This window comes from Anabrus simplex, chromosome 11, assembly GCF_040414725.1.
Source record: "Anabrus simplex isolate iqAnaSimp1 chromosome 11, ASM4041472v1, whole genome shotgun sequence".
In the NCBI taxonomy this organism is placed as follows: Eukaryota; Metazoa; Arthropoda; class Insecta; order Orthoptera; family Tettigoniidae; genus Anabrus; species Anabrus simplex.
This window is the reverse complement of record NC_090275.1, coordinates 101,219,172-101,363,350: the sequence shown is the minus strand read 5'-3', so window position 1 is coordinate 101,363,350 and position 144,179 is coordinate 101,219,172. Positions and strand designations below refer to the sequence as shown.

The 144,179-nt window shown below is 39.0% G+C and overlaps 1 protein-coding gene across 1 annotated transcript; it reads left to right on the top strand.

Moving 5' to 3' along the window:
- Positions 1–26,314: 26,314 nt before the first annotated feature.
- On the top strand, positions 26,315–115,898 carry LOC136883039 (uncharacterized). Its single transcript, XM_068229570.1, has 5 exons — positions 26,315–26,367; positions 51,719–51,886; positions 72,133–72,180; positions 93,746–93,904; positions 115,797–115,898. Exons 1-5 carry the CDS (start codon positions 26,340–26,342, stop codon positions 115,841–115,843), a joined length of 450 nt encoding a protein of 149 aa, XP_068085671.1. The 5' UTR covers positions 26,315–26,339; the 3' UTR covers positions 115,844–115,898.
- The last annotated feature ends 28,281 nt before the right edge of the window (positions 115,899–144,179 follow it).

Sequence of the window (144,179 nt, the reverse complement as noted above, 5' to 3'; positions counted from 1 at the left end):
TGCTGCACATTCTTGTCTTATAGGAAACGTCGACCCTTCAAGGCCTTTGTGAGGGGACCGAAGGCGTATAAATCGCATGGGTAGAGATCAGGACTACAGGGCGGATGCTCGAGTATCTCCCACTTGAGTTGGCGTAATGGATGAGGCTGTTCTCTCAGATCGACCAGCGTCTTGTGTCGAAACGCGACTCGGATGAAACTTGGTGCACCATTCGAGAACGGTGGTTTTTCGACAGGCATGCTGCCCCATACATAGTCTTCATTCTCCGATGGATGTCCACCGGTAATTATCTTTCGGCAGCTAAGAACAGAATAACAGCACATTGGTCCTGTTTGGACGCATTTGATAATAACGTCGCCGTAATTCACGTGGCCGCATTTAACGCACGCACCTCGGCACGGCACCACAGTCACATGAATCCCTTTATCTACTGTACATGTCCGTGCTTATATACTCGCAACGGAGTCACGCTACGTTGCATGTACGCTTTAGCAACGCCCTCAAACGGAAACTTTTGAATCACGCCTGATATACTGGATTCTTCTTAATTTTTGTATGACAGTTTTTAAAACATAATTTCATTTCTTTTTCTTTTTTACCATTACGTGGTGATTATAGAGGTCGAAGACTTAGATGCTAAGCCCCTTTAAGCAATACTAATAATAATAATAATAATAGTAATAATAATAATAATAATAATAATAATAATAATAATAATAATAATAATAATAATAATACTCACCTTTATCTTTCATCTCACCTCATCTCGATCCCTTAGCAGGAAATGGAACGAAGGGGTAGAGCTACACCTCCCCCCCCCCTCCACACACTTACGGCTGGCGTCAGAAAGAACATCCAGCCGCAAAACTGGGCCAAATCCTCATGGGCGACATAGTTCGCACCCGCGACCCACCAAGGAGTGGGAAAAGTGTTAGAAGAAGAATAGGGGCCGTCAGGACATGATTTTCAGTAGATTCTATACGTCCAAAAATATTTTGAAATGAATAGAGAATAATAATTGAATTTGAATTTATTACCCATAATCTTACAGAGCTGCCTCCTTATAGATTAGATTACTTCCAAAAATACACACAAACAACACCCTATAGAAAGGAAATCTGCTTACTCTAGTCTTGTTCTACCGGGCGAGTTGGCCGTGCATCCGGGAGATAGTGGGGTTCGAGCCCCACTGTCCGCAACCCTAAGGGTAGTTTTCCGTGGTTTCCCATTCCAACACCAGGCAAGTGATGGAACTGTACCTTAATTAAGGCCACGGTCGCTTCCTTCCCACTCGTAGGCCTAATCCTATCCCACCGTCGCCATGAGACTGTCTGTGTACGTGCGACTTAAAACAGATTGTAAGAAAAAGTCTTGTTCTACTGTGCTTACGCTTGCCTGGGTGTCATCTTCCTTTACCCCTCCCTCCGCGGCTCTCCAGCGACTTGGAGGGACAACTCCTTCCTTCTCCCTTCCACTTAATCTCCACGGAGGACCAGTGGCTGAAGAGGGGAACCTATGAGTACTTCCACTGGCACGTCCTCCTCCCTTCTCATATCGGAATGCCGGCAACCACGCATGCGTGCCACCTAACGTACCCCTGCTCGAAAAAACCTGGAGCTAGGGGGTTTCTCTATCATCAGTGTGCTGAGCTGAAGTGTCCCATATCGAACAGAGAGTAATAATTGAAGACCTGGCGGTAAAAAGTGATAACCCTCATATTTTGGAATTTTCAATTGTTTGTTGTAAACATTTATATCCCACATGAAGTTCCTTTCTATTCTTCTATATCTATGGCGGTAAACGAAGCACTTCAACCCAGAACTTCAGAAACAGTTGTTTATTTGCATTGTCAGTTCACTGCGTCTATTATTATTGCACGTAAACAATTACAACCCTCAAATTGATAGGCACATTCAGTGTTTAATATACTCTAATTACCTATAATACTGGTTCTGTGTGCAATTTTCTCAGGATGTTACATACAGAAGGATTACATATGCCATTGTATTGAGTAAAATATTTCAAAGATTCAACATTTTAGCAGTAAACATTTTGTGAAAATTCATTCATTTATATTTCAGAACTTACAAAGTGTGATTTGACATTATTAACCCCCGAAATCTTCAAATATGTTTTGAAGAAATAGAGAAGCTTTATCCGAATACCAAGAGAATAGTTACAATCTCATTCGCTGAAATTCGAACCACGGTCGCCTCGATGACAAGTCAGTGCCTATGCAATCTGTTATACGCCCCTGGGCACACACTTAAGTCTTATATTGAACTAGCATGTGCCCGCGGCTTTGCCCGCGTTTATTAATTGAACCGTTAGATGTTTCTAAACTATTTATTTAAACGCAAATTAAAACATTATATTTATTAACTCACATCGTTTTGACGTAAATTGCATGAAATACATTATTTTATTTTGATTATACGAGGTTTGTCCGGAAAATACGTATAAATCCGTCGGGGTGACGTATCACGTATCGTGGAGGCACCGCCAGGTGGCACTGCTGTTGTCGCCAATCTTCTCAACGCTCAGTTCGAGTCGGAGAGCTCTGCGTGTCAGTAGCAGTGTGCGGCTGCTTGTTGAAAGTTACCCGTTTTCACCTGCCGTCGGTATGGAGCTCTCTCTGATTGAGGAACAGCGCATCAACATCAAGTCTCAGAGCTCGTGTGGCCCGAGTTCGACCGGATTTGGCACAAGGGGGCAGGTGGATCCTTCATCACGACAATGCGCCCGCTCACACGTCGCTCGTTGTGCGTGAGTTTTTGGCCCGAAGCTCAATCACCGTGACAGACCACCCGCCTTATTCACCCGATTTAGCCCCTTGTGACTTCTTCCTGTTCCCGAAATGCAAAATGGTGCTTCGGGGGCGGCACTTGGGTGATGTGGAAGCCATCAAGGGAGAAACGACACGGCAACTGAACAGCATCACAACTGAAGACTTTCAACAATGTTATCAACAGTGGAAACGGCGTTGGCAGAAGTGCATCTTGTCTCAGGGAGAGTACTTTGAAGGAGACCATATTGTAATACCTGAATAATTGTCAAATAAAGTTATTATTCAACTTTTATACGTATTTTCCGGACAAACCTCGTATTGTTACTTTCAATGCTTAAGGTACCGGATTGATGGATGATACAAATAATATTAAAAACATGTAAAAGTCCATGTTATATAATACAAAATATATTGTTTCCTTATAGATCTTCGGAATAAACTATATTAATGTCCTTCCATTTGGAGGTAAGATGTATACTGTAGTGTGTTTGCCTTTCGAACTCTTGAACAGTCCACGTACAGTTGACAATGGCAAAATCACCGTTTTCGAGGATGGAGTCCTACAACTTTAAGCGATTGTCCTATGTCAAAATTTCAGATCTCTGTGTGTCGTAGATTTGACTGGGCTTCGCGCACATACACCTAAACACTTCCGAATATTACGGGCTGATGGCTCCTCGTGTCGCGGACCGAAAATGGCTTCCTAGTCAATGGACTTACAGTCCTAGGAATACTACTTCGCCCGCGGCATGCTCAGTCATGATGGTGGCTTCAATAATATTCGTCATCAGTTTCAGAGCCGTGTTCATTGCAGAGCATCAACAGCCTCGTACGCCCTCACACCATATAAGACCAAAAACGGTTTCCTACGCCCTAGACGTAAAATGGCTCCTTGAATATTGTGTTCTCGACCTACCTCATGTACGTTGCCTAGCGACAGCGACTCTATGCATTTAATCTTGGTGACAGCACGCTGGATTGTCATATCCCAATGCACGTTTTCCGATGGTTTCTCGTTCATAACTCACCAACGAAAGCGAAAATGAAAATTCCGGCTTCGAGGTGCATTCGGACCCCTTTCCATCTACCTATGTTTAAAATTTCAGATCTCTGAGTGCTGTAGATTTTGCTGGGCATCGCGCACAGACAGACAGACAGACAGACAGACAAACACTTCCTTTTATAATTATATAGATATATTTACCAGATATAGTAATAGGAGTTGAATCATGGGTGAGAAATGATATTCTACTGGAGAAACTCTGAACTTTAACAACTGAATTAATCCAACAGTTCCTCAGAAGATGCCACTGTGTGTATTTCGATTTGTTATTTTTTTGGTTGATCAAGAAGTGTGGAACTTCTCTGACAGATGTCTCTACTAAAAAACTATGATCATGCACTCTGGTGCGAAGGTAAGGAACTTTTGAAGAAATTTTGTATTCGAAAGTTTGTCTTAACTAAATTTTGTTTTTTTAATTTTTTGGGTTGGCAATATTAATCTTTCTTTTCGCCAGTTTTGAACTCAGCCAATCCAGAAATTCTTTAATTAATTTTTGACCAATAGCTCAACTTGTAGGATTCCAGCAAGAAATAGCAGATATCTTGGATTCAGGAGGTCAAATGCACTGTATCGCGATTGACCTGTCAAAAGCATTTGATAGGGTGGATCATGGGAGACTACTGGCAAAAATGAGTGCAGTTGGACTAGACAAAGGAGTGACTAAATGGCTTGCTATATTTCTAGAAAATAGATCTCAGAGAACTATAATAGGTGAAGCTTTATCTAACCCTGTAATAATTAAGAGGGGAATTCCTCAAGGCAGTGTTACCGGATCTTTATATTTTCTTATATATATAAATGATATGAGTAAAGGAGTGGAATCAGAAGTAAGGCTTTTTGCGGATGATGTTATTCTATATATCGTAATAAATAAGGTACAAGATTGTGAGCAACTGCAACGTGACCTCAATCATCTTGTGAGATGGACAGCAGGCAATGGTATGTTCATAAACGGGGTTAAAAGTCAGGTTGTGAGTTTCACAAATAGGAGAAGTCCTCTCAGTTTTAATTACTGCGTTGATGGGGTGAAAGTTCCTTTTGGGGATCATTGTAAGTATCTAGGTGTTAATATAAGGAAAGATCTTCATTGGAGTAATCACATAAATAGGATTGTAAATAAAGGGTACAGATCTCTGCACATGGTTATGAGGGTGTTTAGGGGTTGTAGTAAGGATGTAAAGGAGAGGGCATATAAGTCTCTGGTAAGACCCCAACTAGAGTATGGTTCCAGTGTATGGGACCCTCACCAGGATTACCTGATTCAAGAACTGGACAAATTCCAAAGAAAAGCAGCTCGATTTTTTCAGGGTGATTTCCGACAAAGGACTAGCGTTACAAATATGTTCCAAAGTTTGGGCTGGGAAGAATTGAGAGAAAGAAGAAGAGCTGCTCGACTAAGTGGTATGTTCCGAGCTGTCAGCGGAGAGATGGCATGGAATGACATTAGTAGACGAATAATTTTGAGTAGCGTTTATAAAAGTAGAAGTTCATAATATGAAGATAAATTTGGAATTTAAGAGGACAAACTGGGGCAAATATTCATTTATAGGAAGGGGAGTTAGGGATTGGAATAACTTACCAAGGGAGATGTTCAATAAATTTCCAATTTCTTTGAAATCATTTAGGAAAATACTAGGAAAACAAGAGATAGGGAATCTGCCACCTGGGCGTCTGCCCTTAATGCAGATCAGTATTGATTGATTGATATGTCCAAGATAGACAATCTGAATGCACAAACTGGCTTCAGAATCCCCTGTTTACAACTAGCGCTGTTTGCTCATTTCTCTTTCTACTTATTTAACGTCGTACCACCTCGGAAAGCGCTTTTGACAACTGCGGGATATGAAAAAGGTAGGGCTGGGAATTATGCAACCGTGGTCTGATTAAGATACAAATCCGATATTTGCCTGACCAAAATGGAAACATATGATAATAATTTTCAGGGCTCCGCCAGTGCGGTTCGATCCCAGCATCTCCCGAGCCCATGATAAAATCTATAGTTGTCGAACCGCATAGCCAACTCGATTTTGTTCTGGGTGACAATTTCGATCCAAACACATTTAAATACTTGTATTGTTCTATATGTTACACTGTTAATTCTCTATTTTAATCAGTTCAGTGTTCGTGGATATCATTTTCCGCCTGTCCAGTGGCGTGATCATGAATAATTATGTTGAAATATCATTATTTTTTAATATTTACTCATATTTGTTGAGCCCATGATACCAATGATTATTTACTACTTAACATGGTGGGTGGATTACCAGATTTTATGAGTACATCGTTCTATTCGATCTCTAGTGACATTGCCTACAGATTTTTTTGGAAATTTCCTAGCTCGTATCTTTTAAGAGCTCAAGCGCAATAGAGGCGTTCGATTCGAAAACTGGCAATGCGCCATTTTGTAAATTTTTCAGGAAACGAAGAAATTGCATTGGAACCATTCCTGATACAAAGGAGAAATTTAAATAACAATTTAATCTGCTAATTTAGAACTATTTCATAAACGAACCACGCGTAAAAGTTTTGAAATTTTAAAGATATTTAAAGATTTGCACATAGCAAGTTTAGGAATAACACATGTTTGAGAAACTTATTCAAATGCTAATAAGAGAGGGTGGACTTTGAAGATCAATGTTTAGGAATAACACTGAAATGTAATAACATTTTATAGGAAGGGTGGTGGAAATGTATATATGTGTAAATGTACCTTCAATTATTCAAATCATCACATTGCACCATTGGGTTGGGGCTTATTGAATAAAACTTCAAATTCACTACTTAAACAGGACAATACACTTGCTTACACAGAACACTATAATTTTATACAGTCTATTCTGAAAGCTGGTTGTGACAATCAATCATACTGCACACGTCATCTACAGCTCCACTGGGATTTTATCTTTTAATAATTCTTGTGACTCATTATCATGTTTAACTGAGACGTTCACACTATGAAGTAGCCTTCTGCACACGTCTCGAGCTGTTTTTCTCCGATATTGACCAAAATGTGCTGTCAGTAGTGTGCTGATATCCATAAGCTTTACACGATTCACGCTCAGTCCTCTTGGTGATAGAAATATGATAGAAAGCAAGGTCTTGAAATTAGGACTATGGGTGACGAAACAGCCTTGTGGGAATTTTAAAAAATAGTTATGAACGTTGCAAAACTGTAAATAAGAAATTAAACACACTCCGGGACGGATTTAAAACAATTACTGAGGAATATGTAAACATGTATGTACATTTAAAGGTGATATTTTACAACAGAAAGAAACAGACGAAAAGGAGGTGCAGATTGCAAAAATTTTCAGAAATTGGCGTGGAAGAAAGGAGAAATTGAAGGACATTAAAAGAAAATTCAATCTAGCAAAGAAATCAGCCAAGGATAACATGATGGTACTTTAAGTTAGAAAGAGGTACCAAGAAGGACATTGCAGGAGTCATTGCTTCTGAACTAGCCGTAACTATTTAAGAATATTCAAAGTAATCCTTTGACTAACCTGGACTGCCTCAAATAGAGGTTGTCCATTGACGAAGAGGTTAAGGATGTGCGAGGAAAAGAATTTTCTGAAAGGACACTATGCCAGGTCTGAATAGAAATATATTGCCAAGGCAAACTCCCTTACAGACTGCGTATACACATTTATGGCTGTGTTAGGCTGAAGTCTGGCAAGATATCAATATATTATGATCCAATATGATGTCATTATCATTGAGAAGTGCCATATTAAACCTGTTATGAAAACGTCATACGTTTATTGCTTTTTTTGATCTCCTTTTCATTTTGTGCCATGGATGTATAATTCTGCTGCTGTTGTTTTATTTTCCTTGTAGAATGCACGTAAAAGTTTAACATTTTACTTGGTCTTTTCTTTTTCAAGTAGTAAAGGGTCCATAATCTCCTGTTATTCTAGATTATGTTTTTTTTTTTCCCCCACACAGTTTGATTCTTAACTCACTTAATTCTTCGGTTCATTATCATTTGTCTCGTGTTTCAGTCCCTTTTACTAATATTTCACTGGGCGAGTTGGCCATGCGGTTAGAGGCGCGCGGCTATGAGCTTGCATCCGGGAGATAGTGGGTTCGAATTCCACTGTCGGCAGGCCTGAAGATGGTTTTCCGTGGTTTCCCATTTTCACACCAGGCAAATGCTGGGGCTGTACCTTAATTAAGACCACGGCCGCTTCCCTCCAACTCCTAGGCCTTTCCTATCCCTTCGTGCTATAAAACCGATTTGTGTCGGTGCCACGTAAAGCCCCTAGCAAAAAAATAACGAACTAATATTTCTGATTTCCGTTCTCAATACTTTTTCATCATAATTGACATTCTCTTTACTCTAATGCTGACCAATCTTATCAGATTCAGAGTTTGATTGATTTATTTTCTGATGTAAATTCTTCTACTATTGGTACCGTAAAAATCTTCCAAGCACATAACGGTCTATCTGATACCATCCCTGTTCGATCTTCACAGTATCATCTTAGTCCTTCTCGGATACAAGTTCTTAATTAATTAGTGGAGAAGACGTTGGCAGATCGAACTAATTCTCCAACATGTTCTAATTATCCATCTCCTGTTCTCAGAGTGGATAAAACCGATGGATCCCGTATATTATACGACGTTTACCCAATGCCTAAAGTACAAACTGCCTTTCAGCATTTTTCTGGTGCTAAATACTTAACCATTTTTCACCTTAACTCTGCCTATAATCAAATTAACTTCGATGAAGTTAGTTCTAAGTATACCACCTTTATTACAATTAGTGGGTTTATCAGTTTTGTAAAGTTCATTTAGATCTTAATCTTGCCTCCCAGATTATGCAACGTTTCCTAGACACCCTGTTTTCCTACATAAAATACAAATATATTTTTCCGTTTATTGATGGCATTTTAATTTATTCATCTGTTTGTGTTTCTCGCCTTAAGCATGTTCGGGAAGTCTTACACCGCTTGCGTTCGGTTAAACTTACCTCCTTTAACCCTTCTGAAGTTCTTATAGTCCAAACTTCCATCCAATTTCTTGGGCATATTTGGTCTTCTCAGGGAATTATGTTTGATCACAAACGTGTTTCTGCTATCCATCTTATTCTACGTCCTCAAAATTTGAAACACGTGAGAAACTTTTTATGAACTTTTGGCTTTTGTGGTAAATTTACTTCCCAGAAGGAAGTTAAATTCCATTGGGCTGAACCTCAGCGACAGATCTATAAATTAATTCATTCTTTCCCTCTTACCACATATGCTCGCTCTTGGCACCTCCCCTTCAATTTTTTCTTCTTATGCTCCTTTAACCTAATATTTAGCTCATTCAGTTATCTCCATCCTCCCATGCCCTTCAAGCAGGACTCTTCCATGCAACATTTCGATCACTCTTTTCTATGAACTGCAGTTGGACAAGCAGCAATTTTCAGAAACAACAATCCTCAGCAAATTTATGAGCGTTGTCCAGACTGAAGGAGTATGGAGACTTAAGACGAGAAAATAAGTTTGCTAGGAATAGGGGAGAAACTCACTTCAGATATCAAGAAAAGGAGGAAGAGGAGGCTGTTATTCTCGGATATTTGTACACAATGAACTGACACAGACTTATCGAAGACATACTTGATATTTTGTGAGGAAAGAAGATTATTACAGCATAGGCTGAGGAAAATTATGTAGAGTTTAAACATCTCATATGTACAAATATTGGAGAAAAAATATGTCGGAATACATTCAAATAATTGGAATGCTTACAAGCCGAAGGAATAACTGAAAAACTGGATGAGCCTGAACAAAACAACCGGAAGGAAGCCAGCGGACTCATGATGAAGAATTTGATAGTAACAAAGTTCCATGCAAAGCAGAAATAAAGGCGAAAAATGATGCCGAGTGGCCGAATCATTTGTAAATAATAATAATAAGTATAACAATAGTCAAAGTTATAATAATAAGAGAAGAGATCTATGACGATACAAATTGTACCGAAGTATTCTAGCAAATGTCACGTTTATCTTATTAACTAAGAAAATGAATTCAGTGCCAAAATCAGCCTCTCAAATATTTCTTCTCTATACTTTACAATTTACGCTAATATTTAAGGTTCGAATCACATTTCAATAGAAATATACTTGCAATGTAGTATGCATATATATTATTATGTACTGCGTACAAAATAAATTTTATTATTATTATTGTAGCGGGAGGTACACCTCAATCCCGTGCATTTAAATGAAGCGCCTTGAAGAATGCTATTTGTAACATACAAAACTTGAAACAACTAGTACGAGAAGTTGGAACGTTGATTAACAGGTGTCACTACTAAGGTGATAGAGTAATGTGTTATTTTAAGGTTTCCTAAACTGACTGGATTTCTTTCGTATTATCGCTGTTTGCAACAACTATTTAAAGCAGTATTGGACTTTTTTCTCCATAGATGTCTCTATTAAATACTGAGGTCATGCACTATGGTGCAAAGTGCAACAATTAGGAATTTAAAGAAATTTTGTGATTATAGGTTTTCTGAACTGAATTGACTTACCTTGTGTTAGCTACTTCAAGGTTTGCAACACTTCTTACTCATCCCGCTATCGCTGGATTCTAGCCAATAACAAAATTGTGTATTTATTTTTCAACAAATTATATTTATCTTTTACCTATTTGATCTACCAATAAAATGAGTGGATGTGTTCGGTTATAGACCAGAGCCATCTCGAAACTTCTTTTCGGGTATAAAAGCTGACGTCTTTTTGAGCTAACTTGTCTTATTGATCGTCGAGTTACTGACTGTGTGTGTTAAGAGAGGAGGCGGGGGTCCTCACTCTTCGGCAGGCAGAACATCAGTCCAGGTAATGGCCACCATATTTCTATCTGAGTAGTTACCTCCGCAAGCCGACCCGAGGGGAAGTTTCCCTATCGTTATTAATATATCCGTTATTTTATAAGATTTATATTCTCGTGTAAAACTTCAAGTCAGTCAAAAGTACTTAACTGAAACCCGGGGATAGAGAGTGTGTTACCCTCTCGAATTCCCCTTCAATTAATCTTGAGGTGACAGATTTTCTAACTGTTTTTCACTTGTAAATTTTAAATTAACTTGTCCATCTAGTCACCTCAGTAGTTTGGGATTAGCCTCTGCATCATTGGGCCGCAAGCCCAAGCAGGGTTTTAGCCTTTAATTTCAAGGAGCGCAAGTGTACTCCTCCATACATTTTTGGAGTTTGGGCCAGTAACGTAACCTGTTCTTTTTCACGAAGGCCCGGTATTATGGGTAGTCGATACCCCTGTATTATTTCTTAAAATACAACTGATACAGTCTTGTCAAATGTAGGTTGTGCCTAGAGAGGCCAGAAATTGTAAATTTTATTTTGTAAAGGTAAAAGTTAAAAGTTGCCTTAAGTATACCGTAAGAGTTTGGGAGCGCAGTGTCCTTGGTAGAATTTGTAGAGCACGTAAGCTCTTCCTTGTAATGTAAACTGGGTGCCTTTGGAAGGCCGTAACTTGTAACCGTTGGAGCAAAGTGCGCTTAGAAATTGTGTTTGGGGAGATTTCTCTCCTTGTCTACCTAACCAAACCCAATATTAGTGATGTTGCGACCTTTGTAAATTGTGATCTTGAAGCTCAAAATTGTAACTTGCTAATTCTTGGTTTTCCCGTTTGTCGATTTTGTGCCGAGCTAGTTCTGTATCTGAAATCTTGTTCTTTCACCTAGTGAATAGTTTTGTTAATATTTAATATCTGTAATGAAATATAATCTTTATTTTAAAGTTTCAAATTAATCTTTGACTATCTTAGATAAACCCATTCCAGCCCGCACATTCTTCCACCTCTACGTTTCACGAAAACTTGGTAACTATTATTATTATTATTATTATTATTATTATTATTATTATTATTATTATTATTATTATTATTATTATTATTGGCGCAAACAGAAATCAATACACCAACCAATCACTTTACCCACAGGAAGGTTAGCGATAGAGTGCCTAGTATATGCAGACAGCCTATCAGTCATTTTTGCTAGTGGCTTTACGTCACACCGGCACAGATAGGTTTTATGGCGACGATGGGATAGGAAAGGAGCAGAAGTTGGAAGGAAGTGGCCGTGGCCTCAATTAACGTGCATCCCCAGCTTTTGCTTGGTGTGAAAATGGGAAACCAAGGAAAACAACCTTCAGGGTGGCCGACAGTGAGATTCGAACCCACAATCTCCCGAATGCAAGTATTTATCAGCGCGCCCGTAACCGTAGGGCCAAATTGACCGGTACCTATCAATCATAACTCAATACAGGTCTAAAGGACAAACTCAGTTTGAAATTCTGAATGAATCTGCGGGTAAAGTCCTGAAGAGACAGAATACATGAGCTGAAGGAAACTAGCGCTAAAACGCATGGAGAAAATATATGGTGAAATTAAATGCAGAAAATTAAACGTGATTAAATTTAAATCAGTTCGAAACAGAAGCCAACGAAATTAGTTGCCAAAAGTTGGAAAACGCATAATCGTATCGACTAATCTAAAATATCTGCAGCAAGCAATGTATCTCGGAGGGCATAAAGCTAAATCTACAATGCAGCCATTAAGCAATACATTTTTAGGTATCAAAGACCTTAAATTTGAACAAGAATACCGACATTGAATAAACTGAGAAGACGGAATGCGAAATCATAAGAACAATTACCCCAAAACTCGACCATAGACAATATAGACTCAGAGGCAAACAGGAAATACAATACACAAATGTTCACGATGGAATTAAAACGCTAGTTAAGATTGTATGTACATACTAAAGAAAAAACTCAGTCAGCATTACAAAACATCTAGTGCAAACTGGCGTAGAGCCAAAAGTGTCAAAATGAAACTGATTTGTGAAATCAAAACCGATTTTAAAACGGCAGGAATTTCCCTATCAGATGTCCAAAGCAAAGTACCTTCATATCCATTATTCACAAGTACTTTGCGTAGTAATAATGGGCTTATTCATATATAAATTATACTTTAGATGGGCATGTTTGTCTGCCTGTATGCCTACCTACCTACCTACCTACCTGTCTGTCTGTCTGTCTGTCTGTCTGTCTGTCTGTCTGTCTGTCTGTCTGTCTGTCTGTCTGTTTATGTGTCTTTATCCGATGCCCGGCCTTATACACAACCGCAAAGATCTGCTGTTTTTAACGCAGGTAGTAGGACGTTTCCCGGATGAACTTCGAGGCCGGCGTCATAATAAATTGTCTCTTTCGTTCGTGAGTTATGAACGAAGAACCTTTAGAAAACGTGTTTTGGGATATGACAAACCAATATGCTGACACCTGCATTAAAATTATAATGGGTAATAAAAGTCAAGGAGCCACTTTCAGTCCAAGGAGTAGGAAGGTCCCAGGCACGAAGAGGCAAATTCACTCCGTATTATGCGGAAATGTTTTGCCTGTGTGTTGGTGTGCGAAGCCGAACAAAATCCGCGGCACGCAGATATCGCAAATTTTTTATATACGCGGGCGCATCATTTCACCGATCACGCATGGCTGTGTCAAAGTTTAATCCTCGCTTCAAGAAACGAACCTGACTGGGTTATCAACACGCGAATTTCACAAGATTAATATCCCTGAATTCTACGGATTTAAAAGTCAATCGGCACGACTTGTAATGCAGATTCAGATGAGGCTGTCAATGACACGACAGAGCTTTCAAACAACTTCGAAACAAGTGACCAGGGTATCCTCGAACATCTTTCAAGCGAACGGTCGTTGTACCTCTTTCCCTCTGCAACGGAACACAATTACCGCTCAAGAAACTGATGGCGAGTATTGTTGAAGCCATCACCATAACTGGGCTTGCCGCGGATGGAGTAAAATTCATTACTCGGATTCATATCACCCCTTCGGATATACCGTCTCAAGTTACACGTCTGCAGTCCGCCGTTTGTTTAGTTTCAGTATGAGCATCAATGAGGCACAAGAACATTCGGTTAAAGTTGTAAGACTAAATCTTCGGAAACGGTGTTTCTCTTATGAGTTGTTCTAGAGTTGGAAAGTCAAACACACTATACATCATAGCTCCAAAAGCATAGACACTTAATATTGTATAGCCGGTATTTCCATAATGAAAAATTTGTATGTTTTCCTAAACAATGTGATATTTTATGTTGTTTTAATGCAGTACTTTTGCATCAAACACCAACCCGGTATCTCACGCATTGAAAATAACCTCATAATATGAAAATGTACTTCATGCAATTTATAGAGTACTACCATATGTATCGCTACAGTATTCTACATCGTATAGGGATATCGAAGTAAATTACTCTACATGCACTGAATAAGATTTTTTTAAATCCCATGCCGCTTTGCCTTATCCCATAAACAGCATAGGGTGGTCCACAAACGTTGTTTCCAATGTAAAGTGCGAGTTGTGGAGTTGTGATGATAAACGCAGGCCCAGTTGTCTACTGCCGTTCACAAACTTGTTGGGAATTATCATTATAATGGCAGGCCCCATTGCCTACTGCATGGTCAGATTCGATATGGGGAGTTTTCCTTACAATGGCAGGTCCCATTTCCTGCTTCCAGACAGATGACAGTTGAGGAATTTTTATTATAATGGAAGGCATGTTCCCTACAGCCAGAGAAAAATTAGTTGTTCTCTTATCATTATAATCACAGGCTCCTTTCCCTAACTCCAGTCAGCTTACTGCCGGTCATGCCGAGTTGGTGAGTTTCCGTTATTATAGCAGCTCACTATGTCTAACATCAGTCATATTTATGTATAATGTATTTATGTATTATGTATAATGGCGGGCGCCCTTGCCTACTGCCAAACACGGTCGAGTAAAGGAGTTTTGAAAAAGTTCCATGCTCCCTAGCTTTCTGCCAGTCAAATTGAGAAGGAAATTATTAATTACAATGGTACACAGTTGTTAGAGAGAAGGACCCCATTCCTACCGCCAGTCAACGCCGATGTGGGGTGCCCTGATTAAAATAGCAGACGCCCTCCTGCTGAAAGTCATTATCGATTTGTAAGGTATTATTTAGAATGGCACACACACCCTTTCTAGATCGCTACATATCCACAAATTAAGAAATATAGATCGACATAATAAAGTATATGGATGTTTTCCTCCATTTAAAATTCAATTGCTGCTAAACGGTACATCATATCTACAAACGGATTGTACGATAATACGCCACATTTAGCGGTCTAAATAGCTGGTCCTGTGATATTTTCTCGTATCTCACCTTATTATGGGTAAGATTGAGTTGGAAACGTTGAATAGGGCGAAATATGATTACGGCGTTTAATAGTGCATAACTTTTGGGATACTTGTGTGACAGATACAAACATAGAAAACATAGAATTCGGCTCGCATGTAGCTACTGGGTGGATCAATGTTCATGTAGAATTTGATGTTCCCATGTTCCCAATAAGTGGTTCAAACCATCAATTATACGTGTAGAAAATGCTAAATTTGCGTACCATCCAGAAATAGAGCCATATATAACGTAGAAGGAATAGATATACGATAAAACGTCATAGGACCCTACTTGTAGATCACTCCAACTTGAATGGAGATTGTGTCATCTGTTCCGTAATACGACTTACCGTTTAGTCGCCAAATACCTCGAAAGAAATGTCTGAACCGTTATTAAAATTACCTACAGATTTCGATATTTTTCGGGGGTAAATTCAACAATTAAAACATCTTGTAATATTTCCGTCGGTTACAGGATAAAAGCTATAATTTTGCAAAATTTCAATTTTCTAGCTCGTCTGGCATATTGTGCCGCCATCTTCATTCAGGGGAGGGGAATAAAAATTAGGAAACTTTTAAGTCATTTAAAATTATAGGTTATCGTTTGGTTTAAATATATCCATCCGACTGCGTTCTTATGCTGAGCCCCAAATTTGAGACTCGCAGCGAGACCCCGTCAGGGTCTTTTGACAATATCGGACTTTTTTTAGGGATCCTTAAGTAATCAGATTCTTTGGTACCAAGGTTAAAGTTTCTACGATACCTTGAAGTGTCTCATTAATTTACGCATGTTTTTATTTTTATACCTTAATTTATGTATATATACAGTACAGTATATATAGATCGTTCCAAACCGACTTCAATGTATTAATATAGATTTCATTCTACTCCCTTCCCTAGCAATACAATGGGCGTCTTGCTCCCACAGTAATTTTATCAGATAGTAGCATATATATATACACGCCCCCACCTCAAAAGGGGCCGAATTTGTACTTTATCCGGAGTGTCAGTTTTCTTCTCAGCAATCCCGGAAGGTATGAATTTGCTACTATTCGATTATTTTTATGTATCACTCTCCCGTCACTCCCCACCCCAAGGAGGGGTGAAGGTGTACTTTTAAAAAATCCGGAGTGTTACTATTCATCTCAGCGACCCCGAAAACTATGGATTCGACACTATTTTAGATTATTTTCATACCTAATCCCCCCGACCATCCACCAGTATGTGGGCTAGACATGGCTTACCTCACAGTGCTCGTCTCCAGATAGCAAATAATAAGTGTTCAAAATTTAACTGAAACTTACCTGAAATTACTCCAGCAGTTTAGGAGGAAACGTGTCATTTACACAAATACATCCATTTTAATGTACATAGATAGAAGCTAGATAAGGACATTATGGGTTAATATATATATATATTTGCATGTTAATAAATGAACTGAAACATCTAACGTGGTTGAATTAATAAACATGGTTGAAGCGACGGGCGTATACCAGTATCTCAGGACCACCGTATCTCAGATGAGCCTGGCAGAGTTTGGTTTTCTGAAAGCGAATCCCAATAATAATAATAATAATAATAATAATAATAATAATAATAATAATAATAATAATAATAATAATAATAATTACCGAGTGACCATCGGTACAAGTGGTACCTTTCTGCCAAGTGTCAACGGCCTCCTCAGAGGGCGGATGAGCAGGTAGAGGTCTAGGGCACCCTCTTGTCCTTGAGATGAGGAATCATCCCTAAAGGCGGATGAGCTGACTTGATGTGGTCAACGACATTAGGATGCATAAGGCAAACATAAATCACTGCAGTAAAGATCCTAGGGATATCCCTTGTATAGCAGCCATGCCAAGTTGCGGTAACAGAATTTTAGTTACTAATCATGGAAGTCGGAAGCCAAGATTCGGCAGGAGTGGAAACAGCAGCAAGGCCTCTACGGTCGTTATCATGCGAAATCCTTGCAAAGAAAGCAGTAAGTTCAACGTAGGTACATGGAATGTGAGAACACTAGGTAAGCTTGGAAAATTGGAAGAAATAAAGAACTCAATGATTAAGAAAGACGTAGATTCGCTTGGTGAATGTGAAGCTAGATAGGCAGGAAACGGAGACTTTCAATCAGGGAATTTCAGGGAATACACATCGGAAATGATAATGGAATGAATGGAGTAGCAATGATCCTAAAAGGTAAATGGTGTCAAAATGTGAAGAATACCCTTCATATCAGTGACAGGGTTAAGATAAAAACTGACCCTGTTGACGTAATCATTATTCAAGTATATTTCCCAACCACAAACAAAGAAGACGGTGTTGTAGAAGAAATGTATGATTGTATGCAAGAACACTTTGAGTTAGTAGGCACCAAAGCTAATATTATCTTAATGGGAGACTTCAAAGCTTCAGTTGGTAGTCATGGAAATCTTGAACATACCGGTAAACTCGGACTTTGCGAACCAAACTGGAGAGGAGAAAATATCTCGAGTTTTGTGAACAACATGAACTATTAATACTTAATACATACTTTGATGTTCACAAAAGACGTAGTTATTCATGGAAGGCTCCTGGAGATAGTAGAAGACATCTGTTAGATTACATAATAGTAAGACAGAGATACAGAAACAAAGTGCTTACCAGTCACAGTTACCCAGGGGTTGGTGTACACAGCGATCGTGTATTAGTTGCAGCGAAGTGCAGTATTAGATTCAGAAAAAAGTAAAGCGATTGGTTCGAATAAATGGTGCTTGAATAACTTACGCATTGTATATTTCGCTTCAAAATCCAAAGAGAAAACTAATCAACTGAGCAGTGAAAGTACTCGTTGGGAAAATGTTAAGAAAAGCTTAATGACAGCCGATTCAGAAATATTGGGTAAAAGAAAATTGGAACCAAAGAAGCCTTGGATGACTCAAGAAAGATTAGATCTCATTGAACAGAGGAAACAAATGAGAAGCAGGGATTTTGAACAAGAGAGAGCATTAAAATATTTAATATCAGACAAGTGTCGCTTGGCAAAAGACAGCTGGATGAATGAAATTGGCGAGGACATCGAAAAAGATTTAAAAGCTGGGAAATCTGATAAGGCATATTTTAAAAAGAAATCATTGCAGAACAAGAAAATAACCAGAATTAATATTGTTAAAAACAAAGTAGGGAAGATTCTTTTTTAAAATGAGTAGGTAGGTTACCGCTGGAAGCAATGTATTGAAGATCTATATGAAGGTCAGGAAATAGATAACATTCGGGATTATGTAGAGGATGAGATCCTGATTGAGGTAGACCGTAAAGGCCCACCAATTACAAAAATTGAGTTTAATATGGCTCTACACTTATTAAATGATAAAAAGGCCGTAGATGTTGATAACATTTCAGCAGAGATCCTAAAGATCTGTGGAGACATCATGAAAAAGAGATTGTTTGACATCATTACAAACTGCTATGAAGAACGAATCATACCACCTGAATTCATAAAGAGACGGACAATAACACTCCCAAACGAAGGAAATGCCAAGAACTGTTCAGATTACAGAACAATAGCCATTCTATTCCATGTTTCTGAAATCCTACTGACAATACTTAAAGGTCGAATCGGCAGGGAAATTGAGCAGAATTTAGATGATGACCAATATGGCTTCTGAGCAGGTAAGGGTACTAGAGAATCAATTCTACCTTTGCGTCAAATCCTGGAGAGAAGATTGGAAGTTTACGTACCTTTCGTGGATTTGGAGAAAGCATTCAACAAGTTTGACTGGAAGTTATTATTTCAAACTCTGAGAACGTTGGGTCTTGATTGGAAGAACAGATGTTTGCTTTTTAACCTGTATAGAGCCCAATGCACAGAAATAAACATCAGTGGAACGATAAGGGAAGCAATAATAAGAAGAGGAGTGCGGCAAGACTGTCCCTTATCACCTTATCTGTTTAATATCTTCATAGAATTCGTATTAGAGCAGTAAAAAAACCAAAGGGATAAATTTTATTGGTAAATAAATTCCTAGTATTCGCTTTGCAGATGATATTGCATTGATAGCCGATTCAGAGCACAAAATGAATAGCATGCTCGGTAAACTAAACAACACGTTAGAGAAGTTCAGGCTAAAAATACACACAAAGAAAAAGAAAACGATGGTCGTTTTAGTTAGCCCGTATCTGTCTTGCTTTTTTTTTTTTTTTAGCTACGTAGTTGTCAACATGATCACATGTGGATTTGACCCTGTTTTAGTTAGCTTAGCATCTTGAAACACCGCAGAACCGTCTGGGCGCTGGAAGGCCAAAAATGGATGGAGATGGTTTCCGAGCAGCTCAACATACCGTGTACCATTCCAGAATAACTAGGGGCCCATTCCATACCAGGAAAGTGCACCCCAGACCATAACAGAGACACCAGGGCCCTGGACTACACCTTCGAGGCAGGCGGGATCCATCGCTTCATGTAGTCTGTGCCATACACGGTGCCTCCCATCGGCATGGTGCAGTTGAAATCGAGATTCGTCCGAACACATCACGTTACGCCATTGTTCCAGTGTCCATCCCTGGTGACTGGCGACAAATGCGCGTCGTTGTGCCCGATGACGTTGGGTTAACAGTGGCACCCGTGTGCGGTGCCGGCACCCATACCCCATGGAACCCATGTTCCTACGGATTGTCCGCTGGGAGACGTGTCTAGCAAGGCCTCTGCTGAATTGTTGCATGGTTGCCCGTCTGTCACTATTGACAACCCGTTTCAGATGTCGCCGGTCGAGGTCATCGAGGGCGGCTGGACGGCCAGTCGTTCGTCTGTTGTGGACGGTGACACCCGCATTCAGGCATTCACGATACACCCTGGACACAGCTGATCGTGTGAAGACGAATTCCGGCACCACTTCCGAAATCGCACTCCCCATCCGTTGGGCACCGACCACCATACCGCGTTCGAACGATGTCACCTCACAACGACATTCCATGTTACACCTGCCACATGCACAGCCACTGCTCACAAGGTCTCCTATACAACTGCCACTGGCACAGGGAGCGTGTGGTGCGCAGACAACACACCTGCGCATCAGAGCTCCGCCGTCCCATGACATTTGCTCAGTCAGTGTACTTGTTAGAGAGCAAGTTTAGGAATAAAACAAGTTTGAAAAACTTACTCAAATGCTAATAAGAGAGTGCGGACTTTGAAGTCCTACGTTTAGGAGTAACATTGAAATGTAATAATAGAAGGGAGGTGGAAATATATAAAGAATTATACCTTCAATTATTAAAATCATCACATTGTATCATTGGGTTAGTGCTTATTGAATAAAAATTCAAATTCGCTACCTAAACAGGAGAATACACTCGCTTTCACAGAGTACTATAATTTTTAACAGTCCAATTTGGATGCTCGTTGTGACAATCAGTCGTACTGCAAACGGCATCTGCAGATCCACTGGAAGTTTCTCTTTTTAATAATTCTGGTGACACCTTATCTTGTATAACTGTGACACAATATCAAGTAGTCGTCTGCACACGTCTTGAGCCGCTTTCTCCGAGATTGACCAAAATGTGCTGTCAGTAGCTTTACAGGATTCAGGCTCAGTCCTCTTGGCGATAGAAGTATGATTGAAAGGAATGTGTTAAAATTAGGGCTATTAGGCTGTACCATATGGTTGTCAATACAGGCTTGAAGAAGTTTTCAAAAAATTATTTACGAACGGTGAAAATTTGTAAATAAGTATGTAAACATACTTCCTCACAGATTTCCTATACACATTTAAGGCTGTGCCAGTGTGATTTCTGGCAAGATCGTGGATCATATTTTTAATATGTAGCTATCTAAATTATTGAGAACTGCAGAATTAAACTTGTTATGAAAACGTTATATGTTTTCTTGTTGTTTTTCTTGATATTCTTTGCATTTTCTGCCATGGATATATAATTCTGTTGCAGCTGCTTTACATTCCTTGTAGAATGCACATAAAAATTCAATATTTTTCTTGACCTTTTGTTTTTCAAGTAGTACAAGATCTATAATATCCTGTTATTCTAGGTTATGATGTATTTTCCCACACAGGTTTGATTCTTGACTCTCTTAATTCTTCGGTTCATTTTCATTTTTCTCGTGTTTCAGTGCCTCTTACTAATAAATCTGATTTTCTTTCATAATTTTTTCATTATAATTCACACTTCCTTTACTCTAATGTTGACCAATCTTATAAGATTCCGAGTTTGCTTGATGAATTTTGTGGCGTAATTACCCGTACTATTGGTACCGCAAAATTCTATCAAGCACCTATCAATCTAACTGATACCACCCCTGTTCTGTCATCACCGTGTCTCCTTAGTCCTCCCCGGATGCAAATTCTTCATTGTTTAGTGGAGAAGTGAGAATTTAATGTTCCTATGTTCCAAATAGGTGATTAATGCCATCAATTATACTCTCCCGTCCACAAATAGAGCCAAATCTAACATATAAGGTATAGAAATACAACAACATTCATAGGACCATACTTGTAGATCAATCCAAATTTTACAGAGATTGTGACATCCGCTTTGTGATACGAGTTGCCGTTTAGCCATCACATACCTCGAAAGGATGGTCCGAACCCTCATTAAAATTGCCTCCATATTCGATATTCTTCGAGGATAAAAATTAAAAATTAAAACATCTTTTAATTTTTCCGTCGGCTACTGGCGAAAAGCTTTAATTTTGTCAAATCAATCTTCTAGCTCGTCTGGCATATTGTGCCGCCACCTAAATTCGGGTGAGGGGATAATATTACGACTTCCAGGAAACGTTTAAGCCCATGGAACCTATAAGTTATCGTTTGGGATAAATAAAACAATAGGACTGCGTTCTTACGCTGAGCCCCATACTTGGGACCCGCAGCGAGGCCCCGTCAGAGTATTTTGAGAAATTTCTGGCTCTCTAGGAATCCTGAAGTCGTCATTTCCTCTGGTACCAAGGTTAAAGTTTGTAAGATATCTGGAATTGTTCCATTAATTCACGTCTTTTTAAAAATATTTTTTACCTTAATTTATATAGTGAATAATGTTCTATATATATTCCGACCCGACTTCAATTTATTAATATAGATTATATTCTACTCCCTTCTGAAGGGGTACGTTGGGCGTCTTGCCCGACAGTATTTTTTCCTTATAATAGGTAATATGCATACTCCCCCGACCCCAGAGTGTGCAGAACTAATATTTTAAAAATATTTGGAGTGTCAGTTTTCAGCTCAGAGACCAAGAAATCTATGGTTTCCACATTATTTAGATTATTCTTACATATCACTCCCCCTAACTCCCCAACCTAAAGGGGGCTTAAGTTGGACTTTACAAATTTCCGGAGTGTCATTATTCATCTTAGCGACCAAGAAAATGTTGGATTCGACACTGTTTTCGATTATTTATATATATTGCTCCCCCCTCATTTCCAACCCCAAAGAAGGCTGAAGTTGGACTTTAAATAAATCTGGAGGGTTACTATTCATCTCAGCGACACCGAACTCAATGGATTCAGCACTACTTTCGATTATTTATATATATCACTCCCGACTTGCCCCCCATCCAGAAGCGTCCTGAACTTGGACATAGAACAATCCGGAGTGTCACTATACATCTTCGCTAAACAGAAAACGATGTATTCGACACCTTTTCCGATGAATTTTATGTATAACCCTCGTGACCCCATACCCCTAAGGGGTCTAGGGATGGCTTAACGCCACAGTGCTCGTCTACAGATAGTAAGTTTTAAGTATACGAAGTTTCGTTCTTTTGCTCCAGTGGTTTAGGAAGAGATGAATAATTACATACAACATACATTCATTTATATATATATATATATATAGAGAGAGAGAGAGAGAGAGAGAGATACTTATATCTCACTCCCGCCTTGCCCCCACCGCTAGAGGGCTGAAACTTTGGATTCATAAGTCCAGCGGCATCAGATACGTTGGATTCGATACTATTTTCGATTTTTTTATCTCAGTGCCCCTCGCCCCCCACCGCAAAGGGGGCTGAACTGTGACTTTAAAATATTCTTCTCAGCGACCCTAAAAAGTAAGGATTCGAAAATAGTATCGATTTTTTTTTCACTCACTCAACCCTTCGCTCCCACCACCAAGGAAGTTTAACTTGGACTTACAAAAATTCGCAGTGTCACTATTCACCTCAGCGACCCGAAAAATATCAATTCGACTCTATCCTAGATTATTAATTTACCTAACACCTCTTACCACTCACCCATAATGGGGCAAGCATGGCTTTTCTCCACACTGCTGGTCTGCAGATAGCAAATAATCGAAGTGTTCAAAAATTTCGCTTAAATTACTACATTGATTTAGGAATATATGTGAAATTTACACACATACATTAATTTTTATGTATTGTACCAGGAAAAGTTGACTGTTAATAGCATGAGGTCTTTCTAAGGGGTACTGAGTCCTTAGGAGATGGTACAGAGAGAGGATGGCAAGGCGAAATAAGAGATATTACGTCTTTCATTCCTTTATTTCATTCTTTGGAATGCCCTTCTATTGTGTCGCCAAATAATGAATATTTAATTGAAAATAAATCCTCATTCCCCCTTTTTTTTAACAACAGAACATCGAAATTAATTCAAATGAAATTTAACTGAATAATATTTCCCAATTTGATATGTCCATCATATTCTTCATGTCATAAATCAAGAATGTTGTAAATAAATGAGAAATGCTATGTCATAAATCAAGAATGTTGTAAATAAATGAGAAATCCTAAAGTCTCTCTTCCTAGGGGTATTTGCGATTTCATATTTACACTTCCTACATAAATTGAGTAAAGCAAATTTCTTCTCGAGAACACGTTAAACTTGAAATCAAATGTAGTCTTTTAAAGTTCTGAGCACACGTTATGAAAATATGGCAAATTTGGAGTTTATGTTATACTTTCACCACGAATAGTGCACTTAATTGATACCTCAAAGTTCTAATAAATGGGAGTATACGGGAGCACTTTGTTGTTGAAAGTCCTTCTTGACTTGGAAAACGTTAATACTGTTCAAGTAAAATATTAATTAAGTAAACTCTTTAAAGTTCTTTGTTCGTAATGACTTACTTCATAAAGGTCCTGCTTAAAGTTAGAATTTAATGGAAAAGCACTGACATCACCTGGTATACGCCTTCTCGAACAGTGGAAAACCACTCTGCGAACAGCAATCTGGGGTTCGGCTGTCAGCAGGCCCCAAGCTGCTCCATGGTACCACGCACCTGGAACCATTCCCGTGTAGTACCAAATCTCCGTCGATCTACGTAGATCTCCGTCGTTCTATGTCGATCTCCGTCGTTCTACGTCGAAAACGTGCACTATTTGATTTTGCACAGTTATCACTGGTGACTGTTTCACAATTTATCACCATTCACTTCGATGAGAAATACGTCGGAGCGAGTCTTTTATCGTCTATCACGATCATGAGAAATATAGTTCACGGCACAGTTCATCTAACCACTTACTGCTTACTGTTCGTAGGGTTAAATTAACTTACATTTGGAACACAGTTTGTAATTGCTCAACTTCACAGCAAAATAAATAAGCGACTCCCTCTTGTAATACCTCAATTATTCAAGTATAAGTCCTATACTTCACGATAACACTGGGTACACAGTTAGTCCACATGCATTAATTTTAAATAGCACAGCCTGTTATGATGACGCGCGAACAGTTCTTCTACACTAATGACAATGTTCTAGGCTCCCAAGACAATCAAAGTGTTATAACTACACTCATGAAATTCAAAGTTCAAATAGTCCAAGATCATTACCATGCGAAGTATTTATGTTAACCCCAAGTTGGTTACGGTTATTCACACGTCAACTAAGATATTTACTAAGTGTCAAGTACAACTGTTGCTGAATACTATGAGTCTTTAAGACTTTGAAATTACACACGTTCATTTTCTAAGTCTGAATATCAGACGAATTACAAGTCCCACAATGTACAGGTTACTCACTGGTATCGTAGAGACTAAGTATCAACTAGCCATCGAAACTTTCTAAGTAGTGCGAGGTCCGGTCGCAGGAATACTTGGTTCGACGCGAGCAGCGTGATATACTAGCCAGCTGTGAACGAATGTAGACTTGACGCGAGCTCGATGAGAAATTGGTGCGAACTTGGTGCGAACTCGACGTGAACTGAATTGCTGTGGCCTGGCTCTCTGCTTATATTCAGTACGGCTCAAGGCTGCTTGCTACGTCACAGAGATGAAATTGGCTTATACCTTTAGAATGCCTTGACGGAATTTACTGAAATTAATATATGTTTGCATTTGGAACATGAGCTACATGATGATACATGTCTCATGTTCGAAACTTAAGCGGCTGAAAAGTTAGGCCTTTTCTTTCTAGTACCTTCGATCGAGAGGCATGTAACATGTGATATTGACGTCACCTGCAGACTCGTTGCTCGTGACGTGTCCGGCTCGCTACAAGGAGCTTCGCCTTGCGCTAACGCAAGATGTCGGACGCACGAACAGATATTATTGTCGTCCCTTTTTCATATGTTTCGGCAACAATAAAACAATGTACAGGGCTGGAACAGTTCCCGGTACAGTATAGATAGAAGACAGACAAAAATATTGCGGGATATATATATAATTTGCAATAAATGTATTGAAACATCCATCGTTTGGGATAAATATATCCATCCCAACGCGTTCTTATGCTGAGCCGCAAATTTGAGACTCGCTGTGAGGCCCCGTCAGGATATTTTTAGAATGTTCCATTTTTCTATGGATCCTGAAATCATCAGCTTCTCTGGTACCAAGGTTAAAGTTTCTGAGATACCTGGAAGTGCCTCATTAATTCACATCTATTTTTATTTTATGCCTTAATTTACAGTATATATATAGTACTGTATGTAGAGGTAGTTGGAGACACGGGCGTATACCTGTATACCACAATAATAATAATAATAATAATAATAATAATAATAATAATAATAATAATAATAATAATAATAATTGACGAGCAGTCTACCAGACCTATCAATGTTTGCAGAATGTAATTGAGACCATAAGGTGATATGAGATTATTGTCATCATTTTTATTGAAATTTTTAATAGAAGTCGTTATTTGAAATTGAATTTACTTTTTAAACATCATTTAATCACTTGTGTGCTTCCCTTTATGGGTCACATAAAATTAATTACCTTGTACACTTTTAGATAGATTAGCGTTATCTCTCTCGTGAAACGTGAACTTTGCCTTATACAAGACAGAGACGCGTGGTGCAAGGTTGAAGTCGGAAGTACAGCCACCTATAATGAAGAATATCTTATTCCTTACCATAGGTATGGTATTTTTCCATAATGTAGGATTTTATAATTGATAGTATTTTTGCTCTGGTTTTGAAATTATTAGTGCTAAAGGTTGACGAAAACACCGAATCTGACATAATGTATTTTTTTTTAAATTGTTGCTTTATTTAACTAATCATGATTGAGAAAATTTCAGGACAATCACGGCGTTTCTTTTTACAGGATAAATTTATGGACTGTACTTAATTTCCCCTTTGTGCTGTGAGGCAAGGCTGCAGTTTGTCCCCTCTCCTTGCGAGTGAGGACCACAGTATCTCAGATGAGCCTGGCACAGATTCTGTATTTTCTTTAATTTCCACTCCGACTTGTATTGGTCATCAATTTGCCCTCCGGCGCAAATGTATTTGCTTTCTGAAGCCGTACACGGTTGGCGGGTTGCAAGGGGAAACATTGAATGTATTTCGTATATGCTCGTATCCCTGTGGTTTGTATTCACCATAGGAATAAATAACGGTATGTTTATTATTTTTTAAACTTTTGTGTGTTGGATTTCGTACTCTATTCCTTTACATACACACATGCATAATATATCTCTACTAAAGATTGTCCGAATGCACCAAGTGGCTTCACAATCCCCCGTTTACAACTAGTGCTGTTTGCTCGTTTCTCTTTTCTACTTACTTAACGTCGTACCAACTCGGAAAGAGTTTTTTCAACTGCGGGATAAAAAAAAGGAACGGGGCTGGGAAGAAATCAACCCTGGTGTGAGTAAGATACTACCCCGGCATTTGCCTGGCAAAATTGGAAACAACGGATAAAAATATTGAGATCCTCCGCCAGTACGGTTCGATCCCGGCTTCTCCAGAGCCCATGCTAAAATCTATACACCTCGAACCGCATAGCCAACTCTGAAAATACAATACTGTTGCCAGTTTTGATCTAATCTCATTTAAACACTTGTATTGTTCGATATGTTACACTGTTAATTCTCTATTTGAATCTGTTCAGTGTTGGTTCATATCATTTTCCAACCGTCGAGTGGCGTGATCATGGAAAATTCCGTCGACATTCGTAGTTTTCGAGCAAATGATTCCAATGAATATTTACTACTTAACGTAGGGGTGGAATACCAGATTATGTGTGCACCGCCCGCTTAGAACTCTACATACAATGCCTACAGATTCTTTAGAAAATTTCCTAGTCCGTATCTTTTAAGGACTCAAGCGCAAGCACAAGGTAAAATTGAGGCGTTCCATTCGAAAACTGGCAATGCGACATTTGATAAATTTTCGGGAAATTGAGACAAACTCCCGTTTGAAACCATTTCAGATACAAAGGAGAATTAGAAATATAATAGATTAAAAAAATTCAAGGAGCCACCTTCAGTCCAAGGATTAGGAAGGTCCCAGGCATGAAGAGGCACATTAACTCCGTATAATGCGGAAGTGCTTGCTGTGTATTGGTGTACGATACCCAACAAAATCCTCGGCACTCAAATATCTCAAATTTTTAAAATATGTGGGCAAATCATTTCACCGATGACGCATGGCTGTGTCAAAGATTACTTCTGGCTTCAATAAACGATCCTGTCAATGTCATAGACACCCGAATTTTACAAGAAAAATAACCCAGAGTTCTTCAAATTTAAAAGTCTATCTAGACGACATGTAATAAAGATTCAGATGAGCTTGTCAATGACATGACAGAGTTTCCGAACAACTTGGAAACAAATCACCATTAGTACCCTCGAACATGTCCTAGAGGACGATCGTTGCACATCCTTCCCTCTGCAACGGAACACAATTCTCGGTCAAGAAACTGACGCCGAATAATGTTGAAGCCACCACGGAGTAGAATTCATTCCTCGGATTCAAATCATCCCTTCGGATATACCGTTTCAAGTTATACGTCTGCAGTTCGCCGTTAGTTTGAGTTTCACTATGCGCATCAAAAAGACACGAGGGTATTCGGTTAAAGTTTTAAGACTCCATCTTCCGAAACTGTGTTTCTTCCTTGAGTTGTTTGTTCTAGAATTGGAAAGCCAAACATACTGCATATCTTAGCACAAAATGCAAGGGCACTTTATACACTTTGCTTGGAAGATCTATAATGCAAAATTTGTGTGTTTCATTTTGAAATGTGATAATTTATGTTGTTTTAATATTGTTCGTATCAAACATCAATCCGGTATCTTAAGCATTGAAAATAAACAAACAGTTTGAAAGAATATACTTCATGCAATATATAAGAAACATATATGCTTTTCAATAAATGAATTTGAACATCTAGCGTGGTTGAATTAATAAACATTGCTCAAGCCACGAGCGTATACCAGTATATCACAATAATAATTATCTTAGTAATAACAGTAATAATAATAATAATAATAATAATAATAATAATAATAATAATAATAATAATAATAATAATAATAATAATTGGCGATCAGTCTACCAGATCCTCCCAAATTAAGAAATGTTTGCAGAAAGTAATTGAGACCTCAAGGTGATATGCAATTATTATCACCATTTTAAATTGAAACTTTAAACAACAGTCGTTATTTCAAATTGATTTTAATTTTAGTACATCACTTCAGTGAGTCGCTTTATGTGTCACATAAAATTAAATACCTCGTGCACTTCTAGATAGCTTAACATTATCTCTTTCCGGAAACGTGAACATTAACTTATACAAGGGAGAGCTGCTTGGTGTAACGTTAAAGTCGGACGTACAGCCACCTACAATGAAGAGTATCTTACTCCTTACCATAGGTATGGTACATTTAAAATATGTAGGTTTTATCATAATAGGTAGTATTTCTGCTCTGGTTTTGAAATTATAATTACTGTAGTTTGACGAAAACACCGTACGCTGTCAGATATACTGATAATATTTTTGGAACTTTGCTTTATTTAAGTAATATTGTTTGAGAAAAGTTGAGGATACGCAGGGCGTTTTTTCTTATGGGATAAATGCATCACAGTACATAATTTCTCCTTTGTGCACAGGGAGATCTTTTCTTGTGAGGTTCTGTATTTTCTTTAATTTCCCGTCCGACTTAAATTCGTCATCCCTTTTCTCTTCCGACAAACATTTATTTTGTTTCTGGAGCCTCTGATTGTATCCTCAATCACCAATATCCCGTTTTAACCCTAAAAAGAATTCTCGATTCTTTGAAGGTTTAGCCCTATGGTTGATACTTACGGGGTTTGGGTTTACAAGGTTAATCAGGGAAAATAAGTCCTGTATTGTTATATATCGCCCTGCGTTTTATATTCATCTTATGAAGAAGTAACCGCAGGATTTTTATTTTAACTCTTTTTCGTTATTCGCTTTCGTACTCTATAAAATATATCAATTAAAGACTGTCTGAATGCATTGGGTGAAAATACAGTTCCCTTTTTACAACTAGCGCTGTATACTCGTTTCTCTTTTCTATTTATTTACGTCCTACCAACTCGGAAAGCGTTTTTGCAACTGCGGCATAAGAAAGGGATTCTCTTTACATTGACTTTTTATATTTACTCATATATTTTGTGTAAATGATACAAACGAATATTTACCACATAACCTGGTGGGGGTAGTACCATATTATAAGTGCATCGTTTGCTTGGAACTCGGCCGATATAGCCTACAGATTCTTTCGAATATCTCCTAGCCCGTATCATTTAAGGACTCAAGGACTAAATTTTTCAGCAAAGGGTGGATAACGCCTGGTTTTGAACCCATTTCAGATACGAAGGAGAATTTTATATCAAAAATTTATTCAGGTAATTTAGAACTATTTCATACAGGAATCACGCATAGGCTTAAGGGTTTTGATAATTTTAAAGATATTTCAAAATTTCCACATATCAAGTTTTGGAAGAACACTACTTGGTAGAGAGCAAGTTTGGCAATAAAACAATTTTCGGTACTGCACCCGTCATGCCGGATTGCTTGAAGGATGGCGGATAGAATTCAGAATATGCTTAATTCCAAGCTGTTCCATGGCTTCACGGAATTCTGTGGATGTAAATTGGGACCCATGGTCAGTGAGTAATGTCTCTGGTTTGCCCATATCTGGAATCAGATTGCGAGTGATGCGCCGAATTATTGATTTCGAGTTCGCTTTCTGGATCGGGTACAAAGTTACGTATTTTGAAAATACGTCGATGGTGACGATGATATGCCGGTTGCCTCGCTTCGATGTCGGAGCAGGTCCAAATAGGTCCATTGCGTATAGTTGTTTTGGCCTAGAAGGAATGATCGGAATCGGACTATGTTGGAGCAGATGGGAGCTCGGTTTCACTCTTTGACAAACGTCACAAGTGCGGACTATGTTTCTTACAGTTGACCGGAGTTTGTCCCATGTAAACTTTTCTTGTATCGTGGCTAGTGTCTTGTCAATGCCACCATGGCCGGTGATTCTGTGAGCATGCCATATCAATGGCTCGCGTAATTTGGAAGGTACTAGTACTCTCAGTTTCGATTTCGCTGTGTCCACAAATTTAAATAAAGTACCATCTAAGTATTGATACCGGGACGCTTTCCTTCTTATCTTTCTGTACCCAGGGTCCTTAGGTTTAGTTTTGTTTTCTAGAAAGTCAATAATAGGCCTCAGGTTACCATCTCGCTTTTGAGCTTGTTTTATATATCTCAATTTTCTCAAAAACTCGTGATCTTCGGGAATTAATTCCAGTTGGTTGACTTGTAAAGTTTCCTCGTTGGGATTACGGCTCAAACAGTCAGCTAGCATGTTACTCTTCCCTGAACAGTGCTCTAATTTGATGTTAAATTGTTGTACGAACATGGTCCATCTAAAAATGCGCTCAGACGCCATTGTGGCCTTTAGCATGAATATCAGTGCTTTGTGGTCTGTCCTAATAATTATCTCGAACCCATAGATAATTTTCTGCCAGTATTTTAAGGCATAGACGATAGATAGCATCTCTAACTCTGTTACTGAATAGTGTTTCTCGTGGCTGCGCAGTTTTCTACTGACAAAGGCTAGGTAGATCTTGTCCTCGGGATTCCTTTCGTCTTCCTGAAACAGTACGGCCCCAATTCCGACTCCTGACGCATCTGTTTGTAGAATAAAAGGTTTCTGGAAATTGGGATATCCTAATTTGACATGATTTGACAGCATCTCTTTGGTCTTTGCGAAGGCTAAATCACATTCTCTGTTCCACTTCCACCTGTTGCCTTTCTTCAATAAGTCTTGCAATGGAGCGATGGTTTCTGTGAAGTTCGGACAGTGATTCGCGAAGAAGTTGGCCATGCCTAAAAACTGCCGTACTTGCTTCACGCGGATCGGCCTTGGGAACTTGCTGATGGCCTCTATTTTTACAGGATTGGGTCGTATTCCTTCCCCATCAATTATATGGCCTAAAAACAATATTTCAGCTTGGCAAAAATGGGATTTCTTTAAGTTGATGTGGAATCCAGACTTAGAAAGGTTATCTAACAATTTCTCCAATTTAATTAGGTGTTCTTCAAAGGTTTCACTGGCCAGAAGCAGATCATCAATGTACCTGGTGGTAAAGCTCTTAACTTCTTCTGTAAGGCATCTATCTAAGGCTCTGACGAGAACGGCTCCGGCGTTACAAATGCCGAATGGAAGCTTTCTAAAAACATAGGTCTGCTGATCGAACATAAACCCAGTTAACAGCCTAGATTTCTCTTCTAACAGTATGTGATAATAGGAGGCTGTAAAATCAACTGATGAGAACAATCTCATGCCATGGAATTTCCTCAGGACGTCTTTGATTGCCGGTGCCTGGTCTCTTTCTGGTACTAACTTCTTATTTATATCACGCGCGTCGATGCAAATGCGCAGAGACCCGTCTGGTTTATTTACTACTACAAGAGCACTAAGAAACGGTGTGCAAGCTTTCATAATAATTCCATCCCGTTCCATCTCCTTGATAATCTTCGCCACACGAGAGTGAAATTTCTCTGGGATCGGATAGGGTTTCTTCTTAAATGGGGTCCAATCTGTAGCTACCAGTGAGTATTTAAAATCAGGAATCTGGCCTGGTTTGTCATCGAACAGCGATTTATATTTCATCAGAAGATCTCGGAGCTGGCCTCTCTCTTTCTCTGTTCCTAATGCTTGTTCAGCCTTGGAGTTTATAAGATCGTACGGGTGTGTTGTACTATCGCCCTCTTCTATTACGTTGTCCAGGGCCTGGTGAACTTCTTCTGTGGCCTCCTGGTCTTCAGATTCCCACGGTGCATAGGCGTTACTAATTTGGAACACACTCTGATCAGCTATTTCTGATGGGTTAACCATGACTGTTTCAATTGTTTCATCTGACCGGAATAGTATCTGATTTAAATTAAGATCGATGTTGGCCTGATAAGTAGTTAAGAAATCCACCCCAAGGATGATATTGAATTTTATATTTGACATGGCCAGGAAAATATTTTGAAATTTTGAATTCCCAATTTCAACATCCAGTAAAGTTTGTTGTCTACATGCTACAGTTTTATCCGGGATAATTCCCTTTATTTTTACATGAGGCACTGGAATAATCGGAATGTTATATCTTTCGTTCAAGTCATTTAGAAACGAATTGGAGATGACACTGATGGTGGACCCTGTGTCGACCAAACATTTTACTCTAACACCACACACTCGGGCTAAAATTATTGGCAGTGTCCTCGTACAAATTCTACTTGAATCCATATTTTCTTCGAGTAAATCCTCCGACTTTGTCATCCAAGAATCAATCTGCACTATTATCCATTCTCGTGTCGTATTGTCAATACAAGGGCTAGAATTCCGGCTATCTCCCGTTAGTTCAGGGATTGTTTTTTTTTTTTAATAGCGCCCTGACTCTGTTCTTCTCTTTCAGGACGTTCCCTTTCCTCCTTCTCTTTAGCTCTCTGATATTCTAGGCTCTCGGCGCCGACCATGTCAGGATTGACGTCTTGGTCGTGGATAGCACGGTGCCATTTGCGTCGTTCTTGGTTGGATTGTTGTAACTCGCGGAGATATTTTTCCCGCTCTTCTTGTCTCCAGTTCCTCTTCCGGGTTTCGAGTCTGCGGTCGTTGGGTTCTCTTCTCCAGCGATCTCTATTATTTTCATACGGCCTTCTCCGATTGTTCCGCCGGTAGTAATTCCATTCTCTTTCATTCCTATAGCCTGGTCTTGGAGAACGATCCCTGGGCGGTCTTTCTTCACTTTCGCGACTCCGGTTTCTCCCTTGGTTGTTAAGGTTCCTGTCGTCTGATCGATTGACAGTTGCATGGAACACCTGTTGCTCTGGGTTTGTACTTCGCCGAGACGGTTCCCTAGATGTCATATCTAACTGTCTGAGAATAGCCTCTGCCTGAATTGCCGTCTGGACGTTCGAGGCTATCATAATTCTTTGGATATCCGCAGGCAGTTGTCTTACGATGACCTTTATTAGTTCAGTTTCCGTAGGTGGCGCGTCAAGCTCACGCAATTTGCGTAATTGACTTGAAAAAAATTCTGAGAAGCGCGTGGGTGTAGACTGAGCATATTTCTTAGCGTACAGTTCTGTCTTAAGTTGGTCCTGAATATCTGAGTTCCAGTACTTTTCTAAAAATGCCCTTTTAAAGCCTTCAAAATCGTCAAACGAGTATCGGAAGGCTGTGAACCACGTCAACACCGAGTTTTCCAGGTATCTCTCGGTTACTCGTAGCTGACGTTCCACAGGGATTTTATTGTCTCGGAAGAACTCCTGCAATTCGTTAATAAAACTCTTGGGGGTTATTCCTTTTACATTATTGAATTTCTTTGGGTGGTCCTCATGTAATCGTATTATATTTACGATTTGGGTTTGACCAGAAGTGTTCAGTTGACTTGTTTCCCCTCTAACAGGCTCTAAAAATGGGTTGGTGGTGTTTACGGGAACGTTTAGAATTACCCTTTCATCGGTCTTGGGAGTTGAAAATTGAACTTCCCCAGATACACGTTTCTCCAGTTGTCCCTGCCGTTCTATTAAAGAATTAGCTACAATGTTATTACTCTCTCCTTGTAACTTGAGTAGCTTTAGTTCCTTGGTAAGCTCCTGTATTTCTCCCTGTAATTCCTGTTTGTAGACTTCTGAACTGGCTCTAACTTTACTTATTTCCTTGTCCACGGATGTTTTTATTGTTTCAAGACTCTGCTGGGTTTCCTCGATTGTCTCATAAAAGTATTCGAGTCGTTCCGAATTAGTGACTTGGGCTACCTTAATCTCGGCTATTACGCCCTTCTCCACCTGTTTTACCGTTTCATAGATTTCAGTGAACTTCCTGCTCCATGCGGTTTTAGTTGCAGACAAGTCCTCGGCATTGTCACTAATTTTCTCTTCAATGGTCCTAAAATTTCCATTTACTTCGTCCTTGTATTGATCTAGTCCATGCAGTATTCCCGTCTGTACTTTGGCTAGTCTTTCGCTAAACTCATTTGACATAGCTGACATGGAGCTATCGATTCCGGCCTGGATTTCCCCTTTCAGGTTAGAAAATTTTTGCTTAACGGACACCAATTCACTCTGGACTGACGCTAGTTTTCCGTTAAATAATTTAACGTCCATGTGCAGTTTCCCTAAGTTTTCATCCGTCCTAGCTTGAATTTCCTCTAGGGCACCCTTAAGATCTTGTTTGAGTTTGTCCTGTCCTGCATTTAATTTTCCTGTTAGTGTAAGTTCCAACTGAGTGTTATTTTCGGTTAATTTGCGTTCTAGTTGAGCATTATTCTCCGTTAGCTTAAGTCCTAACTGAGCATTTACATTCTCACTAATCTCACGTTTTAACAAGTCATTGTTCTCACCTAACTCACGTTTTAACTCCTGTTTCAGTAAGTTATTGTTTTCATTTAATTCCTGTTTCAATAAGTTATTATTTTCAGCTAACTCCTGTTTCAGTAAGTTATTGTTTTCGTTTAAACTGTCCTTCAAGTCCGCAGTCACTACCTCTAGGAGCCTACGAAGGTCCTCCATAGTCACAGTACCCATTCTAATTTGAGACAACTAGCAGTTCAGACATTGGACGGACCAGGTTCGATGGTCTAATACCCGAGTTCCGATCGACAGTCACGTGTGGATTGAATTCACAGTCATAAAAGAAGATTATTATCGCATAAAATAATATCTTATAATTTACGTCCAAACTATGCGGAAATCTGCCGCAAAAGATAAATTTTGAAAATATCATCCAGATTTTGTTTATAATATAGCACCAAGGCCCTTCCTAACCTTTAACATGAGCGTAGTTCGCCACAAAAATTTGGGCTAATAAATGTCACAAAATAAACCTGAAATTTTTAATTTGCCACTGCATCTTGTTTGCATCCAAATTCTGGACTACAAGATCGAGTTCTTTATTGGTACAGCCAATAAATCGGGCCTTAACACGTTGGCCGCCAAATCTATACCTGCACCCGTCATGCCGGGCTCAGCTCGGCCGGTGAGCGAAGATCTCCAGGGTGCAGATCGTTCGCTTATCGGCTGTGCGAAAATTTTAAAGTGCAGGGATAGATAATGAACTAGTGGCAAATGAGAGAAAGCTAAATAGGTTTTAGACATTTATTACAACTACTGCTCTTCATAAATTATACAATAATTAACAAAATCTAGGTATTTCGTTTATATGATTGTCTTCTTTTATGTCGTAGTCACATAGATACTTCATCGGTAAACGAAACAGGAAATGCCTGTATCTGCAAATATAATATTCATATTTTTAGTGAAAATTTAATTAAATAATTAATAATAATTAATTTGAGATGATCTCTCTTATTTATAATTTAATAATTTGAAAATAAACTTCCTTCCTTCATGAATTTGATTTTAAACAAATTTGAAAATGATCATTTTCATTTCTCTTTGAAAATTAAATAAAAATTTTTCTCTTATAAAATTATAGTTAAGTCGTCTTCTTTGACCTTTAAATTAATAAATAAACTCAACTTTATAATTATCTAGTAGTTGCTTCACACATAATAGCTCGGAACTTGACCTCATGTCAATTTACATTTATCCGTTACTCGAAACAAGTAATTAAATTATTCTTACAATTTTCGACTTTGTGAGTTCAATCCACTGACATGGCCTATACTTATTTATGTGTATTTGTTAAATAAGATCCTATTCCTCCTTAAAAACGAATAAAATTTACTAAAGGTTTGAAATCATTCAAATGGTGAACCACTAAAGTTGGCGTAAATTAGGCCGAAAATTCCACAAAATAATGAAGAGCATCATCACAAATATGGATTATAAACTTACATTAAGCAAAACACAGTCAAATCACACATATTACACTCACACAAAGATACACGGAAATATTATATACATATTTACACGAACGCTAGCCCTTGATTATTAATTTTTATGTTTAGACAAAGTTAGGAAAATTATTCTCACGATGACACTATCGTGGTGACCTCCTATCATCAACTGGGAAATGTGACAGAGCAAGGATTATCACTTAATTATAGAACACAGTTATACGACAACGTTTAGAGAAAATTTACGAACACAAAATCATCCAAAAAATCATCGATAAATCGCTTAAACATAGGCCAGAATAAACATTCCGCGCACGCGGTTCATGAGCTACGACATTTATTTTTACTTCTCCACTATAATTGTGATTCTCGATCAATCTGCACTCATAACGAACACATTACATCAAGTAACATATTTACTCCATCATTGACTCATTAATGGATGCACAGCTCGACTGCTGAATTCAGTAATATCCATCAATCAATCAACTAATCATCACAGCACAGCAAATATATAACAAATTGTATCGGTCAGATACCGCCATTTCCCAGGCCTAAATTACAATAATGAGCGCACATCAACCATTTTCAATAATAACTAATATTATGCTTATGACCTTAGGTGTTCTTTTACGCGATAATCTAGTTAAATTATTTTTATTATTATTATTATTATTTTCCCTGGCCGCGCAAGATCATACGTGCGGAAGCTACTGCACAATAATATTTCAGATGACTCTATTGCACGCAAAACTCAACCATATGTCGCATAATTGAAGAATGAACTCTGACATGATAGAATCCACGGAATTTCTGTCCCATTTGATCTCATTAAAAGTCAAAAAAATATTCAAATAGTCCAAGTTTAACGTTGGGGTCAATTTACACTTATTTCTCCTGCCACGACGAACTCGGGACAGTTGAAACACTTCTCGAAGACATCCACTCAAACAAACTAATAGGTTCAAATACTCACTCATCCTCAATCTACCATCACCAAGAAAGAAGAGACGGAAAAATTCTAACTAATAGAAAATGTCTAAACAAATAAGTAGAGGCTATGTCATTACAATTACTTTACAAAAGGAAAGAAAGAATAACAAAGTTTAAATATTACTTGGTGGTGACTGTCGGTTGTAGAACCCGGGCTGATGACCTAGTGCATTATCACCTTACGCACCATCGATCCTCGTCACGCCCGTCTGGACTGCCTTACATTTTACTCGTGCATTGGAGACATGCTGGCGCGCTGGAAATCACACCGTTCATGAAGAAAGAAGACTGACATCCTGACTCGGACTCGAACCGGTGACCTCTTCAGTGGAAATCTTGTGAAGCTGAAACTAAAAATCACGTCTAAGACAAGGTCCAAAACTCACACCGATGTCTGATAAGATGACAAGGAAACTTAACTTTTAGAGTCTGCTGAATTATAGATGGAGTCCGCAAACATCTGAACTGCAGTTGTAACCAGTTGTAGGCTCTGAATGACGAAGTTCCCTGGCAAGCGAAGTGCGTCTTCTTCTGCCCGTAGTCGAAGCTTGAGTAATTCTTCTCAGTAAGCGAAATACGTCTTCTTCCGTCCGCAGTTGAAGCTAGAGTAATCCTCCACAAGACGTGTTCAGAGGTAGAAATTTCTGTGTAAATTTTCCCTAGGAAAATCCATTATTCACTGTCTTAAGACAGGGGTGCGTCTTTTCCTCATAAGCGATTGGTTAATTTATTAACTTAGCACCAAATTAATCGCTTGATTGGCTGCCATAGTCAGACGTCATGCACCTTCACAATTATCGATCGAGCACTTGACACACATTCAGCCTGGTCACGTGTCATTCACGGCTGATTCCAAGGTTATTTGGCTAGCTGTCTCTGCGTTCTCCCCTCGCCTGGCCTTGAGTGGAATTCCCAGCCACCTGGCATATCTCGCTCAGTCAACTCGACGTGATAAAACTCCCTTCCTGGTTCATAAATAATATTTTAACATACAGTAGAAATAAATGCTTTCCAATAAATGATTTTGCCAATTTTGAAGGGGACAGTACCTTATTCAAACTCTGATAATAGAGGGTGGTCTTTGAAGAACTATTTTTAGGGGTAACATTGAAATGTAATAAAAGAAGGGAGAGGGAAATATGTAATGAATTATACCTTAAATTATTTAAATCATCACATCGTACCATTGGGTTAGTGCTTATTGAATAAAACTTCAAATTCTCTACCTAAACAAAACAATACACTCGCTTTCACAGAGTACTATAATGTTAGACTGTCCAATCTGGAATCGCGTTGTGACTGCACACGCCATCTGCAGCTCCACTAGTGGTGGTGGTGGTGATCACTGTTTTAAGAGGAAGTACAATTAGGCAATCATCCTCTATATAACACTAATCAGAGAAAAAATGTGGAAGGGATCCAACCCTCCGAAAAATGAAGTTATCGGCCGAAGAAAGGCAAGGGCCGCAAAGAGCGTGAAAATGAAAGACTTCCTAGCCCTCACAATCCTAATAGCTTCTGGGTCGGAAAAGAACAAGAGTTGGCCAAGAAAGGTCGGATGGGATAGATGAAAGTGAGGAGCCTAGCACAGGTAAGTGGAAGCAATGCCAGGACTCAACTGAGGGCCAGTGGTCGCCCACCCACGCTCCAAAATTTAAAGCACCTGAAGCCCCTTATAGTCGCCTCTTACGACAGGCAGGGTATACTGTGTGTGTTATTCTACAGCCCCCACCCACAGAGGAGAGCTCCACTGGGATTTTCTCCTTTTAATAACACTGAGTTACAAAATGAATTGTTTAAGGCTTTTAGTTTTTATGGGTGACTGTAATGTAGTTTTGCCTCCTGTTTATGAATCTGAAATCAAATTTTATGAATCTCGTAAGGATTTTACAGAATTTCAAATTAAGTATTTACTTAATCTATAATATCACTTACAGCGAAGTTTGGGAACTAAACACCAGTAAAGTAGCCACAACTAACTTAAAATTAAAATAATCCAGAAAATAATTTATTATTTACCTTCTTTGTGAACATATAATATTAAATTCTACAAATGACAAGTCCAGGATTCAATTTTCATGACTTACACTCTCTTCCTTTTGCTGCGGAAGTGTGATCTTCGTGATCGTCTGACGTGTTGCAACTCCGGATTGTCCCTCTTCATAGACCAGCAATAGTCAGCTAACATCACAGCATTCCACCTGCCCTGATAACGTGTTTCTATCTCTTTCATGTCCTGGTGGGACCGCTCCCCATGCTCTTCACTAAAGTCTTCTAAGTTTCCAGGGAAAAAGTCGAGGTGAATATGAAGGGAATGTAACTTGATACTCCTATTATAACCTAAATTTTTCATAGCCATCAACATATCTTCTACGATTTTCTTGTAATCAGGGTGCTTCCTGTTCCCCAAAAAACCGTTTATCACATTCTTGAAACCTATGCAAGCCAATTTCTCCTCAAAGGTTGTAAACGCCTCAAACTGTTCATCTGTCGTAAGGCTCAGTATCTGTGGCCCCACAAAGATTCCTTCTTTTAGTTTCGCATCAGACAGGAAGGAGAATTTCTGACAGATGTACTTAAAACAGTCACCATCTTTATTCAATCCCTTTACGAACTGTTTCATGATCCCTAGTTTAATATGGAGAGGTGGCAGAATGCTTTTTTCTCGTTTCATCAAACATGATCTTATTATATTCTTGTCTCCTGGATCCGTTGTTGTTCTAGATGGCCATTCCTTTCTAATCCAGTGTGCATCACGTCTACGGCTGTTCCAGAGGCAGAGGAAACATGGTACTTTGTGTAACCTGACTGTTGTCCAAGAAGCATTCCTATAACTTTTAGATCACCACATACAATCAATTCGTGCTCTGAATACTTAATTGCCGTTAATAACATTGGAAGGGTTTCATAGTTTTCCTTCAAGACGTAAGAATACGCTACAGGTATCGAACCATACTTATTGGTGATGTGTAAGAGTACAGCTTTGATATTGTTTACGGTTCCATCGATAAATAACCTCCATTCATTCTTGTTGTATGTAATTCCGTATTTTGAAACTACTCCCTCAATGTTATTACAGCAAACAAGAGGACCCTCTTCAGTGAAGTACTCACGAAATTCTTCTTCTCTTGCTCGGTACAAGGAAAATGTTGTACCTGGAGCTAGCAGTGTTTTTTCCTTTAAACGAGAACCCAGCATTTCTGACAACTCCTTTGAGAGACCCAGATCTTTTAACAAGTCGTTTAGTTCACATTGTGTAAACAACTCTGGTTGTAGCTCTTCTGTGGTTATCAAGATTTCATCGCTGTCACTAGAACCATAAGACGATGATGATGACGATGATGATTGCGGGGTTGCTGGTGGGTTACGCACAGGAAAGTCAGGTCCATGTGGTACAGGTTTGACTGCTAATTTCAGGTTTGGATGTGCAATGCTTTTAGTACTTTTCTTGTTATGGCCTTCAACTTTTACCATACAAAAATAACAATTATCGGTGTGATTTGTTTGCTCTCTCCACGCCAACGGAATTCCAAAAGGTAACGACTTCTGCTTCCCCAGAGTCCATTTTCTTAATCTCGTAACACACGTATGACACACGCTGTGCGGCGCAAACCTTTTATCATGGTCGCCTAACTTGACACTGAAATATGCCAGGTAAGCTTTCTTTACGAATGAGGTTATGTTCTCTCTTCTCGACATCAAAGTCAATGAGCTGCAAATGAAACAAAAGGAGTTGGGATTGTTTACACACTGTCGTCTTGAGGAACTCGCCATTTGTAGACTGATTTGCACTCGTAATATGTATTAAATAGCTATTTAGGGCACGTTTCTAAACGAAACTAAATCAGTTGCAGTGTTCCTCTGTAAACATAGACATCAGACTATCGATTTTACCGCAATTGATCGTTTTCGATTACTCTAATGTACATATTTTATCGATCAGTGCACATTGTGTCGCGCGAATTAGAAAAAGGAAAATTACGTAAATACATAAAAACTGTGGGTGTTACATGAAATCTGATACCATATTTGTAAACAGCTCTAAAAAGTGATCTAAATACACCCATTTTCATGCGAAGCCCGAAAATGATGTTACCCAGTGTAATTGTGGTGACACACTTTCTTGTTTAACTGTGACACACTATCAAGTAGTCGTCTGCACACGTCTTGAACTGCTTTCTCCGAGATTGACCAAAATGTGCTGTCAGTAGTGTGTTGATATCCCTAAGCTTTACAGGATTCAGGCTCAGTTCTCTTGGTGATAGAAGTATGATTGAAAGGAAGGTATTAAAATTAGGGCTATTAGGCAGTACCATATGGTTGAAAAACCAGGCTTGAGGGAGTTTAAAAATTAATAATGAACAGTGAAAAATTGTAAATAAGAAAGTAAACATACTCTGGGACCGATTTAAAACAATTCCTGAGTAATGTGCAAGCAGGATTGTACACTTAAAGGTGATATATAACAACAGAGGATAAGAGAGGATAACAGGAGGTGCAGGATGCAAAAAATAGTTGTAAATGGATGTTGAAATAAGGAGAAATTGAAGGAAATTATTACGACATTCAATCTAGAAAAGTAATCAGACAAGGATAACACGGTGATACTTTAGACAGAAAGAGGTACCAAGAAAGACATTCCAGGAAACATTGCTTCTGAACTAGCCGTAACTATTTAAGAATTTTATTCAAAGCAATCCTCTGACTAACCTGGACTGCCACATATAGAAGTGGTTGAGGATGTGGGGGTTTTAAACAACATTCTGAAATTACAGTGCCTGGTCTGAATAGAAATGTATTGCCAAAGCAAACTTCCTTACAGACTGCGTATACACATTTATGGCTGCGTTAGTGTGAAGTCTGGCAAGATCGTGGATCATATTTTTTAATATGAATATTTAAATCATTGAGGACTGCAGTTTTAAACCTGTAATGAAAACGTTATATGTTATCTTATTGTTTTTTTCTTGATCTACTTTGCATTTTGTGCCATGGATGTATAGTTCTGTTGCACTGTTTTTCATTCCTTGTAGAATGTACGTCAAAATTCAACAATTTCCTTGGCCTTTTCTTTTTCAAATAGTACATGATATATCGTCGCCTGTTACTCTAGATTATGATTTATTTTTCCACAAGGGTTTCTTCCTTGACTCTCTTAATTATTCGATTCATTTTCACTTTTCCTGCGTCTCACTCCCTTTTACTAAAATTCTGGTTTACCCTCTCAATAATTTTTCGTCATAATTCACATTTCCTTTACTCCAATGCTGACCTAACTTATCAGATTTGGAGTTTGCTTGATGAATTTTCTGATGTAATTACCTCTACTATTGGTACCGTAAAAAGCTTCCAAGCACATATCGATCTAACGGATGCCACCCCTGTTCGATCTTCACCGTATCAACTTAGCCGTCCTTTGATGAAAATTCTTAAGTAATTAGTGGAAAAGGTGTTGGCAGATCGAACTACTGCTGCAACATCTTCTAATTATACGTCTCCTGCCTTCATAGCCTATAAACCTGATGGATCAATAATATTTATTTTCGACAATTGAAAGTGTAATTCCCCTATATTGTACGGCGCTTATCCTATGACTAAGGTACAATTTGCTTTCAACATTTTTCTGGTGCTAAATACCTTACAACTTTTAACGCTAACTCTGCCTATATTCAGATTCGCTCGATGAAGTTAGTTCTACTATACTGCCTTTATTACTCCTAAAGGTTTATATCAGCTTCGTAAAGATCTATCTCGTTTTAATTTTGGCTCCCAGATTATGTAACGTCTCCGACACAAAGTACAAATATCATTTTCCGTTTATTGATGGTAGTTCAATTTATTGATCTGATTTTGACTGTCACCTTAATCATTTTCGCGAAGTCTTACTCTGTTTGCTTTCAGTTAATCTTACCGTTAACCGTTCTGAAGTTCTTATGGCCCAAACTTCCATCAAATTTCTTGGGCATATCATTTGTCTTCTCGGGGAATAATGGTTGATCCATAACATGTTTCTGCTGCCCATCGTATTAAAACATCATCATAATTTGAAATATGTATGAACCTTCTTGGGGATATTCGGCTTTTATAGTAAATTCATTCTCCTCTTTTCCCAGAAAAAATGTTAAATTATGTTGGGCTGAACCTAAGCAACAGGCCTTTAAAGTCTTAAAATCTGCTTCTACTGAATCTTCTCTTTTGAAACTTCCTATTTTTATACCCCTTTTTAACTCTCCAGTGATGCTTCTGATGTTGCCATTGGTGGCAAGTTAAATCAAACCAAAAATGGTCCGACACATCCTGTTGGCTATTTCAGTCGTATTTTGTCTCCTAGCGAAGGAACATACTCAATCTATGAAGGGGAGGCTCTTGATATGATGATCATTATTGAGGTTTTCTATGATTATCTCGATCACACCGTCAATTTTTCGTTAAAACTGACAATGAATCACTTTCTTGGCTAGTTAAAAATGTTACTTAGATTATCACGTTTTAAGTTTTCACTTCGTCTCTGGCTATCAACATTCTGTTGCTGATGCATTACCACGCTTATTTCTCAATATGGATTATCAATATTCTCAATTAAGGGATCTGCCTTGTGATAGTGTTAATGCAGTTTCATCCCTTGTTGATTTCCCCCTCTTATCCTCTCCTGCCAACAACATCAACTCAGTGAGCCCTATTATGTTGAGATACAGAATGCTATTGCTTCCCCTCAGGGTTAGCGGGTTGCAAGGGGAAACATCGAAAGTATTTCGTATATGCTCGTATCCCTGCGGTTTATATTCATCTTAGGAATAAATAACGGTACGATTATTATTTTTTAAACGTTTTTGTATTCGATTTCGTACTCTATACACACGTACATAATATATCTCTATTAGAGACTGTCTGAACGCACCAAGTGGCTTCACAATCCCCGTTTACAACTAGCGCTGTTCGCTCGTTTCTCTTTTCTAGTTATTTAACGTCGTACCAACTCGGAAAGCGTTTTGGCAACTGCGGGATAAGAAAGGGATAGGGCTGGGAAGGAATCAACCATGGTCTGTGTAAGATACTACCCCGGCATTTGTTTGGCAAAAGTGGAAACAACGGATAATATTATTCAGGTCTTCCGGCAGTGTGGTTCGATCCCAGCTTTTCCAGAGCCCATGCTAAAATCTACAGTATATACCGCGAACCGCATAGCAAACTCTGAAAGTACAATACTGTTGCCAGTTTTAATCAAATCACATTTAAACACTTGTATTGTTCGATATGTTACACTGTTAGTTCTCTATTTGAATCTGTTCAGTGTTGGTTCATATCATTTTCCGACCGTCGAGTGGTCTGATCATGAAAAATTCCGTTGACACTTCGTAGATTTTGAGCAAATGATACCAATGAATATTTACTACTTAATCTAGTGGGTGGAGTACCAGATTATGAGTACATCGCACACTTAGAACTCTACCGACATTGCCTAGAGATTCTTTCGAAAATCTCCTAGTCCGTATATTTTGAGGACTCAAGCACAAGCACAAGGTAAAATTGACGCGTTCGATTCGAAAACTGGCAATGCAACATTTTGTAAATTTTCAGGAAACTGTGAAAAACGCCTGGTCTTGAAAAAAATTTCAGATACAAAGAAGAATTAAAAATATATTAGGTAATAAAATTCAAGGAGCCACTTTAATTCCAAGGAGTAGGAAGCCATTTCCGGTCCCTGACACGAAGGGACATATTAACTCCGTGTAATGCGGAAGTGTTTGCTGTGTGCTTGTGTGCGATTACATTTTCACACCAGGCAAATGCCGGGGCTGTACCTTAATTAAGGCCACGCCCGCTTCCTTCCACTTCCTAGGCCTTTCCTCTCCCATCGTCGCCATAAGACATATCTGTGTCGGTGCGACGTAAAGCAAATAGAAAAAAAATCTATGGTCGATTGACCTTCGCGAGTAGTTTCGGGTACCGAACGATGATGGCTTGCGTTTTTGCTGAATTTAACGTAAGACCACATCTCAAAAACCAAGAAGAAAACGATGCTAGATCGTGATTGATTTTGTCTATGGCCAAAAATATTAGATCTGGTGATGTATGGAGGTACATTTGTACATCATTAGCGTAAATATGGTATTTGCAGTGCGTTACATTTTGGGAGACATCATTAATATAAATAGAAAATAGAAGGGGTCCTAACACCGACCCTTGGGGCATACCACACTGCACGGACCGTCAAGTTGATTTGTTTATCCTATCTCTAACACACTGCCGACGGCCATGCAGGTAGGAATGCAAATAATGGAGGGCACTCTACAAGAAAGGAAGGGAATACAATTTCGAGAGCAAAATATCAACGTCAACAGAGTCATAAGCTTTACTCAAGTCTAGAAGTATTGAAACTGTCACTTCCTTGTTGTCAATTGCTTCTCGAATGTCTTTTGTGACCTTCAGTAATGCTTTGTAGTACTGTGTGCTTCACGAAGACCTGATTGTAGAGGGTCAAGTAAATTATAAGTCGTCATGTAGTCTGTTACTTGTCTATGAGCGATGAACTCTAGCGCTTTGGATAAAGCAGAATGTATGCAGACGGCTCTATAGTCAGATGGTTCAGAAGGGGAAGCTACTTTTTTTAGAGGACGTATAATGGCCGCTTTCCATGTTTCGGAAAATGTGCTGCCTACAAGGGAATGTTAATTAGTGCAGGTAATATCACATCCAGAAAACTTCTATCATCTCTATTCCTATACTGTCATTTCATTTCGGCGTTGATGTTATCCGATTTATAGCAAATCTCACTTGGGAGTGGGTTGTTGGACGGAAGTAGAAGTTTTCTCTATCTGTTCGCGTCTTTGTACTCGTGCAATTCCCGTCAAGAAATTCCTATTTCAGGGCTGCTTTTAATGTGCAGTTAGATGAAAAGTGATCGTTCAGTTTTTCCAAGGGTATATTTATTTCGTTGTCGTCTCGTCCTTTGGTAATGCCAAAGCTTTTTATGGATTTCCACAACACAGCTGTTGTAACATTTGTTTGAATTAAACTTTAAGAGTGTCATAATTTTGCTCTAATCTGTTGCTTAGTACCGATCCTCAATCTCTTATAGTTAAGTAGATTGTCAGGAGTGTAATGTTTTCTAACTCGCGTGTAAGCAGCATTGCGTTCAGGCATTAGTGCTCTGATCTCATCTGAGGGCCAGGGAGCTGGCTTCCGCGAAACTTGAACCGTTTCTTCAGGGACATGTCTATCGTACAGCTCAGTCATATATTGATTGAAAGGCGCCACTTTGTCATTTATATCTTTAAGTTTTAATATGCTGTCGTGTCAACCCCAGTTGGAGCTCAGGACTCATTCTTCCGAGGATCGAACCCTTGACCGGGAACGTAGGAGGAATGGTGTCGCTGAGACATACATTGATATTATAGGGGAAATTATAAGCTAATAGTAATGACTATGTAATGGCAACAAGGCCAAGGAATCATAATTATAATGCTGATATAAGTAAATTGAGAATCATATAGGATTTAAGAGTTTGAAGGCACACCAAAAGCTGTAAGCAACAAGTTGTGTAATTAGAAGTAAGGCTTGGTCGAAGTAGGTGAATCGCATGCTGCACCCTGCTAAAGGTGCGTAGTATATCTTCAGAAAAGGTGGGTAGAGAGTGAACGGAAGGAGGCAATTCCGTTTTTGTGTGTCTGAGGACAGTCTCCATAGGATGAGAACTTCGATGGCCTTCTCGAAGGGAGGCGAAAGTTAGTGAAGGTATAAAACAGGGGTACACACCCTGATCGAGGCTTTTTTGGAACAAGTCGACTAGAAGTGCGGGCGGAAGCCCTGTCAGTCAGGTCACCGATAATAAAATAAGGTCCAAGTGTGGACTTAGAGTATTCACTTCAATACTTCGACCACGCCAAGTCTTCTATGTCAGCGTCATTTGAAGTTAGGAAGGAGATTGTAAATACTGTATATAATTATACATACTCAACAGTCTGCTATTAAAGGAAGGTTTTGGGAAACAGAGGACTTCGTCTCTTCACACGTAGCAAATCTCCCAGGCCCATTGAACAACCCCTCATTACCGCTCGGAGGAAGTCAATCTGATTATTCATCATTTCTCGTCGTGCCAAAGCCTGTGTCACGACAATGCCATGCCAAGGCACTGCATCTGCTCCTTGTAAAAATGTATTATAATCACTTCTTCGTAGATCTCGATATGAAATTATTTTCGGTTTGAATATGGGAATTTAAATAGAATAGGCCATATTAGCGTCATGCCGCGATATACCTGGGGCACTAATTTGACCGTGGTGAAGAACTAATTCAGGTTGGTTTGTGGCAATGAGATCAGTTAAGGTGTGTGATGTGTCTGTGTGATGTGTGGCATTGAGAGGAACAAAACGTTCAGTTACAAGCTTAAAAGCAATTTAAACTTTGGGTTGTCTGAGGATGGATAGGTTCAAGAAGGTTTATGTTGAAGTCGCCCATTATAATTACATTTGAGTAATCAGTGACTAAATCTTGTATTTGAGTCTCTAGATCGCATAAAATATCCGCATTTGGTGGCTTATATACTATACCCAGAAGACAGTTTTACTTCACTGACAGTTATTTGCAGGAAAATGTAGCTCAGGTTTTCGCTCGTACTGACCTAGAGACCTACAGCTTATTTTACTGGGTAGACTGGTCATAATATATGGGGCTGTACCCCCGCAGGGCTTATGTAATCGGTAGGATCTAAGCAATGTATAACCCGCCAGCTGCAGTCTTTCTATTGCCTGGTATAGTTTTAACCAATATTCGGAAAATGATTTTTCGCGGAAACTGAGAGGCAAAATTAGAGCTTTAATTTCGTCTATTCGCGCTTTCTCAAGGAGTCCTTGAGCGTTTATATGGCAAATCTTTAAAGCATTACTGTACAGGGAAAGCAGGTGATTAATGATGTCCCTTGTCGACTGGGAATGGCAAGAAGGGTCAGATGAAAATAGGTGTTTGTTGCCTGCACAGCACGTTCACGGAACATCCGGGGAGGGTGGAGTAAGTGAAAGTTTTTGAGGAATGTTTGGAAGGGAAGTGGGTGGCCGGTTAGTTGTTATAGGATTGGAAGTTCAAACACACTATATATCTAAGCTCCAAATGCAAAGATAATTAATATAGTTTCTCCGGAAGATCCATAATGCAAAATTTGTATGTTTTCTTATATAATGTGATATTTTTGTGTGTTTTAATATTGTCTGTGTCAAACACCAACCCGGTATCTCGTGCATTAAAAATAACCTCACAGTTTAAAAAAATACTTCATGTAATTTATAGTCCATAAAGAAATTGTGGGTTAATACATATATATATCCTTTTCAATAAAAAGAGATAGAATCATCTAACGTGGTTGAATTAATAAGAATGGTTGAAGCCACGAACATATACCAGCATATCGCAATGATAATAATCATAAGAACAATAATGATAATAATAATAAAAAGAAGAAGAAGAAGAAGAAACAATAACAAATTTAATCGACGAGCAGTATACCAGATTTTTCAAATTAAGAAATGTTTTCAGAAAGTAATTGATAACATAAAGTGATATACGATTTTTATCGCCATTTTTATGGAAATTTTAAATAACAGTCGTTATTTGGAATTGAATTAGCTTTTAAAACATCATTTAATCACTTCCGTGCGTCTCTTTATATTTCATATAAAATTAATCACTTCGTACAATTTTTGAGAGCTTATCATTATCTCTCTCGGGAAACGTAAACTTTGTCTTATACAAGAGAGAGACGCGTGGTGCAAGGTCAAAGTCTTAAGTAGAGCCACCTACAATGAAGACTATCTTACTCCTTACCATAGGTATGGTACTTAAAAAAATGTAGTTTTTTTTCATAGTTGGTAGTATTTTTCTCTTTTTTGAAATTATTAGTTCTGAAGGTTGACGAAAACACCGACTTAGATATAATTATAATATTTTGGATTTTTGCTTTAATTAAATAATCATATTTGGGAAAATTTCAGTATACCCATGGCGTTTTTCTTACGGGATAAATTCATCACGGAACTTAATTTTTCCTTTGTGAACAGGGAGATCATAACTTGTGAATGAGGACCACCGTATCTCAGATGAGTCTGGCACAGGTCCTGTATTTTATTTAATTTCCCCTCCGACTTCAAATGGTCAACTATTTTCTCTTTCGACACACATGTATTGATTTTCTGAAGGCTTACAGGGTTTGCGCTTTACAAGGGGAAACAGCGAAAATTTATCGTATAAAATTATATATCGCCCTGCGGTTTATATTCATCTTAGGAATAAGTAAGTGTATGATTATTATATTTATTGCAATTCCTTTCTTTATTCGCTTTCGTACTCTACTTCTTGCATAATATATCTCCATTAAAGACTGATTATAAAAAGTGACTTTACAATCCCCTGTCTACAACTAGCGCTCTTAGCTCTTTTCTCTCTTATACTTATTTAGGTCGTACCACCTCGGAAAGCGCATTTGGCAACTGCGGGATAAGAAAGGGATAGAGCTGATAAGGAAGCAACCCTGGGCTGATTAAGATACAACCCCGACATTTGCCTGGAAGAAATGGAAACAACGCAGAATAATATTCATAGCTTCTGCCGGTGCAGTTCGATCCCAGCATTTCCCGAGCCCATGCTAATACCTATAATTCTCGAACCTCATAGAAAACTCTGAAAATACAATACTTTCATACTTTCAATCCAAAGACATTTAAACATTTGTATTGTTCGATATGTTACACTGTTATTTCTCTGTTTGAGTCTGCTCAATGTTGGTAGATATCCATTTCCGTTTGTCGACTGGCGTGAACATGACAATTCTGCTGAGAATTCATTACTTTTTAATATTTAATCATATTTTTCAGCAAATGATACCAACGAATATTTACTACTTAACCTGATGGGTGTAACATCAAATTATGAGTGCATCGCTTGCGTAGAACTCTACCCACATTGCCTACAAATTCTTTCGAAAATATCCTAGCCCGTATATTTTAAGGACTCAAGCACAAGATAAAAATTGTGGCGTTCCATTCGAAAGCTGGCAATACGATATTTTCTAACTTTTTCTGGAAACCGAGAATAGCGCCTGATTTTGAAATCATTTCAGATACAAAAAATAATTTTATATTAAAATTTTATTCTGAAAATTTAGAACAATTTCGTAAGGAGTCACGCGTTAGGTTTTTGTAATTTTGAAGATATTTAAAGATTTGCACCTTGCCAGTATTGGAAGAACACTACTTAACGAGATGGCACGTTTAGGAATGATACATGTTTGGGAAACTTATTCAAATGCTAATAAGAGAGGGTGCACTTTGAAGTTCAATGTTTAGGAATAACATACGAGTATAATAAAATGTTATGAGAAGGGAGGTGAAAATGTATAGTGATTTATACCTTCAGTTATTCAAATCATCACGTTGTACCGTTAGGTTAGAGCTTATTGAATAAATCTTCAAATTCGCTACTTAAACAGGACAATACACTCGTTTTCGGAGAACATTATAATTTTAATCAGTCCAATATGGAAGTCATTTTGACAGTCAATCATACTGCACACGGCATCTGCATCTCCACAAGGACTTTCTCTCTTTAATAACTCTGGTGACTCATTATCCTGTTTAACTGTGACATTCACACTTTTTTTCTCCGAGACTTACCAAAATGTACTGTCAGTAATATTTTGATATACCTAAGCTTTACAGGATTCACGCTCAGCCTTCTTGGTGATAGAAATGTGATATAAATGAAGGTGTTAAAATTAATACTATTAGGCAGTAAGATATGGCTGAGAAAACAGGCTAGACGGAGTTTTAAAGAAAATAATTATGGACGTTGCAAAACGGCAAAAAAAAATATAAACATTCTCCGGGACATGTTCAAAACAATTGGTGCGGAATATGTAAACAGGTTTTACACTGGAAGGTTAACGATACACAATATATTATAACAGAGAATAAACGAGACAAAAAGGAGGTGCAAGTTGCAAAAAATTGTTAGAATGGCTGTGCAAGTAGAACAAATTGAAGGAAATAACATGGGGTGCGTTTTGCCGGTAACATTTCAAACAAAATAGCAGTTTCTAACTATCTCGGACTTTCAAATATGTACTTTTTTTCTTTCATTTCATGTGGAAAATAATTTTTGTTGAACACTTGTTCTAGTTTCAACGTCACTGCTCGCAGCAACATGCTCCTCCCAGTGTAGCTGGCCTACCGAGCAATGCACTAAGAAGAAGAAACGTGACCCACGGTGCCTGGTTACCTCACTCGGAGAGACATCAGTCTCGAATTATTGTGAGCAAAAAGCCTATTTCTGCAAGAATCCACATGGTAATTATATAACTCTTTCAGATATACTTAAGGCGTTGATATGATAATTAGAAAAATAAAACTCACACTTAAATGTAATATGTGTAAATGTATTGTGCGAGTAACAGACACGCTATTAAACATTGAGCATGAGAAGTACGCAGGGCATGTGCGGTATTAGAGCTGGAGAGTGTATAGAGAGTGAACTGCCGTTGAATAAATATTGTATAGTAGGCCACACTAACATTTATTACTGTTACGGGGTTACCCGTGGACCAGCAGAGGTGAAAGAAGGTGCCGGGGTGAATGGGTCTAACTATTATGTCAAGAAAGAATTTAAACTGAAATGGAAGGTTATATTTTCAAAAGCAACAAGTTAACAAAATTCTCACTTAGTGAGATTACAATGACATAGCAATTTAAAAACAAGACTTAGAAAGGTACAAGATTTCAGAATTTTCACGCCCATGGGCTACAAGCCCCTACTTTTAAAATTTGTGAGTACCCAGTTCAAAATTACAAAGGAGTACAAATTTATACCAGGGCAGAAATCCCTCAATACATGGAGCGCTGGCTCATAATTCACAATATCCAGCCTTCAAAAGGCATTCAGTAATTTTACTTTGAAAAAGAGCTAACAGGTTCTCAGTTTTCAAGCCAATTCAAGGCAACACCAAAAATATCTTACACCTTTTTGGCCTTCCATGGCCCAGCTTACAAACTGAAACAGGGGTATCTCGTACCCAACCTATAGGGCCCTCGTGTAAAAGAAATAACAATTAAATAAATAGCCCGAACACAAAATGAAAGGAGGCGAATACTTGCACTCCTAAATATGCATTCCTAAAATCTGAAGGGCACTAGGCCGATGACACAGGGGATATTCCCTCACTACTGAGGTGAATCGTATAAGAATAAATTAAGTCATTCCCGAAAAGAAGAAAACCAGTTACAAAACGTAGTCACATCAAACCAATACGAAGGGGTGCTCGAGAGGGTACATCACTCTCTATCCCCGATTTTCAGTCAAAGGTTTTATGAAGTTATTACATAAGCCGGCAGAAGTTACATTTTCAGAAAGTAAGGATATATAGTTAAGGTTTCGGACCTCTCCCTCGGGTTAAACTGCAGAGATAAGAAGAAATAAAGATGTTAAGTGGCCATACCTTGTCGGAGTACTGCTGCCTGATGAAATAGACACCTCCCGCCTCCTGCTTTACACACACACTAAGTTAGATGACGATCAATTGGCCAAGAGACGTGAAAATCCGCAGTTTATATACCCTCGGGGAAAGTTCGAGACCTTTCATGAACAAACCAGCCACACCCTCTCAGTTTTATTGGATAGCATCAAAAGTGACACTCAGAATCGAGGAAGAAACCTGTGATAGGCAGAAAATTAATTACAGAAATTCATGATTGGTTAAATTCAAAACTGGCGGAAAGAAAAGATCAATATTGCCAACCCAAAAATTAATGAACGAAATTTAGTAAAGAAAAACTTATGAATACAAAACTTCTTCAAAAAAGTTCTTTCACTTCGCACGAGGGTGCATGATCATAGTTTTTTCGCAGTGACATCTGTAGAAGAAAGTCCAAACTTCTTGATGAAGGGCTAACAAAACAAGTAGATATTCACACAATACTAGAAACTTCACAATAACAAATTTACGTCAAATTACAGTTGTGACATCTTCTGAGTAACGGTTTAAGTAGGTCTAGTTTCAAGTTCACTGTTCCTCCTGTAGAGGAGTTCTTTTAGGCGCAAGATTTCAATGCGCGGCTTGGGGATGTACCTCCCAGTACAATCACTATTGGCAATGGTAAATATAATCCCTGTGATGTCATGGAATCCTTGTCAAAAATAACTTGCATACCATCAAAATTTGATATTGATATTACTCAAGTTGTAATTCATGGAAAAATACCCAACAAAATGGCTAAGTCTCAATTTCATTCTATAAATGTCTTATAAATTTCTTTCCGTTCGGTAGCAAGTTCGTTTCAGCTTTGGAGTAGCTCTGTTAAGATTTAGTATTACACTGGCTTTACCTGTAAGACTGGAAGTTATTTGTAAAATTGTAATTCATTTGAGCAATTTTTAGTTACTTGAAAATTTGAAAGTAGCTTGTTAACTTGAATGTTAAATTGGAAGTCACTAGAGAAATTGATAATTACATAAAAAATTGAATGTGACATGTGAACGTGGAAGTTAAATATGTAACCGGTTCTCAGTGGTTTCACGATACACAGTTAAAAAGGGAGGAAAATAAATCAAATTACACGGTACTTTAAAATCTTTACACGCCGTAAAGATCAGACGAACTCCGCCAAATGTACACAAACAAAAATCTGATTGGGCAACTCGACGAGTAAAAGCATGGAACGTGGAACGGGGGCTGGGAACCTACCGAAGGCCATAGATATGCGAAGGTTGCAGGTTTCCAGAAAACTTAACGGTAATTTATTTTGTTTTCAAAATATTATTTTCAAAATAACGTAACAAGGTGCATTTCGAACAAAATTCGTCTATCCAAACAATCCGGTCACATAATTTATGCATGCAAGTTTAGATGTTGTCTGACAAGAACTTTGCAATTAGGCCAAGAAGTTAACCAACAATATCTTAACATAATCCTAGTTCTACAATACGATTCAGAAGGTAAGAAGACACACAAGACACCAATACAATTCAGAATGAAAGTAAACGTGCTTTCTAAAATATCTGAGAAATAGAGTGGCGACTAGGGAAAACCACTATGTGATAACACCAGAGAACATTAGATGTAAATTAAAGGGGAACAGTAATCAACCGAGCTTACCCCAAGGTAGCCCATCCTGGGAGCGAGCGTAGGCCGACATGCTTCTAAACGGTAGGACTGACGAGAGAACCAAAGACCACGGAATCCTGTCTCGCTCACTTAAAAAGGGAAGTCTGGCCTTGGTGCGTTTACCGAGTAGCCAATCAGATCACAGGAGCTTGCCTCTCGCCACCCAGATCCACCAATCGCAATTCTTTATCAAGTCGCGATGTTTAAACAATATTCCCGAACATATACAGAAACTAATCGCGAACTTTCCATTTCCAGAATTTGTCAGGACGTATTTCTAGAATCCACAACCGACAGGAGCCAACACACCCTGTTCTAAAAATCCGTATCACAACCTTTTCTGGACTGTTCCAGTAGTTAGTTAAGTAGATAAAGGGAAAACAAACAAACCATACTATAAAATATTCTACCACAACACTCCACGTCATAGAGAAAATTTCCAAAAGTGGTTTACAAATAAAATATTCTACAAAACTTTCCACATCACAGATATTCTATACAGGTCTCAAAATAAGAAGTCACAGTTCATAAAGTACGAACTGGCTCTTGTTTAAAACACACAGATGCATATCACCTTTAAGTTGTTCCGGATCATGAAGTTGCTGGCTCCGACAAATTGCGTCCTCAAGGACCCATAGTACCACGTACCGACCGGTGACCAGGAACACCATCGACATCTGTCCCCCGACTATCCGGTACACCATCACCACGTTCCCAGGATGTAAGTTCACACGAGGCTACGGGTGCTGAACCGTCAAATTGCTCACGCCACTTGGTGTGTTATAATATTTAACAAGTGTGGAATTTTACGTACAATATTTGAACGAAGGTTCCACTTACTAATACGATCGAACCGTCTTTGTCCAAGTGCACAAATACAATAAGCTGAATGCACTGTGCTGCAGACTTTAAGTTTGAATACACTTCGCCAATTCTAAACAGAGTTTATGCATGCTATCTCGCACATGATAATGTCGTGATGTTCAACTACACAGTCTATGTTTCCTTACGTGAATTAATGGGCACGAAATATTCAAGAAACTGTCTGTTCTCCCTATGTCGCACACCATAAAGTATTAATGCTAAGTTCCACGGTCTATAATCCCTTACGTGAAATAATAGGGACGCAATATTCAAGAAGCAGTCTGTACTGCCTATGTCGCACACCATAAAGTATTAATGCTCAATTACACAGTCTATACGGTATTCCATTACGTGAAGTAATGGGCATGGAATTTTAATGAGAGTACGTGTTGTGAAATTCTTCAAAAAGTGAAATTTTCCGATTATTGTATCTTAATAATGTCTTATCTCTCCTGAATAATTTGATGCCATATTTGTCGAATAATTCGAAATGGAAATGTAGTTTATTCATTTCAAAGTGAATAGTGCAGGTCTAAAAAATCCAGTCGTTCTGCATTGACTTGCTTATGTATCTCTATCTCTGGAACTATTCAATCTACAAGGCTGTGGTTTTCAGCTATTTATTACATGAATTCATATTAATGTTCGTGTTAAGAGGTTGTATGCAATGTGCAAACAGAAATGGCGTTATTTCACATGCATTTTGTGGATTTACTTTATGGCTCTGGTGTTTTATAGGTGTCGTACTGTAAACATAGTAGTTGGGTGTATTATTACATGTTCTTACATCTCATTTCAACATGACGAAAAGAAAGGGATGTTTTAAGAAGTGAAGTTTCCATGGAAATCATCATTCGACGGGATCTGAATCCAGCGCTGATCTTGAAAGAGATGTGTCACAGACACATGATAAGGACACGCCCACCAGTGCTTCGAGGAGGGAAATAGGAAACCACGATGACTTATTTACTGACAGAGAAGATCATGTAAGCAGCATACCATCTGCAGTGATAGAAGCTATTAAACCAGTATATAGAGAGTTAGCTCATCCTGACTTTCTTTCCAAATATCTCCATGGTCGAAGGCAAAATCCGAATGAGTCTTTCAATAATGCCATTTGGACCCGCATACAAAAAAATGTCTTTGTAGGAATGACAGCTCTATGTTTGGGTGTTTGTGATGCCGTGATAAGGTTTAATGATGGTAATAAGGAATGAATTAGGGTACTAGACAAATTGGTATCACTCCAGGAGCCAACACACTGCAAGCCTTCCAGCGGATGGATCGACTCAGGATTATGAAAGCCCAGCGTGCAGCAGAGGAAATGAATAAAGAAGCATGAGGCAGGAAAACAAGGAAGCTTCTTGGTTTGCAGTGATCAGGAACGGGATCCATATAATGCTGATTATGGGGCTGGCCCTTGCTAAGAGCTGGCATGCCACCATATGTGATTAATATCAAGTCAAACTTTAAACTTGATTTCCTGAAAATGACTTAAACGAAATATTTGACCCATTATCTCAGGAAGTATTACAGTCATATATATAATTTTACACTACGTTACCTCTTAGTACGCTGCAGCTACTGAACCACCAAAACATTTCTGCCTCTAATGATTTTTACTTACAGAAGAAAAAGGGGAATTTGAAAAGTCAAAATTTTAAAAAATCATAACTGTCTAATTATTTACCAATATATTCTGAATCTGGTACCGTAACCAGAAAAGGAGTGATACTATACTTCGCAAACATTTCAGATCTCTATCTGTCAAAGGTTCTGAGATAATGGGTCATCAATATTGCAAATTTAACACTGTGGGTATACTGATTCACAGCACTCTGTCGACAGCTTCTGGAGTGCTTCGCACTAGGACGTGGAGGTGTTATACGTGTTATTTATGGAGTACAGGTCTCCATTTATTTCATAATTTGAAGCCGTCATCCTTGTTGAATTGTTTTTGGCGCAGCTCTGTCTCTATGAGTTCAGTCACAATTCGAGCATAGAAGTCTTTTACAAGCGCGACGACCATCGCCTTGTCAAAGAGGATTTGATGGTCTGTATTGTAGAAATTTCCTCCTATGTCATTGTGCCTTATAGCATTTCTTGTGCAGATGGTAGAGTGACATTCTTCACTGAGCTGATGGGTTCCTTCACTCTGGTGTTAACAAGTCAATATATGAGAGAAAACACAACCACATGGAACTTCATAGATGCCCGGTGTTTTAACAGGTGATATTTCTTTGCCCGGTCGAAAAAATGATTTGAGTTCCGGTCTGTGGTGAGAACTGATATTATATTGTACCTCCTAACAATGCACCCTATTCTGTTAGTTACACCTGCCGCGAAAGAAAGGACGTTTTTTCTCTGTACTCCTGGCTTGTACTAAGTCCCTGTTAAGCTGCTTGATCTTCACAGATGTTGACAATTGTCTTAATGCACTGGAGCGGTTATCAGCATATCACACTAGTAAATAATTAATGCGGAGATCTACTTTTTCGCAGGGCTTGTTTAGTGAGGACTTTTGAAGGTACAGGTTATCAGTAAATCACACTAGTAAATAATTAATGCGGAGATCTACTTTTTCGCAGGGCTTGTTTAGTGAGGACTTTTGAAGGTACATTTCGGAAGTTCAATGTAACTCCCGTTTTCAACACAAACCGGAAGCTCAAAACCCTGTTTCGACCAGTCAAAGCAAAACCACCTCTTGAAACACCGGGCGTCTATGAAGTACTATGTCGTTGTGTTCGCCCATGTATTGGCATGGTATAAAGTCTTGTTAGCACCAGGGTGAAAGAACACATCATTTAAGGAAATGTGCCCTTTCTTCGTGACGGTATTCTATCTTGTACATGATTTCTATGTAAATGACTGTACGTGCAGTGATTGAAATTTAATTAAATTGAATGTCCCTTAGCGTTATCGAAGGAACACTGCGGCGAGATCCCCATACGTTCTTTCCCGTGTAATATACGATTTATGGCGTTGTCATTATAACGGCAGGCTCACTTGCCTACTGCCGATCACAGTCCATTTGGGGAGTTTTCGTTGCAAATGCAAGAACCCTTCCCAGACACATTTCGGTTGAGGAGTCTTCATTAATGTGGAAGGCACCTTCCGTACGGCCAGTCAAAATTATCATGCTAGGCCCAATTTCCTAATGCCAATCAGCTTAATGCCAGTCACACTCGAGTAGCTTAGTATCGATTTTAATAGCCCGCCACATTGCCTAATGCCAGTCACATTTTAAATGGGTAAATTTATTTTTAATGTGGGGCAGTCTTGCCTAATGCCAGACCAGTCTGGTAGGGGATTTTTGATCGAAATTCATGCTCTCTTATATTCTGCCATTCAAATCGAGAAGGGCACTATTCATTGCAATGTTAGGCCTACCTTACGTGTGATTACTTTTATTAATTCTATTACTGTTACAGTATTATTGCTAATATTGTTTTCATATTGTTGTTATCAGTAGGTATTGCTATCATGGTTCTAGGTTAAGATTCTTTATGTGTAACTTTGCCAGAATAATTAAAATATATTAATATCAACATTATTATTAATACTAATGCCAGTTAAACAGGAGTTTGAGAAGAAGAATCCCATTCCTACTGCCAGGCAAAGAAGATGTCGGGAGTATTGATTAAAATAGCAGACACCTTCCTGCTGATACTCACTATCAACTTGTTAGGTGTTGATAATAATGACAGACACACCATTTCTAGATCGCTACAAATCACCTTAAACACTTATAGATCTATATACGAAAGTATATGCTCGTTTAAAATATTGTAGATATTGATTTCCAGATAAACTGATGCTTAGCGCTACGTGATATCAACAAGGTTTGCTACATAAAGCGCCTCATTTATCGATCTACATCGAAGATGCTACGAGATTATCTCGTACCCACTCTAATTGTTGAGTACATTGACTTAGAGATGTTTTATAGGGAGAAAATTCGAGTACAGTTTCCAGATATTTGTATTGTATTTATTAGTGAACAAAACAGGCGTTCAGCCCCGAATACATGTTCACAATAATAATAATAAATAACTAGTAAGATTAATAAGCATAGTCCAACCTGAGCCACCCCTCTCCACTATATACTAAATAACATAAAATGAAATGAACAATACCGTCCCGGTTTTATACCAGAACCAACTCCATCTACATCAATTCACAACAGCCTGGTCAATGTTTACATTCTACTGCTGGTGTTACAACTTCCTGCTTGTTATCACTCTCACGTACGCAACCTTCTTACTTCAGCATTTTCATCACCTCTATTGTTCCCTGACCTACTCCAGCATAAGCTGCAACAGCAGCATTACCAGGTTGCATTCCAAACCAGCCATATTCCGTCATTGCATTCCAATCCATCATACCACAGCTTTTACCAATCCGCATTAACATTGCTTCCTTTCAATTTATTCCGCCATAACCCTCCATAATAAAATTTACCTCTCCATCTCCCAACAGTTTCGGCAATGAATAACAAATACCACTCACGCATATACTAACACCTCTCCAACCTCATATTTCTTCCTCCTCTCCATACAAACAAACCAAAATTTACACATTGATAGTAACTCACCTCTTTCCAGCTCACCACTTCTCCCCACCACATTCCAACTATATGACACCTCCTAAATCATAACACATAACACCTCATAAATTAATCATAAATCATATATTAATCATAAATTAATCATAAATACTAAGCCTTCAATACTTCCAACACCACACTTCAGCATACCAGCTCTACTCCTTCCACAAATACACTCACCTTCTGCCATCCACCATCTTATACCACCACTTCTCCAACACCACATTTCAACCCTATAACATATCATAACTTACTCAATTTACCATACACTCATACTCATCCTATTACCCATCATAATTACCTACTGAAAACTCCATCTTCTACCAAACCAAAATTTACAAATAGCCAAGTTACATTACTACATCTCCATACCTTTCCAACACCACATTTCAACATATACCACCTCTACTTCCAACACCACATTTCAGCCCTAACACACACTCGTCTGCCATCACTCAGCATTTATACCAGACACCAATACAATACAAAATGGTAATAAACTCACCTCTTTCCAACTCCAAAAATTAAATAGCCATACCAGACACCAATACAATAATACCACCTCCCAACTCCCACGAAATCAGCCGTAAATAAACCATCTCAATACCAAACCGTACATAATACCAAACCATACATCACCTAATCATAAATACTAAGCCTTCAATACCTCCAACACCACATCTCAGCAGTACAACACCAACTCCACATTATATACCACCTCTACTTACATCACCACTTCTCCCACACCACATTCCAACGATATAACACTTATCCAACACCACATTTACCACCTCTCCCCCAGCTCCAAATATCAACAAACTGCCATCCACCATCTTATACAACCACTTCTCCAACACCACATTTCAACCCTATAACATATCATAACTTATATACCACTTCTCCATCACAACATTTCAGCCTCCACGCCCTTAATTACTTACTTACTCGCTATATTATTGTTTTTTACTTCTTGTAACAAAACCCTCATTACTTTTCATAGCTCTCAACATGTCCGTATAGCTTCTATCTCTCCCTGCGCTCCTACTCAGATTCCGCACGAGGTATTCACGGCTTTACTCTGACCTTACTTTTATACCCTGATCTTGCCTAACTACACCACTACACTCAGCTCTCTCAGCTTCTTGTTGCTCACTCTCCTTTCCCCCATCACCCCTTTGTTCTTCAGCCTCTCTCCTGCACTGTCCGTCCACTGCTCTTTCCTTGCCGTTGTTCATACTTCCACTTAGCACCTCGCTCTGTCTCTCTTGACACTTTTCAGTAATACTTCCTATAATTACACTTCTACCCTCGTTATCTTTCACTTGTCTATTATCTTCCACTCGTTTGTCATCCCCGTTATTCACTACACTTCTCTTAGCCTCCTCATCTTGTTTCATCCTCCGTTCTAGGTCCATCAGTCTATTCACCGACCATATTCTCCTCCATCTGTTGCCTGTCACCACTAATTCCTGTCCTCTGATGACTGCATTCAACCCTTGCTGCCTAGCTCGTATCATGTGTTTTTTAAGGGTTCTTTCATTTCTCCACGCTTCAGCTCCCATGTCTCTCCTTATCCATATTTTTTCCCTTTGCACGTTACCTGCATTACGCACCACTGTATCAGCCATCAATGTAGAAAATAATTGCACTTTGATAGGCCTATTACCTCTAAATCTTCCCACTCTTGTCACATCATCAATGTCCACTTCACTGAAATTTATTTTCATTTTACCCTGAATTATGTCCACTACTTTATAAATTATACTCGTCTTATCTTCCTTCTTACCCTCTTGCACTCCATATATAAATAAGCATTTATTTCTGCGACTTCGGGTGTTAACAACTACGTCGGCTTTCAGTTTCGATATCTCCTCTTCCAATCTCCCTATCTCCTCTCTTAATGCTGAAACTTCTTCACCATTTCTTCTCACCTGTGAAGCTGTGTCTTCTACCTTTTCCTGAAACCACCCCTTCATTTTTTCAAACTCCCTCGTTTGTTCCTTGATCATGTTCTTCATTTGTTCGAAGGGACATGTCTCTGCTACCACCTCTTTTACGATTTTTCTGATTGTTTCCATGTCCTCCCAGCTCATATTTCCTCTGGAAGTCGGACCTGGGTTCAGTTCTACTCCCCCGATCCAAAGCAATATCAAAATCACCGCTGCAGAAAGTATAAAGTATCCTATTTTATCCAGTTCTATTCTACATCTTCTTGTCTTCACTTCTTTCTTCTTCCTTCCCTCCCAACCACCTATGCTCGCCCTGTACTGCTCTGTACCAATCATTGCCTGTAAGCACCTCGCTGACTTCCAACACTCCGCACTTACACTACCTTCTCCCACTCCAGGGACCCTCCACTCCGTACGTCTGCACTCGCCGGTGGCTCTAGGTGAACTGCCGTTTTCAGATATTGAAAAGCCCAATATGTGGGTCACTGTTCGTTCCGAATTTGGTGATTCTATCCTTACAATAAGTATGTTAAACTATGAAATATATGTGTAAAAAGTAAATATTTTCTTACAGTCGAGAAATACAGCCAAATTTAACGTAAAATGGGAAGAGATATGACAAAAAGTCATAGGACCAAAGACGTAGATCACTCAAAATTCAATTGTGGCCGCATTATCTGTTTTGTTATACGACTCACTGTTTAGTATCCAAATACCTAGAAAGGAAGGTGTGCACCGTCATTAAAATTGCTTCTATATTTCGATACTTTTCGTGGGATAATATTGGAAAACTAAAATATGTTGGAATTCTTCCGTCAGTTACAGGATAATTTATGCCGGCAACTTGATTTGGGTGGAGGGGGAAAATTAAGACTTTCCTGAAAGTTTTTAAGGCCACGAAATCTGTATGTTATCGGTTTGGAAAAATGGTAGGTATATTTATGTGTGGAAGTTATATGAACTGTATCCTGAAGCTTTTTTCCTTACATCTACTAAATGAGAACATCCTATACTGAATAACTTTCCCCTTTCAAAAAATTATAACATCAGGTATTTTGCGTACCGTGTTAACAGAAAAAATACAGGAGAATATTTACTCTGTGGTTTTTTTGTGGATTGTTTTAACTCGAATATTTATAATGAATGTTTGGCAACGACGTGGTACCAGGAGCCGAGGAGTGACCACCGACAGAGAAGGCTACAACATAGGAGAGAGGCATCATCACAACTGGTTACTCAGAGACCATTCTCCCGTTAGGCAACATAAAGTTGCTATATAACTATTAATAAAAAGCGTGCACCTACGCACGGTCTTAATTATGTTAGATTCTCATTTAGAATTGAGTAGCTAAAGTAACCAAACAAACTATTTGCTAAATATCGTTGGCAAAGAACATACACTTAAGAAAATGGAAATTGCAACACCATAAAGGCATTGGTCTTTTGTGTTGATTTTCAAGATACGGAACGATGCCATGTAGGTATGTAAACGATCAAAGTTTCAGACCCATCGAATTGTTGCTACAGGTCTCCCCACGTGATTGGTCGCGGAGGAATCAACTCCAGTATACGGACTCTGGTGTAGCATAGTTGACTTGCAGTCTGTGCAGTGAAGTGTTCCCCGTCAAACATGCCTCGACGACAGAGAAGAGCACGCTATCAATAACTGTCGCCGTTTGAGAGAGCTCGGATAATTGGGCTGTGTGAGGCTGGATTATCGCTAAGGACTGTCGCTGCACGTGTTGGCCGACAGGCATCTACGGTACAACGTGTATGGCAGCAGTGGTCAAATGAAGGTACTCACACTCGTAGACCTGGCACAGGCCCAGAGCGACAGACAACTGTGAGAGAGGATCGCCGCATCATTCGGATGGCACGGATGGAACCCCATGCAACAGCAGCGCAAATACGAGCAGCTGTGGCACCCCACGTTACACAACAAACAGTTGGTAATCGTCTTCGTGCAGCTGGCTTACGAGCCCGTGTCCCTGCATAAGGTGTTCCATTGACCCCAAAACAGCGACGTGTAAGGCAGGCCTGGTGTTGAGAAAGATCGACGTGGGTTGACGAATGGCATAGGGTCATCTTTAGTGATGAATCGCGCTTCTGTCTTGCGCGAAGTGATCGCCGGAATTGTGTGCGCCGACGTACCGGGGAGAGGGGCCGCCCAGATATTATTGTCGAGAGGCACACAGGGCCAACACCAAGCATTATGGTCTATGGAGCTATTGGCTTTAATGTGAAATCACAATTAGTGCTTGTTGAGGGCACTATGACTGCTCGACAGAACGTCGATAGGGTACTCAATCCAGTGGTTGTCCCTATGATGGCGAACATTTGCTAATGGGACGTTTCAGCAGGACAATGCCCGTGTTCACACTGCACGTATCTCCAGAGAAGCTCTCCACGACATCACAACCTTAGAATGGCCATCCAGATCCCCGGACCTCAGTCCTATTGAGCATGTGTGTGACATGATGGGTCGACAGCTGGCCAACCGTCCTCAGCCACTCACAACTCTGGAACAACTGACCCGTGCAGTGCAGCAAGCATGGGCCACAATTCCTCAGGAAGCGATCCAGGGCCTTATTGACTCCATGCCTCGACGAATTCATCAATGTATTGCAGCTGGTGGTGGGCATATCCTGTATTTATTGTTGTCCAAACTTGCGGTCAGAGGGACCTGAAAGTGTAATCATAGAATTACAACCGAACACTCGTCCTGCATGTTCAATTGCAGCAATGTAGCACCACTCTTTCTGGGTGTTCGAATTTCCATTTTATTCAGTGTCTATAAAGCATGATTTTATGCTTTCAGTCCGTTTTGGCTCACTAGGGAGCACAGTACTCGTATTAAATCTTAGGTTTGGTGGTCCCTGTAGTCTTTTTTCTTGTGAGGGGCTGTGGGAAGATTCCCTGTAGGATGTCCTGTCGGTACTGAGATCGGTTCTCTGTGGTCTATAACGGGATCTATACAACCTCTAGGTCTGATTTTACTGAGGTGATCCACTTGGCCTTGGAGGCCATTCCCCTACTAGTCACTGTGAAGATTCTGTTGGTGATCCTGCAGTGTTTCAAGTGGGTCTTCTGCCCGTAAAAGGTCAGTCGCCTTTTGTTCGTACGTATCACTGTGCCTTCTTGATTTTAGTAGAGCTCGTTGTTGCGCCTGATTGTGTAGGCGACGTCCCCATTTCTTACGGGTCCTAGTATCCTCCTCTAAATCTTCCTCACTTTAAGTTCTAGTTTCATGAGTGGGCCTTTTCGATTCATCAAGTGGCACTCAGAGGTATAGAGTACAGATGGTCTTACTACTGATTTGTACTGCTTTAGCTTTCGGTTCTTTGAGAGGTACTTGGATGCTTTTATAGGAATGATAGGTCTTCTCCAGGGGGCTGTATTCCGGCTTCCCGCGCATTTGGTGGCAAACGAGCCTAGACTAACGTGACGTCACTGGGAAGGTACAGCGAGCTTTGAACTCGCCACTCGCTTTGAAGTCTTGGTTGTGTTGAGTTTGTGGGTGATAAATAGTAAAGTATATGTTATAAAATCTAACTTGCCGGTGTAAACACTTCGTTTCTTATTTAACAGGCTATTGGTTGCTTTAGTGTTCTGCGTATTTAAGTAAAATTAGTAAAAATAGAACTAACTGTGCCGTTGCTCTGTGTAATAATATTGGTTACAAAACTGAGGTCATAGTTTACCATCGATTCCCAAAGAATGAGGCACTCCAAAATACATGGGTAGCTCGGTGCAAGCGAATGGACAAGATAAATATCGATAAGATATGTTCAGAACATTTTCTTTCGGATGATTTTGAACGAGACTTGAAGATATTGAAATCGGACGCTGTTCCATCCCAGAAAATACCGAATTGGCATGGAAATAAAACTGAGGTCCGCCTCTGTGGTGTAGTGGTTAGCGTGAATAACTACCAGCCGGTGGTCCGGGTTCGATTCCCGGCTCTGCCGCGAAATTTGAAAAGTGGTACGAGGAATAGGACGGGGTCCATTCAGCCTCGGGAGATCAACTGAGTAGAGGTGTGTACCATTCTCACCTCAGCCATCCTCGAAGTGGTTTTCCGTGGTTTCCAACTTCTCCTCCAGACAAATGCCGGGATGGTACTTAACACAAGGCCACGACCACTTCCTTCCCTCTTCCTTGCCTGTCCCTTCCAATCTTCTCATCCCTCCACAAGGCCCCTGTTCAGCATAGCAGGTGAGGCCGCCTGGGCGAGGTAGTAGTCATTCTCCCCAGTTGTATCCCCCGACCCAGAGTCTGAAGCTCCAGGACACTGCCCCTGAGGCGATAGAAGTGGGATCCCTCGCTGAGTCCGAGGGAAAAACCAAACCTGGAGGGTAAGGGATTAAAAAAAGAAGAAGAAGAAGAAGAAAAATAAGAAGAAGAAGAAGAAGAAGAAAACTGAGGCTAGTGCAGTAAGTCATATTCACTTTCCTTAATCTCGTCTTTTATTTTGATGTTTTTAAATTTAAAATTACATTCAGACTTGAAATGCTTGTTATTAATAGTAACATATACCGGGCGAGTTGGCCGTGCGGTTGAGGGCCGCGCAGTTGTGAGCTTGCATCCGGAAGATAGTGGGTTCGAATCCCACTGTCGGCAGGCGTGAAGATGGTCTTCCTTCCCACTCCTAGCCCTTTCATATTCCATCGTCGCCATAAGACCTCTCTGTGTCGGTGCGACGTAAAGCCAATTGTAAAAAAATGTACCATACTCATAAACCACAATACCTTTCTTTTCTGTTTAGGTTATAACGGAGGGAGAACACCGCGGTGACATGAGATCAGTTAGGAAAAGGGCCGTAACAGTATTAGCCTCCTTATCTCCGAAGAAACTGAAACTAGACCAGGCAACCAGCACAAAACGCCCTCCTGATCCAGATATATTAATGAAAGACCAGGAATTAAATATATTCTACACAAACATCATTAATAAATGATATATTCGTTGTTTTGAACTCAAGGGTCCCTAACGACGGAAAAGCTCCTCTTAGAAGTGGTTATGGCCTCAAACATCGAAGTCAAGAAAACACTTTAAAAATATTTTTTGACATTTGCTCGAGTATGCGGCTGGGGAAAAGAAGCAGTCTCCTTCCGTTCCAGAAAGGTTTTTTAATATCCATAACTCCCTTATTGGACTCTTTGGAGATGTGAAAGGCATTAGGGCAAAGTACATTTTGACTTCCAGACTGAATCAGACTGTCTGGAAAATTATTTTTCTAGACTTCAGGGTATCGGTATATTTTTTAACAATCCCACTCCTTTCGAAGTGAAAAACAGAATGCGACTCTTAATACTAACTGGGAACGCGAACGACATGCCTCTATCTCGTGGAGCCTCTGTTGCTCAGGACAGAAGTCAACTTTCTACATTTTCTGACCCTCTGACACCTGACTAAGGAACTGAAGAAGAATTCCAGAATTTCCTTTCCAGCGAACTTTGCATCGAAGTGACTGACAACCCGTCCGATGTTTTGAGTTTTGACAGAAGTGAAGAAAACTTGCTACTTGATACTGACCTAAGCAGTTTAACGATTCCCAATGAAGGTGTTAAAGACGATGCTTTAAAATACTTGGCAGATTACGTCGCCTACAAGTGTAAAAACACTGACAGTTCGTTGGGATCCGATCCGATACTATCCTCTGAACAAGACCGGATCTCTATCATTACAAAACGTGGCCTCACTTCTTCTTCCCCTGAGTGGCTGGCTACGACAATGGAGTTTGAAGTTATTTTTGCTTCCTTCCACGGGCACTGTATTTCAAGGTGCTGCAAAGTAATGGAAACATTAACATCAACTATACACTCGAAATTTCCCGAAGTCGATAGGAAAATCATTGCCTTATATGGAAGGACAAGGACTATAATTTGCCCTACGATACATATTTTCTATTTTTCTCTCATTCATTAAACGTATTCATGATTTAAATATATGTTCCAAGTCAAGAAAGAAAAACATTCCAGTTTGAAAGCGCAAAAAAAATAAATATATATATTACTTTGCATTCAGCATTTAATGCAAGAGAATATTACAGACCGCAGTTGTGTTCTTCCCGATGACGTCACAAGCCGCTGACCAATTGCAGCACACATGCCCGGAATGGCCTACCTGTAGAGTATTCTAAGTTCCTTGAGTCTTCTCTAACTTGATTTACCTGGTGTCTATCGCCAAAGCTTCGCTCTCGTTTGCTGACATTCATTCTCCTTAGTTTTGACTGCAGGATTTTTACTCACAGTGTTGTTTCCTAGTGCGATTGTGGAAGGAGCTTGCTTTATGTTAGTGACTTTCCGTCATATATTTAAATCAAGATTTCTTACGCAAAATAATGTTGGCCAACCTTAAGCGGTTTTTCCACAACAAATAAATAAAAACTACAACTAAAGCAGGTTCTCCTGACTCTGCAATATACTCGTAACAGTGGTCAGATAATGCAAATATGCTATTACTGATGGAATTGTTGAATATAAGTCAGTTTGTGATTAATCACACAGTTTTCAGTTCACATACTAGCAATGTATGATTTACTTAACATCACAATTCAGTTAAAGAGCAGGTCCAATGCACGTTCCAAAAGTTTGAATACACACAGTATTGCATCAGAATATTCACTGAGTGAGGAATATATGTACTGTACATAGATTTATTTCAGAATAATGTCATCAAAGGGAGGTATTCTGCACCATTACGATAGCCATAGAATACATTGTGTACTTGGTGTAAACGGAGTATCCGAAGTACAGCGTTGTAAAGTAGGTACTTCGAAAAATTCCTGCAAGGCACTCTTCTGCAGAATATTACTGAATATGGGGAGATGGATCTTGGAGATGATCATAGGTATATTGAATAACAAATATTGTTTATGATAAGTACTCTAACTTTACTACAGGGAAATTCTATAATTATGTGAACCAAATTATTATTCTGTATCTGCAAAAAATGATCAATTTGCGATAAAAACGGAAGAAGATATTTCGTTAAAATTGATTTTCAGGGAAAAACTGAGAATTCATTTCGATATGTTGGCTGCAATGGAATTAGAATTACTCTGGAAAGGTACACTAACCCGTAAGTCTATTCTCATTTATGACCATCGATAACAAGGTTTCCCTGATCCTTTGGACCAAATTCTTTATTTAGAAATATATTCCTTTTTAGTATTGTTTATTAGCTGCACGGGTGGTGGAAGGCACCTCCACACGATCTATTGATTTCCTTGTACTCCCCTTCGCCTCCAATTTCATTGTCAGTCTTGTTTTTACAGTTTCCTAGAGCAGTATACTGGAACAAAGTATTTTCACATCTTGTATGCTGATGTACGATGAAAGAATATTACTGAGAGATAGATTTTTGTGCACGACATTGTCCTACGGTCCACGTTTCTACGTATACAAATATAACCGAGGCAGAGGGATTTTCAGATGGTACAGTTTATTATTTACTACTTCTTAACCTTTACTTTCCCATCAATGATACAAATATTATGTCTTGTAAAAATCTATAATTTTGCAAACATCTTGTATAGGCATAAAATATTATCACAAAATTACAAGATTATTTGATACAGAATTGGAAGCTGGTGACTGTCAGTTTGTACTTATTTCTCCGTCAATAGACTAATATTTTGGCTGTAATACGAATGTAGAATAATATTGGAACAGGCTTTTGCTCGAGTATAGTTTTCATTAACTTTTAACTTAGCCTCATACTAGGTGAGAACTACTAGTATTTGGTTATTTATTAATTTTCTCTATTATGTTGGTTAATAGACAAATACACAGGTTTTTTCCTGAATATTCTTATTCCTGAGTAGGCCTACTGTTCAGTTTTGGTGTTAGGCCTAAGCATTATAAAATATTGCGGGTACTAGAACTGTTTGAAGGCTAGTATAAACATAACAACTTATTTGTTTAATTTGTAGGTGTTAATCCTGATAATAGTGGTGACTATGCACATGATGATTAACTGGGCAATGGTTTTGAAACTAATGCTGTAATGAAAAGAAAATCTCCTATGACCTGTACGTTGAAAAAGACCTACGTTAGGATGACAGAGAAGTTATTTGGCCAGATATTTCAACTTTTTGTGTTTTTAAGATGGGAATACGCCTTGTACCGTGAAATAGACATATGTGAGGATGACAGGGCACATATTTTGATAGTTTTTTTCATTTTCCTGTACTTTCCGTTATAAATGTGAGCTGAGTAATTAGTTTAGAATTAATATGCAATTCTCCATAACGATTTTTTTCTTATTTGAATAATAATTAATTCAAATCATGCCTCAACATATCCTTCAAATATTTACTCAATCCTGGGTTATGATGACCATTTAATGCCCAATGGGACGGATGAGATTATTATCATAAATTTTCTTTTCCATAATATGCTCACAGCGTATTAACATTAAATTTTATAATATTCAACATTGGTTAAGAAGGTCTTAGTTATGTTTCGAATAAATACAAGAAGCCCATTTGTGAGTGTGTTAAATACCGGTATCAGTTTTGTACAATGCACGGTTGTAAGGGGGTACGGGAAAAATTATATCGATATGTATTAAGTTAATATCCTGTTGAAAGTTTGCTGCAAAATAGTGAACAGTGAAATATTTTCAGAACAATGGATAATAGAAAAGTGAGTACTCTTAAAACAAAATAAGCTCATGTGATATCAGAAAATGATCCATATTTCACTTGAGAAGTTCAATAAAGCACGGTAAATAGAATGCTTGTAATAGTAGACATAATTTAGTTATGAAATCACCAAGATGTGTACGTCCTGTATTGGTCTGATTAACTACATGAACTATTATATCCTTCGAAGGGTCAGTAATATCTGACCCAAATAGGTCATAATGTATTTTAGGCCTACAATAATCTACCAATAAGCAAGTTAGCAATAAGTGTTTAGGTTTGTTTCATTACGGAACATTTGCTGTAAGCACTATGACCAAGCTTATCTTATGTAATCCGAAGCAAGGCTAACACATCTGGGTACGTTAGGTTTATTTAATAACTATACCTTTCCTAACTACAAAAATACCGAAGTTATAAGAGGCTGGTTACATTTACATTAATTCTACAGACCTAAGGAATCGGTGAACACGATGACATGATTTTATAACATCTTTAGAAGTACTGGCACTGTACCTAAATATTCTTTCAGGAATCTGGATAATGAATATTTAGGTAAACACTCAGATTTTTAAACTATGGTGTTCTCTACTGGCAGTTCCTTTAAATTTAGCTGGCACAGAAACTGATGATTTCCATCGTACAGTACATTTCAAACGCATAGGAATGTTCTCCAACAAGTTGGTCCAATTTGTACAACGGTTCTTTAGACTTACATTGCTGTTTGGCGCTGGCAGGGAACCTCATTTAATTGCACGTATCCATATCCATGTCTGGAAGAAACTCTGGTTCATTAGGTGAATGAATATCGTTACTTTCTGCGCATTCCTGTAATTTTTATTACGTCCGGTCATCGATCAGCAGTGTGGCATTCTTGGATGTATTTATATTACGGCAACTCGTTTACAGAATTGACAAAAAAAGGACACAAGTATCAATCGTGTAAGTGCAACGTAACTCAGCCCAACTTTGTCACGATCATTACATTCCGTCCGCACAGGAAACCCGAGGTTCCTCCCGCACGGTGATAGTGTCACCACTTACGATGGTGTCACTCATAGCTCGCGGAGCAATGCTGAGGCCTTCTCTATTGGTGGTCACGACCGAGAACGTATAGTTCAAGGCATTCAACTCACATGCCGCTGACTAGCGAAGGGTTCAATTAATATTGCGCCTAGTCTTGGCGAACCATCCCCAATTATAGAACTTAACTGCGCTACACCCTCATTTTTCTTCGGGTTATCTTTCTATTAATTCCTAATGTGCTGGTCCTCTGGTTCTATTTTTATTTACTAGCGTATATTTCTGCATGTGAGAATTTGGTATCATTCTTCTCCGGATTTCTAATTACATTTCTTTGTTTACAGCTGAAATACTCTATGTACGTCGTGGATGCTGCAAAGGCAGAGGCAAAGGTGAGTCTGTCCAGGTCTACATCATCTTTATTCTGTCGGAAACGACATAAGACATCACAATAAAAGGGTGCACCAAGTGAACCGTCGTGACCAAACGAAAATATACACTTTAGTACCATGGTGAATATAGAAAGGCTGTAAGAATGTCAATGTCTCTTTGTGAACTACTAGTCTTAGAAACAAGAAACCTCAGAAAAATCATGAACGCTGTCCAGACCTGAGTTAGTATAGATACTTACGGCAAGACATGTTGTTTGCTAGGAAGTGGGGAGAATCTCAACCTCAGAGGTCATGAGGAGGAGGAAGAGGCTGTTATTCTCCGGTATTTGTACAGAATGAACTTAAATCTACTTATTAATGACATGTTTGGTTACTTGTGGAGAAAGATGATCATTACAGTATGGACTGAAGGAAGGCGGAAAAGTATATAAAAGTTGTAATTTAAACTTCTCGGATGTCCAAATGTTACAGGAAGAAATCTCGGGACACGCCAAAATATGTGGAATGGTTTAAAGCCGAAGGAATAAACGAAAAAGACCGGAAGATCCTGGACAGAGAAAACGGAAGAGAGTCAGCAGACTCATGATGAAATATTCGATGTAGTTCGACATAAAGCAGAAAAAATTTGTAATGTGATTGTAAGCGGCCGATTCATTTGATAATATTAATAATAATAATAATAATAATAATAATAATAATAATAATAATAATAATAATAAGAATAAGAAGGAGAAGAAGAAGAAGTCCATGACCTAGCAAGTTTTATCAAAGTATTCTAGCATATGTCATGTTTCTTTCACTACAGAAAAAAGTGAATTCATTTCTAAAAATCAGCATTGTAAATAATTCTCTAAACGTTACAGCTTCCACTAATATTTAAGGTTCGAATTGTATTTTACTCTAAATATGCTTGCAAGGTAGTATTGAACCCTTGACTTAGTAGAATTTTGGGTTCAGTATGTATAATGTATTATCATGTACTATGTATAAAATCTAATTTATTATTAATTTAAATTAATTTTACTCTTATTATTAACGCAAACAGGAATCAATTTTGAAAATTCACCAACCAATAACTTTAGGCAGAGGAAAATTAGCGATAGTTTTCATAGCAATTGCAAACTCCCCTAGCAATTTAACTCGATTCAGTTTTTCATCACGAAATAAGTTTGAAACCCTGAAAGAATCTGAGAAAATATCCTGAAGGGACAGAATACACGAGCTGCAAGAAACTGGCGCCAAAATACACGGAAACAATAATATGGTGAAATTAAATTAATTAAATTTAACGTGATTAAAATTAAATGGTTTCGAAGCAAGAGGCGACGAAATTGGTTGCCAAAATTTGGAAACGGCATATCAACTGACCTAAAATATCTACACCAAAGAAATGTATATCGTAGGGCACAAAACTAAGTTTTCAATATAGCCACTAAATCAAATGATTTTATGGATCTGAAACGTTAATTTTAAGCAGGTAAGCAGAGATTGTAAAACTGAGAAAATGGAGTGTAAAATCATAAGGGCAATTCTAGGCCCAAACTCGTCGATGGACAATACCGACTCAGAGCTTAGCCTGCAAGGAATACAAAGCCTGCTCACTCGCAGTACTCTCTTCAGAAACAGTGTCCGCCTGGCAATGCGCGTCTTGACCACTGCAGCGCTAGTATACCACCTCATATCAGCACTCCCTAGCATTGCTAACGGGAGTTAAAACCAGCACAAATTTACTTCTACACTATACTTCCTGTATATTATATACGCTACTGAGCAGAATGAAGTAGAGAATAATAAATGTTCACCTTTTACCCCTGGGAGTTCAATTCAGCTGTGGATTTTCATTTCAGATAACACACATAACTATCGAAATTTATTTCTAGCATTTAAAAGTATATAAATTCTGCACTAGATATTTTTACTACCGCACCGTAGATTGTTAGTGAAAAGGAACGACTTTAACCATTTTCCTTGATATTTTCTTCTCATAAATTGTTTTTCTTCTCGAGAAGTATTCTCGTCTGCTATTAGCGTAGTTAGTGACAGAGGGGTGCAGAAACGTCTGCAGTATTAATCTGCTTAGTTCCTCAGGATGATCACTTTTCCCACACTGTAGAATAGGATTTTTAGCAACATGTGGCAACAGTATTTCGGTTCATGTTTGTGCCATTTTTGGACTGCCCAGCGTTATCGGTATCATTTCGTCCGTTACTTGCCCCAGTTTCATCAGCAGTGAAACAGAACGTGGCTTTGGATACCTGAGACCACCCCTGTCTTTCATTTTTATTAATGACGTTACTGGAGATGGACTCTGGATACTACTCATTTTATCAACACACTCCTGACATGACATGCGGTCTTCGACAAATCTTACCAAATACGCTCCAATATATGCCATTACAGCACTCGACATAGAAACGCATGGTGCTCCTTCGGCTTCCTTTTCGATGCTTTTCAGTTGTGTTTGAAAATTTCTTGCTACCTGGCGAGTTGGCCGTGCGGTTAGGGGCGCGCAGCTCTTAGCTTGCATCTGGGAGATAGTGGGTTCGAACCCCACGGTCGGCAGCCCTGAAGATGGTTTTCCGTGGTTTCCCATTTTCACACCAGGCAAATGCTGGGGCTGTACCTTAATTAAGGCCACGACCGCTTCCTTCCCACTCCTAGCCCTTTTCTATCCCATCGTCGCCATAAGACCTATCTCTGTCGGTGCGACGTAAAGCAACTAGCAAGAATTTCATGCTAACTCAGGATTCGTTGCTGCCGGTTCATCCGCATGTGCGATTTGTTCACTAACTGAAAATGAAAACCTACAACCTGCTTTCCAGTCATTGACCGGATCAGGGATGTAGCACTGTATTTTACACACGGCAGAAAACACAGGGGGGTTGGAAAAAGAGGTGCGCATGATAGACTTGATTAACTCATAGAGCGGTAACGGTATAGTATGCAAGTGATAAGCTTCATAGTGAAGGTAGTAATCAGCTGCAGTAACAAAATAGAAGAAAAACTGAGAATGAAGAAAGAGTCGCCACAAAAAACAAACGATCAGGTTATATACACAAAGGAAGCCAGGAGCATACCGACAAAAAGAAATGAAAGAGTAATATGATATCAAGTTATAAAGTGGGGCTGGAGTCGTCAAGAAAAGTAGCAATTATTGAAATTACAGTGACTGTCAGATTATAGAGTAAACAAGAATTACTGGTAGGCAATGAACATTTGTGCTGGATAAGGTGGTGTAAAAGACGTTGGCGAGCTGAACGATATATAAAGGACATTGGAAAAAGGTATGGTTAACATCTCTATCGGGGTAACCACATTCACAAAAGGGTTGAGTTGTCAGATGAAAACGATATTAATAGAGTGGAGTAAGGGCATGATTAAATCTTAGACGGATGATAGTAGTCATATGTCGTCTAGAGTACTGGCGGGTTATAAACCACGGTTGTAGGGGGATAAGAGGTTGCAATTGGTAGTACGATCTGCCTTTGTACTTGGCAGCATCATGCCATTCTGATTGCCATTGAGACTGAGCCTTGTTTTTGACATGTATAAAATAATCAGTGGGAGCATTGGCTATAGTAGAGGTGGGAAGAGGAAGACGTGCTGCTTGCTTTGCATAAGTATCGGCTCGTTCATTTCCAAAAATTCCAATATGCGCTGGCACCCAGACGAAAGTGAGGTAGACGTTTGACTGATCGAGTGTATAAATAAGATGTTTTACGTTATATAGGTACCAATTGTATCAGAAGGAGGTGGAGGAGAGTGATTGTAATATGCTCATAGAATCGGTGTAGATGGTTGGTTTTGCATAATTATGTTGTATAACTTAAAGGAGAGCTTGGCGTACGGCAAAAAGTTCAACAAAATAAATGGAGAAGTGATTAGGTAATATAAATTGTTGGGCTAACTGAGGTTGAACAGCAAAAAAGGCCGCTCCAACGCCAGACACTGACTTAGAGCCATCTGTGTATATATCGACAGTACTTGTAAAGGGGGAGACACGTAATTTTTTGTGAAGCTGTCCCTGTGTGCAGTTCTGATTTGCATCGCGGCAATAGTTAGAAGCAGTAGGGAGAATAATGTAAGGACGATGAATGAAACATTCATAAGAAAAAGAGTAACACGGCAGTATAGGCGTTCGTAAAAGAGAATCTCGATATCCATGTAAATAACTATATGCATGATATAGTGCCGGCATTTTTTGAAGACGGTGACGGGGAAGAGCGTATAGTTCGAAAAATAGTTGTAATTTTGGTATGAGGGAAGTAGCGATGATGGCAAATTTCTTGAAGAGGTATTTTGTTGTTAACATAAGTCGACGTATTTTTTGAGGGGGATCGCCAGCTTCTGCAAGTAATGCGTTAGTAGGCGTTGTGTGAAGAGCGCCGAGACAAATGCGGAGAGCACTGAATTGTAACGTATTTAGATGTGCTAAAGTAGTGTTAGAAGCCATATCTAGGACATGGGCACCGTAGTCCATATGAGAACGGAGAGTGGCCTTATATAAAGAAAGAGCGGTGGTCGGGTCCGCTCCCCAATTTCTGCGTGTAACAGTTCGGAGGACTTTTATATAAGAAGTAGCTTTGTTAAGTAAATGTTTAATATGGTGAGTCCAGGTTAGTTTATGGTCTAAATGTAGTCCAAGGTATTTAAAATGGTTACAGATAGGAATAGAGTACGTTTCGAATAGACGAGGGTTGCGGTCATATTTACGGCGATGGGTGAAGATCATCGTTGAGCATTTGGATATCGCAAGCTGAAGGGCATGGGAATCCAACCACGAGATAGCCTGACTCATAAGTTGCGACATTCGCTCGCGGCATGTATCTATGTTGATGTGAGACAGGTAAAGAACGATATCGTCAGCGTACGCTATTATGCGGACGGAGCGCGTTACTAACCTGTCAAAATCGCTCATATAAAGAGCAAAATGTATCCCGCTGAAAATGTCCCCCTGGGGTAAGCCATTTGACATCTGCCGACTAGAAATAGTATATTGAGACGATTTGATTATAAGGTTACGGTATGTAAATAATTGCTGTAAAGGGGAAATAAAACCAGGTGGGAAGTTCTTAGCAGAAAGACAATCCCATAACATATGTAAGGGAATAGAGCCATAGGCGCCTTGAATATCAAGAAATGTAGCTATGGTACTGTGGCGACGTGCCTTGGCCAATATCAGGTCGATTACAAAGGTGTTTATAGCATCGTGAGTGCTACGGCCCTTAAGAAACGTATATTGATCTTTTGGGACCAAGTTATAATATTCGAGTACCCAAAGAAATCTCTGGAGTAGTATTTTAGGAAATGTTTTCCTCATACACGAACTGAGAACAATCCCACGGCAACTGTGAAAATCAGAGGCTATCTTATTCGGTTTAAGGATTTTCACAAGAAAGAAGTCATTCCATTAACAGGGCACTTTAAGTGTAGATAATATGGTCTTATAGTATTTAAGAATGACTTGCTTAGCTGCATGAGGCAACAACAAGTGCAGCATACTGTAGGCAATGTAATCAGGGCCAGGTGCTGACTGAGAGGATGTAGGGATAACTGCTTCAAATTCGTATAGTGTAATAGGTTGTAATAAAACGGAAGAATAACGACTGGAATCGGCTTGTGAAAAGGTATTGGCAGGGACGACATAGTCCGGAGTGAGAGAATGAAGAAATTGCTCAAGCACATCAGTCGGGATTATCGCTCTTGTGGCATATTGAGAAACACGAGTCAGTGTTCGAACAGCATTCCAGAGTTGCGTAACCCGTGTGGATGCTGTAAGTGATGAAATAAACTTCCTTCACGCTTCCCGGCGCTTGGCATTAAAAAGGCGGCGAGAATAAGCAATATGATGTTTTAAAGCGAAATAGTTGTGAGGCGATAAGTTTTTTCGATAAATACGAAATATTTTTTTACGTTTTTGTATAATGTTCTGGCACTCATCATCCCACCAACGTAGACGGCAATGTTGCCGTGATTGAGGAGTTTAAACGACTTTAAAAGAGTGATAGATATTTATATAGCGAAAGACAATCTGCAGGAGTGAGTCTTACGCTAGCATATGAGAAGGCATAAGAGAAAATTGAGTTGCTATAAAGTGGCTGAAGGTATTCGCGTTAAAGTTCTTAAGCGATCGTACAGTAAGAATATGTCTACTGTCAAACAGAGACGGATTTGGTCTGCTGAGGCCGTACGTAATAATGATTGGAAAGTGATCGCTTGTAAAGGTATCCACCAAAGTATGCCAGGTTGTGAGTGGTGCCATAGAACTTCGACATAGAGTAAGATCTACCGCGCTGGGTGGGGAGCCTGGGGGAGTCAATCTTGTAGGAGAGCCATTGTTGAGTATTATGAGATTATGTTGATATGACTCATCTAATAGATGGGTACCTTTTGACGAGTCAGAATCCCTACCCCACACTCTATGGTAACAATTTATATCTCCGAGGATGAGAATCTTTGAGGCATGATAAAAATGAGCGAAATAGTTCGACCATTGTTCTTCTGAAAGATAAATATCCGGGGGGCAATAGATATTGATAACGTATATATCACGATAAAGTATGCCGATACTGAAGGTGGAAGGAAGTTGAGTAGTAACGTGTAATGGTTGATATGACATATTATTTTGAACGAGGAATGCCACACCACCAAATCCTCGCCCATCACATCGTTCAATATTATAACCTGGGACAGAAAAAAAATTGACTCGGCAAAAACCATGTTTCTTGTAAAGCTACAATCTGAGGGTGCGTTTGTTAGATAAGTACTTTTAGTTCATGTTGTTTAGTTAGGATGCTCCTGGCGTTCCATTGCGTGAGGCTGATCGTAAAAAGAAAACATAGAGTATACACTATTTTTTTACATGTGAAGAGCATGAGATGATGATTATCTCCCAGAAGTTCGATCAATTGTACTAGTTCATTGGTAATATCATGTTGTAGATGTATACGTTGGCATTGGATATTGTCTACCAACGGTGGGTGTGGCGCACTTCCGGATACAGGACGAGCTCCGAAAGCGGGGGGTACATTGAAGTGGATGGAAATGAAAGGGGTTTAGAAACTGGTACCGGAGGAGTACGTATGAGATTTAGATAACCTTCTCGGTCATATCCTGGTACAGGTACAGGCCGAGGTTGATGAGTAATAATTTGGGTGAATTTGCGTTTTTTTGGTTGTTCGGCAGGCATAGGAGGTGAACCCTGAGGTAGAGGGGGAAATTGTTGCTGATGCCGATCAGGAGAATAATTCGGGGGATAAAGCTTAGACAAGGCATCATTAAATGAGATATTTTCAGTGCTCATTATTTTCTTAATTTGGTGCTGGTGTTGTTGTTCTGGGCAGAAGGCAGAACTAGTCAGATGGGGTCCTAGACAGTGAACACATTTAAAGAACGTTTCTAGACAATCTTCAGTAGAATGGGAAGGGGAACAGCGACCACATCTGGTAGTATTTGTCCTACAATTCTTGTCTCTATGACCATACCTTTGGCACTTGCGGCAAAGAATAGGAACAAAGATAAACGGTTCAATCTCCATATAAACACTGTATAGGGAAACATGTTGAGGTAGTGCCTGACCACGAAAGACTACTTTAACAGAGCCCGTGGGCAGATATTCTGTACTACCTTGTTGCGGGACTCGACGGTTAAGGCATTTAACAGATTTAACTGGGATCGTGGATTTTAAGTTTTTAAGAATCTCAGATTCAGTAAGTGATTTTTCAACATCACGGATGATACCCACACGCATAATATTGGAACTGGGTATGAATGCTTTAACTTGGAGAGTAGTGAGAAGAGGATTAGTTAAGATAGCATTGGCTTGCACTGCATATGAAAATTCAATTTGAAGTCGATTACGTCCTTTGCGAGTAATGGATTTGGTACTTAAATTATTTTCATGAAATTTGCGGCCCGAAGCCATCGGGTGCAAATGACTGATATTCTGCGGATTGATAGATTCCACATATATAATATATGGCCAATAATGATTATTAGGATACGTTTCAGGGTATCAGAGTGGGGTTGATCAATATGTCCTTCCATATTTTGAGAAGAAGAATTGGGTAATTGAGCGGAATTAAGTAGTGAGTTATCATCTTCCATATGGAGTTATATTTCCCTTTCAGCCTGTAGCTGCGACGGATCACGCGATTCGTCACCCCCACTATGTTCTGCCATATCACACACACTACACGAAGAGGTATGGGAATGGAAATGGCGTATGGCTTTTAGTGCCGGGAGTGTCCGAGGACATGTTCGGCTCGCCAGATGCAGGTCCTTTGATTTGACACCCGTAGGTGACCTGCGCGTCGTGATGAGGATGAAATGATGATGAAGACGACACATACACCCAGCCCCCGTGCCAGCGAAATTAACCAATTAAGGTTAAAATTCCCGACCCTGTCGGGAATCGAACCCGGGACCCCTGTGACCAAAGGCCAGCACGCTAACCATTTAGCCATGGAGCCGGACCACGAAGAGGTAAAAGATAGTAATACACTTGACCGTACACTGTACAAGTCTACTGTTCAGGAAAAAGGCCTGATATGAACTAGAACACGCAATAACGTAATTTACTGTTCACGGATTTCCTATTACAGACACAATTTCGTTCCAAACCACCAAATCTGAACAGCTTTAATTGTACGCTGCTCTTAGTTTACGTATTTCACAACAACGATGTAGGATAATAGTTAAGCTGCCAAAACAATCCAGATTCCGTTCCGAGGTTCTTATACAGCTGATGATGACCACTTAGCGGTCGAAACATGTTCTGTGAGTGATAAGGTACATTTAATTTTGCCCAAAGCAAAAAATAAAGTTCGATTAGGTGGTTCTTTAATTATTCTTGTTGATATTTCTTCGGGGAAAATTCTTTTTCAAACGTACCTCTGCTGTTTCTTGAATGGTTGTTGTGAACCCACTCGCTGTTTGTAAGGTTGTGATAGTATTATTGAAATTTTCAGGTCTTCGTATCATTTTAGATACAATGTCCCGTGGGTTACTGGTCTGTTGTGCAGAGCAGAAAGCTTTCCATGCCTCATTTTTGGTTTGAATTATTTTTATTTTATAATCCGATTTAATTCTATTATTAGCCTCTGAATATTGTCGACGAAGTATTTCACAAGTAAATCGCTTATATCTCCTGTATGATGATAAGACACTCCTTTTCATCCGATCTAGTTCCGAGTTCCACCAGTAATTTTTTGCAGGTTTCTGCGACAATTTCGGAAGATGCGCTTCACAGATATTATAAATAGTTTGCGTAAGGTCATTTATCATTATATTAAGTTTTTTCCTCGTAGTCACTAGTACCTTTTTTTGCTACTTGCTTAACGTCGCACCGATACAGATAGATCTTATGGCGACGATGGGACAGGGAAGGGCTGGGAGTGGGAAGGAAGTGGCCGTGGCCTTAATTAAGTTACAGCCCCAGCATTTGCCTGGTGTGAAAATGGGAAACCACGGACAACCATCTTCAGGGCTGCCGACCCACTATCTCCCGAATACTGGACACTGGCCGAACGTAAGCGACTGCAGCTATCGAGCTCGGTAGAGTCAATTCTAGCACCTGCTCTGCTATTCTTTCAAGTTTCCGAGCAGCCATCTGAAAATCGACTCGTAACAGAAGGCAACGAAATTAGTTGCGAAGAGTTGGAAACCAAAATGATTTTGTGATCAGAAATATTAATTAGGAACAGGAAGGCAGACATTGAAAAAATTGGGAAAATGAAATGCAATGTCATAAAAAGAATTATCCCAAAACTCGTCGTTGGACAATACAGACTCAGAGACAGACAGGATATCAAACAATACACGAGCATTCACAGTAGCATTACAAAACTCTAATTAAGTTTCTATGGACTTATTCAAAGAATGAACTCAATCAGGCTGACAAAACAAGTAGTTGAATTCTATGAAAATAGGTCTGAAGCCAGAACAGACACAATGAAATTGATTTGTGAAATCAAAACCAATTTGAAACATGAAGGAATTACCCTATCAGATGTCCAAAACATATCCATTATTCACAAATGGCAAGTTGACCAAGGGGAAGACTGAAACAACTTAGTCTGCTTAATTAAAGAAAGTCTACAGAAAAATAATTAAAGGAATATGAGTATAAGGAAGGCAAATGCACGCCTCTGAGTACTTTGTGTAGCCCTAATGGGCTTATTAATATATATATATATTCTACTGTAGAGTGAAATGTCTGTCTGTCTGTCTGTCTGTCTGTCTGTCTGTCTGTCTGTCTGTCTGTCTGTCTGTCTGTCTGTCTGTCTGTCTGTCTGTCTGTCTGTCTGTCTGTCTGTCTGTCTGTCTGTCTGTCTGTCTGTCTGTCTGTCTGTCTGTCAGTCTGTGTGCAATGCCCTGCCAAATATACAGCACGCAAAGTTATGAATTTTGAAACACAGGTAGATGGAAGTGGTCCGAATGAACCTCGAAACCGGCTACTTAATTTTCTCTATCGTTGGTGAGTTATGAACGAAGAACCGTCAGAAAACATGTGCTAGTATATAATAACTCTTTAGGTCTTTCATAATTGCTAGTAGTTTTGCTCTAGTTTTGAAATTGTTAGTACTGAAGTTTGACGAAACCACCGATTCCGATTTAACATACAGTAAACATTTTTGGATTGCTGCTTTATCTAACTAATCATGTTTGAGAAACTTTCAGGATACCCATAGTATATTTTCTCGTGGGATAAAATTATAACTGTACTTAACATTTTCAATGTGCACAGGGAGATCCTAACTTGTGAAGAGAACCACCGTACCTCAGTTGAGTAGGGAACAGGTTGTGAATTTTCTTTACTTTCACCTCCTACTTGAATTGGTCAGTTCTTTTCCCTTCCGAAGAAATGAATTTGCTTTCTGAAGCCTCTGATTATTCCTCTGTCACCAAACTCCCATTTTACCATAAGAGGAAGCTCTCGATTCTTCGAAGGATTGGCCCTATGATAAGTACCTAGAGGGTTTAAGGGTTCCAATGTTCCCCTGCGGTTTATATTCATCTTAGGAATAAGAAACCGTATGATTATTATTTTTATTTTAACTCCTTTTCCTATTCTCTTTCGTACTCCATTTTTAACGTACACACATACATAATATATGTCCATTATAGAATGTCTGAACGCACAAAGTGGCTTCACATGCCCGTTTCTTCGTGTTACTTATTTCAAGTCGTACCAACTCGGAAAACGTTTTTGGCAACTGCGGGATAAGAAAGGAATACGGCTAGGATAGAAGCAACCATGGTCTGATTAAAATATAACCCCAACATTTGCCTGTCAAAAATGGAAATAACGGATAATAATTTTCAGGGCTCCGCCCATGCGGTTCGATCGCAGCATCTCCTGAGCCCATGCTAAAAATCTATATTTCACAAACCTCATAGCAAACTCTGAAAATAAAATACTGTTGACCCTTTCTAAGCAAACACATTTAAACACTAGCATTGTTCGATATGTTACACTGTTAAAACTGTATTTGAATCTGTTCATTGTTGATAGATATCATTTTCCGACTGTTTAGTGGCGTGATCAATAATAATTGTTTACTATTCATTAATATTAAGTGAGCAAATGATTCCAAGGTATATTTACCACCTAACCTGTTGTGTGGAATACCAGATTATGAGTTCATCGCTTGCTTAGAACTCTACCGACATTGCCTAAAGATCCTTAAAAAAATTCCTAGCTCGTACCTTTCAAGGACTCAAGCACAAGGTATAAATGAGTGGTTCCATTCGAAAACTGGCAATGTGGCATTTTGTACATTTTTCAGAAAACGGAGAAAAACGCCTGGTTTTGAAACCATTTCAGATACAAATGGGATGTTTTTACAAAAAATTTATTCTGCTGTTTTAGAACAATTTCTTAAAGGAATCACGTATAAGAGTTTTGTAATTTTAAAAATAATCGAAGATTTTCACATAGCTACTTTTTGAGGAACACTACTGTCCCGTTGCATTTCCGCGAAGTTAAAAACTGTCTCCAAGTTAAATGAAAAAATCACTCGAAACGAAATTTACATAAAGCGAACATTGTTTACGAAGTTCACAGAGGGCCGAGCATGATCGCTAAGGCAGTGGAGGAAAAGGTATATTTATATAAACTAGGTATATTGTTTAAAAACAAAATAAAAATATATATATTTTATTAACACAACTTACTACCGGAAAAAGTATAAATGGAGGACAAGGTCGTCAATTGAATCTTATGGCAAGAAAGTAAAATAAATATATATATGTTCTTCAAACAAGAGAAGAAAAGAGAAAGCACAGGAGAACGAACTATATTTATTATAAAGGAGCAGTCTTCTTGCGTAAAAAGAAGATAAAAACTCAGTAAACGAAGCAAGTTTACAAACGACGACCAAAGTAGTAATTCCTGGCAGGATGCTAAGTTTACCGAGTGAATATCAGGCGAGGAATTCAGAAATGGAAAAGAATAAATAAAATAAAACGCCAGAAAACGAGGATGTTATCCGAATTCATCTTTAATATAAATAGAATAGAGACTGAAGCAGTACTGAAGCCAATACAGAATAAGTGAAATAAATCTTATTGGATACAAAATCAGAAGAGCAATTATAGCCTGTCAAATTACTAGAAATATTGATATTAACACTCATATCTCATATTTGCATTATGTTAAGCTAAGCTCAAGCATGAAGAACGACATGATGTACAACTAGATCTGCAGTGGGTAGTCTTGGCTATTAATTTGACGCGGAGGATCCAGCCTACCTGATGTGGAACGGGAGACCAGCTGATCTTTGGTTTCCAATCGGCCGAGTGCAGCAGCCCAAGGCTGGATGGCCGAGGAATCATTCTGAACCGGAGAATGATAAGCTAAGTTTTCCTAAATTACAGTTTGTTATTAAATTGATGCAAAACAATGTTTGAAAATTATAGCCTGAGGTATGTACCTAAAATATTTACATAATCAGTGATGTGTAACCTCCAAATCTAGCTCTCATGATTAAGATATGTTAGGATCAATATACATTGATTGGAATAATTGACATTGTGTATATTCTTTGGATGGCAAGCAAGCAGGACAGACGTGTTTCTGGTTCGCTGCGAACTTCCTCACTTTCCTTTTTGCTGGCGCTTATAAAACTTATAAGACCTTACTGACATTAGAACCTGAGTGTTCGCTCGTCCTGCTGGGTCACTGGGGGAGGAGTTTTAGACCCTGTGAGGTCGCTGGCCTCTTCTTTCTATGCAAATTGGCTGGAAAAATCTTGGCTAGCCGTTACCCCTACGAGACTGCAACCGGCCCAGCTGACTCGACCATTGTTGGCGGAGATTGGACTCGGCTTGTTGCCGGGAGGAGATCCACCTCGCTCTAGGCTATTTTAAGCCTAATTTCAAATTCTACCACCCACGCGGTGCACTGTCGTGGGGACACCACTAAAATAACGTTACCTGACCCGACACAGTGCCCAGCTCGTGGCTAAGGGCCACCCGAGGCGCTGCGGCGCTGCCGCTGCTGCTGTTGCAACAAAGTTTATACCCCAGTAACTGTCAACTCCATACCTCACCATGGAAAGTCAAAATAAGGAATCGAAAACTCTGCCTCTTATACACATCAACTCCGCCCAACACTGGAGGGACCTCAGTTTATTTGTGGAAAGAGCACTCAAACACAAACAGTTTCAAATCCAACCAACCAGGACCGGAGCTAATGTCCGTGTACAAAACAAAACAGACCATGCACTACTCACAGGAACACTCAACAAACACGACATGCATTACTTTACCCATGCATTGGAAAAATCCAATCGAAAATCAATAGTAGTTAGGGGGCTACCAATTGATCTGACCCCCCAAGAAATTACAAATGACCTCACAGAACAGGGATACCAACACCTAACAGTAGTACAAATGCACAGAAACGTAGAACAAGAAGACAACACAGTCAGAAAAGCCCCAATGCCACTTTACATCATTAATTTTGAAGCCACCCCCACCAACAAGGACCTCCCAGAACTAAGGGAAATACTCAACATCCCGGTCAGAATCGAACCAAAAAGAACAGATGAAGTGCACCAACCCCAACAATGCTACAATTGCCAAGCTTACGGCCACCTCAGAACACACTGCCACTTAAAACCTAAGTGTGTTAAGTGCGCAGGACCACACAAGCCAGCCAACTGCCAAATGCGGGGTTCAGAAGGGCTCAAATGCGCGAATTGCGGAGAAGCCCACCCCGCCTCCTCCAAACGGTGCAAAGCATACATAGAGTACATACAAAAGAGACAAAAAGACACCACGCAAACACCGCAAATCACTACCACCAACACACCCCCCCAGCAATTCATCCCAGCCCCACCCCCCCTTACTAACCGCTGGAATGTTCCAGGTTTCGCGTCAGAAGTCCCGGACAACGACGCAGAACCGAGCAACACAGCCGAACCGACACAAAAAACATGGCTGGAAAAGAACTTCCCCCGACTGAAACGTACCAATCACTCACAACAACAACTACCACCAACACAGAAATCACCTACTCACAGAACTCGCTCACTACCAGAAATACACCAGGATCAAAGACCAACCACTACAAACAAAAACACTACACCCCCCCAGACAGCCAACAACACAACAACACCAGCCACCCTACCAAACAACACTACACAAATCCCCCCCCCCTCCTCAAAAGCGCCCCACCACAAGCACACCTCACCCACCGAATGACAAACTTTTCACAAAATTCCCCATCTCAGACAGCACCCCACCCTATGTAAAATACATTCTGGAAACACTTCAAATACAAATGAAAACATTCATGGACAACATACTCACAACAATACAACAGCTTAATCACTCCCTACTACAGTTAGCCTTCCAACTCTCAAACAACGAAACATGGGTAAGAGACCATTAAAAGTTTCCTACTGGAACGCTAATGGTCTCAATGACCCGGCCAAGAAGGCGGAACTCACACTCTACATCACACAACACGACATTGACGTTATACTTATACAGGAAACCAAGCTAAAACCCACAAAACGATTCACACTTCGAAATTACAACATTTACAGAACAGACAGAGACGGGGATGGGGGTGGGACTATGGTCGCTATTAAAAGACGCATTTCCCACAACCATCTCTTACTACCAGAAACACAGCACATTGAAGCAACAGCCATACAAATCCAAAACGGACCAGACACACTAACTCTCATATCAGCATACCTTCCACCCAAGAAAAAACTCATCGCCAATGACATTGACATCTTACTCGACCACGATCAAGTTATAATAGCCGGCGATCTTAACTGCAAACACCCTGACTGGCACAGTAAAACCACTAACACATCTGGCAACAAACTACGTAACCATAACTTAAACAACGACTACTTTATTATCGCCCCCGCAGAACCAACATTCTATTACTGGCACAACAATACACTACTTTCCGACACTAACGACATAGCCCTACTGCGCAACGTACCAAGTAACATCACAATTGACACCATGCAAGCCCTACGATCAGACCACAGACCCGTACTCATGCAGCTGGGAGTAGATCCCTATTACAGAAATACGCACAAGAAAATACAAACACACAGAATAGACTGGGACAAATTTAAAGAACAACTCCAATACCTACAGGAATCGAACCCCATACCCACCCCAACAACAACAGCAGAAATAGACACAGCCATAACCGATTTCACAAACATTCTTACCACCGCAGCCAAAGCTAGTACCCGACCAAAACCCCCAGCTAAACAAGGACAGCTACACGAACTACCGGAACGCATAATACAATTAATACACGACAAAAACAAAGCCCGTACACTTTTTCAGAAAACAAGAACACTGCAAAACAAAATACAATTTAACAGACTACACTCTAAATCTAAAAGAGAAATTAAAAAATTCTATAACGAACAGTGGACCGCTAAATTGCAAAACCTTAAACCTAACAGTGATAATAATAATAATAACCTCTGGAGAACTGCCAAAATTTTCACACACACAGAACGCCCAGTCCCTCCCCTAGTAAACTCAGCCGGAACACAAATAACTTCGCATAAAGAAAAAGCAGAACTACTAGCTAATACACTAAAGACTAACTTTACTCCTAATACTCAGCTAATAAACAATGCCCACGATCAACAAGTAAAAACCAAAGTAATAAACTACCTAAACACACCGAACCATTCACCCGTCCCCCAATTTAAACCTATTGAAATTAAAAACATTATTAAAAAGTTACCTAATAATAAAGCTCCAGGGGAAGATGGAATACCATCATTACTGCTAAAAAACCTCAATAATAACATGCTAAACATCCTAACATACATATTTAACGCAATGCTAAATCTTGAATATTTTCCACATCAGTGGAAAATAGCTAAAATAATCTGTTTCCCCAAACCAGGTAAAGATCACAAAAACCCAGCTAACTACCGCCCCATAAGCCTACTAAGCATCATCTCTAAAGTCTTCGAAAAGCTAATTCACAACAGAATAAAATACACAATTTATAATAACTTAATAAATGAACAATTCGGGTTCAAACCCCAGCACTCAACCACACAACAGCTACTAAGAGTCACGGAACATATAACACAAGGTTTCCAACACCACCAAGGCACAGCTGCAGTTTTCCTAGACTATACACAAGCCTTTGACAAAGTACACCACCCATACCTCATATACAAACTAATAAAACTGCAACTACACCCTACATACATTAAAATCATAAACCAATACCTCACAAACAGAAAATTCTTCGTACACCTAGATGGAACGAACTCCCAGCTCAAAAACATACAGGCAGGCGTGCCACAAGGCAGTATTATCGGCCCGACCCTGTTTTTACAGTACATTAACGACATCCCACGTAACGCACGCACCCTCACAGCCATCTATGCCGACGACACAGCAATTCTTGCCAAAAGCAGAAACCCAGACCTAGCCACAGAACACCTACAACAACACCTACAACAACTCGAACCCTGGCTCACCAAATGGAAAATACAAGTCAACATACAGAAAACAAAGGCAGTACACTTTACACGCAGAACTCGCCGCCCCCAACAACAATTAACACTACTAAATCAAAACATAGAATGGGTCCCCAAACACAAATACCTAGGAGTCACACTAGACACAAGACTGAACCTACAAGAACACGTAAACCAAACACTGAAGAGAGCCAAACAGCAAATACTAACACTCTACCCACTCATACACAGCAAGAGCTCACTATCCAGAAAAAACGTACTACTAATCTACACCTCATTCATCAGACCTATCATTACATACGCTCTACCAGCAATAGGCTTTCACTCCAGAACAAACATACAAAAATATCAGTACATACAAAACTGGGCTCTAAAACTAGCAGTTAAAAACTACAACACAAGCATTGCAGATCTACACTCCACTACAAAAATACCCTACATACTAGACTTCGCCCTCGCCCAAACAACGAACTTTTACAACAAAACACAACAACATAACAACCCGTTAATCAGATCACTAGGCCAATACGAACCAGACCGTCACGACAAAATACATCGCTTACCCAAATACATATTCTTAATAAAAGACATACTACAAAATCCAGACTAAAATACACCAACACATAACACTATACGCCTAAACAGCTATACACACCCAACAAGATAAGGACCGTTTTTCCTCTGTAACCTTTGCCACGAACCAAAGACCGCTGAGGCGAACAGATGCCCTCAATCTAAATTACTAGTGCCATAAACACCTGGTACACAAGAATAGGCACCCTATTCTAGCTCACAACCCAGCGTCAGGGCCCGATACAGTTAAGAAACATCGGGCGTGGTCAGAGCTTGGATGGGTCACCATCCGGACTCGGCCCCTGCCGCTGGACCACACTAATTTAGATATACTTCCACTCAGCCATGGCACTCTGTGAATAATGTTGCGTTCCGCCATATTACTACAAAACCGTTAACAAATTACAGTATAAAACTTCACCATCTTTCTTTTATTATTATTATTATTATTATTATAAACTCTCATATACCTATTATTCTTAAACATTATTTTCTACTACAGGCCAGGTGAGGAGCGCTACACAGCGCACCGGTACTGGCACCGCAATAGGCACCCCCTAGGGGGTGCCCAAACAGACATATGGCGACATTGTGTATAAAAGAGAATATGATGCAATAACTATGGTAATCTTGCTATTGATACCAGGAATGAGTACAGTTTACTAGTACAGAGAAATATAAGATATTCAGAAGTTGATATCACGAGTGGGTAAGGTAACCTAACATGTATGTTGAAAATCATTGTGATATGGCTAGGTAGAGATATGCAGCAGACATGTGTTTCTCTTGTCAACGCAGAAACAGGAAGGAATATTACAGTAGACCAGGAGTTTAGACACCGTCATGTTGAAGTAATATATGACCCAGTGAAGTGAAGATAGTATCATTTGAATATTATACATCGTGGGAAATGTATCTACGAGAAGAGATTATGCTATTTAAGAGGAATGGCTAAGATAAGATGATATTACGGTTGAATTAAATGAGCTACGTGTTATAATGAAAGAAATGAGAATTCGTCGAGGGGAACTGGTATGTTGAAGGCAGGAAGAGATAGAATAAATATGAAATATATGTAGTTTAAGACTGGATCTTGTAGAGGAGGTACAGACATGAAAATAAGTCTCGTCTAGGGAGCAAATAAATGGAATGTAGTTACATCTAACCGAGATTGGTGAATGTGAAGCCACGTTGATCTCACTACAAACATATGTTTGAAATTAAAGTTATTATGTTAGAAGTTACCCTTAGTAAACATCCCGTATAAGTATTCTGCAAGCTAATATGCAGAGTATGATATTGTAATGATCAATATTGATATCCATAGTTATAATTAAGCTGTCCAATGAATCGAAAGAAGTGAATACATTTAAGAGAAGAATGTTGTCACAGTGATAGTAGAGCATGTACTCTTAAATGAGAGCTGTAGTTAAATAAGAACGGATATAAATAGTATTCAGTTATACATATTTATTTTCTGAGGTTATGACATATGATTGAAATACTTAAATGCAGTATGATTAGGTCAGTAGATTCCAGAATTTTGCCTGGCAAGGAAAACTAGGAAACTTAGCAAATTTTTCAAAGCTTATCATAACAAATGACCACGTTAGGAGAACCATTTAGCGGTCAGAAATAATTTTAAATGTGGAAAGATAGTGGATATATGGTAATTAAGATTATCTTATCAGATGTCATCATGTCTGTGGACATTACGTGGAGGAAAAGGACTCAGTTGTCAGAATGAGAAGTCATTATACAAGGTTAGCTCATATCAAGCAAGAGGTGATCATGATTGAAATACAGAGCTGTAAATAGAAACACTCCCCTGTAATTTTATTGGACTTTATGAACTAAGAAATTAAATATTATTCTAATTTTTCTCTTTCCTAAACATTATTATTGTTTAATAAACGGTATAGTTAGGATTAACTATGTGTAGTGTAATTATTCATCGGTAGGAATTGCAGAAGAGATTATTGGTGTAAGTGTCATGCGAATTTTGTCTTGCCAAATTATTAAATCTGGTGCGTAGGGTGGAGACGCCCATCTGAGGAAACGAGAGGTCACCACTCTTCAGAATCCACGTTAAACAAATAATTAATACAAATATACTCTAAGATCATAAGAGTGGTCGGAGGATTTTAATACGCCGTTATTGGACGTAGTAAGTTCACACTACTTATGAGGTAGCAAGTTTAGGAATAACACATGTTTGGGAAAATTATTAAATTGATAAAAAGAGAGGGTAGACAAGGAAGAACAATGTTAAGAATAAAATTGAAATGAAATAAAACGTTATAAGAGGCAGTTGGAAAAGTTTAATGAATTATACTTTCAATTAGTCAAATCATCACATTGTACCATAGGGTTAGTACTTATTGAATAAAACTTCAAAGTCGCTACCGGTACTTAAACAGGACAATGCACTCGCTTTCACAGAATACTATAATTTTATACAGTCCAATGTGGAAGCTCATTTTGATAATCAATCATACTGCACAAGACATCTGCAGCTCCACTGGGATTATCTCCTTTTAATAGTTCTTGTGACTTATTATCTTGTTTAACTGTGACGTTCACTCTATCAAGTAGTCGTCTTCACACGTCTTGAGCTGTTTTACTCCGAGACTGACCAAAATGTGCTGTAAGTAGTGTTTTGATATCCCTTAGCTTTACAGGATTCACACTAAGTCCTCTTGTTGATAGAAATGTGGTAGGAAGGAAGGTCTTAAAATGAGGACAAAAAGGCAGCACCGGAAAGTTGACAAAACAGGCGTGAGTGACTTTTCAGAAAAGTAATTATGAACGGTGCAAAATTGTAAATAAGTATGTAAACACACTTCTTGACGGGTTTAAAACAATTGCTGAAGAATGTGTAAACAGGTTTGAACACTTAAAGGTTATACCAGAGGATAAAAGAGACTAAAAGGAGGTGCAAATTGCAAAAAGATAGAAATGGCTGTGGAAGTAAGGAAAAATCGAAGGAAATTACAAGGAATTCAATCTAGCAAAGAAATCAGCCAAGGATAACATGATGGCAATTTAAGGCAGAAAGAGGTACCCAGAATGACATTCCAGGAATCTTTGGTTCTAAAATAGCCCTAACTATTTTTTAATTTTATTCAAAGCAATCCTCTGACTAACCTCGACTGCCACATATAAAATTTCCCATTGACTAAGATGTTGAGGATGTCGGAGTATTAAACAACTTTCTGAAATAACAGTATGCCTAGTCTGAATAGAAATGTATCGCCAAAGCAAACTTCTTCACTGACTGCGTATACATATTTATGGCTGTGTAGTCTGAAGTCTGACAAGATCTGGATCATATTTTCAATATATCTATCGAAATCATTGAGAACTGCAGCATTAAACCTGTTATGAAAACGTTCCCTGATTTGTATAGTTTTTATTGTTCTTGAATATTGAATTTTCACGACTGCATTGTAATCGAAACAAACTTTCAACGTATTAGGTCGTGTTACGTACCTGTAGTACGTGTTGAAGAGATGTTAAGTACAGAACAAAAATGGCCAGCCGGACACCAGTGGGATCCCCTAATACGTTGAAAGTCTGTTTCGCTTATTGTTCTTTGCATTTTGTGACATGGATGTATAATTCTATCGCAGCAGCTTGCATTCCTTACAGAATGCACCAATTTCTGTTTTAATACCTTAGGGCTAGGATAATACTTATTGTTATGGTTATTGATTTGGTAATATGAGAGATTAAATAAACATTATTTTCCGGCAACTTAGAACTTTTTATTGCACAAATAATGTGATTTATAATGATGAAAAATAAAATAATTTGGAAACATTTAACGTAATTGACCCCATCTTTCAGCGTAAGGCATTTAGCAGGAAGCCTGAGGTGCGCTTTTTCAGCACAGTTTCAAACAAAGCAGAAGCCTCTTATTATCTCAGACTTTCAAATATGTATTTTTTTCTTTCCTTTCAAGTGGAAAAGAATTTTTTGTTGAATACTTTCTCTAGTTGCAGCGTCACTGTCTTCATCAATGATTATGGACTGTAAACGGTATAACCAGCCGTGTACTCAAGAACCCCATCCACGGTGCCTGCGTACCTCACTCGGAGAGACTTCATTCCTGAGTTATAGTCAGCAACGAGTCTATTTATGCAAGAATCCTGATGGTAATTATATACCTCCTTTAAATATACTTAGGGGGTTGATATGATAATTAGAAAACTAAAGTCTGTAATGTGTGTGAATGTGTTGGGCGAGTAAAAGACGCGCTCTTAATCACGTGCGTGGTCGAGCATGAGAAGTACGCAGGGCGCGTGCGTTGGTAGAGCAGGAGAGTGTACAGACAGGGAATTCCAACTGAATAAATAATGGATGGTAAGCCACACTAAGTTTTATTAATGTTGGCGAACATACCTATATGTCATGAAATCCTTGTCAAATGTAACTTGCTTCCCATCAAAATTTGATATTTGAAAGGAAATAAAGTTTATCCTTGACGTTTGATTTCAACTAGTGATTGGCACTTAGCTATAGTAAAATGGTCAAAGTTCATTCTTGGAGTTAAAGCAAACGCTCAGTTCAAAACTATAACGAAATAAATTCAGTTCCTTTGACTAAATATGAAAATTAATAAAGTTCACTCTTGATGATCTAAACTGAAAGTCTAATTCAAAATTATCATCAGTTAATAAGAGTTCACTCTTGAAATAATTAGTATGATCGATATTACTTAAGTTGTAATTCACTGGAAAAATATCTAACAAAATGACTAAGTTTCAATTGAATTCTATAAATGAGCTTGAAAATTCTTTCCGCTCGTTAGCAAGTTCGTTTGAGGTTTGGAGTAGCTCTGTTAAGACATCATAGTAAACTGGCTCTACGTGTAAAATTGTAAGTTATCAGTAAAACTGAAATTCACTCCCGAAATATTTAGTTAGTTGAGATATTGAAAGTGACTTATGATCTTGAATGTTAAATTGGAATTCACTTGAGAAAAAGGTAGTTACTTGAAAAATTGAAAGGGTTTTGTGAACTTGGAAGTTATATCAGGATTTGCAGTTCATAAAGTTCGATCTAACTGTTCTTTAAATAACGCAGATGCATATCACCTTTAAGTTGGTCTCGATCTCGAAGTTGCTGGCTCCGTCTGAATGTGTCCTCACAGGCCAATACTACTACGTATCCACCGCAGACCAGGAACACCATCAGCACATGTCCCTCGACTGTCCGGAAAACCTTCGCTACGTTTCCATGATGGAAGTTCACACGATGGTACGGGTGGTGAAATCTATGCATATGGCGTCAAACTGCTTACACCATTGCTGTGTTTTAGTACCGTCGGTTGATAATTAACAAGTGTAATGTTCGTCGGAAAATTTCTCTTATGATATTTGAACCTAGGTACCACTTATCAACGCGATCGAGCCGTCCCTGTCCAACTGCACAATGTCCAAATGCTGTAAGTTTTTATACACTTCGTGCATTCTAAACAAAGTCTATACATGCCATCTCGCACACGATGATGTCGTAATGTTCAATTACACCGTTTGTGTTCCCTCACGAGGAATAACGGGCACGTAATATTCAGAAACCGTCTGTATTGTCTATGTCGAACACCATAAAGTATTAATGCTCATTTATACAGTCTATGTTCCCTTAGATGAAATAATGGGCACGTAATTTTAAGGAGCAGGGTCCTAAATAGCTGGTGACTTGCAAAAATCAAATAAAAAAAACCTCTTTCATTACATTGGGAGTTGTGTTGTTTACTGACAGTTCTGTAGCACATGTCACAAAAATAATAAGTTCCATTGAAAAAATGTCACAGTTGTGTTTTCAAGCAAGCAACGTGATTTGATAAAGTATTTCAATACTTTGTAGTAAGTGCTTTAGAAGTGGGTTAAGAGTTTAGAGTATAAAGGTACACTGCTGTCACAGTCACTCTTCTCACACAGGCCGTGTCCCTTTGATAATGAGTTCGAAGTTATAGACGTTCAAAACTTGTTGGCGCTTCACACACTAAGTCAAATCATAATTGCGCGTACTACTTCATGCAACAGACCTCCACCGGTCTCTGCTGTAGGTCGCTGTGTGCCGTTAAGTCTCCAGGCTGGCCTTTTATACACAAACTTGGCCCTGAGCGTGACCGTCATGGATATCACCCAATATATTAACATCTTAATATCTCTGTAAACAATTTAGCTATAGATTTGGAATTTATGTAGGACCTATTTACTATTGACAGCTACATGATCCCGTTTTCCATTTGCCGTTATATCACGAGGATGCGGAGATAGAAAAAAGCATCTAGAACATTCCTTCCGGCGTTCAGGCCACGTGTTCGATGACGTCGCGGTCGTGCCTTAACAGGCTGCAGCCGAGGCTGCTAGCAGCGCGCGTTGCGTCATAGAATACAATGCGCGCAATGTAACTTATGAAACATTCCGTGCGTTCTCCAGTTCGATTACTGTAAGTTGCAGGCGTAACCGGATTATTCCTGTTTCACTACTGAATCGCGTCAGTGAAAAATATGTGGGTATTATTATTCAAAAGTACTCAATGAAAGTTAAATTAGGAATAGGGGAGAATCTTGTAAAATCTTGTAGAACAAACTATGAAACTTCAAAGGGCAATGATCTCTGGCATACGATTTATATTTTCTTTGAACTTTAGGACACATATTCCCCATATTATGAGAAGCTAGCCTGGCTGATTAGCGAGCAACTAAAATATGTACATACTGCGACACTAATTTTTCGACTTCTGAACGAATCTACACCTGAATACCTATGCTCACATTTTAACTTCCTCTCATCTATTCATGGACATAATACCAGAGCGATTTCTACCCTTATGATATCGGTTAACCATTCATCTGTATACAGCCACTGGGGCAAGGCAACTCTCCCTGTCAGTATACGTAATACTGTAGCACTTCAATAGTCTCATTTAAACGATCTTGTCGAGAATTCCTCTTAAATACGTGATCAGCTAGTATGAATGTTACTGTGTATCAGTGCAAGTATGTATTACAGCTAGGTGATGTAGAGAGATAATATTAGTTATTAAAAAGACAATAATAATAATAAGTTATAAGCTAATATTACACCATTAATGTAGGTAGTTTTTGGAGACTGTTAACAATGTTATTTTTCTAATTCATGTGACTACGCACTGTATGTTGTGGTTAAGTGTAAGAGAGCCCTAACTTCGCCACATACAACGGCATAAAATAAATAAATAAATAAATAAATAAATAAATAAATAAATAAATAAATAAATAAATAAATAAATAAATAAATAAATAAATAAATAAATAAATAAATGGACTGTAAATGAAATACTGGATGATGCATGTACAACTTTACAATTTCAAAAAGTTATAATTTCCCTTTGGAAGGTAGGGTAAACTTGAAATTGCATTTAATGTCCTTCGAGGCTCTGAAAGTATCTATTGTGCTCTAAAATTGACTTATTATTCAGTAGGCGTGATGTCCCGGAATAGATTCGGGCGTAAAATCATTTTGGTATGTGGTAAAGCAAGCCTAGTTTAAAATGAAATGAAAATTATTGAATTCCATGTCCTACCGTACATGACCTCTAATTAACTAAATTCCACGATAAACAAAAACGAAATACTTCCATACATATTTAGCATTACAGTGGTTTGTGACGAGTGGAATATACTTATTTTACTATTCATCACATGTGGTTGCTAACTAAAATAATGGGACATATAGGAGGTATTATATGAAATCAAAGGAGATGAAACAGCAGTATAACATCTTCTTATCCGGCACCTGTATGACAATAACCAGGTGGAAATGTAATACGTTTTCCTTATGCCTTCAGAACTTCCTCAATCTCTTATGTTAATCAATCAGCTGTGAGTGCGAGTACTTCACTAAGCACAGGTAGCAGTAGGACGAAGTAATAAAGGATCAAAACTTCATACGTGACTCTGCCATCTCAATAGATTTTCTATAACATTTGTCCTCGATGATTGACGAGAAAGACTTATGCACGTTATCATTTGATTCCACTTTTGCACATTAATACTCCTTAATAATTTTAGATAAAAACTAACTATGCAATTCACATTGATTTTTAAGCCTCGTGTTCAAAAATAACATATTAACAAGCACTTAATATTTATCAAGCAAAGTGTAATTTCTTGTGGCATTCGAACGTTCTCTGTCAAACAAGACAAAAATGAAAATGCGAAAGCTGCGTATTGAAATCAATGACATCACCAAGTCTTTCTTATGTTATGAATTAATATTGACATATCTTATGAAATATTAATGACCGGAGAATAAGTTTTTGTTCTTTTGCCGTGTCGGTAAACAAGGTGAAATTCCTCAGGTTGCCCAGGTAACGTTGCTCTCCTTTCTCTGAATTTTACCTGGTGTCTTCACGAACAAGGCTTTTCTACAAATGAAGCTCTGAATATAAGAATGCTTCACAGTTGTTCTATAGAAATCAGTAGTCTCGTGAGTCATTGCCGGATAACAGATTTATAAGAGTGGAAGGAATTGGAAGAGAACTACCTACGTATACCCTTAATTTCTGGGAAACTCGTATTAATTAATAAATAGCCAGTGATCCTGTTTAAATTTTAGGCCTTTTACGTATTTCTACAACTGACCGTATAATCCCAGCCCTTTAGCGTTTAGTGTGGGTAAGAGTTCGAATAACTTGGAACACGATATCATCACCCGTTGTAAGGGCGTGCTCAGCTATTGCTGCCTTCTTTGACTAGTTGAGACAGATATTTCGTTGGTGTTCCTTGATACGATTAGCAATAAACAGGCATGTTTGGCTTTGTATACCTCGCCTCAAGGACAGGGAATTTCGTACATTTACGGAGTTAAAGTGGGGACAATTTGTCCTTGAATTGTGTGCAAATTAACTGGCGGTGTCAAACCGGGATTTCATACTGTGCTTGCACAGGAACTTGGCTAATCTGTCTGCGGTATTGCAGATAAATTGAGGGTAATCGAGCAGATGTGCAGGATACCTCGCAGACATATGCGAGAACCGTACCGTCACATGAGTGAGATTGAAAGGGGAGCATTATTGGCGTGAGAGAACATAATGCAACCATCCGGGAAATTGTTTCTTGTATGGGATGAATTGTGTCGTTACTGCAACGGGTGTGTACCGAATGGTTCACAAAACGCCGTAAAACGCCGTACCACTCAGACCACCTCCCAGGATGATCGACACCTCATCCGAATGGCATTGAAGGAAAGATCTGCGTCCTCCTCGGCTCTGGCAAAACAGTGGAAAAGTGTAACACATCGTACACTATCAATAGTGACAGTCCGTTTATTACAGTCTGGGGAACCGGCTCTTCGTCCACTTCTCCGCCTACCTTTGACTAATGTACATAAATATGCTAGACAGAAATGGTGTATGGAACGACGTCAGTGGGAACAGGAATGGCGTAGATAGTGTTTTCGGACGAATCTAGGTTCTGTTTGCTTGGAAATGAAGGCCGCATTTTGGGTCTCCGCAGAAAGGGGGGAGAGCATGACATTGACTCCACTCGTAAAGACAAACTGGGAAATGTACCCGTTCTTCGCTGCGGTATTCTACTTTGTACATGATTTCAATGTAAATGACTGTACATGTACTGATTTTATTAAATTGCATCTCACTTAGCGTTATTGTAGAAACAGCACGGCAAGGTCCCCATACGTTCTTTCCAGTGTAAGATACGATTTGTTGCGTTGTCATTATAAAGGCAGGCTCACCTGCCTACTGCCGATCAAATTCCATTTGGGGTGTTTTCGTGAAAAAGGCAAGAATCCTTCCCAGTTGAGGAGTTTTCATTATAACGGCAGGCAACTTCCCCACTGCCAGTCAAAATTGATTTTTTCTGTAACCATTACAATCGCAGGTCACATTTCCTAATGCCAGTCAGCTTACGTCCAGTCACACTCGAGTAGGTGAGTTCCGATTTTAATAGCACGCCACTTTGGCTAAGGCCAGTCTCATTTTAAATGGGTAAATTTGTTAATAACAGAGTCAGTCTTGCCTAAAGCCAGACACAGTCGGGTGGGGGCTTTTGATAGATATTGCATGCTCTCTTGCATTCTACCATTCAAATCGGGAAGGGCACTATTCATTACAATGTTAGGCCTACCATACGTGCGATTACATTTATTAATTCTGGTACCGTTACAGTATTATTGCTAATATTGTTGTCATCAGAGGGTATTACTATCAGGGTTTTATTTTAATCCGGGTTAAGTCTAAGAAAGGGGGTTCATACCTAACTTTGCCAGAATGAATAAAATAAATTATCTATACTAATGTTATAAAGAGGAAAAGTTTGTATGTTTGTTTGTAACGGATAGACTCATAAACTACTGAACCAATTTTAAAAATTTCTTCACCTATAGAAAGCTACATTACCAGTGAGTAACATGGGCTGTATTTAATTTTCAAAACAATTCGAGGTGGGGGGCACGAGGGGGAGATGTAAAAATACAGTAATAGGCTAATATAGGCAAAATATCGAATTTGTCGTATAAAGACGGAACAAATCTCAATTTAATCCTCTTGACGCAAAGAACAAACGTCGGTGAGCCCCACGGGCCCGAAAACCATGTTTTAAGGCCCTAAAACCAACCGTTACGGAGATATTGGCACCACACTACCCCTGCTGTAGGAATCGGATAAAAAAAAGAACTGCCTTAACCATGGCAACGCTCCAGGATTCTAGGGCAGCGAGATTATGTATGTACGTTTGGGCATAGCTGCCAACCAAAATTGGTACAAATAAGACTTAATATCTGGAAAAAAAAAGTACTGTTGTGTAAGGCACTCATAGGACTCCTTTGGGCGGGGGTGGAAATTGGGGTGAAGTATAAACATCTTACTACACTAGAGTCTCGTCAATCCGAACCCCGTTAATCCGAAAGTCCGGTTAATCCGAACTAAAATATTCATTTTTTTTTTTAAATTCTCCTTATTGAAATGAAAGAACTTATTATAGAATGAAGATTTCCTTGCATTTTATTAGTCATATTTTACTAGAACAACGTAATGCTATATAAGGAGACAAGTTGTAACCTGGTTTTAGTCCTTTTCTCCTCTACGGGTTCTTAACTACCCTACTGTAATTTTTTACTGTGTTTTATTAATGTAACTGCTAAAGAATGGACATTTAAAATTACAGTATGTACTATATTGCAGAAACTATTTTCCTCACACGGTTGAGGCGCTGGCCTTCTGACCCCAACTTGGCAGGTTCGATCCTGGCTCAGTCCGGTGGTACTTGAAGGTGCTCAAATACGTCAGCCTCGTGCAATAGATTTACTGGCACGTAAAAGAAATCCTGCGGGAGAAAATCCCGGCACTAGGCGTGTCCGGAAAAAATAAAAGTAGTTAGCGGGACGTAAAAACAATACCATAATTAATAGAAAATATTCTCCACTTAATTCGAAAATTTCGTAATCCGAACATACTCCGATCCCAAATAGTTCGGATTAACGAGACTCTACTGTATATATAAAAATGGATGTATGTGTGTGTGTGTGTATGTGTGTGTGTGTGTGTGTGTATGTGTAAATGACACGTCTCCTCCTAAACCACTGGAGCAATTTCACCAAACTTGGTACACGTATTACTTACTATTGGGAGACGAGCACTGTGGGGGTAAGCCATCCCTAGCGCCCTTAAGGGAGGGGGTCAGGGGGTATTAGTTATAAAAATAATCGAGAATATTGTGAAATTCATAGTTTTCGGGGTCACTGAGTTGAAAAGTAATCCTCCAGAAATTTTTTAAAGTCCAAGTTCAGCCCCCTTTAAGATCGGGTGCGAAAGGGGGGAGGGAGGGGTGAGAAATAGAAATAATTAAAAACAGTTTCGAATCCATAGATTTCAGGGTCTCTGGGATGAATAATAATACTCCGGATTGCAAGTCCAATTGGGGGCGAAAGGGGTGAGATATAAAAATAATCGAAAAATTAAATATAAAAATAATATCTTCTTCTTCTTTCTATATATAAAAATTGATGTATGTGTGTGCGTGGGTGTGTGTGGGTGTGTAAATGATACATCTGCTCCTAAACCACTGGAGCAATTTCACCAAACTTGGTACACTTATCAATTAGTATCAGGAGACAAACCGCGTGGGGGTAAGGCACCCCTAGCACCCTTATGGGCGGGGGGCGAGGGGCCTAGTATGAAAATAATCTAGAAGGTTATCGAATCCATAGTTTTCTTGGTCGCAGAAATGAATAGTGACACTCCGAATTTTTTAAAGTTCATGTTCAGCCCCCTTTGGGGTGTGGGTGAGGGGGGAGTGAGATATAAAAATAATCGAAAACAGTGTCGAATCTACAGTTTTCTGGGTCACTGAGATGAATGGTGACAATCCAGATTCTTTATCTCTTAGGGGCGAGGGAGAGAGGGGGGCAGTCTCATTGACAGTTGAGATCCTGTAAATCGTATCTACAGTGCGACGGCTAAATACATATAGTTATCACTTATTAATTTTTGACAGGAGCAAATACTTCTCAGTCGATTCGAGCTTCCATGAAGTCGAAGTTTTACTCGAAAATTAAATAATCTAAAACTTGAAATCAAACACATCTAAATAATTACATAATAGATAGTAACATATCAATCTGGAAGTCAAAAAGGAATTCTGTAAAAATTTACGTCACAAATAACTAACTGGTAATACAAATCTTAAAGGTAAATATTCAGAAACTATCCGGGCAACACCGGGTACTACAGCTAGTTATTAATATTATTATTACTACTATTGCCTGTTACACAAGAGTTGGGCAAGGACCCCATTCTTGCTGCCAGACAAAGAAGATGTCGGGAGTATTGATTACAATAGCAGACGCCTTCCTGCTGACAGTCACTATCAACTTGTTAGATCGCTACAAATCGACTTCGAAAGATATCGATCAATATAGGAAAGTATATGCTCGTTTGAAATATTGTAGAGAATCATCTTCGTCATATCGACATGGATTGCGATATACATGGAAGATCCTATGACATTTTCTCTTATCCCCTCTATTTATGTTAAATAGCGAGAAATTCTGGTACAATTTTCAGATATTACATTAATTTCCCGATTCATATGGACAGCTAGAAACGAAGAATATGGTTCACAAAAAACCAATATGTGGGCCAATATTCGTGCAGAATTTGATGATTCTACCCGTACAATAAGTGCATTAAACTATGGAATACTGGTGCAGAAAGGAAAAAAATACCTTCAGTCCAGAAATGCAGTCAAATTTAACGTAAAGGGGAAAGAGATACGACAAAATGCCATAGGACCAAAGACGTAGATCATTCCAAATTGAATTGTCGCCGTGTTATCCGTTTTGTTATACGACTCACTGTTCAGCAACCAAATACTTTGAGACGAAGGTCTGCACCGTTATTAAAATTGCATCCATGCTTCGATATATTTCATTAGATATTAGTGAAAAACTTAAATTCATCGAATTCTTCCGTCGGTTACAGATTTAAGCTGTAATTTTGCCGAATTTCAATTTTTTACCTCGTCTGGCAGATTATGCCGCCAACATGATTTGGGCGGACGGGGAAAAGTTAAGACTTTCGTTTTCGTGAAAGTTGCTACACCCACAAAACCTATATATTATCGCTTCGGTTAAATACATCCGACTGCGTTCTTACGCTGAGCCCAAAATTTGAAAACACCTGAGTGCCCCCTCAGGGAATTTTGTGAATTTTTCGACTTTTGTAGGGATCCGGAGATTATCAGCTTTTCTGGTACTAAATTTTAAGTTTTTCAGATGCCTATTAGTAACTCATTAATTCACGCCTATTTCCAATGTTATAACGTATCACGTACTTAAATCGTTCCAAACCACCTTGCATTTACTAATACAGACCAGGGATTTAGTCCAGATAAACATGACAGCAGCCATCTTTAATCAAGAGAGCACCGTGCTGCGCTTTTTAGCCACTTACCTTTGAAATGTGGTGGCGGCAATTTGAAAAATTCCACGTGATCTTGTTTGGAAACAAAGCCGCGTGCTTTTCTGACAGCTGTCATTCGCCATCTTTAATCAAGAGAGCACCGTGCTGCACTCTTTAGTCGAAATGTAGTGGCGGCAATTTCCACGTGCTCAACAAAGCCAGGTGCTTTTCTTGAAAGCTACCATCCGCCATCTTTAATCAAGAGAGCACCGTGCTGCACTCTTTAGCTACTTATCTTTGAAATGTAGTGGCGGCAAATTCGAAGTGCTTTACAAACTCACGTGCTTTTTTGACAGCTAACATCCGCCATCTTTAATCAAGAGAGCAACGTGCTACACTCTTTAGCTACTTACCTTTGAAATGTGGTGGTGGCAATTTGAAAAATTCCACGTGCTCTTGTTTGGAAACAAAGCCACGTGCTTTTCTGACAGCTACTATCCGCCATCTTTAATCAAGAGACCACCGTGCTGCACTCTTTAGCTACTTACCTTTGAAATGTGGTGGCGACAGTTTGAAAATTCCACTCGCTCTTGTTTGGAAATAAAGCCACATGCTTTTTGACAGCTGTCATCCGCCATCTTTAATCAACAGAGCACCGTGCTGCCCTCTTTAGCTACATACCTTTAACATGTGGTGGCGGACAATTTAAACAATTCTCTTTGACAGCAGCCATCTTTAATCAACAGAGCAACGTGCTGCTATCATTATCGTAGTAGTGGGCAATTTCTACGTCACAGCTGTCATCCGCCACCTTGCATCGCAAACAGTGCTGCACTCTTTAGCTACATACCTTTGAAATATGGTGACGGATAATTTGAAAAATTCTACAGCAGCCATCTCTCGACGCTAATTGCACAAGATGGTGGTTATACATGACTCCTTAAGGGTGCTTACGCAAGATGGCAGCTATACATAGGTTCGTATGAGACTCCCTTGGGATGCTTGCGCAAGATGGCGGCTATACATGGCTCCTTATGAGACGCCCGAGGGATGCTTGCTCAACATGGCGACTGCTCTTATGGGACGGCTTAAGGGTCCTTGCACAAGATGGCTTGAGACACCCTAAGGGTGCTTGCGTCAGATGGCGGACACAAGATGGCGGCTATACACGACCCCTTATGGGACGCCTTAAGGATGTTTGCGCAAGATTGCTGCTGCTCTTATCAAGAAAGCTAGCTTAGGGGCTAACGTGCCGTGCTATTTCGATTCATTAAATTTGGGGCTTAAATGCATAATGTTAAATATCTCGAAAACGGTGCATCGTAGAGCAAAACGGACAAAATTTTTCTGCCTTACACCTAGGCTCGCAGTATGAGGAACTTGACACCATAAGAAAAACATAGTCTAATGATGAGATCAACAGTTCGGTTCCTACTTAGGCCCTTTGGCATTTGCTCTGTTTTAGCTTTATTGAAGCAAGTTTTTGTAACATGATCAGGTGTAGCTATGGTAGAGAGTATAACGTGCCGTGCCGGTTCGATTAATTAAACTTGGGGCTTAAATGCAAAATGTTAAATATCTCGAAAACGGTATGTCGTAAAGCAAAACGGACTAAATTTTTCCGCCTAATACGTAGGTGCGCAGTATCAGGAACGTGATAGCATAAGAAAAACGGTTCGGTTCCTACTTAGGCACTTTGACATTGACGGCTATCTAATTCTACAAGATGGCGGCTATACATATCTTTTAATGAACAGCTTAAGGGTGCTTGCACAAGATGACCGCTGCTTTTATGAGACACCCTAGGGGTGCTTGCGCAAGGTAGCAGCAACAAGACGGTGACTATACATAGCTCTTTATGAGACAGCCTAGGGGTGCTCGCACAAGATGGCGGCTACTCTTATGAAGAAAGCTAGCTTAGAGGCTAGTGCTAAAGATGGTGGCTGCTGTTATGCATGCGGTGGAGGGAAATTTGAAAAATTCTATGTGCTTTTTTGACAAGCTGCTATCTTTAATTAACAGAGCACCCTGTTGCCACCTTTACCTACTACCTTACGTACATGGTAGCGGGTAATTTGAAAAATTCCACGTGCTTTTCTAACAGCGGCCATCTTTAATCAACAGAGCACCGTGCTGCTATATTTAGCTACTTACCTTTGGAATGTGCTAGCAGGCAATTTGTGACAGCTCTCATATTTAATCAACAGAGCATCGTTCTGCTGTCTTTACAGCACTAAATCTCATACTTTTGAAATGTGGTGGTGGGTAATTAAAACATTTCTTCGTGCTTTTTAGACAGCTATCAGCGGTCATCTTTAAACAATAGCGGTTATACATAAGCTGTTAAGGCTTCTTCCTATGTCAAGGCATTGCTCTATCGAACAAGTTTAAACCTGCATTGCGAAGGCAAGAGTGTGCAGCGATAACATCAGTTTGCATGTTTAGACTTACAGATCACAAAAGAAACATAACAAGACTAGAATCAAACACTGTACTCGATACAACATGTGTTTAGAACATTGCTTGATGTGTTCAGAACACTAAATAAGTGATCAAGACTAGAATAGAACACTGTACTCGATACAACATGTGTTTAGAACATGTCAGGGGATACCTGAAAATCAGATTACAAAAGAAGTGATTGAAACATAACAAGACTAGAATCGAACACTGTACTCGATGTCGGTAACTTCAACATGCGTTCAGAACATTGATTGATATGTTCAGAACACTAAATAAGTGATCAAGACTAGAATAGAACACTGTACTCGATACAACATGTGTTTAGAACATATCAGGGAATGCCTTTGTTCTAAGAAGATTAGATTGAAACATAAGAAGACTAGAATCGAACACTGTACTCGATGTCGTTAACTTCAGCATGTGATTAGAACATTGATTGATGTGTTCAGAACACTAAATAAGTGATTAAAACTAGAATAGAACACGATACACGATACATCATGTGTTTAGAACATGTCAGCGGATACCTTTGTTCTAGGAAGATGGATTCGAAGAGAGAAAAAACAAGAAAATAATAAGACTAGAATTCTGAACAGCTTGTGCAAGATAGCGGCTGTTATGACGTCCTCCTCCACACCCTGCTCGGTTAAGGCATATCTCTATCGAACATACAACGCGAGCTTATGCATAAGGCAGTGCACATACTACGTAACCAACTCGCGCGGTAAACGATATAGCAAAAGTGCAACTTCAAATGATTTGCCTTCTATCATTTGTCTTGTGCGAAAAGCAGTCGAACAAGTTATCGCATAAACATGCAACGTGAAATATCAGTTCGGAAACCTATTGCTTCAATCTGTTGGCATTGGTTACAAGCATGCAGCTCATGCGGAAAGTAAAATTAAACAGAACGCCTAGTGCTATAAGAAACACACCGCTTACATTTAAGTCCCTAGCAGTTGAACACGTTATCGCATAAACATGTAACATAAAATATCGGTTCGAAAAAACATGTTATTGTTTCAATCTGTTAGCATGGGTTACAAGCATGTAGCCTGTGTAGGAGAGGACTATTCAGAAAAATGCTGAACCGAAAAATAATCGTGCCACACACATGATAGGGAATGGAACCCAGGGGTTACGTCTTATCAGAAAGGCAAAGTGGATGAAAGGACTCTTCCTCCTCCTTACCGCACATTCCTTGTAGAGCTAAAGGTAATAGGCTAAAGGGCTAATAGGCTAAAGGACTAAAGGGCTAATGGGCTAAAGTGCTGAAGGGCTAATGGGCTAAAGGGCAAAAGGGCTCTTCCACTACCTTACCACTCCCTCCTCCTAGAAGGAGTTAGCTGAAGTAGGTACATTTTTAACGACAGCAACACCCTCAACGATAGCTATCAGCAAAAACGCTTCTACTTTGTTAAGTGTAGCAAATTATTCTTATTGGTAAATGGTTTTATGTTCAGAACAAGGAATGGAACCTAGGGGTCACGTCTTATCAGAATTACCTAATAAAATCCCCGAGGTGAAATGAGTTGCGTTTTTCTAACAGAAATGAGTATCTGCTCGATAGTTTTTAGTGTTTGGAACACTGGACGTTTCAAGAAGGCAGCAGTGAGGTTAGCGATGTTCTGTTGTTGGATTTTAAATTCCGCGCTACGAATTTCATAAGGTGGCAGCCTTGAGGTTCAGCGCCGTAAAGATGGCAGCAGCGAGGTTAGTGATGTTTTGTTGTTGGATTTTAAGTTCCGCGCTACAACATGCATAAGGTGGCAGCCTTGAGGTTTAGCGCCGTAAAGATGGCAACAGTGAGGTTAGCGATGCTGTATTGTCCTTCAAAGTGAGGTTAGGGTCCGTCAAGATGACAGCTGTCAGAAACGCACGTGGCTTTGTGACACTGGTGTAAACTTCCATGCATCAGTGTTGTTGAAATGCGGTAACAAATATGCACTTTGGGTTAGTTGCAATTCGTGTACAATATTGAAAATATTCAGGCCTAGGACAAGAGGATTAAATGAGGATGAACTTATTCCTGTCTAATGTGAAGATATCACAGTAAGTGAAAGAAATTTTACCCATTTAGAAGGCAGTGACAATGAAGAAGCAGCTGATCATTTTACTAGATTATTTTATACAAAATTGGAAGCTGGTGACTGTGAGTTTGTTCTTATTTCTCCGTCACTAGCCCAATATTCTGGCTGTATTACAAATAGAGATTAATATTGGAATAGGCCTTTGCTCGAGTATAGTTTTCATTAATTTTGTGGGGTTAAGTTAGTCTCGTACAATGTTAGAGTCATTAGCATTTGTTTTTATTTATTTTCTGTATTATGTAGATTAATTTTCAATCACTACTGATCTACGTTTAGGGCAGTCGCCCAGGTGGCAGATTCCCTATCTGTTGTTTTCCTAGCCCTTTCTGAAATGATTGCAAAGAAATTGGAAATTTATTGAATATCTCCCTTGGTAAGCTATTCCAATCCCTAACATCCCTTCCTATAAATGAATATTTGCCCCACTTTGTCCTCTTGAATTCCTACTTTATCTTCATATTGTGATCTTTCCTACTTTTAAAGACACCATCGAAACTTATTCGTCTACTGATGTCCTCTCACGCCATCCCTCCACTGACAGCTCGGAACATACCACTTAGTCGAGCAGCTCGTCTCCTTTCTCCCAAGTCTTCCCACCCCAAACTTTGCAACATTTTTGTAATGCTACTCTTTTGTCGTAAATCGCCCAGAACAAATCGAGCTGTTTTTCTTTGGATTTTTGCAGTTCCTGAATCAAGTAATCCTGGTGAGGGTCCCATACACTGGTACCATACTCTAGATGGGGTCTCATCGGAGACAAATATGCTCTCTCCTTTACATCCTTACTACAACCCCTAAATACTCTCATAACCATGTGCGGAGGTCTGTACCCTTTATTTACATTCATATTTATGTGATTACCCCAATGAAGATCTTTCCTTATATTAATACCTAGGTATTTACAATCATCCCCAAAGGGAACTTTCACCCCATCAACGCAGTAATTAAAACTGAGAGGACTTATCCTATTTGTGAAACTCACAACCTGACTTTTATCTCCGTTTATCATCATACCATTGCCTACTATCCATCTCACAACATTATCGAGGTCATTTTGCAGTTGCTCACAATCTTGTAACTTATATATTACTCTATAGATAATAACATCATCTGCGAAAAGTCTTATCTCTGATTACACTTCTTTACACATATCATTGATATATATAAGAAAACATAAAGGTCCAATAATAGTGCCTTGAGGAATTGCCCTCTTAATGTTTACAGGGACAGATGAAGCTTCACTTACTCTAAATCTCTGGGTTCTATTTTCTATAAATAGAGCCACCCATTCCGTCACTCTTTTGTCAAGTCCAATTGCACTCATTTTTGCCAGTAGTCTCCCACGGTCTACCCTATCAAATGCCTTAGATAAGTCAATCGCAATACAGTCCAATTGACCTCCTGAATCCAGGATATCTGCTATACCTTGCTGAAATCGTACAAGTTGGACTTCAGTGGAATAACCTTTCCTAAACCCAAACTGCCTTCTATCAAACCAGTTATTAATTTTGCAAACATGTCTTATATAATCAGAAAGAATGCTTCCCCAAAGCTTACATACAATGCATGTCAAACTGACTGGCCTGTAATTTTCAGCTTTAAGTCTATCACCCTTTACTTTATATACAGGGGCTACTGTAGCAACTCACCATTCATTTGGTAAAGTTCCTTCATGCAAACAATAATCAAACAAGTACTTCAGATATGGTACTATATCCCAACCCATTGTCTTTGGTATATCCCACGAAACCTTATCAATTCCAGCTGCTTTTCTAGTTTTCAACTTTTGTATCTTACTGAAAATATCATTGCTGTAGTAGGTAAATTTCAATACTTCTTTAGTATTAGTCACCTCCTCTATCTGGACATTATCCTTGTAACCAACAATATTTACATACTGCTGACTGAATACTTCTGCCTTTTGAAGATCCTCGCATACACACTCCCCTTGCTCATTAATGATTCCTGGAATGTCCTTCTTGGAACCAGTTTCTGCCTTAAAGTACCCATATATACTCTTCCATTTTTCACTAAAATTTGTATGACCACCAATTATGCCTGCCATCATATTATCCTTAGCTGACTTCTTTGTTAGATTCAATTTCCTAGTAAGTTCATTCAATTTCTCCTTACTTCCACAGCCATTTCTAACTCTATTTCTTTCCAACCTGCACCTCTTTCTTAGTCTCTTTACTTCCCTGTTATAATATAGTCGACCTTTACCATTCCTTATCACCTTTAAAGGTACAAACCTATTTTCTCATTCCTCAACAATTGCTTTAAACCCATCCCAGAGTCTGTTTACATTTTTATTTACTGTTTTCCACCGAACATAGTTACTTATTAAAAACTCCCTCATGCCTGTTTTATCAGCCATGTGGTACTGCCTAACAGTCCTAATTTTCATCACTTCCTTTCTTTCACATTTATTTTTAATTACCACAAAAACAGCTTCGTGATCACTGATACTATCTATTACTTCGGTTTCTCTATAGAGCTCATCTGGTTTTACCAGCACCACATCCAGAATATTCTTCCCTCTAGTTGGTTCCATCACTTTCTGAATCAGGTGCCCTCCTCATATTAACATATTTGCCATTTGTTGGTCATGATTCCTGTCGCTCGCAATACCTTCCCAATTGACATTTGGTAAATTGAGATCACCCCATACAATCACGTTGCTTTCCTTATCGTTTCCCACATAGCTGATTATCTTATCAAATAATTCTGAATCAGCATCTTCGCTATCCTTTCCTGGTCTGTACACTCCAAAGATATCAAGTTGCCTATTATCTTTTGAAATGAGCCTTACCCCTAGAATTTCGTGCTTGTCATCTTTAACTTTTTCGTAGCTTATAAATTCTTCTTTCACGAGAATGAATACTCCCCTCCTACCATTCCTATCCTATCTCTACGATACACCCTCCAGTTCCGTGAGAAAATTTCTGCATCCATTATATCACATCTCAGCCATGATTCAACTCCTATTACAATATCTGGTAAGTATATATCTATTAAATTACTTAATTCTATTCCTTTCTTTACAATACTTCTACAGTTGAGCACTAACAGTTTTATGTCATCCCTACTTAATTTCCAGTTCCCTGTTTCCTTAACACCACTCTCTAGCCCACCCTGTTTCCCTGACTGTACCTTACTATAACCCTTCTAAACAAATTTCCTAAATTATATGTACCACTGCGATTTAAGTGAAGGCCATCTGAACGCAGATCCCAATCTCCTACCCAACCATAAGGATCTAGAAATTTCACTCCCAATTTCCCACATACCCACTCCATAGTCTCATTTAAATTCCCAATCACCTTCCAGTCAGTATCCCTCCTACGCAGTATTCCACTGATAACAATCTCCGCTTGCTTAAACTTCACCCGTGCTGCATTAACCAGATCCCACACATCCCCAACTACTTGGTACTACTTGGTACTTACACCTGCTTGGCTTACGTTGTTAGTACCAACATGAAACACTACCACCTTCTCCTTTCCCTCCTGCTTCTCTTCTACTTTCCTCAACATCTGCCTTAACCGAATTCCTGGATAACACTCGACTCTGGTACCCTGTCATCCACACACTTTCCCGACATGTCTAACGATATAATCCCTCATGACCAAAGCCTCAATCCTACCTACCTCATTTGATTCCCTCCCCTCCTGGTCAGTCCTATCTTTTCTGACAGCTGCAGAAGCTACTTCCTCCTCCCTTTTCTGCATCCCATGACCCTTTTCCACCTGTCTTTTCCTATCCACTACCCCACATTTCCCTTTCCTACCTCTTCCCTATCTCCTACTTCCAATCTCCTCGGCAACAGTTCCCTGTTCCTCATCTTCCCTCGGTTGTTCTACCTACAATGACTCGTACCGATTTCTCACCGACACCTGTCCTGAATTTTGATCCTCAATGTAGCCCTTAGCCTGCAATCTCCTTCCCCTTAAAACATTAGACCACCTGCCTTCCACAATTCCCCCCTTTCCTTCCAATCCCTGTATTACACCTACTGTATCCTGTGCATCGTTTGGAGGCCAACGTTCCTTCCTGTCCTCTGAGAGCATCCTAATTATCTCCTTCAAGCTCTCCAACTCCTCCCTCATACTCCTTAATGCCTGGCCACAGTTCCTACACTAGCATTGCTTAGCCATTTTTTACTGAATAATGAAAAGAAAGGAAAAATAAGATAACTTATTCTGTGCAAAATAAAAATGAAAGGAAATAAATATTGTCTAGGTTAGTTCACAAAGAACACACGACAGTAAGTTATTTAATATAGGCTACTACTATACTACAATACTACTTAATTGTACTATTTGTATTCCTACAACACGCTAACACGAGGAAATTTGCTGTTAATTACTGGAAACAGAGAATGATACACAATAATTACACAATTCTTAATTGCAATTAAGTCTACCCTAATTACAACAACAGAATTTTAGTAAGAGAGTTACTACAGATAGCACAGACACGGTACTATACTATACAAATTTTTCATAGTAATAAAATAACCGCACTACTACCTAATAAGTTGCTATAATACCATACACTACAATAATTTTAAACTACGTTCAGACTAAGTACAGATACTACAATACACTACAATAATTTTAAACTACGTTCAGACGTATTCTAATTACAACAGTTTAATACCAAACAAAAACAGAAAAGAAAATTACCATTAAAGTTGGAAATTCGCAAAACTACTCAAAATTATAGAATAGGCACGCTAATTTCGAATAAGTTACTATACTACACTACAATAATGTTAAAACTACGTTCAGACGTATCCTAGCTTTTTACTAAGCACAAATAAAAATGAAAATTCCAATTAGGCCTAAATTTAGACGTTCGCAAGGACTACCGGTAGGTACTCAAAGATTACCAACAAAGTTAAACACGTATACAGTTTAATATTAGTACTACTTTGTCCTACTATGCTGTAATAGAAATTAAACCTGCCGTTTGCACAAAAATACACACGAATATAAAAGGCATGATACTATCTAATATACTGTATCTACACTACAATTCTCAACTGAAATGCGGTTATATGATCTTTACAGATGGGTGATTACTATTATTTTCCCTACTCCGCGGGAAGGAGAATAAAAATGTCCTTAAATGTTGAAAAATATGAGGTTGGTTACAATTTATTTCTCAAAAGTATTTCTGTCTAAACTACGTCAGGGACTTGAATTGCAATCATTGGAATGTAGAAACTTGATTATTAGCTAACCGCTCATAAATACTGAAATGTCGAGGGTGTGAAATATAAATTACGGATACTTTAACTGCCTACTCAGAACTACAAATGATCGGAATACAAGAATCAGCTGATTTTTATTTATATTTTCTTGATACTTTGTTCACGACTGTAGCCAACAATGCCAATATTTGAATAAGAAGAGCTGCAATAATCAACAGCAATTACAACCGTTAACTATTTCGCCAGTGAATACTGTCTATTCTGTTGAAATCCTTTCTTTAAACAAAATTTACAAGAGTATCGCGTTATTAAAAGAAGTTATTACCTTCCTGAACTGCTGTTTGAAATACCCTGTCAAATGCCTGCACTAATAGATATAACCGCTGCCGAAGTTACGACTCTTTTTAATATCCCGTCTTTGTAAGTACCGTGTTTTATCAACAAACCTATTCATATTTTAATAATACTATTAAAAAGAAAGATATTATTTCTTCTTTCACGCAGATCTAAATTACCGGTTGTAATCTAGCGAACGCCTACGGAACTACTCAGTGTGAAAACTGTAAATAAATGCTACTAATCGTAGATTACTACAAATAAACATTAAACACAATTATTTGTGGAGCTAAATATATCACACACACACACACACACACAATTTGGTAAATTTCTACAATTATTAACTACTTTATCACTGAGATAACACAGAGCTCTTGGAACAGTCAACCACTCGCTAGCGCATCCAACAATGAACAATAGACAATAGACAAATACACAGTAGTGCCTGAATAATCCTATTAAGGAGGAGGCCTACTCTTCTCGTTTGGTTATTATTATTTAGCGTATGATGCTACAGTTGACAATCGACTATATACAAGTTCTTAACAGGCACCTAAAAAAATTGACAACGTTGCTCAACGTCCGTAGGTTTAACCTTAAAGTACCCTACACATGTCCTCTGGGTGCTGCTAATAGAGCAATAACAACAATAAGATGCCGCCGTACTGCCCTACAGGGCCTCACGGTTATGAAAATTGAGCAATCAACTTAAATAACAATTCGGTTTTGGTATCAGGCCTAATCATTATAAAAATTGCAGGTACTAGGCCTGAGGCTGAGGCTGGCCGCGGGAGATCGGCGGACCTCGCCCCGCCGGCTCCTGCGCCAGACAACGATTCCAGTGTTGAAGAGATCTCTTACAGGACTTCCATCAGACATGTGCTAAATGTTCCTTGCTGTGTCAGTGAATGAATGTATGTATCTTCGCTTGCAACGAATGGTTCCTTTGAAATTTAATTTTTGTGCTTGACTTTTCTTGAATTTCTTGTATGGCTCCCATTCAGCCTATGATCATTGTAACGGGCTTGTCTCGAATCACGTCACTGGTAATTTATTATTATTATTATTATTATTATTATTATTATTATTATTATTATTATTACTATTATTATTATTATTAAATAGCACGAAAGGGGAGCACCTTCTCGAGGGGACCCCTTCGCTGCCTCACGTACATGCGATCAACCTCGTGCCTATAAAAACCGGGGTCTGAGGCAGCTCGGGGACAGTTGGTCGAGAGAAGGGCCAGCAACATTCTTTCAGGAATCTGGATAATGAATATTTAAGTAAACTCTCAGAATTTTAAAGTATGGCGTTCTGTATTGTTATTAGGGGGCAGAGAATCTGATTATTCTCATCGTACATTTCAAACGTATAAGAATGTTCCTCAACAAGTCGGTCCACTTTGTACCTTGCTGTTTGGAGATGGCAGAAAACCTCATTTAACTGCACGTATCCAAGTCCGGTAGAAACTCTGGTTCCTTAGGAAATTGAAGACCGTTACTTACTGCGTATTCCTGTAATTTGTATAACATCTTGGCAACAATGAACAGTGTGGCATGCTTGAGTGGATTTTATTACGTCAACTCGTTTACAGAATTGGCAAGAAGGAACACAAATATCACACGTGTAAGTGCAACGTAACTCAACACAGCTTTGTCACCGTCATCACATTCCGTATGCACAGATTCCTCGCACACGGTGATAGTGTCACCACTCATGATGTCGTCACTCATAGTTCACCAGGCAGTGTTGAGTGCTTCTCTATCGGTGGTCTTGGCCGAGGACTCACAGTTCAAGGCATTCAACTGGCTAAGGAAGGGTTCAATGAATATTACGTCTAGACTTGGCGAACCATCCCCAATTATAGCGTTCACCCTCATTGTTTGTCGAGTTATCTTTCTAACTGTTCCTAGTATGCTGGTCCTCTGGCCCTATTTTCAATTACTAGCGTATATTTCTGCATGAAAGAATTTGGCATCTTGGGTCTTCTAAGAATTTCTAATTACATTTGTTTGTTTACAGCTCGTGTGATCAGCGTACGTTTTGGACTCTGCACCGGCCAGGCCTAAGGGCAGTAATTAATATGTCCTAAAGACTCTGTGCAAATGTAGAAGAAAAAATAAATAACTATTACGGTCATTAGTGTTTTAATCGTCCAATTCCTTACCCGCATCCTCCTCAGCGCTCGACTCTAAGAAACGTCATGTACTGCTATCTAGGAGTCTTTCCTGCAATTTCTGCATGTTTGAAAATGTCCGTAATTATTGCACACGAGGTAGAATCCATATGCTTGTAAATGAAATGAAAGTGAACGTGGAAACTTTTATGGTTGTGGATCAGTTGTTTACGTTTAGAAATTTGCTTCTCTTGGCACAGGAGAATTTGGAAACGAGTTCATTGTGGACAAGCGGAGCAGCACGTAATCTTAAAGTGCTTGTGGAAGTTATTATTTTGTGATTGAAGATGAAGTCACTGAAACCAGTATCAGTCAGGTGTAATGTTAGTGAAGGGAATGAAACCCGAGTTCGAATCACGTAGTCGTTAACTCTCATTTGAGAGAATGTCGACATCCCTGAAGGTGATTATTCGTGGTTTCACAATTTGACATCAAACAAAGACTGCGGCAGTACTTTAGTTATGAAAACGCTTCCTTCCTCGCGACTTATAAATCCTGACCTAGTCTACTGATTCCGTAAGTTCTACCTGAATCAGTGTTTGGTAAATCCAAGGCCACTGAAGTAGGGTATCAAGGAAAATGTATCAAAGAAAAAATATACTTGAAAGCGGAGAAACATACCAACCGTACTAATCTTAGTTACCAGACAGTTACTAGGATATATATTGTATTTTGATCCATTTTGAAACAGTGTTCCCCAACCTCCTGTGAACTGGAGGTGAGTCTGTCCAGGCCTAAATCATTTTATTCCGTCTGAAATGACAGAAGACATCACAATAAAAGAGTGCACCACTTCACCATCATTGCCAAAAGAAAATGTAATTTTTGTCATGCCGGGCTCAGCTCGGCCGGTGAGCGAGGATCCCCTGGGGTAGATCGTTCGCTTATCGGCTGTGCGGAAAATTTTAAGTGCAGGGATAGATGATAAACTAGTGGCAAATGAAAGAAAGCTAAATAGGTTTCACACATTTATTGCAACTACTGCTCTTCTCAAATTCTACAAATAATTTACAAAATCTAGGAATTTTTCGTATGATTCACCTTCTTTTATGTTGTTACTAACATGGACACTCCATCGATAAATGGAACAGCAAATGCCTGAGTCTGTAAATATAATATTTAGATTTTAGTTAAAAATTAATTAAATGACTAACAGTAATTAATTTGAGATTATCTCTTCCATTAATAATTAACCCATATATGCCCACAGGGTCAAAAACGACCCACAATAGTCATTTGCCATCATTTATCCCCATGGATTCGTTTTCGACTTAAAATCATGATTATGTATCTGTCAGCATGTTGGCTATTATTATGAATGTGTGATTGTTGATTTGAAGCTGTATTGTTTGCCTTGTAACTGCAAACAGATTGCTGTGTTACATCCTTCAGCATAGTATTGATGCAGTGCGGCAGAAAATGCAAGTTGACAATTTTGCTGTTTATTATTTTAGCTTGGTTCTTGTGCTGTTACTTAGAGTAAAGAATATAGTTTACGACTACATGTCACAAGTTTTTAATTTTTCTATATGGTCATATAATAAAACGAGATATTTGATATGGGTCGTTTTCGACCCTGTGGGCATATAAGGAACCTTTCATGCATTTCATCAAATATGATCACAATTGCATTAATGCTCAATGATAAGATATAGCTTAGTTTCTTTCCGTTATTATTGCAACGTTTTTATATTTGGGGAGAGGGAATTATCACGGGAATCTATTACAGACTCGGTACTAAAACTTAAGAGTTCTTCTTCTCATGTTTCCTAGTTTCCCAAACAGTCTTATAACTTTTGAGATTTTAGAAGAGCTTGAAAGGTTATCTTCCAAACAAGAGGTTTCAACTATTGATGTGGCTATACAACCTCACACTGATGAAGGTCATTGCTTCAGACAAAAGGTGTAAAGGCAACAGGAACTGTTAGAAAGGACCGTACGGGACACTGTCCACTAAAGGGAATTGATGTTATGGGCAAGGAGCCTAGAGGAGCATTTGACACAATGATAAACAAGAAACACGGTATCAGTGCAATTAGGTGGCATGATAACCTTGTTACGCTCCTGTCAAGTGAGTACGGAGTTCATCCTATTCGACCCACGCAAAGGTACTCTTCAGCACAGAAGAAAGGAATTGCCATTCCTCAGACATTCAGTTTTCATCAGTACAATGGTTATATGCGCGGAGTGGATCAAATGGATAGCAATGTTGTTGTGTACCGGGTTGGAAAGGGGAAAGAAATGGTGCTAGATGTTTATGTGAACAATGCCTTCCTTCTAGCTCGTTCCCTTGGAAGAACCAATGATCTTCTATTATTTCGTAGGGAACTAGCTAAAACGCTTCTTCTGAAATATGGAGTTGCGCGAACACAACCCGGCCCATCTACCCGATCAAGGAATGTCATAAAGAATGTCCCAGAAATCGCACGCAAAAGTGATGGTCATATGATTACTGTGGGTCAGAAACGTAAAAGATGTGTTTCGTGCAAAAGTAAAACCACGAAAGCATGCAAGAGATGCAATGTCGCGTTGGATGATAAATTTTCTCAAAGTTTCATGCATAGCTTTTCATGAAGACTGAGACTTCACGCAGTGCTTGTAAATTTCTAGTGCTGCAATATTTTTGTGAATGTGTTGTAATTCACCATTGTACTCGAACTCATAATTATCTGTGTAATAATATTTGTGTATAATTGTAATAAACAAAACAATAAAATTTCACACAATAATGGTTATCTGTATTAGTAAATAACTGTAAGATATGTAATTACAACAATTTAGGAAAAGGTAGTTTATATGCTCACAGGGTCGTTTTCGACCCATGGCCAATCAGACAGTAACGCTAATAGAAACAAAAAAATCAGTGTTGCCATTAACCTAATATTACTAAAAGAAGCAACAAATGTGAAAATGAGCACTTCATTCAAAAACAAAAGTTGCGGGCATATATGGGTTAAATGATTTGAAAATAAAATGTCCTCCCTCAATGGACTTCATTTAAATCGAGTTTGAAAATGATCAACTTCACTCCTTTCTAAAAATTAAATAAAAATTTTTCTCCCATGAAATTATGATTGAATCGTCTTCCTTAGCCTTTAAGCTAGTTAATAAATTCCATTTCATAATTATTCAGTAGTTGATCTTCGCACAATAACTTGGAATTTGACATCATGTTAACCTACGTTTACCCATTGATTGATAATAATTGGTTATGTCACACTTACAAATTCTATTTTGTGAATTCAATCCACTGACATGGCCTATACTTATTTATATGTATTCGCTAGTTAAGACACTATTCTTCCTTAAAAACGAATAAAATTCATTAAAAGTTTATATTCTGTTAAATAGTGAACCACTGAATTTGGCATAAAATTCGCCAAAAATCCACGAAAACAGCGAAGAGCATAGTCACAAATATGGAACGTAAAATTACAATGAGCAAAACATAGACAAATCACACACACTACATTTACACAAAGATACACGGAAATATTATATACATATTTATACGAATGCTAGCCCTTGATTATTATTTTCAAGTTTATTCAAAATCGGGGAAATATTCTCATGATGACAATATCGTGGGAAATTCCTCTCATCAACTTGAGATGTGATAGAGCAATGATTATCACTTTATTGAAGAATTCAGTCATACGACGATGTTCAGGGAAAATTTACGAGCAGAAATCATCCGAAAATTATCGACAAAATTGCCTAAACACAGGTCAGAATTAACATTACGCGCACGCGGTTCATGAGCTGCGATATTTATTTTTATCCTTCCACCATAATTGTGGATCTCAATTAATCTGCGCTCACAACGAAGAAATTATGTCAGGTAACACATTTTCTTCTTAAATTGACTCAATATGGATGCACAACTTATCCGCTAAATTCTATAATATCCATCTACCAGTCAAATAATTATAATAGCACAGCAAAAATATATAGATGAATCGGTCAGATACTGCCATTTTCCAGGCCTAAATTAATACAAAATGAGCACACATCAATCTTATTCAATAATAATAATTATTATGCTCATGACCTTTGGTGTTCCTTTACGCGATAATTAGGTTAATTTATTTTTATTTTTATTATTATTATTATTCCTGGTCGCGCGAGATCACACATGCGAAAGCTACTGCAGGACAATATTTCAGATGACTCTATCGCGATGGAAATCCAACCATACGTCGTATAATCGAGGAATGAACTCTGATATAATGGAATTCACGAAATTACTGTCACATCTGATCTCAATTCAAGTATAAACATTATTCAAATAATCCTAGTTTAACGTTGAGGTCGTATTACTTTTATTTCTCCTGCCACAATGAACTCGGGACAGTTGAAACATTTCTTGATGACATTCACTCAAAACAAGCTAATAGGTTCAAAATACACACACTCTTCGTCCCAAACTACCTTCACCAAGAAAGAAGAGATGGAAAATTTCTAACTAATAGAAATTCTTCTAAGCAAATAAGAAGAGGCTATATTATTACATTTTACATTTTACAAATAGAAAGAAAGAATAACAATGTTTAAATATTACTTGGTGGTGACTGTCGATCGTAGAACTCGGGCTGATGACCTAGTGCATTACCGCGTTACGCACCATCGATCCTGGTCTCGCTCGTCTGAGCTGCTTCACATTCTACTCTTTCATTGAGGACACGCTGGCACGCTGGAAACCACACCATTCATATTGTAGGAAGTCAGGCATCTTGACTTGTACTCGAACCAATAATCTCCTCTGTAGAAGTTCTTGCGAAAGCTGAAACTGAAAATTAAGTCTGAGACAAGTCCAACACACACACTGCTGTTTGACGAGATGGAAAAGCAACTTATCTTTTGACATCTTCAGTTAATTGTAAATAGAATCTGTGAATGTCTGAACTGCTATCTGTAACATGTTGGAAGCTCTGAATAAGGCGAAGTTCTCCAGTGAGCAAAGTGCGTCTTTTCACGTCTGTAGTTGAAGTCAGAATAAAACCCCACTCGTCGCGTTCAGAGGTAGAAAATCCAGGGTAAAGTTTCCTTAGGAAAATCCATAATTCACCGTCTTAAGACAGGGGTGCATCTTTTCATTACACACGATTGGTCACTTCATTAACTTCACACGAAATTTATCACCTGATTGGCTGCCATAGTCAGACGTCATATAACCTTGCTAGTATTGATCGAGTGTTAGACACATATTTCGCCTGATCACGTGGTGTTCACGGCTGATTTGAAGGTCGACTGGCTAGCGGCATCTGCTTGTTTCCTCTCGCTCGCCCTCAGATGGGATTTCCATGCACCTGGTAACTGGTTCTAGTCGACTCAACGTGCTAAAACTCCCTTCATGGTTCACGAAATAATGTTCCAATTCACAGTAGAAATAAAATATTCTCCCTTAAACGATTTTTACCACTTTTGAAGGGGACAGTACCATGGTTAAAATAGAACGGCTGTAAGAAAGAAAACACCTCTCCGTAAGCTACAGTACAAGTTGGACAAGCAGAAAGTCTCAGAAAATAAACCAGTGTAAAATCTTGACCACTGTCCAGACTGAAGGAGTATGGATACTTGAGACAAGAAATGATGTTTGCTAGGAAGTGTGGAGAATCTCAACTTCAGATCATGATGAAAAGGAAGAGGCTGTTATTCTCCGACATTTGTACAGAATGAACTTATATCTACTTATCAATGACATTTCGGAATACTTCTGGAGAAAGATGATCATTGCAGCTTGGACTGAAAGAAGGCGGCGAAGTATATAAAGGTTAAACGTTAAAATTTGCGGATGTCGAAATGTTACAGCAAAAAATCTCAGAACACACTAACATATGCGGAAGGAATAAACAAAAATGACTGGAAGATCCTGGACAGAAATAACGGAACGGAGTCAGCAGACTCATGATAAGTATTTGATGAAGTTGCACACAAAGCAGAAAAAATGTGTTACGTGATTGTAAGTAGCCAATTCATTTGAAAATAATAATAATAATAATAATAAAATAATAAGGAGAAGTAGAAGGAGAAGTCCATGACTTAGCAAGATGTATGTAAGTCGTCTAGCAAATATCATGTTTATTTTATTGAAGAAAAGATGAATTCATTTCTAAAAAATCAGCATTGTATTTCTTTTGTAAACGCTACAGTTTCCGCTATTATTTAAGGTTCGAATTGGACTTTAGTCGAAATATACTTTAATGTATTATTATGTACTATGTATAAAATCTTATTCATTATTAATTGAAAATAATTTTACTATTATTATTAGTAGCGCAAACAGTAATCAACTTTGAAAATTCACCAACAAATACCTACAGGGAGAGCGAAATTAGCAATAGTTTGCCTAGCAATTGCAGACGCCCTAGCAGTCTTAGCTCGATTCAGGTCTTCAGCACCAAATTAGTTCGAAATCCTGAAATAATTTGCGGAAAATGTCCCGAAGGCACAGAATAAAAGAGCTGCAAGAAACTAGCGCCAAAACGCTCGGATACAAAATGTCGTGAATTTAATTAAGTTAAACGTGAACAAATTTAAATGGTTGCGATGCAAAAGGCAAGGAAATTAGCCACTATACCAGAATGATTTTATGGATCAGAAATGTTAATTATGAACAGGAAAGCAGACATTGTGAAACTGAGAAATCGGAGTGCAAAATCATAAGAGCAATTCTAAGCACAAAATTCGTCGATATACAACACAGATTCTGAGGCAGACAGCAATCAAACCATACACAAATATTTATAGTAACATTAGAAAACTCTAGTTAAGTTTCTGTGGACATATTAAAAGAAAGGGCTCAGTAAGACTTACAAAAATAACAGACGAATACCATCAAAAACAGGATTAAAGCCAAAACGTACATAATGAAATGGATTTGTGAAATCAAAACCTATTTAAAACTAGCAAATGTCCATGAAAAACCTGGAAAACGAAACAGGCATAATGAAATGGATTTGTGAAATCAAAAAACCGATTTAAAACTAGCAGATGTCCATGAAAAACCAGGAAAGCCAAACAGGCATAATGAAATGGATTTTTGAAATCCAAACCAATTTAAAACTAGCAGATGTCCATGAAAAATCAGGAAAGCCAAACATGCATAATGGAATGGATTTGTGAAATCGAAACCGATTTGAAACCAGCAGGTATTACACTACCAGTCGTCCATGAATGAGTAACTTTCAGATCCATCATACACAAATGTCAAGTTGACCATTAGGAAAGACCAAAGGAAAAGATTGAAGCGATTTAGTGTGAAGGTATAAAGGAAGCACACTTAAAGGAACTGAAAAAATGTGGGCTCAAAGGAAGCAAATACACACCTGTAAGTTCTTCGCGCTGTCCTATGAAGAATATTTTTACATATTAACTGGCTCTTATGTTCGATCTTCGCACGGGAGTTTCCATGTTACCTTCAGGAATTTATGCGAAGTAACATGGCACGTTTAATGCGACATGTTAAAATGATATTTTCGTACGAAAGCGCATGGCAGTGACGTGAAATGTGATGAAGCTAAGATATTTCCGAATTTATTGTACGCAAAATTCCTGGTCCGAAATTGTGCGAAATTCTTCATGGATCTCAGGTTACAAATTGCATTTGTTCCTTAATGTCTGTCCTATCGAAAAGTGTAAAATGGCTCTTGACTTTTGCCCCTTGCCCACCTTCAGTGACGTGCATGACAATGTCCCACGGGTCTTGGACTAAAACTCAATTTTCCGTAATCATCTGCGTTATTATCCGTCGTACGATAAATACGTACAGTATATCGCATACAGGAACGAACATAACATGTTCTTAAACGTCTGGAATATACGGTATTTTGGTAGACCTGATGTTACCGGTAACGAAATTATTTGAGATTAATATTCCTACAAACAAATGAGTGAGCGTTTCACACATAGTGTACTGATCTTAGCATAATCAATAGTGTAAGAATAATTGAAGAAACTCTTCAGGTCTTGCTACAAACATACAGACTCTTCAGTGATTTTTAAACGGTACGCATATCTAATCATGCTCTTTGATGAGTAGACTCTAGATATGATGTTTGGCAGAGATATATCCAGCAGTGAAAGAGCAAACTGAAGGATGACTTCTGATTTTCCTTTAACCCCCTAGTATATTTCATGATTTTAGTGATGTGCATATTTAAACATGTTCCTAGATGAATAGACTCAGAATATATAGTATTGTGGAGATATTATCAATAGTGAAAGAGGAAAGAAAAATTTATTCTGGTTTTCCTATAAACACCCCAGTCCCTTTTAAATGATATTCATATGGAAACCTGCTCCTGGGTGAGTAGACCATATGTATGAAATTTGGTCGAGATATATTCAGCGGTTTACTGGTGATGGTGGAACAAACAAACAGACACGAAAGCTAAAATCTGCTTATACGACCATGAATTCACCTATATCGATTAAATATATCAAAATTTGGCGACAATGATGATATTACAGGCAACGTACCCCTAGCGATTTGTTCATAAGATACATATATACTCTATTATAGTCTGTATGTCTGTCTGTCTGTCTGTCTGTCTGTCTGTCTGTCTGTCTGTCTGTCTGTCTGTCTGTCTGCCCCTGTGCGATGCCCAGGCAAATCTGAGCACGCAAATAATTGAAATTTTTACATAGGTAGGTGGAAGGAGTCCGAATGAAACTGGAAGCCGGCATCATAATTTCTGCTTTCGTTGGTGAGTTATGAACGATAAACGTCCGGAAATGTGTGTTGGGATATTACAATTATTTTATTTACAATCATAAAATTATCGCACACGCTTGCTTCGCCGGGATATGAATACAAGGAGTAGGTAACTATTTGCGATCTCAGGTAAAAAACGCCACTTTCACTCCGTATCATCCGGAATTGTTTGTCTGTGTGTATGAGTGCAACGCCCAGCAAAATATGAGATTCTTCACATACGTGCGCACAGCATGTCGCCAATCACGCATGGCTGTGACAAGGAGAAATTATCGCTTCATAAAACGAACCTGTCAAAGTCATCAACATACAAATTTTAAATAATAAGTAGCCGGATCTCTAGAAAATTACAAGTCTATCGACACAACATGTAATAGAGATGAGGCTGTGAAGTGCACGACAGAGCTTTTGAACAACTTGGAGACAAGTCACCAGTAGTAGCCTACACTCGAACATATTAAAGTGGGCGACCTTGGCTCCCCGTTCTCCCTGTCAATGGAACGCAAATCTCACTAAAGAAATTGATGCCGAATATTGTGAAGCCACCTTCATAAATGGGCATGCCGGGGTGGAGTAAACTTCATTCCTCGGATTCAAATCACGCCTTCCGCTATAACGTTTCAAGTCATACGTCTGCAGTTCCCCGTTTCTTCATTTTTCGCTATTTGCATCAAAAGGGCAAACGAGCAATCGGTAAAAGATGTAGGTCTCACCGTAAACGGTGATTTTCCGATGAGTTGTTCTGGAATTGGAAATAGAAACACAACATGCACCATAGCTCCAAAGGGTAGGGCACTTAATATAGTTTATCCGGAATATGTATACTGAAAAATTATTATATTTCCTATATAGTGTCTTCATTTATATTGCTTTAATTTTTACCATCCACCGTCCACCAACCCGGTACCTTATGCATGCAAAGAAACAACATATTTAGAAATAAAGTAATATACTATATGCTACTTATATAAAAACCTTATGGTTTAATTCGCTGGGGCCATCAAGGACAACGTTAAGTCTTGTTGCATTTGACACTGAACTTGGCCTCCTTTAGAGCCCAAATTGCCCTCATTCTTTGTGAGTGGTGCTGTTTACGCTCCTCTGGCCATGGGGCATCGTTTCTTCTCTTCGGTTGCTCGTCTCAGTTTAGCCCGTTCGTCAATATTTTCTTGCGGAAGCGATCTCTGTTAAGGGTTCCTTAATCTGAGATATGTAGCATTTGCAGCTCCTCTTTGGTATTTCTAAACCAGGGAATTGTGATTTCGGGGTTTGAATCAAAAATTGAAAGATCACTTTAGTTAATTTTCTTCCGTCCATTCTTTCCATAGGACCGTAAAATCGTGCCCGTCTTTTTCGGATTGTGTCTGTAATTTTCTCTATTTTGCTGTAGACGTCATCGTTGGATCTCTTTTTATGGATTCCATTTCTGTACATTGATCTCAAGATTCCTCTCACAATTTTGCGCTCTTTTTTTCTCCAGTTCTTCAATTAGTCCTTTGTTGGCGTTTACAGACAGGGTTTCGACTGCATATAGAACTACTGGCCTCAGAACTGTTTCATAGTGACGCAATTTGATGTTTTGGGACAGGCATTTTGTTGTAGATTGTGCGGGAAGTTTGGTAGGCTATTTCCAGTTTGCGTACTCGCTCCTGAGCTTCTTAGTCCAGTCCATTTTTCATGATGATATCACCCAGGTATTTGAATTTGTCAACTCGGATTATGTCTCCGTATTTTGTATGGAGTTTTCGTGGGGCCTCTTTGATGTTAATCATTACTTTTCTCAAACGATATCTGCAGAGAAGTTTGTTCGGCAATTTCCTTTAACATTTCAACTTGAGCGCTAGCGGTTTCTACGCCGTTTGAGAGAACGTCAATATCATCGGCAAACGCTAAGCAGTCTGTTGTGATCCCCTTGGATTTGGTTCCTATCCTTAGGGGGCGGTAGTTTGTTTCCTGTAACCTAACCCAACAGGTTCTGATGATCTTTTCAAGAACGTATTTGAAGAGTATCGGCGATAGCCCATCACCCTATCGGACTCCTGTTTGATGTCAAAGGAATGCGAGAGACATCCGTGGAACTTCACTTTGGATTTTGTATCGGTCAGGGTGGCCCTAATTTATGTCAGCAGTTTCAAATCAACTACAAATTCATTTAAGATGTTTAGCTGAACTTCCCGACAATGGAGTCATACGCTTTCTTGAAGTCCACAAAGACAGACACATACTGCTTGGAACTTAGTGTACAATATCTGATGATCGTTTTGAGATTTTGGATCTATTTGGCTGTTGAGCGGCGTTTTCCTAACCCTCTTTGATATTCACGTATTGGATGTTCGACTTGTGATTCCAAACGCTACAGGATGGCAAGTGATAGAATATATATATATATATATATACATACATAATTTTAAATAAATGGATTAAAACATCGAACATGGCTGAAGCCGTGAGCATAGACAAGTACATTATAATGGGGAACACTGAAGGAGCCTCCCCGAAGAGTGCTAGATAAGGCATTCGGGCGTTCCCTGGGCAACGGTGATACACCGGCTGATTCTTCCACGAAGGCGCTGCTACACAGCAACAAGCAGATGATAGCAAGTACTATGTCCATTAACAGTCCTTTTCAGGACCAACCAGAACACTTGTCGATCAGACTTGGTAACAATCTCCGCATTTGTCACTTAAATATCGAATCCATATCACCACCAAAGAGTCAGTATCTGTCTCGCCTAATGCTGGAGAACAACGTGGATTTGATAGCACTACAGGAAACACATACCAGTGACAGTGAAGATCTCTACAGAAGAGGAAAAATAGGTGGTTACAATCTTGCTGGAGCAATCAATGATGAACGTTATGGGATCGCAACTTACATCAGATCCCAGTTAACTGATTTTAAAGTTGTTTATGAAGACAACTCAACAGATATCTCTGTCCTGGCAGTGGAAATCTCAGGCATAACTGTTGTGAATATCTATAAACCACCAGCAGTCAGTTGGTCCAGCTGTTCATTAAAAGTTTTTGATCACCCTGTTTTGTACGTCGGAGATTTCAATAGTCATAGCCCAGCATGGGGATACGAATTTGAAGATGACAATGGGTCCAACCTAAATAACTGGATTGAAGCAAACTCCCTACAACTCGTCTACAATGCTAAACATCCTGGCACATTTCATTCTGGCAGGTGGCTAAAGGATTATTCTCCTGACCTGTGCATAGTGTCACAGTCAACTCCTGAGAATCATCACATGGTACAACGAAAGGTCATCAGTTCCTTTCCTCACAGTCAACACAGACCAGTTATTATTTACTATGGCACTGAGATCCCTCTTGTGTCTTCAGTACCACAACCTCGTTGGAATTTTCGACTAGCAAAGTGGGATAAATTTGCAGAAGGACTTGATAACACTGTACAGTGGATACGACCAGTTCCTGAAAATTACAATAGATTTGTCAACGCCATAAAAGCTAATGCTAGGAAGTTCATTCCCCGGGGATATCGCAAGACGTATATACCAGGATGGTCAGAAGAATGTAATCAGCTCTACACCGAATATCAGAACTCTCCTAATAAAACAACAGCTGATGAGTTGCTAAGGGCTCTAAATAAATCTAGGAGAGAGAAGTGGCACAGAACTACAGCAGAGATAGACTTCACACACTCTAGTCGGAAAGCCTGGAACCTCATAAGAAAACTTGGTAGTGACCCTACAATGAAACGCAGAAGTTTGCCAATGAACCCAAACACCATTGCCTCCAGACTGACACAAATCTCTAGAGCGAAGATGGACAAGGTACACGCAAGGAGTGTTAAGAAGCAACTAAGAACTAGAAGATCACAGTTGACATCCCATCCTCAGTATTCCTGTGACTTCAGTACTGAAGAACTGGACAAGGCTCTATCCAAGATAAAGATAAATAAAGCTGCTGGTCTGGATGAAATCTATCCGGAGTTTCTGAAGGCCATAGGCCCTGGTACAAAACAATGGCTAGTCAACTTCTTCAATGAAATTCTACGAACTGGTAAATTACCTAAGTTGTTAAAACAAGCCAAAGTAATTGCAGTCTTGAAACCAGGAAAGGAAGGAACTGATGCTTCACATTATCGACCAATTTCACTCCTTAGTGTAATCTACAAGATGCTTGAAAGAATGATACTTAACCGTATCCAAGAAGCAATAGAAAGAGTCATCCCAGTTGAGCAAGGGGGTTTCAGAAAGAATCGTAGTTGTTGTGATCAGGTGTTAACACTGACAACAGAGATTGAAGCAGGATTCCAGAAAAGACTGAAGACTGCTGCAGCTTTTGTCGACCTTACATCAGCCTATGACACGGTCTGGAGAGAGGGACTATTGCTCAAGTTTGTTCAGGTCATCCCTTGTCAGAAGCTAGCATGCTTACTAAACAACATGTTATCCAACCGTCGACTTGCTGTATTTCTGAATGGTGAAAGAAGTAGGTGGAGATCTCTAAATAATGGTTTACCCCAAGGGTCAGTTTTATCTCCCATTCTATTCAATCTTTACATCCATGACCTGCCAAGAACAACTTCAAAGAAGATACAGTTTGCAGATGATCTAGCTTTAATTACTCAGAGTACGGATTTGGCACACTGTGAGGATGTACTTACAGAGGACCTAGCTACCATGTGCGACTATTTTCACAAATGGAGACTCCAACCAAATCCTAGTAAAACGGAAGTAACAGCATTCCACTTGCATAACATGGAAGCTAATCGGAAGCTACATGTGCTTTTTAACGGAACAGAAGTCTCCCACAACTTCTTCCCAAAATATCTGGGTGTCACACTGGATCGGTCCTTGTCGTTCAAACAGCATTGCTCGAATCTGTCAAAGAAGCTGAGTACAAGAGTAAATATACTGCATAAACTAGCGGGCAGCAACTGGGGTGCAGATGCAAACACTCTTCGCACTGCTTCACTTTCTCTAGTATACTCGGCTGGTGAGTACTGCGCTCCTGTGTGGGAAAACAGCGTACATTCGAGCAAGATTGATGTACAGCTCAATGAAACCATGAGAGTTGTTACTGGTACAGTGAGGTCGACTCCTACTCAGTGGCTGCCTGTTTTAGCAAACATTGCTCCTCCAGATCTGAGGAGAAAAGCAGCAAAAGTACAGTTTCTCAAGAAGACCTTTGCACACAGGAACTCACTTTTGTTCAATGCCTTACGAGATCCACCTGTGATGAGGTTAAAATCCAGGAATCCACTCTGGACTGATCTACACTCCTATGAAAAATTCAGTGTAACAGCAGAATGGAGACAGCGATGGGAACAATGTCCACCCACTAACGCCTTTCTGATTAAAGACCCAACGAAGAAAGTGCCAGGTTTCGATCTTCCTCGACATGAGTGGTCAAAACTCAACCGTTTCAGAACAGGCCACGGCAGGTGCCGATATATGATGAAAAAGTGGGGATATTGTGAAAGTGCTGCGTGTGAGTGTGGTGCTGAGAAGCAGACATTGCTTCATGTTGTTGAGAGCTGTCCACTGTCAGCATTTAAGGACGGTTTACGGACTCTGCATGAATTGACACCAAGTGCAGTGGACTGGTTGTCGAAGCTGGACATTCTAGTTTAATTACCTCTATATTTTAATGTGTATGTTAATTGTATATTTTTACAGATTATGCTTGTAAATGCCATACGATAATAATAATAATAATAATAGTACATTATAATAATAACAGTAAAGTGCTACAATTATAATTGAGGGGCAGTCATCCAGCCAGGCACGCAGGCAGATGTCTTCTAATTAAGAAATGATTGCAAAAGCTTACTGAGACCATAATGTGATATACGATTATTATCATTTAAATTGAAATTTTAAAGAACGGTCGTTATTAGAAATTGAATTTACTTTTAAAACATCACTTCATCGCTGAATTGCGTCACTTTAATGGTCATATAAAACAAATCACCACATGCACTCTTAGATAGATTAGCATTTTCTCTCTCAAGAAACGTATACTTTGCCTTATAGAAGAGAGGGCCGCGTGGTGTAAGGTTAAAATCAGAAGTACAGTCACCAACAATGAAGACTACCTTACTGCTTATCATAGTTATGGTACAATTTAACTGTTTACTTTTTTCATAATTGGTAGTACTCTTCTTCTTTTAAATATTAGGCTTCAAATTTGGTAAAAAATGCGATTCTGGTATAACCAAAATATAATTTGGATTTTTGCACTGTTTACCTAATTATGTTTGAGAAAATTACAGGATACCCATGGCGTTTTTCTTATGAGATAAATTCATCACTGTACTTAATTCCTCCAATTTGCTCAGGGAGTCCCTAACTTAAGAATGCACACCGCAGTATCTCATGAGAGTCTGGCACAGTTTGTATTTTCTGTACTTTCCTTTCCGACTTGACTTGGTCAAAATATTTTCTCTTCCGACACACATGTATTTCCTTTCTGAAGCCTCTGATTGTATCTTCTGTGACCAGCCTCGCAGTTTTACCTTCAGGAGAAGTTCTCAGTTCTTCGAATAATTGAACCTATGGTTTGTACTTACAGGCTTTGCGGGTTACAAGGGAAGCAGAAAAAAATAGTTTAATTTATATGACTACCTGCTGTTTGTATTCGTCTTAGGTATAAGTAACGGTGTAATAATTATTATGATTCTTTTAAGCTGTTTTTCGTATTCGCATTCGTACTCTTTTCCTTTACACACATGATATATTTCCATTACAGACTGTCTGAATGAACAAAGTGCCTTCAATTTCCCCTGTTTACAACTAGCGCTGTTTGCTCGTTTCGCCTTGCTGATTGTTTAACGTCGTACAAACTCGGAAAGCGTTCTTTCGCAACTGCGGGATAAGAAAGGGAGAGGGCAATAAATTATTCCTAAATTGCACACAACATCGCAGAAATAGATTACATGTGCTTCCGTTCATAGAGACGCGAAGATTCGCCCCCAAATAGCACATACAATCACCATAATCCATGCAACATTTCTCCACGTGGCACAACGTGAGAGGTACAATATCGAAAATAATTCGCAACATCCGTTCAAAATATCACGGGAAAATTCTCATAAATGACTGGAACCACACGTAAATCTAATAATCAAACAATGTTCTCCCTTAAAAGTGTGAAATGGAATCCAAAAGAAAGCTATCTGTATGGTTTGCGTAGCATTAATATGTCAGATGAGCCTGCTCCCTCGTGAAAAACGTGGCAACACTTTTGGTAAAATATAGGAGAAATACATTCCGAAGAATAAAAATATCACACGCACACAATCCTCAATATTACAGTAACTGAATGGAAACGAAATATTCCTTAAAGGTTAGCCGATGGCTGATATTTAAACCAGATACTTGTCCGGTGACATGACTTATTGAAACCCGCGTGGTCACTGATCTTGACATACCGTCATCACACACTTTAAGATGGTATAGTAAGAGAAAATACAAATCCAACGTCGTATAACACAAGAAAATGACATGGTAAAGATACTAGAAATTTACACAAACTACTGTTCAATCAATAATCCCTTCAAGAAGAAAGTTAACTACTTATTACAGCTACATAGAACAGATAAGACCCAGTATAAATGAAATGCCGACTTAACTTGGATGTCTTTGATGACCCTGGTCTCCTTCCAGGCTGGATTCATGGCATTAGGACGCTGTCGGCATTGGTCCTGTCTTTTAGTACTGCATCCTGATGTGGGCGATGTCTCCGGGGCACACGAATTTCATACTTAGGACTGCATTGCCTTGGCCGGTATCGAACTGGTTCTGCTTGATGTGCACTGGAACTTTCACAAAAATGTTAGTACAAATTCCCCATTCGTGGTTTCACAATTGACACGTAATGATACGTACTTTCTTCCTAGACAGTATTGACGTCTGTTATGACCGTAGATGGTCTGTTAAACTGCCAAGAAATGACACTGTTCTCCTCGTGGTGCAAGTAACAGCTGTCCAGGTCTATAAAAGACCACCCTGCGTAGTGAGCTTCCGAACAACACGCGTAGCCAGCAGATAAGCAAGAGTGAGAAAAGTCTAGTTCGGTTTGCCACCTATATTCTGAGCTCTGACGTCATACCTCGTGATTCGATTGACGTCCTGAATTCCTCGACATTGTAATTATCATGTCCCCTAATTTCTTGTTAATTAAATAGTTAATTAATTCCATAATTAATTTAATTACCAAATACAATTATTTATGCCTTCCTGAAATGTGATATCACAGCTTTTATGCACACCTGTTGGAGAATGTTTATTAAGACGTCGAATCTGAAGTTGAGATATTACGAAAGCTTTTGAGTGTAATACTTCTCGTGGATGAAGAGCTCAGCAGTATTAAAATATTTCCCGTCTTCTCTTGCGGTGATAACATTGTCTTTCACCCCTCAACAGGTTACACAAAAAGAAAACGAAGAAAGTTATCCCTTTGGGTTCCGCTGCCGACACTCTACGCGGAATACCTGGCGTACAGTCCGGTCAATGAAAAATTCACTGCCAATTACAGCAGACCCAAAATGTCACAATATTCCCTATTTCATTTGATTGCTCTTAGATCAATTCTTTCATCCAGTCCCAAGGGCAGGTTTTTCGTATAAATTTCCTCACTATCCCCTTAATCGCTGCCAAGTCTTCCCAGCTGAAACTGCCGCCGGTATTAAGGCTGCGATTTATTGCCCCCCCCCCTCCCAAAAAGATTAGAAGAACAGCTATCACTGCTACTACCTGTACCGCCTCATCAATCTATCCCAGCTCTTCTTTTCTCTCCAAACCATTCTTAGAATTCTTCCCCTGCTTCCATTGCCATCTCCCAAGTGTGGACCGGTGCTGTCCGACTCTCACCATACTTCACGGCACGCAGTACGCAGCACGTTCTCTCTCGCCGCTTGCTCAAGGTAGACTGAATAATTACTACTTAACCTGGTGGGTGGAATAGCAGATTATGTGTGCATCGCTCGCTTCGAACTCTACTGACATTGCCTACAGATTCTTTCGAAATTTTGCTAGTCCGTATCTTTTAAGGACTCAAGCAGAAGCACAAAGTACAACTGAGGCATTTCATTCGAAAACTGGCAATGCGACATTTCGAAAAAATTTCAGGAAACTTTTCACGAAACGGAGAAAAACGCCTTGTATTGAAACCATTTCCGATACAAAGGAGAATTAAAAATATGACAGATAATAAATATCAAGGATCCTTTTTATGTCCAAGGAGTAGGAAGCTATTTCTGGTCCCCGCACGAAGAAGCACATCATCTACGTATTGTGCGGAAATGTTTGCCAGTGTGTTGGTGAGCGATGCCCAACCAAATCTGCGGCACGCTGATATCTCAAATTTTTAACATACGTGTGCACTTTATTTCACCGATTACGCATCCTCGCTTCAAGAAAAAATCATGCCAGTGCCATCGACAAGCTAATTTTACAAGAAAATGAACCCTGAGTTCTTCTGATTTAAAAAGTCTATCGACGCGACGTGTAATTCTGACGAGGTTGCCAATGACACTAGAGAGCTTTCGAACGACTTGGAAACAAGTCACCAGTTGTACCCTCGAACAACTTCAAGCGTTGCACCTCCTTCCCTCTGCAAAGGAACACAATTCTTGGTCAAGAAACTCACTCCGAATATTGTTGAAGCCACCATCATGAGTGGCATACCGCGGGCGGAGTTGAATTCATTCCTCGAATAGAAATTACCCATTCGGATATACCGTTTCAAGTCAAACGTCAGCAGTTCGCCGCTATGTGCATCAAAAAGGCAAAAGGGTTATGAGTTAAACACTATACATCGTGCTCCAAATGCAAGGATACGTCTATAATGTATGTTTTCTTATATAATATGAAATTTCATCTTGTTTCATAATTGTTTGTATCACACATATAGCATTATAGCATTATAGCATTAAAAATAAACTCACATTTAAACAATATATTTCAGGCAATTTATAGAGTATGAAGATTTTGTGTGTTGAAGGTATATATATATATGCTTTTCAATAAATCAATTTAAACGTCTAACTTGGTTGAATAACAAAGATGGTTGAAGCTACGAGCGTATTCCATTACATCACAATAATAGTCATCATAATAATAGTACTAATGGTAATAACAATAATAATAATAATAATAAAATAACAATAAACATAATTGACGAGTAGTCTATCAGATCTTTCCAAATTAAGAATTGTTTGCAGGAAATTAATTGAGACCTTAAAGTGATATGCGATTATTATCACCATTTTTATTGAAATTTTAAATAACAGTCATTACTTGAAATTGAAATTACTTTTAAAACATCATTTAATCACTTAAGTGCGTCCCTTTATATCTATATATATAAAATAAGAGTTTTGTCTGTACATTGCTCAGAATTTGAAAAGAATCGTATTTCTGTATCGGTCATGTCCATAGTAACAAGAAAATGTACTTTTTACTTTTCCGTCATTTCTGTCTGTCTGTCTGTCTGTCTGTCTGTCTGTATGTATGTATGTATGTATGTATGTACCGGTATGTATGTATGTACACGCATCACGAGAAAACGGCTGAAGAGAATTTAATGAAAATCGGTATGTAAAGTCGGGGGATGAGCCGCTATAATCTAGGCTTTAAATAATTTTATTCACGCTGAGTGAATTGGTAGTTTAGGGGAAGGCCTTAAATTTAATTATCGAATATTTATATTATTAGCGGTCCTATTGATAAATACTATATAACTACAGTTATATAGAATTCAATTTCCAGTCATTTATATCTTATACATTTTTACCGTACCGGCTCTGATAACACAGATATTAATGAATTTGCATTTTTGTTGCTAAGTCCATATCAACGCCGAACCACGAGAAAATGGGTTAACAAAATTTAATGAAAGCCGCTATATAGAGTCGGGGATAAGAAACTACAGTCTAGGCTGTAAATAATTTTATTTTCCCCGAGATGAAATGGTAGTTTAGGGGAAGGCGCCTAAAATTTAATTTTAAATACCGGTACCTATGTTATTGGTGCTATAGAAAAGTACGGTACTACATAACAAAAGTTATAGACAGTACAATTTCCGATCATTTATGTTTCATTCAGTTTTACTGTACCGACTATGATGAGAGTGGTATTTCAGAAGGCCTACAATATCCAAAACGCTTAACACTGATCAACAATTACTTTACATTGACCATTGTTTGTTGTGATGTTCTTCGTTTCTTATGGTGCCGCTCAACTCCGATAGATGGGATTACTACTGCGTACCGAGTATAACAGCCTGACTGAACATTGGCGGGAAAAAGCTGGGGAGTTTGGAAACTTTCTTCTTTAGCATGCCATTCCTCTGGTTCATACATTTTCTGATACTGCAGGTAAGTAACACACTGGTTCAAATATAGCATTCATCAGTATCCAGTAATCGGGAGATAGTGGGTTAGGGCTTCACTGTCGGCAGCGCTGAAAATGGTTTCCGTGGTTTCCCATTTTCACACCAGGCAAATGCCAGAACTGTACCTTAATTAAGGCCACGACCGATTCCTTCCACTTCCTAGGCCTTTCCTAACCCATCGTCGCCATGAGACATATCCGTGTCGGTGCGACGTAAAGCAAATAGCAAAAAAAAAAAAAAAAAAAGCATCATAGCATTCGAGCTATTTAATCCCTACTCTGAGGCACTGATTGGAATAAGCAGCGTGCATATTTAACGGAATAATGACAGAGGAGTGTTCATGGCAGTCCGCGACCTGTTGTTCCAGCTCTGGAACTTTGAACTGTTAGATCGGCACCGTAGTACTGTTCGTTGAAAGTGAGAAAGTGTGCGGTTTTTCATTTGATCGAGTATTTTATATGATAACATTGCTTTCAATCGCTACATTCCTACTGACGTTTTTGTAATGACCTATGTTGAATTCAGTTAGGAAAACCACCAAGTCAGTCTTTCTGAGAATCCCGTAGCGAAGCACGGGTACATCAGCTAGTGTCATATAAAATTAATCACCTCGTACACTTTTAGATAGCATAGCATTATTTCTCTCGGGAAACGAAAAGTTTGTCTCATACAAGAGAGAGCCGCGTGGTGTAAGCTTAAAGTCGGAAGTACAGCCACCTACAATGAAAACCATCTTACTCCTTACCATAGGTATGGTACATTTAAAAAATGTAGGTTTTCCATAATTGGTAGTATTTATGCTGTGGTTTTGAAATTATTAGTACTGAAGTTTGACGAAAACACCGAATCAGATATAATGTACATTTCTTTTACTTTTGCTTTCTTTAACTAATCATGTTTGAAAATTTCAGGATAGCCATGGCGTTGTTTCTTATGGGATAATTTCATCACTGTACTTGATTTAATCTTTGGGCTCAGGGAGATCTTAACTTATGAGTAAGGAGCACAGTATCTCACATGAGTCTGCACAGGTTCTGTATTTTCTATAATTTTCCCTCCGACTTGAATTAGTCATCTCTTTTCTCTTCCGATACACATGTATCTGTATTCTGAAACTTCTGATGGTATACTCTGTCACCAACATCCCGTTTTACCCTCAGAAGAAGTTCTCGACTCTTCGAAGGACTGGCCCTATGATTAGTACTTACAGGGATTGAGGGTACAAGGGGAAATAGCGAAAGTAAATCATATGTTGTTATATATCGCCCTGCGGTTTATAATCATCTTAAGAATAAGTAACCATAGGAATATTATTTTTATTTTCAACTTCTTTCCGTATTCCCTTTCCTACTCTATTTTTTACGGACACACATACAGAGTATATCTCCATTATAGAGTGTCTGAATGCACAAAATGGATTCAAAATCCTCTGTTTACCACTAGCGCTCTTTGCTCGTTTCCCTTTTCTACTTATTTTGGTCGTACCAATTCGGAGAGCGCTTTGGATACTGCGGGATAAGAATGTTATAGGGCTGGTAAGGAAGCAACCATGGTCTGATTAAGATACTGACCCGACATTTGCCTGTCAAAAATGGAAAGAACGGATAATAATTTTCAGGACTTCCGCCAGTGCAGGTCGATCCCAGCATCTCTCGAGCGCATGCTACAATCCATATTTCTCTAACGGCATAGCCAACTCTTAAAATACAACACTGTTGACACTTTCACCTACAAACACATTTAAACACTCGAATTTTCCTGGATGAGACCCTTCGGAAATCACTTCCCAGGGCTCGAAGTCCTATCCTCCCTACTTTCATTGCGTCAACGGCTAAAGCTCAGAAGCATACGGGTAATGGAATATTCGTAAAAGAAAAATGGGCACTACATTAAATATAACGAAAGTAGGGTTCTCTATAATGTAACAGGAACACATTAATATTATTAAATGAGAAGAGTTTTGTTCCCAATATTTACTAAACATTTTATTAAACTGATGAGAACCATACGATGAATACATGAGATAATGTCATAATATTATTACACACAAAAATAATCAATAGTAAAGCAATCATTTGTATAAAGTATGCCTCAATGTCTTTGTCAGTTCGTACAATGTTGTGGTTATCGCTTGGCATATCCCTTATTAGCGCGCACTAATACTACATACATTTTCACAAACACAAGTTTATTTATCTCTGAGCAGTGATACTCGATGGTATCTATTAGTTTAATTAATACATTTTTCCCACGCACGAGATTACATCGCCGTATATCGAACACATGGTCTATTTGACCACATCAATTACATATTATAATGAACAAATACACGTATCCTGGGTTTACCTGACCCTGTTATATTCAAACGGTTCGCCCGGAAGGACGTGGGTTGGAATCCCCGTCAGGAAGTCGTCAAATTGAAGAAACGAGATTTCCACTTCCAGAGGTGCATAGGCCCTGAGGTTCACCCAGCCTACACCAAAAATGAGTACCAGATTAATTCCTGGGGGCAAAGGCGGCCGGGCGTAGAGCTAACCACTCTACCCCATGACGTGCCGAGGTTAACAATGGTGGAAGCCTTTACTTTCCACTCCTCCAAGGGTCTTCACGGCCTGTACGGAGGTGACTTTGCTTTGCTTTGCTTTGTTATATTCAAAGCGAATCAACATGACGTTGGTACCCTACCCATCACCTTAGACACTTGAGAATAACGGAAATACATAAATACATTACACAGAGAAATTTTAAACATATAGCAAACAATACATCTTGAAGATAAGGCCCAGTCAAGCCATACGGTATCAGGTTAAATCCATCGTTATGATGCGGGTCGAACCCACGTTCTCCAGCTTCCGAGGTACAAAATCTGAAACTACCATTACGAACTAATTTGATAAACAAATATGTGGAGGAATACTCCTTCGCAGAATCATAAAATTATCAACGCTGCTCATAATGTATCATTAGCATGGGATTGATATTCCGGTGGTGAATGAAGAAAACTTACAAAGGCAAATGTTTTGAGAACTCTTGGAGACGACTCGGTCCGCCCGGACCGGACAAATCCCTTACATCATAAATCTGTCTCTCTAGTAATGGCCAGTGTCCTACCTTGCGGCCACAAAGACACTTTCTATTTCTTTCTTTCTTTCTTTCTTTCTTTCTTTCTTTCTTCTCATCTTAGCTCGTTTCCAAGTACACATTCACTTAAGGGCTGCCTATTCTTATTTCTTATTATTCCGGCCATATACAGCCTAATTCAATACATCGTGACAGCCATCATTATTCCAATTCTTTGTCATTCCGTTATCTCAAAATATTTCACAAGTCTCATCTACCCCATTGTCACGCTACTGCATCTCAAATCCATTTTATTCATTTATATAGAAGACTCTATTCCCACAAGTCATTTAATTAATTCCATCTCACTCGCGTATCAATATAATTCACAAATTGCACCTCGATTTGAACATCTTCAATAATCGTATATGTATTATATGGGATTTAAAAAATAAATGCATTACCCTGTAAAGCGAACACATAATCTACATTCAAATTATTATGAAGATCCTTACTGGTTAGTAACATTAGAAAGAAATTATAAATTTAGCTGAAGTGCCATTCTCCCTTAAAATATATGCTTCACACGCACTAAAAATTTATGGGATCTATATACTAAATCATGCAGGCAAGACCGCTGAAATATTAGTAATTATCCTTAAATCACAGAAGAAATCTTAATTAAATTAATAAACTAATCTGTCCCAGTCACGCGCGTATAGTGTTCCCTACATTTAATATTATTAATTACATAACATAAACAACATTTTTATTTACAAATAAAAGTCGATATTGACATGTAAGTACTTATCAATACTGCGTGTGGTTTGCTACCATCTCGAGGGTTCATCTGGGATTTTTAGACCTTAATGACGACAGCCCCACTCTTAAATAGACCTTGGTTCCTCTTCCTCATTATACCATCCATGTGTCAAATTGTGGTCTTCTACTGGTCGAATCTCTAGACGTTCCCTGAAGAGACGAATGCTGGCACTTAGGCGCGACTCTCGTTGATTTCAATTCTGGGTCCGAAGTAGTATAATTGGATGGTTCGGCGGCCACCGCCACCACAGAGTTCCCAGTTGCCTCCTCCACCGCCACCGCACTGAGGGGCCTCCCAGGGGCCTGCTCCACCTCCTCCTCCCGGGAGGCCTTCCCAGGGGCCCGCTCCTCCTCCTGCGGGAAATTTGAATTGTAAGAAAAGCCACGTGCTTTTTGACAGCTATCATCGACAACAACGCATCGCTGACCTCAGTACTGCCATCTTGACGGGCCTAAACCTTAGTGCTGCCAACTTAACCTCACTAGCGCGAGATTTGAATCGGTAAACAAAGCCACGTGCTTTTTTGACAGCTGTCATCCGCCATATTTAATCAAGAGAGCACCGTACTGCCCTCTTGCAGGTAATTTCGTCAGCTGTCATCCGCCATCATTAATCCACAGAGCACCGTGCTGCCCTCTTTATGGCACGTAGTAGCGGGCAATTTGAAAAGTTCCGTTAGCTGTCATCCACCATCTTTAATCAAGAGACCACAGTGCTGCACTCTTTTGTTGAAATGTGGTGGTGGCAAATTCCACGTTCTCTTGTTTGGAAACAAACCCACGTGCTTTTTTGACAGTTGTCATCCGCCATTATTAATCAACAGAGCACAGTGCTGCAATCTTTAGCTAGATACCTTTGAAATGTGGTGGCGGTAAAATCCACATGCTCTTGTTTGGAAACAAAGCCACGTGCTTTTTGTACAGCTGTCATCCGCCATCTTTAATCAGCAGAGCAGCGTGCTGCTATCATGCGGGCAATTTCGTCAGCTGTCATCCGGCATCTTTAAACCACAGAAAACCGTGATGCCCTCTTTATGACTACTTCCTTAAGCATGTAGTAGCGGGCAATTTGAAAAGTTCTGTCAGCTGTCATCCGCCATCTTTAATCTACAGACCACCGTGCTGCCCTCTTGCGAGCAATTTCGTTAGCTGTCATCCGCCATCTTTAATCAACAGAGCACCGTGCTGCACTCTTTAGCTAGTGTAACGGACTTCTCACGTCACCAGCACCTATTGTTATGAAAATCGCCATGCGCATAACCTTTTTTCTACTATTAATGTGGACTTACCCTCAACTTGACATCAACCGTACTTTTTCTGCAACTGGGCTTACATACTTCAGTGAATTTGGACACATCATACTTTGCATGAACTCTGCTCTATCCATCTCTACGATCTACGATAAACTGACTTCCTTCTCGCCAGCTGACGTCATACGACATCGCCTGGTTTGTCGCGCATGCTCCAGTAACCTCTGGAATCTTCCAGACATATTTTTTCTCATTATTTCACCTCTACTCCACTGTATATATACCTGGCCTCTCTCTGGATATTTTGAGATGGACTTTGGCCTGTGTGGAGGGAGGAACATCTAACGTCGTCTCCGTCCTTAGGGGCATGTGCCCAGAAGTCTCCATTTACGGGCAGTACCACCTGTTTCATGATGAGGTATGACAAACGCTTAATTTCTTTTCTGTAAATACTTCTACTTGGATCGGAAGCTACTTTCCTTTGAATTTCTCACAGGAAGCATGGCATTTCCAGGCCGAGATTTCACTCGTCTTTTCAATATTTAAAATCTCTATTGTCGAACCTAGTGTCAACTTTGTTTCTAACTGTGCGTGTGGTATATTTGCAACTCCGCGACTTCTACACACACTCGTATCTAATCAGTGCTTCGCCATTTCTGCTTCTGAATGTCTTGAAACTGCTTCATTTGTACTTATAGTGATTTCTGCCCGCATGACAACGTTACGTAGTGTCAATTCGGGTGGTAACTGAAGTGTCATGACTTGCATATTACTTTCGAACTTTGTTTCGAAGATTTCCTGCTGGTATACTCTGATTTTGTAACTGTAAACATCTTTTTTTATTCTTGTTGTCATTCTGGGTTTCTCTTCTTATAGTCGTATTTATCCTTTCCTTGTTTGTCCCTTTCCATTCCTGCTTTATTCTCTCTTATTTGCTTTCTTTCTCGTGGATATCCTATTTTTGTGTAATAGATATGTATTTTGTATATGTGGTTGGAAAAATTCCATATTTATATATTCTTCTTTTCATGTAAATATCTAGAGTTTCGATTTAATTATTTCAATATATATGTTTCCAAATTTGATCATGGTTTCTCATCTATTTTCATCCGTCATGTCCCTTATTCCTCCTCACACTCTCCTTTAATTTTCTAATGTTATTAAGCACTGTTTCCGCTGCGCTACGTGTTGTTACTCTGGAATGCTTGTTGGCGATTTTGATTACCACGGCATCTATTCTCAAGTCCGCATTTAATTCACGGCGTGAATATTACTACCTACTGATTTGAAACTATTTGGTGTTTTTGATGACTTGTGATTTTCCCTTGGCACTATTATATATAATATAAGCATATAACCCCCATGACGGGTTACACATGGTAGCAGAGTACAAAATCGCAGTCAATATACGACTTATGCAGTTCACTACCACTCTAAATGTTCACCCTGTTACTGCCTTAGTTGCCTTATTTCTTTCTTGTGAGGTTTAGTATTTCACTTCGCTAGTCTTTGCTTTTCTCTTTGTCATCTCTTTCAACATGGCTTATTTTTCTGACAATATTTCTCCTTACACTTCCGACACTTGTGACATTTCTTTTGATCCTCATTACAATTCTTCTGATCCAAATCCTTTTACTAATATTGAACCCATAATTCTACGATGAGATTTTTTTTTATTTTCTCAATATTTATTTCAAATAAAAGTTACTTGTTTGAGAGCGGCCATTTCGTGAGTCTGGCTGTCTCGTGGGAGCGACCTCATCGTGTCACGCCGAGCCGCAAGCTCGTAAAATACCGTGACACTTCGGTGGACTTCGAATATTCAACAATTCTTCATATTCAAGGAATTCTTCGTAATGAGATATTTTGGCAACGCAGTAAATCCTGAAATAAAGAATCTAAATTATTCTTGAACACTACGTGAAGACAGAACTCCAGGATAAATATAAATGCAGTTAAGCCTGGAGAAAAATCCGCGTCAGATCCGCGGACTGCCGACACGTGCCGAGGTCAATGAATGAAGGAAATCCGCGAAACGCCCGGGCAGAAATAATTTATTTCGCCTGTTGCGAGTATGGGAAAATTATGAAATTAACACAGAAATAAATTGTAAGTTTGTCCGAAGTCATGGAACAAATTTCAGAAAAATCGGTCTATTGGATGCGGAATTAGCATATTGCATAACCAAGCTCCATGGTGTGAGTAGCGTCACCCCGTAGAGTATTTTTCTCAGTGTCTGTCTGGTTTCTGAAGCCCATCGTGGGCAGAAAAGTGTAAAAATTTGGTCTCCAAATAACTTACTACATGTTCATGGCTATGGTTCCGATCTACTGTTAGGAATGGAAGATGATATAAATTTTCTGAGCTGCCGCTAATGAAATTCTGAAGGTTTAGAAGTAATTGAATTCCTCTCGATATTCAGTGTGTGTCTGTTAAAGAGGAGCTTGAAGTTAGCTACTGTGTCTGGTTTCTTATCTGTTGGAACACCTGGCCATAGTCGGGCGAGAAGGGAAAAGTGTATGTGAAAACGCAGTAGATGTTGTCATTTGAGCAGAGTGTTCGTCGCTTGCTAAACGTATGAAAGTGCGTTGGAAAGTGTTGTGTAATATAAGTTATATTTATAAAGATGTATAACATATCTATGGTACGCTAGACGAGAGGTTTGCTGGCTAAATGCAGCCAGAACTCCAAGGGTGACGGCTAAGATCACAGACTGCCAGACTGACGAATGCGTGCGGCATACCGGTGAATTATTACTCAGTGTCCACGACCTTGGCAAAAACATTATACCCCTACTACCCCTCCCCACAGCATATGCAAAGTCTCCACTACTTGCCGTAGCGCTATTCAAATCGGTTAGCCGCGACGAACGGCATTTGGTGCTTATTTCCACCAAAAATTATGTTAATAATTAAGGAAAATAAAGGAAAGAATTAGCAGATAAGACACAAAGGCTTGTACAGATAACGTTTCTTTTACAAATAATTCGCTGTGAGCTTGCGTCCGGGAGATCG

Excerpts from the sequence above, each read along its gene's own strand:
- LOC136883039 (XM_068229570.1), top strand. The coding sequence starts at position 26,340 with ATGAAGAATATCTTATTCCTTACCATAG. Across the intron at positions 26,368-51,718 it reads TATCTTATTCCTTACCATAG|TTTCAACGTCACTGCTCGCA; the intron begins GTATGGTATTTT and ends CACTTGTTCTAG. Across the intron at positions 72,181-93,745 it reads CTGCAAAGGCAGAGGCAAAG|TTGCAGCGTCACTGTCTTCA; the intron begins GTGAGTCTGTCC and ends TACTTTCTCTAG.